The 144,179-nt window shown below is 45.1% G+C and overlaps 5 protein-coding genes across 6 annotated transcripts; 2 read left to right on the plus strand and 3 right to left on the minus strand.

The window, feature by feature from the left end:
• Positions 1-27,050: 27,050 nt before the first annotated feature.
• LOC8025940 (CTP synthase 1) lies at positions 27,051-81,219 on the minus strand. Of its 2 annotated transcripts, none has more exons than XM_029978794.4 (15): positions 81,057-81,219; positions 78,895-79,075; positions 76,540-76,709; positions 68,449-68,550; positions 66,911-67,027; positions 55,858-55,941; positions 54,563-54,768; positions 53,086-53,251; positions 52,822-52,910; positions 51,313-51,407; positions 49,866-49,972; positions 47,105-47,201; positions 46,127-46,279; positions 38,068-38,216; positions 27,051-30,409 (listed from the first exon to the last, which is right to left on the minus strand). In XM_029978794.4, exons 1-15 carry the CDS (start codon positions 81,147-81,149, stop codon positions 30,050-30,052), a joined length of 2,169 nt encoding a protein of 722 aa, XP_029834654.4. In that variant the 5' UTR covers positions 81,150-81,219; the 3' UTR covers positions 27,051-30,049. The 2 variants fall into 2 exon arrangements, with proteins under 2 accessions (XP_029834654.4, XP_029834655.4); XM_029978795.4 differs by having other exon boundaries at positions 78,895-79,128; positions 81,057-81,145.
• Positions 81,220-81,401: 182 nt separating this feature from the next.
• LOC8025935 (cohesin subunit SA-1) lies at positions 81,402-86,842 on the plus strand. The gene is made up of 2 exons (XM_002400409.4): positions 81,402-82,286; positions 83,436-86,842. Exons 1-2 carry the CDS (start codon positions 81,612-81,614, stop codon positions 86,082-86,084), a joined length of 3,324 nt encoding a protein of 1,107 aa, XP_002400453.1. The 5' UTR covers positions 81,402-81,611; the 3' UTR covers positions 86,085-86,842.
• Positions 86,843-91,014: 4,172 nt separating this feature from the next.
• LOC8025939 (collagen alpha-1(II) chain) lies at positions 91,015-95,075 on the minus strand. Its single transcript, XM_029978797.3, has 2 exons — positions 93,778-95,075; positions 91,015-93,687 (listed from the first exon to the last, which is right to left on the minus strand). Exons 1-2 carry the CDS (start codon positions 94,787-94,789, stop codon positions 92,885-92,887), a joined length of 1,815 nt encoding a protein of 604 aa, XP_029834657.2. The 5' UTR covers positions 94,790-95,075; the 3' UTR covers positions 91,015-92,884.
• A 669-nt stretch (positions 95,076-95,744) lies between these two features.
• Positions 95,745-108,068, plus strand: LOC8025936 (centrosomal protein of 83 kDa). The gene is made up of 10 exons (XM_029978798.3): positions 95,745-95,825; positions 95,898-95,998; positions 96,122-96,272; positions 96,733-96,954; positions 97,023-97,521; positions 99,478-99,962; positions 101,242-101,415; positions 101,799-101,899; positions 102,486-102,645; positions 105,418-108,068. The coding sequence occupies exons 1-10, from the start codon at positions 95,811-95,813 to the stop codon at positions 105,625-105,627; spliced, it is 2,118 nt and encodes a 705-aa protein (XP_029834658.2). The 5' UTR covers positions 95,745-95,810; the 3' UTR covers positions 105,628-108,068.
• Positions 105,359-107,891, minus strand: LOC8025937 (dephospho-CoA kinase domain-containing protein). Its single transcript, XM_029978799.4, has one exon. It carries the CDS (start codon positions 107,889-107,891, stop codon positions 107,187-107,189), a length of 705 nt encoding a protein of 234 aa, XP_029834659.2. The 3' UTR covers positions 105,359-107,186.
• Positions 108,069-144,179: the final 36,111 nt, after the last annotated feature.

Here is a 144,179-nt window from a genome sequence, read left to right on the forward strand (position 1 = left end):
GGCACCTACCGGAAAGCTAAGCCTGGTTTTCTAGGACTTGTCTACTGCATTCTCTGGCTCTGAAGTATGAATTGTTGAATGTTGGGAAGATTTTTACACAGTGCTACTTTCTGTCGCGACTGTTTTGGGGGATTATCCCATGTGTGTAGCGGTAACGTTCGAGCTCCATCTCGGTTTGCTCTCGTTGTTAGTGTCGGGTTTTCGTCACTCTTTTGTTGGCTTATTCCGGTTTTATGAGCGTCGAGTCTTTTTAGTATTAGCTTCTGGCTCGCAGGGCTCCATAGCTTTGAGCTGGAGTGTGGTTTGTGTTGAGTGCTCTATTGCCGTGTACAGCTTAGTTTTTCACTTTATTAAATCTAATCTTTTGTTTGCTTATCCTCCCTGTGTCATCATCTTTCTCTACTGATTATACACCAGGCGTGGACCTAGCGCTAGTCAATGGTCGAACTTAGCTCTCTTGTTCTTTTCCCGTAATTTCTCGTTTATTCTCAGAGTGGATCATTGAATTATTTTTATTAATTTGAACCCCACTCCGTGACACCGAAACAGATGGGAAAGCACCACAACGTATTAAACTCGTCGAACATTAAATGTTCTTGAATTATACCTCACCCATGCTTGCTACGTGATGAAGCCCAAAGGTTAGTTCAATGCCAATCAATATTAAATGTCTTTAGATGGGCACCTGCTGCCCGATCATGGCCTTTATTGCAAAGCACTGTTCACACATTTGCGAGTCCTGCAGTGCCTTGTGGAATGGTGGGCGATACTTGCCGTTCCGCAAGGCACTGCAAGACAGATCAGGCTCAACTTTTGAATGTCGACGTGCTTACGGAATGCTGCAGCAAACCAATCATTCGCCGAGGGAAAAAGAAAGGAAGCTGCATGCCTCCGTGTGCTCATTGCCAGTGTTTTCTGCTCTGCTATGTACCCTGCTTGTGTGCTGTGATTTGCAAGCCAGCGCGGGATATATTTCCTTGATTTGTTTGTCTGTTCAGCTGTGCGAGGTTGTGATTGAAACAACCAAGAAGTATAGACCGCCATTCTTTTCATCAAGCTAAGGCTTCGCTCATCCGAACCGGGGACGATGACAGCTGTTGTTTACACGATTTTCGACAGCTATGTGGAGTGGCTTTGTGTTTAAAATTGCAATCCTAAGTGCAAAAAGAAGTTACCGCAGACTATATTGTTGAAGGTTGATTTCAACTGGCAGGCTCTGGCTACAACCACCTTAATATTCATTCAACATTGTTTGCATTTCTACTTACCCGTGATCGCTTCATTTGCCAAACACGTTAGTGGCCGGTCACCTTACCAATGAAACTAATGTGCTGGTGTCTCCGGCGAAGAATTCCCTCAGGGCTACATGCAATGCACAACCCAGTTTGTAGCCCGTTGTGACTGAAAGCTTTCACACTGGGGAAACGTTGTTGTCACAAACGCAGTCAAAGAATGCGATAGGATTGAGGGAACAGGGGGATCGTCCAAGTTGACTGACTGCATGAGCATATGTTTCTATCGCCACCGTGTTTCCTCCACGCAGGCGACGGAGAAAACGATATAGAGACTCCTCGCGCTTGCCAATGCCAAGTTTCTCTAAAACGTCGAAATACGAGACACCCAGCCGCGAAGTGTCGATATTGCCGGAGAGAGTGGCGGGACAACGATCAGCGCAGGATCACGGCTTCGCCACTCTTATGCGACGGTGTCTTCGGTTTCCGCTCTCTGCAGCTTCCACCGGGACGCTAGCCGTGCCTAATTGTGCTAGCTTTGAGCACCACAGTTCATAGGGTTCACAGCGCCCGAGCGAAAGCTCGCGCAAAAGAACCGGCGAGCAGTCGAGTCGTTTCCAATCGACGGGGTGGCTAAACGCCGGTTGTGTGAATCGGGCTTAACGCCTGAGCCGGCTTGCTCAAAGCAAATCTAACGTTCTTGAATGTCATGTAATAAAAATCTGAGAGGTGCTACATTCTATACAAACTTGATAAAAAAAATCAAACACTCACCTTCGGCTGCTACGTCCGCCGTACCGCTTCAAGGCAGAAGCAACATGGCGCTCGACGTTTTGGGGTGTTGGGATGTTGGGCTGGGGTGTTTTCAGTGTTGCTTACACGCCTAGTCGTGTAAACCGAAACCGGAACACCAATTTTTACTACCCCAAGTAATTTTTTGACGATTTATCACTAGCAGAGCGTGTAAAAATATGCTAACGAGTGAAAATGGGGTGTAAACAGGCGAAATATTACATTTTCGCTAACAGTGTAGATACGGGTCCGCCAAACTCGCTTTTGTCCCCATCGTGTGTTATCTTCTGCCCCGAAGTCGACACAAATAGCATCCTCGATCATCCGCACCGGTGCGCACCGGGGCACTGAGGTGCGCCCCTTCATCTTCGATCAAGTGCACCGGTGCGCACCGTATGTCCTCGATCAACGAAGCGCACCCTCCCGGTGCGGCTTTTCGTTGCCCCAACGCGCACCAAGAAAATCGGCGGTGCGCCGGGGGGCAGTCCCATCAGGCATTGCGGCCAGGAGCGGGAATCGAGAAGATGGCGGGAGTAGCAGACGCGCAGACTATCGAGATGGCGATCTTGCAAAAACGAACACGCCTCGCAGCTGCACTAGATGATTTCCTCGGGTCTTCTGACGGCGAGACGACGAGCTTCTCACCGTCGCCGCGATTACTGGCGATTGCTGCCGTGGCAAGGAGCGCTCGAAAAGCACGAACTTCGTGGAAAGCGGCGCGAGGCGTTTCGATGACAGCGAGGTACGGCTATTATCCGGTGTTTCGTTTCCTTGGAACTAATAATGTTGGCCAACATACACATGTGGAATTGTCACCCGCTTCGTGACCCCATCGACAATCACGTCCACGATGTTTATTTCTGTGGGACCGTCAAATCCGCGAGTAAAAAAATAGAAGAAATTGACAGCAGACGGGCACCGTGCGCTGACCTACGCAAGAAAAAACGAACAAAACGCGAAGTGACGCAAGGTGGAGCTCGCCGCGGTGCACCGGCGCGGCGCAGTTTGTCCTCGATGTTGCACCGACATCGCGCTGCACGACCGAGGAGCGCTGTGCACTGTGCTGGTTTCAGGGCGATTCCGGTGCGAGTTGATCGAAGATGCTAAAAGAAACCATCTTCCCTCTCTGTTCGACCAGAAGGAAGAGAGAGAGGGTACTATACTAGATCCATTTACTCTCAAACCGATGTTTCTAAACAAGGTCCATTTCGAAAAGACGGCAGTGTGCTCTTGTCGGAGACTACTTGGACGGCGGTGCGAGCAAAGCGGGTTTTGAGGAGACAGCGAGCGGCAGTGCGTTGAGCGCGGGAAGAGGTCGGACGTCCTGACTGAGGTGTCGCTTCCTGTCTTCGAACGTGTGTGGGCTCGTGAATGACTGTGGTAGCGATAGCCAATGCTATCCAAGCCACACGGATTTCCTCGCCTCTGCCGACTACGCAAAATGCCGCTTCGCCGCCATCACTGGCGGGACCCAGGCTCACTTTCTCATCCGTGTGGTATTTTCTATTGTTATCGCCTTTTCTGGCGTGTCTAGCATTTTTCTTGTTGAGAGATAAAAAAATCTAGTTTTAATAACATTGTTTGTTTTGCACCGAGAACCACTGTGTGCGTCGGTTAGCACTGTTTCAGCGTCGAGGATGTGTAGCATCTGGGCACATGAGAGCAGGCCGCGAGTACAAAAATAATAAATTGGATGCCAAGTTGGCCTTCTGAACAGTTTGGCTTGTTTATCCTGTGTATTTATTTAAACTGGTTAAACTGCACCAGCTTAACCAGCACGATCAGTTGAACCAGTGTGCCAAACTGGGCATGCTGTAGCAATAACCCAGCTTGAAGCTGGGACCAGCTTAAGCTGGTTCTTTCAATACAGCAAGATTTTTATTTGTACATGGTATATGAGAGCCCAACTACCCAGAACACGATTTTCGGCTCAAAATTCGTTTTCTTTCCACCCGAAAGCCGCCGATCGAGAACGGGCTAATTTAATTCGCGCTCACTCTCCTCTCCGTGGTCACGTGCCGTTTTCTATGGTTTAGGCACGGGTGTTTCTCGAAACAACCCATTCTTATTTGAACAATTCTCGTTTGAACCCATTCGCAAAACGCCCTTCTCGTTTTAACCTTTTGCGTTTCGACCCTTTCTTATATATACCCGTCTCATTTGAACCCATTCTCATTTGAACCCTTCTCGTCTGAACCCATTCGCAAAACGCCCTTCGCGTTTTAACCTTTCGCGTTTCGACCCTTTCTCATTTGAACCCATTGTCATTTGAACACCGTAGTGAGGTATAGAGAAAGGAAAAACAGTTAAGGATGAAGGTTGAAGATGAAGCGAAGCGGCACCATCTCTTGCATAGCACATGAAACAATTTTCCTTATGCCTGCGTGCCACCCCGAGTCTGTTGACGTAGCTACGTGGTCACATGGTGACGTGGTTTCAAAAGTGCTAGCGCAGATTCGGTACTTCATTTCTCTTCTGTCGCTGTATGTCGTAAGATGTCGTCATGTGGAGCGGATGGATCAATGTGCTAGTCGTGGGTTCTTGCTTGTAATGGCCAATTCGGGTGTTCATTTTCCCTGAAAAAAAGTTTTCCCATATCTTCGGCAAGGGCGTTCGCGTGGTCAAAGGCTGGCGGGTGCAAGCTTTTCGGGTTGCGCTTCTCAGGCGTGTACCGGCAATTTACCAGCAGAAGTTTTCCCGAGCTCCAAGAGGTCGGGCAGCTTGTCTGCCAGTCTGTATCCAGTATCGTCACATCCGGATCGGGATAGGGAACCAAACGAAACAATGCTCGCTGAGGCGGCAAATAGCGGGTTCGAGTGGCAAACGAAGCCATCGAGACAAGCACCCTTTTGTGCTCTGAGAAAGATAGCAAAAACAACGAAGAGAAAGATAATTTATGTTTCAAAGAAAGTCATCATTTTTGGAAGAATTTATCCAGCCTGAGCAAGGTATGTTTGCTCTGAGACACGGGCTGCATCATGCATCACTTTATTTTTGCAACTCTGTAATAACAAGGTATTTCACCGCTGAAAAAAAAGGTATGCATAGTGATGCAGTTTCAAACTTGAACACGCATTACAATTTCAAGGAGGTTGGGTGCAATGAGAAGACTGAAGATTCCAAAAAAAGGTACTAGAGAGTTTTAGTAGATCGTTCCGATACCCCCGATAGCCCCGATAACGATACTATGCATGCGCAAGGGAGGCGGTGGCGGAGTATCGGGTATCGTTATCGGAGTCATGGGAACGATCTACAAAAACTCTCTACTAACAGTAAACAGAATATGGAAAGCGACGCTGGCAAGCCTCCGTGGCAACAGTTAATCGAAAATTCAAACGAAGTTTATTTGACGCGCGTGCGGGCAGCACCACACTGATTTATACATCTGTCCTTTGATTGATTTTATATTTTAATATTCTGTCAGCTGTACGGACTGTGGTAATGCCAACACTTTAAAAAGTTTTGTGAAGCCGCTGCTGTTTACACACATCTCAAAGAGTCGTAATTTATGTTGTTGGCGTATGCAGCGTGCTCATGGTACCATAGAATGATCGAAGAAGAAGTTAACAGAGCTCACTCGCGACCCAGTCAAATAAAAGCGCCAGTTCATTGTGCTTTGCGTTCGGGTGGAGACGTGATGCGCCGCTGGCGCGTTTTTGGTCGCCGGTGCCACAGGCAAGGGCTCGAAGGCAATTAATTACCCGAATTCGCCATAAATACTGCAGAAAGATGGCGAGATCATGATGCTGGATTAATTTGGGTTCGAAATGAGAGAGGTTAAAATGAGAAAAGTCTTTCTGAGAATGGTCAAAACCAGAAAGTATATGTTTCGAGAAATTTTGAAATGAAAAAGGTTAAAATGAGAAAAGTCGTTTTGAGAAGGGTCAAAACCCGAAAGTTTGTTTTGAGAACGGTTTAAATGAGAAAGGGAGAAACGCGAAAGTTGTTTTGCGCTGGGTTGAAATGAGAAGGTAAAAACGAGAAGGTATAAATGCGAACGGGTTCAAATGAGAACCACCCTTAGGCACAACCACCAAAAATAATCGTCGTGGGTCATCGAAGGCACACACTCAGTACTAAAAATAGACAACAAATATCCTACCCATTTTTGTGGCTTCTAAAAAGCTGCAAATACGTTAACTGAAAAAAAAAATATAGCCACGTGACTTTTGGTAACTAAGCTTCCTCCTCTACATTTCTTCTTCCTCCCCAGTTTCGGTTTCGAACAGTTGCGTATTTTGACTTCGTGATGCTGAAGTAAAATATTCAATCGGTACTTTTCTGACATCATAATAAATCGCCTGGCAAAAATAATAATAATAAAAAAAATTGGGGGTGACAAAGTATACAAGGTGCGCGCTGGCAATGATTCTGTGGCAGGTCAGGATCGCAGTAGGTCGTGGTCAAAAACTCAGTGTCAAATGCCAGTGTCAAACGCAGCGCTTTTTTTTTTCCCCTCATTTTCAAGTGGCTTTAGAAATTCATGACTCAATCCACTTTTTCTTCTCGGAAATCGTAGGTTCGGGGTGCTTGGGCAGAGAACGCGCGTGTACACCTTGCACGAGTGTTGGCACGAGCATCTCGCTTGAAAGCCTGCCATGGTCGCTTGTGCGTCTAGAGCAGGGGACACCACTGATATCTACTGTAGGGGGCTGGGTGGCGCTTAGCCGTAAAGCCCTTTCATGTTTTAAAAAAAGCGCAAGGTGCGTCGATCAAAGTCGGCATTTTAGGTCGCCCTCACTCACCCTCACCCTCACAGCCACACTCATCTAAGCCCCACTCACTCTCACCCTCACAGCTACACTCACCTTCAGCCCCTCACTCATCCTCACCCTCACAGTCACACTCACCTTCAGCCCTTCACTCACCCTCACTGAACCTCACGGCCCTCACGCACTCACCGCCCTCACGGCCCTCGCCACCCTCACGGCCCTCACGCCCCTCACTCACTCATGGCCCTCACGCCACTCACCGCCCTCACGGCCCTCACCGTCCTCACGGCCCTCACGCCACTCACCGTCCTCACGCCACTCACCGCCCTCACGGCCCTCACACCACTCACCGCCCTCACGCCCCTCACTGCCCATGCGGCCCTCGCACCCCTCATGCCCCTCACGCACTCATGGCCCTCACGCCACTCAGGCCAGCTTCAGATGGGGCAATTTCGCCCAGAAACTTGACGTCGCAACACCAGCAACACGGGCCGCCCGCTATCACACGCAGCAACCAATTGCTGCAATTTGCCATCGTCATCATAAAATTTTATTTTTCTTGCACTATTTAGTCACAATTACGCGTTATAAACGTATTCTTATGCATTTAAACTTCGTTAAGAATACTAATGCACCTTTCTGAAACAGTTTATTTCCAAAAAAAACGATCGATTTCAAACCACAACCAAGTCATTCGGTGTCATCATCCCGGCACGAGGTATCACGTGAAAATTTTGCGTCCCTGATTGGATGCAGCCGCTTCAAACGTATTCGAATTGCTCCGAGTTGCTTGCTTATTTCGAGCCGGACCCGATCTCACCAATTCGTGTCGATCTAGGGAAAGCTAGAGAACAACCCGCCATTAACACCAAAATTGCTGAGAAAGATGCTCGATCTGAAGGGGGCCTCACGCACTCACCGCCCTCACGCACTCATGGCCCTCACACACCTCATGCACTCACCGCCCTCACGGCCCTCAAGCCTCTCATGTCACTGCCCTCACGCACTCATGGCCCTCACGCCACTCACCTCCCTCACGCCCCTCACGCACTCATGGCCCTCATACCCCTTAAAGGTGTATCGGGTGTATCCACACGACGGACCAAAATGCTGTTTTGGTCCGCGGGCCGCGCATCACGTGATCTTACGTCACCGCTTTTCGAGGTCCGCCGGCGGTCCGCGGCCCGCGCTTGTGAGAAATGCCAAGCGCTTTTTTCGCCCGGACCTTGGCGGCGGACCGAGGCGTTTTTAGTATAATTGAAGGGCTAAGTCTGGCAACAAGCTGACTTTTGTTGTTTGGATTGGAATCCAAAGCCAAAGTCGTTCTCTTTTGGCGCCAACTGTTGAGGACGAAGAAGACGAACCTTTCGTTGTGCGACGATGGAACTTTTTACTTCATCGCGCTCGTGGAGCGATTCCCCGCTCTGTGGGACAATAGTCGCGACGACTACTCAAATAATCATCTAAAGATGTCCCCGTGCCTTTTTCGCTTCACTTAAAGGGGTTATGACACGCCAAAAATAAAAGATGAGATAACTATACTGCTAGGACCCATTTTATGTTCCTATAATCTCTCTAAATTTTGTTTGAAAATGGCCCGGTAGTTTCGTGGATAAATCGATTTATATGCGGGTCCCTCGGAGGGGCGGACCGGGTGGAGCTGGAGGCCGTCTACGTAGCCAGCCTCCATCGCGGTGTCTCCTTGCACGCACTCACAGACTTGGCTCTTTTGGCGTCTCGAGCCTCAGATTCCTCGTTTACCTTCTGTGTTTCAAGCATGCGGTCCGGGACGATTACGTCTACGGCATCGGTCGCTTTCTCAATGTGTTCGACATTGATCGCAGCAGCGATGAGAGTGTTTGCTCTCAAGAGATGTTGGAAGCTGTTCATTTTGACTGCGACCCGCCGGCGACCAGCTCCAGCGACGACGAGTTATGGACGAACTCGCCATGGTCACCGTCGTCCGGGAATATCTCGCAGGCGCATGCAAAGTGGAAGGTCAACGGGCCGGGGGCGAGGGCTAGAATAGCTTTCGGGTTACCGAGTTGCGTGAGCGGATTTGATCGTACCGCGGCGAGGAGAGCTTGAGCGATCATGGGGGCGCCTAGAATGAGAGAGCGTTCATGGTCACGTGGTTTATGGACACCATGGTGTGACTAACTTGGGCAGTGTTGCCTGGTCGCCAGATGAAAATGATGAAAATTCGTAAATTGAATATTGCACTTACCAGAGCTCTAAAAATTGCGTAACTTGGTGTATACACTAACTAGCCCATGAGCATTCCATTTCAAGAATAATCTATCCGTTTAATTTTCGTGTCATAACCCCTTTAAGTCCTTCTCGTTCTCAAGAGTCAACGCCAGGGCCACCGCGGCCGAACGTCCCTTTCGTTCAACCTCCATCTTGGCTCCTTACAAATAGCCTCAAAGCAGCTCGCTGCATGCGTTTGGCCGAGCTGTGAGGTCGAGGGTTAGACCGGCCCGTTCGCTCTGTCGTCTGCTCTTTTGGTCCGCCGTGTGGATGCACATTGCAGCCGGGCGGCCCGCGGGCCGCCCATCACGTGATCAATCGGTCCGCGGCCCGGTCCGTCGTGTGGATACACCTTAAGGTGTATCCACACGACGGACCAAATTGCTGTTTTGGTCCGCGGGCCGCGCATCACGTGATCTTACGTCACCGCTTTTCGAGGTCCGCCGGCGGTCCGCGGCCCGCGCTTGTGAGAAATGCCAAGCGCTTTTCTCGCCCGGACCTTGGCGGCGGACCGCGGCGTTTTTAGTATAATTGAAGTGCTAAGTCTGGCAACAAGCTGACTTTTGTTTGGATTGGAATCCAAATCCAACGTCGTCTTCTTTTGGCGCCAACTGTTCAAGACGAAGAAGACGAACCTATTGTTGTGCGACGATGGCGGCGTGGTGCGACGATGCAACTTTTTTACTTCATCGCGCTCGTGGAGCAATTCCCCGCTCTGTGGGACAATAGATGCATGCCCTTTTCGGTTCACTTAAGTCCTCCTCGTCCTCAATAGTCAACGCCAGGGCCACCGCGGCCAAACTTCTCTTTCGTTCAGCCCGGCTCTGGTTCAGCCTCCATCTTGGCTCCTTACAAATAGCCTCAAAGCAGCTCGCTGCATGCATTTGGTGGAGCTGTGAGGTCGAGGGTTAGACCGGCCCGTTCACACTGTCGTCTGCTCTTTTGGTCCGCCGTGTGGATGCTCATTGCAGCCGGGCGGCCCGCGGGCCGCGCATCACGTGATCAATCGGTCCGCGGCCCGGTCCGTCGTGTGGATACACCTTTACCGCCCTCACCGCCCTCATGGCCCTCACGGCCCTCACGGCCCTCACGGCCCTCACGGCCCTCACCGCCCTCATGGCCCTCACCGCCCTCACTCACCCTCACACTCATGAATTTTCCTGGTTTAGAAACTCACTCACCCTCACCTCACCTGTGAAGATGAGGTGAGTGAGGGTGAGTGAGGGCCCTCATGAGTGAGGTTTGCCGAGGTATGGCGTCGATGCACGAGGCACGTGCTGCCCTTGGGAAGATCATGGCGGTGCAGTTCTCTAGTACAGCTACACTGTAGTACAGCGCAGCACTGAGATAAATTTCAAACGCCATGCATGTTCTTCCCAAAAATGGCGCGCGGCACGTGCCTCGAGCATCTCCATAACAATGAATGGCGCCACTTTTCCCAAATTGTTAGGATGCCTACTTGTCTGTCTGTCTCAGTGTGAAGACATCCATTGTTGCCCTGAATGTGCCAGCGCGTGACGCTCTCGCGCACTCGGTGCGTGACTCGGGCGGTAAAATGGCGTCTATGCATTAGCCAAAGCTACGCGCTCGAGCTCAGTGACACCGGATTGCGCGCACTTCAAAATGCATAAAAAAACGAAAGGGAGAGAAAATGGTTGACATGTCCTTTCCCCACTCAAGCAAAAGCGCGCGTGTGCGTGAAGGCACTCTACAAATTATTGCGTGTATGTTTATACAGCCGGATGTTAGTTTGCCTCAGTGGGGGTCTGGTGTCTCAGCCGCATAAAAATTCAAAAGCGCAAACACCAAGGAAAAGAAGAGGGGACAGGACAGAGCGCTTTTTCTTCTTTTCTTCTTTTCCTTGGTGTTTGCGATTTTGAATTTTTATACAATGTGTAGCCAACTAGCCCAACAGTTAATTTTGTCTCAGCCGCAGATGAGCAATTTAGCCTGTGCGATACAACCGCTAGCCTCACCACGCAGTGATACACGACGGCACGCACGATGCTCATCCAGATCGAAACGGGCAGGGGTGGATTGAACTCAGGATCCCTGGGTTACACTCGGGTTCTGCAGCGCGAGCTTTCGCTCCACGTGCTCCGAGCTGGTGTGCGTGTGCGCTAGCCCACTAGGCCACCCGATCCCACCTCCACTTTTCCCAGGACAGAGGGGCTTTACTTAGCCGCGCTCCGAGTCGGGCGCGAGACAAGTCACCGGAAGTTCCATGCTTGTCCCAGAAGTCGAGTGTCTGCTCGGTTTCGTAGTGCATTTAGTTAATGTTTTGGTTCACACTTCCTTAGAATTTTGCGTGGGTTTTAACAATCCCTTTTAATATTCAGTCCTGAGAATGGGGCATTTGAACGTGGTGCATGTACAGTTATACTAGAATCTCGAAATTCTCACACCTCAAATGGCTCCCAAGAAGACTTCTCGGCCTGCATGAGCTGTTATTGCGCAACATGCAGGCTCTCTTGATATAACAAAACAAAATCAAGCGCCTTGGACACTGTTTGGACCACCGCTCGTTTGAGGGAAAGCCTATCAAGCGCTCACTTCCAGGACAAGCCGCTTCGTTTACTTCCGGTGGCTTCATACCTCTTTGCTCAATGTAGAGTTCCTACGGGAGCCAGAGTTGCGCGTCTGTTTTCCACGTGCCGCCGCGCCGCTATTCGCCGAGATCCGATCACGCGAGGAGCCGGATCAAGTGCCGTGAACGAAAGTAGACGTTGCACGCGCCCCGGCGTACGTTCCCCTGCTTTTCAGCGCGCCGCGCGCCTCGAACGCGCGGCGCCGCTATTCGCCAAATTCAGTCACGTGACAAGCAGGATCAACATGCCGTGCAGGAAAGACGGCGCTACGGAGATGAACGCGCAACTCCGGCTCCCCTACCGCTCATTCACACTGGAAGCGGATCCGCTTTCGCAAAGCGGTTGCGAAGGCGGTTGTATCAAAGACAAAGACCACAAAGACAAAATGACAATCCAACGAAACTGTAACAGGTTAACAGGCAATAACATTTCTATTCGTAAAGTCTTTTCTCAGAATGTTCAAACCATTATAAAACACCTCTGGGAAGCCTCACGCGAGGAAAAGAATTGGGATTTCAAAGTTCGGTTATCTATGACAAAGTGGCTGTTGACGGTCATACCTTTTACTGGGACCCAGAATCTAACACTTGACGGCCGTGCCACGGTAGTCGGGATCTGGAGGATGAACTAAGAATGTCACCGCCTCCTGAGGGCCAAGGTTTTTCCTGGTGCTCTCACAATCATCATCTGAACTTGAGGCTGTGTTTCCAGAGCACCATCCTGACGTTGTTATAACAACGGAAACCTGGTTAAGTGCCTATGTTGAAAATTATCCCCGAATTACACACGTTTTCGTAAAGACCGGGAGTCTCGAGGCGGTGGGGTCGCCATTGCCATTAGAAAAGATCTTGGGAGTTTTTAATTGCCTGCTCCAGACATAGAATCCTTGTTTTACAAAATCGTGATTGATAAACGTCCTATTATTATTGGAGCAGTGTAGCGTCCCCCTTTTTCAAATGTTGATTATTTTACAGGTTTTAACGACTATTTATGTGAGCACGTTCGCAGCTAAAACACTAGACCTATTCTGGCCGGGGATTTTAACCTGCCCAACATTGACTGGTTTAATTTGTGCGTAGGCTATGAGGACGTTACCACGTCTCAGGCACTGTTGGATTTGGCTTATTCGCAAACTTTGACACAAATTGTTCAAAGGAGTACTCGAACTCGGGGTTCAACCAAATCCATGCTCGACCTGGTATTTCTAAGTGATACCATAGCACAAACAAAATACTCATGCGAGATTAGTGAGGGAATCTCTGATCATAAGATGATTTTTGTAAAATGTCCTTTGAAAGAGGCTTGATTGTTCAGACGCCCCAAAAAGTCTCATTCTCGGCTTTCTCTCAAGTATATTAAATTTTCTAGGTGCCAACTATGACAATTTTAGACAAAACTCCTTATTAAGCTCGTCATCGATAGATGATATTTGGAAGAAATTCAAAACCACTATTCTTAGGGCTATGGAAAAGTTCGTCCTACTTCGGGTAAAACGTTGTTCACAAAATATTCCTTAGACAAAAAAAAAAAAAAAAAAAAAAAAACATTGTTGACTTGGAGCATAGGTTGAGAAGGAAACGGCGCCAAATTAAGAACGGCGAAACTAATGAAAGGCGAGCGGAGGTGCGGAATCTTTCGAGCAGTTTTAAATCCGAAGTTCACCAAGCTAGAAGCTCTTATATGAGTAATTCCCTCCTAAACTTTATGAAGACTTCTCCAGAAAAATCTTGGCGGCACTTGTCTCCTTCAAAAGAAGTTGTGGCCAGCATAGCTGATAACGGTGGTGTTATAACTAGGGTGTGTACTTTCCGGTGTTTATTTGTGAGAAAAATCGGCGGATGTTTTTCGGTGTTTATTTATTTTCAAAACACCGGTGTATTTCGGTGGAACGTCTCACGACGAGGCTAAAATCGGTGATTATCGGTGAAAAAAAAGCGGTTGATCACAGACAGAGAGTTCCAATTTTATTCGCATAGTTCATACACTTCTTCTCCAGGAAGCAACTATTTCTCACACTTGGTTATTATAGTAGATGCAAGCACACTTTCATGCTTGCTGCACTGGCTAAATTTCTCATCTACAGCTGGGAGACTCGTCGCCCCTGTGAGGCAGACCAAGTTCTAGGCTGTATAAACACACACACAACCCAATTTCTACACGCAAGGAACGTGCTGCCGTCATGGCAGCACGTTCCTTGCGGTTCGCAACCCGCGATTATGAAAACGCACTCTCCTGTACGACACGTACGTTGGCAGTGTCTTCCAGGATCCACAGCAACCTCTGAATACATGGCTTGCACCGACATCACTTGGCCAGACACAATGGGGAAAAGGCACGTGAGAGCCTACCCTCCACTGTGTTAATTTTTCCACAAAAGGGGGCCATGGGAGACACAATTGGGGAAAGGCGTATGAGAGCTTAGCTTCCACAGCGTTCACCAGACGCTTTTGTCCCCCAGAAAGGAGGGCGGACTGACGCCACCTGCAAGCCATGTATAAACACTGGAAGAAAGCAGGATCCACGAAATAACACGTTTGACGAACCTCTACGGGGAAAGGGTTTCGCTAGGTCGGAAACTAGTAACGACCGGTGTTTTTCGGTTTTAACCAGGGCGAAAATATCCAACTACCGGTGTTTTTCGGTTTTAACCGCTTTTATATTTTCGTCACCGACGGATGTTTATCGGTGTTTTTCGGTTAAAACCGGAAAATGCACACCCTAGTTATAACCGACAAAAACCTGATTTCTTTATTATTCAACGAATACTTTCTGACAGCTTTTATTAAACACGATGGCTCCCTTCCCGCTTTTCATTCTTCTGGAGCCGTACCTCATATTGCAAACACAGAAGTCAGCAAGGTTTGCTTAACTTGCTATTAAAAATCGATACAAAAAAGATCTTCGGGACCCGATGATATACCAAACATGTTTCTACAGCGATATGCCGAATAGTGTTCCCATTATTTAGTGATAAGTTTCAGACTTTTACTTAGCAAAGGAATGGTTCCACGGGGCTGGAAATGTGGGAAGGTAATTCGTATTCACAAAAGAGGTGATAATAAAACAACTCTGAGCAACTATCGACCAATATCACTCACCAGAACATGCTATAAAACGTAAGAGCATATAACAGGGGTGGAACTCACGAAATTTACTTGGGAGCAGCCACGGGAGCAGCTAAAACTACATTCTGCAGCAGGCTAGGAGCGGGCTAGACAAGGTTGTTCTACAACTACGCAACTGATTGAGGTTTTTCACAATCTTAGCAGAAATGTAGATAAGGGGGGACAAACCAATGTTGCGTTCTTAGACTTTGCGAAAGCCTTTCATCGCGTATCGCATCCAGGGTTATAACATAAACTTTAGTCGCATTTTAAAGAACAGTCACATTGTGAATTGGTTGGAAGCTTACTTATCGGACAGAGAACAGTTTGTTTATCTTCAGGGCAAAAAAAGCAACTCATTGCCAGTGGTATCCGGTGTTCCGCAGGGATCTGTGCTGGGACCACTCCTTTTTATCCTGTATATGAATATCAATGACAGTGACGAATTCGATCCCGCGATAACTTTGAAGCACTTTGCAGACGACACTATAATATATTGTAATGTTTCTTTTGTTTATGATCAAGATAACTTAAATAGGCATCTGAGTAAAAGAGATAAATGGTGTGCTCCCTGGCAGATGTAACTGAATTATACTATTAAAGGTCTTACACTGAATAAAGTTACCGAGTATAAATATCTTGGAGTGCTTTGCAGCTCCTATCCAAGCTGGAACTCCCATGTCGAGCATGTATTCAAGAAACATTAAAAAAAAACTGTGGTTGCTCAGAAGGAAGTTGGACTATGCGAGCCCATATGTGAAATTAATAGCTTTTAAGTGATTGGTTTTGCTAACAATTGATTACGCGAGCCCTGAATAGAAGCCATTTACCACTAGAAATATTTCTATTTTAGAAAAACTACAAAACAAAGCAGTGCACTTTATATACACTATGTAGTTACAAATCAACTGACTACGTCATCGCACTCAAGTCCCGAGCAAACTTGAACAGCGTTCAAACCAGGTTGGTGATAAACAGGATGAAACTTTTTTTCCCAGATTCTGAAGGGATGTTATAAGGCTGAAATTTCTAAATACATAACGATACCCAAGCCTATGCTGCAAAGAACAAAACACAATTGCTATATCCAACCGTATACAACCGTATATCCAACCGTAACCGGTCCCACTGAATGTGGCAGTTTACGTACTTTTTGGCAGGTCATTACTCATCTCCTTTTAAATACTGTTTTGTGGGATTGATGTCATTCGAAAGGCAATGCAATCCTCTTTCATTTGATAATATGCATGTGTTGGTTTTTACTGTTCATGCGCATTTGTAGCGTTGCGAATATGATGGCGCGGACCCTCACTTGCTCCGCTAGTTCATGTTTTATGAACGATCCATTAAAGATAACACGGTTCCAATATAGCAGTTTTGTTAAGATGATGTCGGAGAAGAATGTAACGATACACTTTTTTGTTATTTGCACTACTTTGTTTTTCTCATCCCTCCAAATATTGCCCTAAAATCGACATTTTTCAGCACAAATATGTTTTTAATGACAAGTGCTAGGACAATGAAATTAGCTACAGATGTAGTGCTTATAATTGGTAATATGCAGAAAAAAATGTAATGTTGTGTAAGTTTTTTTTATTTAGATATTTTATATCAAACTTAGCACTTTTCTGTGCTTCGGGTCATGGTACTTCAAATGCCGCTGAGGAAATAATTAAACTATGATAAAATCTTTTATAACATTTAGAGCTACAATGGTTGCCCAAGAGGTGGACGATAGCTTTTTTTCATTTTCAAAGTCATAACGCTCCAGGAGCTCTTCAAACTTACCTGTTTTTGACGCATATCTTTTTTGGACATCAAACAGATTTATTGGCATCTAATAACATTTATTGTTTGGAATAGATATACATTGCGATGTATTAAATTTTCACAATGATCTTGCTTTGGTTTTTTAATAGGTGTAGAGCTTAGTTAATTTTAAAAACAATTAAAAACTGTTTGGGTGTTTCGTTGCGCTACCTAACGGATGGCAGACGAACTGCTGATTTCTAATGTTCAAAAAATTTCCGAGGGCGGCGTTGGCGTCTGTATCATCATCAATCTCCGTGTCTTTTTACCTCCACATTTAAAAAATATATTGGAAGATTTACTATCGATAAATGAATGGTTTAAGTACTGGGTCAGGTTAATAAATCTAAGACAAATAATTACACAAGCGTAGCGTGATATAATGTGTTCATTATTCGATATGATTGAAATCAATAAGCAATAAAGACGAAGAGGAAAAGAATACACCCGAGTTCACTTCATGCCTGGAGTCACTAAATGAGCTTTAAATTATCGGCACTCCGTTCCCCAAAATTGTTTTGGGCTCCGCCATTTTGGGTCTTGTTCAGAGCAAACGCAACTGCCGATCGTCATGATCCAAAAGTACGACTTCCTCAGCATTCGATGCGGTGCTAGGAAGCTGATGCAATATTGCAATGCTCTGTCGCGGGTTGTTTAAACATTTGTGGGGGACGGAAAAGCGTTTCTTGTGATTTTAGATAAAGCTTCAGATAACTGGCAACCATGATTTTAAGCCACAATATGGCCAAGTGTCTTTACTCTGAACCGTAGCTATATTTAGTGGCACAAGCGGGAACAATGAGGAAGAGGCAGGTGTCAAAAGGTAGTGAGTGGCTTGTGGAATCCACGGGGCTTACGTCATGGCCCCTCCAGGTATTAAAAGCCTTTTGAACTAGAGCACGAATAGTGTCATTAAATAAGCTACGCTTCAGAGTAGCGACACTTGGCCATATTTTGGCTTAAAAGCATGGTTGCCAGTTATTTGAAGACTTATCTGAAATCACAAGAAACGCTTTTTCGTCCTCCATTTTAGACAATTTGCGACAAAGGAAAGCAACATTACATGAGCTTCCTAACACCGAATCTAGTGCTGAGGATGTCGCACTTTTGAATCATGACGATCGGCAGTTGCGCCTACTCTGCACAAGCACCAGAACGGCGGCGTTCACAACACTGTCGGGGAAGAGAGTTCCGATACTCTAAGCGCAGCTCATTTATTGGTTCTAGTTCCCGCGAAACTCCTTTTCCCTGACTGAAAATGAAAGTAAATATGAATAATACACCATTATTATAGCTTATTTAGTTATAACCAACTACACATAATGAGAGGAGGAAACGGCCGGGTAGGAATAACGCGAGTTTTATGTGCGACCGTTCTAACCGTCTCAAAAGAGAGAGCGCGTGAGCTTTTGCTGGTTTAAAAAAAGGCATCCAAAGAAAAGAGGCGGCACGCTGTGTTCTTTTTTATTATGCGTCTAATTGCAAATTGTTGTGTGTATGTTTATACAGCCGGAAGTTAGTCTGCCTTAGTGGGCGTCTGGTGTCTCAGCTGTAGATGAGCTATTGAGCCAGTGCGGTACAACCGCAAACCTGGGGTTTTTAACGTGTACCACGCAGTAGGGATACACGACCACACGCCGGTAGGATGCTCTTCCAGATCGAAACGGGCAGGGGCGGGGTGGGTTCTGCAGCGCGAGCTTTCGCTCCAAGTGCTCCGAGCTGGTGTGCGCTAGACCACGCACTCGGCCACCGCTCCCCCCCCCCCCCCCCCCCCCCCCCCCCCCCCCCCTTTGTGCGTCTAATTTATATACAGGTATAAATATTTGAAGATCGACGATGGACGTCGATCGTCTCGAGGTAATGTAACGTAATAACATTATATAAAAAATAAATTTGTTGAAGGACTGAACGACTCAATTTTTCAATTCTTGGATTGTAATATGGCGGTAGCCTATTGTACTTACTGTTGATGAAGAGCAATATGAGGTGACGAGGTAATAATTAAATGATGAGACTCTATAAGGACGACGACATTAGTGGGTGTCGAACTACAACGTACAGTGCCAGACTTGTTTCAAGTATCGTGTACCTAAAGACTTTCTTCACCCGCAACAGTGTATGGTAGAATCAATCAGGATGCTGCTTTACACCTGTTCGTGGAACAGAAAACTGCACTGTGCAGAAGTGCGGCTTATTCGTTAATATGAGGGACGGATTTCTAGCAGCATTCCTTGATTGACTACTTGGAACAAAGCAGATTCTTGAAGCATACTTAAACTGCAAAGGAGTATGAGGCGAAAAATAAGAAAAAGGAGCCTTGTGTGAAAGGCCCAAATCACCACCATGGCTTCTATCAAATACAAGGGCAGTTACACAATGCACAAAAAGAGTTTTGTGATTTAGTTATATTTACACTCAAGGGCATTGATATCCAACGTATTCAGTGGGATGACACCTTCTGGTCAACCAACAAAGAGCCTTTTCTACTCAAGTTTTACATAGAAGGCCCGACTTCCGCTGAAATTTCTCACGTAGACGAGTTGTCCGACCGAATAAACTACCATTACTCCCGATCTGGGAATCTCTCGATATTTTTTCGTAGGCCATAGTATCATGAGATCGAGGGGTGTGGCTCTTCGTCCGCCGAATATTGCTTTCGGCGGGGTTTTTTTCGTGTAAGATGAGACCGTCGCGTGTTGCCGGAACAACAACCTGGCGATTCTTCACTGAACTGCTTCTTCCGTAAGCTTCAGAAGGGCTTTTTTTCGTTTCGCACACCATCTGTTCTGCTTGCCCGTTAGTTGCAGGATGGTATGGTGCACTAATGTGATGCCTGATGCCGTTTTTTTTGTTGTTGTTTTTTTTCTTCAAAAACTTGTTTATTTTATTTGAAGCAAGATTTGGCGCGTTATCAGAGAAAAGTATTTTCGTTAGGGCAAAAGTAAGTAAAAGTGACCGTAGAACGTCAATGACGTGTTTTGACGTCGTGGTAGGCATCGTGTAAACTTCCAGCCACTTAGAGTACGCATTGACCATGACTCCGCAGTGGTGGATACGTTTCGCCACCCACCGAGTGAATAGTGGAGCGTTTTCAGTTACTGCTCATGATGGCATTGGACTCAAGGAAGACTTAGAGTCTTTCCGGAAATTTTCCGAAAACTATAATGTAACAACCTTTACAACATCTTCCGGACCCCGTGAAACACAATATTTCAGGACCTTATTTTAGTCGTCATTATAGTGGTGAGGTAAGTCCCGTAAATCGCGAAGCAGTTTACTTGACGTCCGCTTTCATTGGTGTCTTGGAAGATTGAGTCTACTGAGCGTGCATTCCTGCAGAAGAAATTTTCATTGATAGAATATTGGCACGTCAATGAACATTTGATTCCTTCTTAGTAAGATTTATAGCAAAAGCCCGTTACAACCGCCGTACCGCATCTCCCCATATCAGAGAACAATTTATACCCAGCCTGACATTCTCGCATACATCTGTTTGCAGCAGGGTATCGGAACAAAACGAAAACCAAAAACGAAAAACGAAAAAAACGATATTTTTTGGCGGAACGGAAACGTAATCGAAACGTTATTTATTATTTTGTTCCGGAGTGAAACCGAAAAATTTTCTTATCCATTTTAGGTTCAAGGGAAAATATCAGGTATTTCAGTAATTCGTTTCACGCAGCGAAGAGACTGCCGTTGGTTTGTACCATAATTAAAGAGAAGACAAGCAAGCCATCGCCCCCGCGTCTAAACTCCGGGCGAACAGGCATAGCAAAAACAAAGACAAAAAATACAACGAGAAACAAAAAACATGACTCAAGGCGCCATTGCTTCCCACCAATGAGAGCGCGGTGGCGCGACGCCTCCACACGCTCGCAATTCTCTCCTTGGCTCTTGCACCCTCTCCCTCCACGCTTTCTTCGGACGACACAGACAGACAACAGACCACGGCAAGCGCGGGAAGTTTGTGACCCGGCGTTGTAGAGGTCCCTCTTTTGTTTTTCTACGGATACCGCAGTCTGAGACTCTGTTGCAAAAGTGTACTTCTTCATCCCTATGGGCCTTCAGGGCCTTCTCGGCGCTGAAATTTATTTTATCAGACCAGAGGTCCTGCCTTTCACCGAGCACACTTGATGACGTGCTGCTTCTGAGGTCATGCTCGGCGCCTTGATCATGATCTCATTCTCAAGGCAATGAACATGATCTCAGAAGCAATGTCGTTTCCGCGGATTCCTCTGGAGCGCCTGAATTATCTATTTTTGTGTAAAAATAAACGTTACGTTCCTTTTAATTTTTGTTGCGATTTTTTTGTTTCATAAGAAGAAACCGTTACGAACCGTTTCGGAGCATTATTTTTTCGTTCCGGAGCGGAAACGGAACGGAAATTTTTCGTATGGAACGAAAATGAAAACGGAACGAAAAACATTTCGTTCCAACACCCTGGTTTGCAGGGCCACGCTACTTGAGCTAGCTGAGCACAGCTGGCAGCGGCGCGAGCAAGGCCACGAGGGGAACGTGATGGTGCTCGAGCCATCCCACTGTGAACCAATGTTTCGGCCACCCCACGGGTGCGTGTCGCCATCTATTGGTTGAACTAACGCCTTGTTCAAGATGGCTGCCGTGGGACCGCAGCCTTAAGTACGCATTTTTCGTTTGATGTTGTGGAGAAGGAATAATAAGCGTGTACTCCGAAGAAATGAGCCGAGACAAGGAGAAGCGACTGGTTCGTGCGTTCTACTGGCGTGCATACGCGGGTGTTGCGCGCCCGAGAACATTTTTTTTTTTATTTCTTTTATGCTGAGTGCTCAGCGCATGTCACGCTCCGCATCTGTGGCCACTACAGATATGCATGTGTTTCGTACATGTGTTTCGCGCTTTAAGCGCGAAACACATGTACGACGAAACCGTCCGATCCGACGTCCGACCGCGCAATACGACGGTCGGAGGCGAGGGTTTTCAACGCTCTCCGATGCTACGAAAACCTTCTCCCCCCAAGGTCATTCCGGCAGTCCACACGTCGGATCGGACGGTTTCGTCGTACATGTGTTTCGCGCTCAAAGTCCCGGGACGAACGCGGCTCGAGCAACACATCCTCGATGCGCTAACGCACACGAGACCACGGAGCGAAAACTCTACGCTCTCGATATAAAGCCATAAGCCAAGTGTTACGATCGACAAATCCCAAAAACAAAATGTGGAAGATAACCGAAGGAATTGATATGAGAGAATTTTGTGAATATTGGACTAAATTTATTCAAATACAATCCATTATTTCACGTGACTAGCGAATGTTTATAGGTAACACAAACTGACTTCGTTTATTCCTTTGTGAGGGCAAAGAAGCCACAATCCAGTTGGTTTTGAAGGTAATTGCAGCAGTAATTAAAACAAAATCAGCACAGATGTGTAATGAGGGGAAGTAGAATATAACCTGTAATACAGCTATTAAAAGGAAGCTGTGGTGGTTTCGAATTTGATTAAAAATGCCCGACTTGTTTTAATCAGACTCCAAGCACCACGAATGTCACAAAAAGTAGGCTATTTCATGCCCGCATCACCTAGAAAGACGCCTTTGAAGTTGTTTTGAATCCCAGCCCCTCTGCGGCAGCGGGCAGCAAAAGGGAAAACATGACGTCACGAAAGGTTCCTCGCACGCACTCCTCGACTCGCAGAGCCAGCGTCGTGCATCGTCGATACTGAGCTAGTTAGTGGTTCATGCTTCTGAAAGATGCCAGCTGAACGTAGACACGAGGAGAGAGAGAAAAGGGGACAGACAGACTGCTGGACTAGCAACCATTTACAGATCTTCTTCCACACCTATAAGTTTCACACCTTGGAATGAATGGGTGTAGAAGTGGTTTACCTTCAGTAAATGGCTGCCAGTCCAGCAGTTCAGGCACCTCAGCGAATTCGAGGAGCTCACGCGAAGCGGAGACGAAACGAGGTAAGAATTTCCAGTTGATCATTCGGCGGTGGCAAGCGGCTGGATATTTTTTAGATTTTTTTTTTCACGTTTAGTGTTGTTTTGAGAACAAATGATGGTGATATTTAGATTCTCTAGAAAAAAACACGCAAAAAAAAAATAAAAAAGCTTTAGCTCATTTTTCTTTAAAAATCGTTCTAGCTTCCCTTTAATAAAAATTGCAACAAACCTAGATTTGTTATTAGCATTGCCCCACTGAAATTCGTTCACAGCAGGTTGGACAGCATGCTGAATGATTATACTGATAAGGAAAAGCATATTTCACACTTCTCCGCAGTACAATGATGGGGTGCTCTGCAATCATGTGTCTAAAAATATATGAATTTGGGTATGCCGCAGACCCCTAATCAGTCTCACTGAAATCATAGAAGGAGCTCCTACTTTTCTGCTTTCCAGTACCTAAAGGAAGAGAGAAAACAGAATGGTATATAATATTGCAGCTTTTCCCAGAAGTTAGCTTCATATATTGGGCAGCACGTCTGTTCCACCTGCCACACAGACGGACCCCATATAGAGAAAAATGTGAAGAATTCTAAGTCACACCAAATCAAAGAATCTAGCATGAAGAGTTCATTTAATTTTTCTCCCCATTTAAACAAAAAAAAAAAAAAAAAAAAAAAAAAACAGAAAAAAAACAATGAAACTCCGAAACATTAAATCTTGCTGTTTCTGCTCACATACGGCATTTACCAAAGGTTTAAAGCCCACGGCGCGCGAGGCCCGGGCGGGATTGCTCGCTAGCTGCTAGGGTTTTGAGAGCGAGGAAGAACTTCGTTGAAGCGAAATTCCTCCTCACTTTGAAGCTCTAACAGCCAGCGAGCGCTAACGACAGCAGGGCCGCCATATGGCAGCGAGCCCGTTCAAGGCCACAGACACGGTGGGCGCTAAACTTTTGTCAAAGACTGCACAGAATGCTTTTGGCAAGCACTGGCCAGTGAATGACAGTTCAAACAGAAGTTAGCTTTGCTCACTGAATGACTTCTTTGTTGGCATACCCTTTTACAGCATTTATATTTATTGTAACACCCAACACAGTACCGGATGTTTTGGCAATGTGTCTGCCAGAATTTCTAATAAACAAATATGGGCCCGAATTGCCTTATGTGAAGGAGAGTCACAATCACAATAAATTAGAATGGTGCGAATGCATGCATTGCTTGTTTACTTGGCTGTGAGCGATTCCTTACTACCTTCTCAACACATAACAAACATTTCAATGACTACCATCCAGGAGCACTATCATGGGAAAAAACTAGAACATGCAAACACCGAAGTGTTTGCATGTTCTAGTTGCTTTTGCTTACAACTACACCCCCAGCATAAAATCATGACATTTCAAACCTCACTGCAATGTCATTGCACAAGAATTTTTACAGCCTTTAAAGAGGGGATGCAAGCCCTTTCAGTATACTGACTTCAATCAGTTGAATGAAGGTCAAAATAACTGGACCTCATACTGGTATGAACCAAGACCTGTACTGAGTCTTCTGTTCAATAAATGAAAGAGGATGACCAGTTAAATTGGCCCTCCTTTGCGGTTTCAGCACATCAATTCACCTCCAAAGCTTTAAAGCGTCTTTGCCAATCCAAGTTATATATAAAAAAAAAAAAAAATACATGCGAAGGCTGTGGCTACACAATAGCACAGTTTTTAGAAACCACACTTAACATTTTGGCATTACACTTTCCACTAGGGATTCTCTCGCTTTCTCTCAAAATAAAACTAGGCAGGCAAACTATGACGAGAATAGAATGAAGATGCCAGGTAGCTCTGCAAAACCACTCTAAGTATAGCATGGCCTAAACATACTGACTGCTGTAAAGCTATCCAGAAAAACTGGCATTGACACCAAGCCTGCCCATTTTTAATTGAAGGAACACTTCAGTGGTTGGTTTGGTTGTTACTGAAAGTTCTACCATTACTATGTGCGATATTATCAATAGGAGCACCCAACATGAGGGTTCGCCATCCACACCCGAGCATGCTGTTCAAATTTCCAGGAACTTCACTCACTTTTTTTACAAAATCAAAAAAACCCCAATGTTGTTTCTTTTTTTTTTCAACGTATGGTAAGTATATTACTATATAGGAATTTTTCAAAGTAAAACTGACTTCTCGGATACGCTTCTGACAACTTCTAATTTTCCTAGGCTAAGGTTCCAATTTCTTCAATGCAGAATGTTTAGGTTCAAGTGAAGAGACAAAGTTTTCAAAACCTAATTCTAGAAGTTCATTATACATACCATAAAAATATGCTTCAAGAAATAGTTTTGTAACATTCCAAAAGAATTCCCAAATTCTGTAGTTTTCTGATGCCTGATAGACCCCGAAAGCTAGCCAAACCTTAAACATTTTGTCACCCGAGCTCCCAGTAGGAAACATATCAAAGATTCTATGAATGACAGCCACACTTGTAGATCAGCCAGCCTCCAATTGTAATAATACCGAAACAGAATGATGAGGGTATGTTTACCATAGTTTTATTGTGCCAGCCCTTATTCTATTTTCTGCATGAAGACTGTCCCGCTTCCTAGTCAGTAACAAATCGCCCATCCAGGATTCACAGCTACAGTGAGGTGATTGTCTACAGCCAAAAAGTGGAAACTGTTCAATGCTCTCCCATGAGTGGTCAAAACCATAGGTGCACTAATGTGGGCTGGTCCAGGAGCAAGTAATGATAATAAAACATAAAAAAAACTCCTTTTCAGACTTTTTAGAATAACAAACGAAGGTGATGGTTCAAAAACAGTAGGCTTGTGTTCTTTACCATTCAAAGAACATGATGTTTGTGGCACGTCCTATGGCAACTAACAGTCATAAGCCCTAGGTAATTTTTCACGGAATTTTGAGTTACACACAAAAAGCTCACCTCCTTACTTCCTTTGATTTTGCCTCTGTGAGGGTAATAGGCTATACTTAGGGTTCCATGTTTTCGGATAAATCCGAAAAAAACCCGCCGGTAAATATTTTGGTCGATTCAGATTTATCTGATCAATTCCGAATGTTGATGTGCCAATGCTTTCATCCCCCCCTCCCCCCCCCCCCCAAAAAAAAACAACAAAAAACAACAACAAAAATACAAAGTAAAGATGGTGTTTTACAATTAAGTTTGATCAGCGCACAGGATCAATGGTCCCAGAAATGCCACTACACTTATCTTTCAAATCTCTGATTATTGACAAAGGGGTTCTTACCACTTATCTCGTCAAGGTTCAGGACGACATGTCATTGTACTTTCGGGTCACGATAAAAGCTTCTGCACTGGTTTCCAGTTTGGGCCACACTATTTGTGTTTTAAGAGGAAGGAGGGGTTGTGTTGTGTAACAGTTAAAGCTATGGACCATAGAGTTTGCATAAAATTGGAAGAGGGACAGTTGAAACTTTTCTATTACCTCCTTTACCAATCCACCTCGCACGGCCACGGGGTAGCATGGAATAGGATGGGATGAATATGCGCTTCCCAGCGCCTGTCTCCAGGAGTTTATTTTTAAAGTATTGACGTTTATTGAAGCCACACATGTGTGTAACTTTTGCCGTGGGACAAATTAGTATTGCTAATGGCAATGGCACCAACACCAAATCCAGATGAAGAAATATTAACTGATATAAGCACATTTTTTTTTCTTTATCTAGCATATGTTTACACCCGGATATTATTTATTTAATTTTCATAGGGAACACTGTGAAATTAAGCTCTGAATTTCTGAGATTTTGCAATCAAACAAAAATAAACTCCAATAAACTCTGAATTTTCGGAAAAAAAAAAAGATGAGCTCCAAAAAACACCCTCCGAACGGGACAAAAAATAAGCTCCGAAAAACGAAATCCTAGCTATATTTCAGGATATTACGGTATTCATGAAAATCAAACAGTAAACAGAGAGAGTATGATGTCAAGTAACTTACAAGGGAGGAGACAACATCACAAACCGAGAAACCAACTTTGCAGACAGACCTCAAAAACTACTGCAGGGGTGGAACTCATGAATTGTACTTGGGAGCAGCCACGGGAGCAGCTGAAACTGCTGTTTTGGAGGAGGCTGGGAGCAGCTAAAACTACATTCTGGAGCAGTCTAGGAGCAGCTCAGATCAGTTTTCGTTGCACTTCAGCCTGTGTCTTAGACGAGCACGGGAGCAATTTCAATTGTGCTTAGCAGCACAGATGAGCATGAGTGGTTAGGAACCTATGTAGATGGGATAACAGTGTGACAGGTGCAAAAACTAGGTCTTAGTGAGAATCAAAAAGCAAGTACTATGTTTCTGAAGATATGTGTCCTTGATATTTTCTGAGTGGCCTTCAGCTGCTCAAAATGCAAACAGGCACTGTTTGTAGCGCGACCCACACATGTTCGACATAGTAATTATATGTGCGAACCACGCGACGTTCGTAAGCAATGAACGTGCAGTTGCACAGAGGGACAGTTTATCCTATTGTACAACTCAATATCAAAGCATCAGACTACGATAAACGGAGTTATCATGTTCGAAGCGATGAGCCAGAGCAAGATTAAAGTACGCCGAGCAGATCTACCGCTCGCGTGAGAGCTGCTGGCTGGCAAGGATTCGGATTGGACAGCGTCTCAGTTCAATCAAATCACGATTTATTTTGCAGGAATGCGGTTCAAACTTTTAACAATGAAGCACTAAAAGGAATCTTTCGCTAATGTCTTTTCAACTGGCTGACGTCCGGAACCCAGGCCGCAGACCCTCAGGCTATCTGACGCTTAACGACTCGACCTCACCTCGGCCGACTTGCTTAACCGCTTATGGTTGAAGAATAACAATCCATTCGCAGGTGATGTCACGCTTGGAATCCGACCACCAAGTTTTTTCGCGTGCTTCCGACTCGGGATACAAAGGAAAAATAAACGGAACAAAAATTTGCAAGACCAACCAAGGTAAACGCGCTCATTGTTGCCAATCGAGTCAATAAAAACCGAAACCAAGACAAAATAGAATTATTTTGGCGCACGATGTGCGATTTGGAGCACAATGGCGAGAAGTATTGGCTGTGGCGCAGTTTCCGCAGGATGGCGCAGACAAATGCGTCTGGCGCAAAATGGCGCAGCCTTTCCACCCCTGTACTGGGCTTTCTCTCAATAATGATCACACAACAAACACCAGTCAGGCTTTCCATACAGCGATGTAGGCACGACAGCACAGACCTTTCTTTTTATATACAACTAACAGCATAACATTTTAAAGGCACACCTTGGACAACACTAGTGGAACCAAAATACCAGAAAGCAAGATCAACATCTAGAAAATGAAAGGCTGTTTATGGACACAATACAAGTGCAGCCAGAACAATGCCCGACAGTAGCCACTTCTTTCCTACCTTTGAAACGCTGACATTAAATATTGGAACTGAGCCTTGCTCACAGATACAGATATAGGTGAGGCAATAAAAGTTATGTACACAAAAATTGAGGAGAGATGAAGTTCAGCAGTGCAAGAAAATATCAAATGAATCCAAAAAATGTTAAATTCTGTAGTCGAAAATGAGGAATAGTCTAACAAGATGTCCTATTTTTTAGAACCCAGGCGCTGTTCCATCCATTCAAGACAAACGAGACAACGCACTACAAAATTTGCAGCCTTAGAAAGACAAAACATGACTCCTGTGATTTGGAGTCGAACCACTTCATTAGCAGACAACCCCGAAGGACTACCAATGTGGTCTATTCTACCAGACAAGTCAGTTGGATCGAATCCACTTCAAATAAATCACAATAATCAGTTTCACATGCTTCTTTGAGTGCCGCTTTTGTAATAAGTATGCATATATACTAAAAATGTTTTCACTTCCGCTTTTGTCTACCCAGAAGAACTGTTTGTGAGTTTGTGTTTCTGCATATACTTATAAATGGGCAATTGATTCTGCACAGCTTCTTGGGAAAAATAATTTTCATGCTTTTTTACATGCAACCAGATATTTAGTTAGTTTTTATGTTCACTTGCCCTGTAACACTCCACCCCTTTCTCGAATCCAGTCATTGTATAACACCACCACTCCACCTCACCTGGACATTTCGTCATCAATTACATTGTACCGCAACCAATTGAATGAACACTAATCTGCCTCTTAATTTGTTCTATTTGTTGCTTGGTAGACCTTCTTTTTTTTGATTGCTTGTTCACAATTGTGTACCAAAGTTAAGACTGTTTTGGTTGTTTTTGGACACCTAAATAAAGAATATCATTATTATTAATATTATGACACTGCAATTAACTATGCAAGTGTGGCTAGGTGCTGCATTTTATTTTTCAACATATAGTGAAAGAGAAACTTTTCTTAGTAAACAGTTACAAAAAAAAAACAATACTTCCCTAAGAAGGACATGTAGTTAAGCCTTTTCTTATGTTAAAGTGACAAAATGCTTGGGCCAATAAGGCAATTTGTTAGATAACCGGGAAGCGAGAGAAAAGTGAGAACTTTGTTTGCTCCCATTTCCGTTTCTTGTTAAATGAGCCATTCTGGTGGCTTACAACAATGCCTTTTTTTTTCTTATTTTGACAATAAAAGGCTTGACTCTATGACAGCCTTTAGGAAAAAGACTGTTCTTATTGGTAACTTTTGACAAGGGCAAGAATTTTCTTAGATATTTTCATAAATACAATGCACCACCTAGCTGCACCCATGTGGTAAATTATATTGTGCATCTATAATTAAATTATAGCTGCAAAATTGATTTTTGCATTTCATTTGAAGTGGGTTCAGTCCCCTTGCTTCAGCTGGTAGGCTGTGCCAAAGGCTTGGCAAGTGGCTTTGAGAAAGAGTAGCTAGCATAAACTGCAGTATGAGATCCTAATCACCTGCTGATGTTCTCTACATAAAAAAATAAGGTTCTTTAGGATTGTCCCCTCTGTCCCAGGCTCAACACAAGCAGGATGCTGCATCTTTTGATACCTGTAACTTCTTTAAGATATTAATCATTTTCACAGCCTCAATTTTAAAATTCTGCATAATGCACAACCATACAAAACCTACAGAGGACTGCTGTTGAAAAGATGGGCATCTCCTGCTGCCAAGCTCAATACATAGGCTTCTCTTGGCTGCCAAGTTCAATACCATAAACAATCATAAAAAAAAAATAGCATGTGGCAGTTTGGGAAAAAAGAAATTGTTGCAACTGCTAAGCATGTCATTATTATCACACTAATCCTAATTATGTATACTACATAAAACAAGTACCCTTCCACTAATCCCACTGCCATTAGCAATCAAGTGGACAGGTAGAGAATGGGACACAGCTAGCCTGAACTTACAATCGCCAAGTTTTTGTTTTGCTCGAATGACTAACAGGGCGCTGTCCAAAACTGACCTGCTCGAGTAAATTGTGACAAAGTGCCAATGCCGCATTCGGGCTAAATTGCGTCGCACCAAAAAATCACGTCAGAATCCATCGACAGCTAACAAGGACTCCCTTTTGACCGTCAAAATAGAAACTAAGTTCATGGTTAGACCATCTGTGGGTTCCAACATGCGTTTCTCGTCAATTGCTCATCCATTCAGTTTACGACGATTGCTCGTCAGAGGTAACAAAAGAAAACAGCATCGCCAATTCGCCAGGACAACCTAGGAATCTGACTGACCGCCTATCGAGGTATCCGAATGAGACAGTTGTAGGCGCACGAGATCTGCTCCGACTTCTTCCGGAGAAGTCTCCGGGAAGGACGTTCCATTTAGAAGCTGTGGCGAGGGCCGTGGAGGGCTGTCGTGATGTCCTTTGCGGTGCTGAGACTGGTGACCATCCAGGGACGCTGGGGGACTCTGAACATGAACGAGCCTGTTGTGTCCGAAGGACTCGGGAGCGAGCGCTTCGCTGGCATCTTCACTCGGCTTCGTGCCGTGGGCAGAGCCTTTGCTGACCTTCCTCTCTCCAGTGGAAGGGACATGAACCATCTCATCCTCCGACGTAGAGTCCATGTCACTCGCCTGAAGCAAACCACAAGGAACGGTCATGTGTTGCGAGTTAAGGAACATGAAAAGTACTATTCAGTGAATATTCGGATGCCACTGAAAGCTGCAAAGTCGACAGGGTTGCACTCAAGCTAACCTTTCGGTACAACTCACTTTGCTTAGTCTCACAAAACCAACTACTAAAGCACTATTATAGTGAACACAAGCTAAATGGCACGAAAAGTCCTCGGTGAATAATACTCAGATGCTGCTGAAAAATGCCGCGTTACTAAGGCTGCACTCAAGGTAACCTCTCGGTACAACTCACTTTGTTTAGTCTCACAAAACCAACTACTAAAGCACTATTATAGTGAACACAAGCTAAGTGGCACGAAAAGTCCTCGGTGAATAATACACAGATGCTGCTGAAAACTGCCGCGTTACTAAGGCTGCACTCAAGGTAACCTCTCGGTACAACTCACTTTGTTTAGTCTCACAAAACCAACTACTAAAGCACTATTATAGTGAACACAAGCTAAGTTGCACGAAAAGTCCTTGGTGAATAATACTCAGATGCTGCTGAAAACTGCCGCGTTACTAAGGCTGCACTCAAGGTAACCTCTCGGTACAACTCACTTTGTTTAGTCTCACAAAACCAACTACTAAAGCACTATTATAGTGAACACAAGCTAAGTGGCACGAAAAGTCCTCGGTGTATAATACTCAGATGCTGCTGAAAACTGCCGCGTTACTAAGGCTGCACTCAAGGTAACCTCTCGGTACAACTCACTTTGCTTAGCCTCACAAAACCAACTACTAAAGCACTATTATAGTGAACACAAGCTAAGTGGCACGAAAAGTCCTCGGTGTATAATACTCAGATGCTGCTGAAAACTGCCGCGTTACTAAGGCTGCACTCAAGGTAACCTCTCGGTACAACTCACTTTGTTTGAATTGAATTGAAGTCTTTATTTCTTTCGGATCAACCGAAAGGGGAACAGAGACTAAAGGCAGAAAATGCCTGACGAAGGTCTCTGTCCCCTTTGCAGTTCGTACATACGGTACACTGTATAGTAAACACTCATGCAGTTGTAGAACAATCAGCAATTCAAATAATGTCATAGCTTTATAATACATCATCATGAGGATCGCAACTAGTAATATAGATTGTGAAAGAAACTTTTTCACAAGTTCAAAAAATAAGAACCATCAAATTGTACATGTATAAAAATGGCTATAAAACAGTGTCACTGCCCACCAAGAGTGTCCTCAGCTCTTTTTTAAATTTAGAAAAGGAGTTATTAAAATCCACGAAGGTCCCAATTGAATTTAATAATTTGGTCACCTGATAATCTTTAGTTTGCTTTCCGTAATTTGTTTGAATCTGTGGGGGTCGTCTTAAAGAGTGCCGAAAGGTGTATCTGTGCTCTACATCACTTGTATTTTTATCATAAAGTTTCTCAGTTTTGATACGTTGCATTAACTTGAAATCATAAATTTGGTTAGCCTTGAGTATACCATGTTTTTTAAAGAGTGGCTCAGTTGGAAGGTCTTGCATATTTCCCGTGTAACTTTCAAATAACCGCAAAATTTTCTTCTGTAATTTAAGAATCTTATTGTAGTTTGTGAGCGTGGTGGTGCCCCATACTAAAATACAGTAGCATAACTTTGAGTAAAAAAGAGAGTAATAAATTTGTTTTTTTAACCATGTAGGAATCAGGTTTCTTATTTTATACAAACATCCAACTGCCTGAGAAAGCTCAGCAGTCAACTTATTTACATGTGCATTCCAGCTAAGCTCCTGGTTAAACCAAACGCCTAAAAGTTTTTGTTCGGGGACTTGCTCTATAATCGTGTTTTCGAAATACAGAGTTATTGGAGTATTATCATGTTTGTTTATTGGAGCAAAAATTATATACTTGCTTTTCTTAGAATTTAGTTGCAGTTTATTTCTATTGAGCCACACTGCTAATTCAGCGAGATAGCTATCGAAGCGAGATAGCTAGTCTCACAAAACCAACTACTAAAGCACTATTATAGTGAACACAAGCTAAGTGGCACAAAAAGTCCTCGGTGAATACTCAGATGCTGCTGAAAACTGCCGCGTTACTAAGGCTGCACTCAAGGTAACCTCTCGGTACAACTCACTTTGTTTAGTCTCACAAAACCAACTACTAAAGCACTATTATAGTGAACACAATATAAGTGGCACGAAAAGTCCTCGGTGTATAATACTCAGATGCTGCTGAAAACGGCCGCGTTACTAAGGCTGCACTCAAGGTAACCTCTCGGTACAACTCACTTTGCTTAGCCTCACAAAACCAACTACTAAAGCACTATTATAGTGAACACAAGCTAAGTGGCACGAAAAGTCCTCGGTGTATAATACTCAGATGCTGCTGAAAACTGCCGCGTTACTAAGGCTGCACTCAAGGTAACCTCTCGGTACAACTCACTTTGTTTAGTCTCACAAAACCAACTACTAAAGCGCTATTATAGTGAACACAAGCTAAGTTGCACGAAAAGTCCTTGGTGAATAATACTCAGATGCTGCTGAAAACTGCCGCGTTACTAAGGCTGCACTCAAGGTAACCTCTCGGTACAACTCACTTTGTTTAGTCTCACAAAACCAACTACTAAAGCACTATTATAGTGAACACAAGCTAAGTGGCACGAAAAGTCCTCGGTGTATAATACTCAGATGCTGCTGAAAACGGCCGCGTTACTAAGGCTGCACTCAAGGTAACCTCTCGGTACAACTCACTTTGCTTAGCCTCACAAAACCAACTACTAAAGCACTATTATAGTGAACACAAGCTAAGTGGCACGAAAAGTCCTCGGTGTATAATACTCAGATGCTGCTGAAAACTGCCGCGTTACTAAGGCTGCACTCAAGGTAACCTCTCGGTACAACTCACTTTGTTTAGTCTCACAAAACCAACTACTAAAGCACTATTATAGTGAACACAAGCTAAGTTGCACGAAAAGTCCTTGGTGAATAATACTCAGATGCTGCTGAAAACTGCCGCGTTACTAAGGCTGCACTCAAGGTAACCTCTCGGTACAACTCACTTTGTTTAGTCTCACAAAACCAACTACTAAAGAAGAATTATAGTGAACACAAGCTAAGTGGCACGAAAGTCTTCGGTGAATAATACTCAGATGCTGCTGAAAACTGCCAAGTAACGAAGGTTGCACTGAAAGTAACCTCTAGGTACAACTCTGTTTGCCCTCTCAAAGCAAGCAACTAAGGCATTATATATATAGTTACCGCAAGTTGAGGGACATTTAAAATATTTAGTGAATACTCAAATGCCACTGAAAATCGCAGTTGCCAAAATAGAACACTTGCCAAATCCCCCAAGCACCCCGGCCCGTATTCGAGAAATCATGGGAACTCTGTTCTTCCAGTTCCCTAGGTATTGGTAATTTTGACCAATTCGATGCTCACACACCTTTGAGTAATCCGGAGTCATCCTGTCATATCACTTCTATAATTTCTCGTCAATGTCAGCTTTCTACAGCGGAGCTAGGGACACTGACAGGGTATTTATGCTCGCCGAGGGTTTTAGTTGTACATGACATATGAGAGCCCAACCACCTTGAACACAATTTGCGGCTCGAAATTCGGTTTCTTTCCACCCGAAAACCGCCGATCAAGAACTGGCCGGGAGTCTCGCTCACTCTCTTTTCCGTGGTCACGGGCCGTTTTCTAAGGTTTCGACGCGACCACCACATTCAATCGAAGTCGTTGGTCACTAAAGGCACACACTCAATATTAAAAATATAAAAAAATAAGAAAACAATATTTGGTTGCTTCTAAAAAGCTGCAAATACGTTGATTGAAAAAAAAAGTTGCACAGAGAACCGGAAGCATTGTGTGTGTGCATCGTTTCGCTATCATGGGACTTGTGGGGACGGCGATGGCAGCGGACGACAGGCGTGGGACCTCTACTTCAGAACTGTCGTTCGCGGTACCGGCGAATTCTGTCTACCTTTAAAAGAGAAATTTGGGACTAATAAAAAAAATTGGTATTCATCCCGTACGACACGCCCGACCACCAAGCCGATTTGCACGAAAACGTCGCCGAGCCGTCGCTCCCTTCTTGTGGCTGAAGACATCGCTCGCGCAAACATCAAGCACCGCACGAAGTGTGTACTTCGAGTTGAATATGCACACATACAATTTCTTTACTAGGTGCGAATGTCGCCAATGCGTGGTGCTTCGACTTCGACCCGAGAGTGGAGGAAAATTGGCAGCAAACTTTCCAACTTACAGTTTACCGGCTTTATTATTACTGAGGAGGGAGTTCCCCCAGTAGCTCAGTGGAAAGACGTTCGCTTCACACGCGGCAGGATCGGTGAAACCATACTTTTTTTTTTTTTTCAGACATTTTGCAATGTTTATTTTTGTTTTTTTTTACAATTATCACTGAAGAAACACACAAAAAAATAGCAAACAAATGACATTGAAGAGAAATTTTAAAAGTGCTATGAATGGTCTTTGGACTCTATAGACCTTTTCATTCCAGTAGTTGCCTGACCGGCGGGTAGAGGGCGCTGGCGCACTCGCCGCCATTAGGTTGCTTCAATTTGGTCGGTTTCGGTTTCAACGTGCAAGCGATTGTGATGCTGTTTCATGCCACTTTCGATTAATTTTGCGATATGAATTTCTTTCTAGTAGCACACAGCAAATGAAACAATAGTATTGGGCCACTTGGCAAACCACAAAGTGGTTTCGAGCCTAAATTGCGATCTTTTTTTTACGAACACCATATGCGTCTGATTCCCTCCATCGTTAATTTCGGCCAGGTTCGGCGGTGAAACAACTGCGCTGATGCACAGGGAGGAGCACCATTGTCCACGGCCGTACCCGCAAACACTTATTTTAAGAAAAAAAACAAAAAAAAAAACAACTAAAGAGCAGGACAAACTCCGCCTGCAGCGTGCGCTCGTTGCCTGCCGCCGTGCTTTGGCTGTGCGTGCACCGAGCGGTACGCAAGGTAGATAGCTCACGCTCAAGTCAGATATTGAACTGATCATCTTATATTGCATGAGTGCTTAGTGAAAAAGCAGGTCGACAATATGATTAACAATCTGCTGAATCACCAAGAACAGATGAACTGACAAGTTTACTGTTCGATGTTTGGTTTCCGTACACCAACCTTTTCTAACTTCAAGACTCGAAACGTCTTTTATAATGACTAGAAAAGTTTCATATAATCACGTAGACAAGGACCTGTGTAGAAAGCTGTTCACTGATTTGAGGCGATGCGCTTTGCACATTTTGACGTCGCCAGCTACTGAAAGTAAATCCCTATTCGCCGTCGACAACCGGCTGCACTAGGGTGATTTTTATGCAGAAGGATTCTTTTCGGCGCCGCATTTTGTGAATCATAGGCACTATCAAGCTGTCTGTGACAGTTTCTTACGTGGGAAGTTCAAATATTTGTGTTGAAATAAATTAATTGAAACTGCATGGTTCTATTAAAAAGTGACTCAAGCAACTGAAACACTATGGACATGGGACCAAGCACGATATACAATTCCGTGGAATTCCTAAATAAACCGATGAAGCGAATGCTCATATGACACACGCGATTAAGAACGTAAAACAGATATGGGTGTGATATTGCGAACAAACAAGTTACCTAATGTTAAGGTACCATTGTTCCTAGCATAAAAAATAATTCAAACTAAATGTTTGTTCCCGCGTGTCTTGTCCACAAGTTCCCTGGTGTAATCAAAAGAAACTGTTTTCGATCTGTTGTTACTACAAAACACCACGTTTTCAGGGAAAACACTTGGCTAATTACGCTGAGTGTTTTTCTTTCCTTCCTTGACACCAATGCGCACTCATATATAAGAACATCGGGTTTTCTATTGCAAATGTTCCGCCCTTATTAGTAATCAAACCTCAGTTCTCATAAGTTATTGGTTTTTGAACCCTCGATATTCAATGTGCGCAAGTGCTAACGCTGATTCCTGTTCCTCTAAAACCTTTCACACGTATCCCGCACGCCGACGGTAAAAAATATTCAAAACGTGTTACAAAATCAACTACAGAAGTTGTGCGCATAATGATGTAATGCAATTGCATGGAAGACACTTTACGGAGTAAGGCAACTTGCAAGAGGCGCGGTGAAACGCGACGAAAAACACGAATTCAACGCATCCGCCAAGGCGCGGACGGGAGAGCGGAGCAACAAGTTGAAGCAATCTAATGGCGGCCGCATCACGTGATTCCAAGATGGCAGCGCCCATGCGGCGGGGGGTGAAAAGGTCTATAAAATGCTTATTCAGGATGACTCTGGATTACACTCAAAAGTGTGAAAACATTGAATCGGTCAAAATTACCGATCACTAGGGAACTGAAGGATGTGGGAGCCGAGGGTGAAAGACGAGGCAGATGACACGTGACAGGTGGTCGGCGGAGAAGTCACGAGCTGGCGCGAGACGGTGCGTGCAGGGCGAGGCTGATGCTGGGACATGAACGACAAGGCCGGGCTGCCTGGCCTGGCCCATGCATGGCGAACCCTGGAGCGGTCCACCAGCGAGGTCTGGAGCAAGACCGGTGGAAACGGCGAGCCCTGGCCATGTGACCTGGGCTACGACTATCCCGGGGTGGTTCCGCAGCGAGACTCGGGCATTGATAGCCTGGGACAGCCAGCCTACGCAGCGCTGGCGTGGGAAAGGCGATCCGCAGGCCTGGGCACGGACTTCAACTTTGAGCTCTGATCGACGGGCGACAACAAGGCCTGGACTGCCGGTTCTCGACGACGGGCAACCGAGAGCTACAGTAAACCCAATTGCTGTCTTCTCGTTGCTGTATGTCACTCCCTGGGTGACGGGCGGAGCGCATATTGATCGGGCGGCAATTATTAGTAGAGGGAGTTCCGTAGAAAACCCAACAAGGAGCACTGTTCCCATGATTCCTCGAGTCCGGGCCGGTGCACTTGGGGGATTTAGCAAGTGGTCTAATGCAGTCAATGTAACCTCTCAGAGGAACTCACTTTGCTTAGGCTGTCAAAGCAAACTGCTAGAGTGTTAATTGTATAGTGAACACAAGTTAAATGGCATTAAAAGCCTTAATGAATAAATACTGACATGCCACTGAAAACTGCAAAGTAACCAAAGTTGCACACGGGGTAACCTCTCTGTGCAACTCACTTGGTTTGGCTTATCAAAGCAGCCTAAAGCAACCTACCGTACATCTCCCCCAAAATGTAGTCAACCTTATAATACATATGCAGTGTCAATCCATCTCCCCAAGTCATGAAAATCACGGCCATTCCAGCCCCCTTTTGAAAAAATTCCTGGCTACGCCACTGCTCAAAGTCTGGAATGGGCACTTAATGCCATTTGCTTAGTTTCCAATAATTTCAAAAGTTTTGAATCGGCACTTATTGCAACATGAGCACATGCTCAATATTTCATGGTACTGGTATAATATACCAATCCCTGCTGAGAGCAGAAAAAAGAGAGTTAATGCACAATATTTAGGACCATTTCATTGCTTTACAAAATAAGTGGTGTCTTCATGAGGCTTTTCCAGCCTTCTTAGTTACAGAACAAATAAAATAAAGAATGGGCTCATAAATTGTGCAGGATTTACTGTTTATGAACATAAAGATTTTTCTAGCTTGGGGTGGAACAAGTGTTTCGAGGAAGACGAAAGTGGAAGTGCGTCTTACGTGTCGAGGTGACATGCGGCAGCCACGAACCAGGAAGTTGCTTAGCCGGCCGCAAGATGCTAGCACGAGGCCCAGGTATGGGGGAGACGGCTTCAGTGGACGGCTGATGTACTCGGGGTGGAACTGGACCCCCACAAAGTATGGGTGGTCTGCAAGGTGCCCCGCCAAGGTTCAGTCCTGAGCCTTTTGATTATGGCTTCCAGTTTGCAGAGTTTACTTTTCTCAAGCATGCATAACGCAAAGTCCAATGGGAACAGGAAGAATTTGGGCTTGACAACAACCACTTTCAAGGAGTAATCTCAATTACAGTGCAGCCCACTTACAACAAATCTACTAAAAAATACTTCCGTTATTAATAGAGTTTTGTGTTTTCGGATAAATCCCTTAAAATGCGAAATACACTAGCCGGTAAAATGTTCGTCAATTCAGATTTATCCCAAAAAAAACTCAAAATTTCGATGTCGGGATGGCAAAAAAGAAATATGGTATGCTATAAATAAGGTTGGTAAGAGCACAGAATCACCGGTCCTGAGGACAGGCGTATCCCCTATTGACAAAAAGGGGTGTACTGGTTATCTCGTCAAGTTCTGTTCAGGTCAACAAGTCATTGTAATTTTGCGTGACATCGAAAGTCGCTGTTCTATAGTTTTCAGTTTGGACCTCTTAGAAGAAGGTGGGGTTGCCTTTTTATAGCAGTGAAAGCTATGGTCATAGGAAGGAGGGGGCAGCTAAAGGTTCTACCTCACCACACCGCCCTGCTCAGCCGCAAGGTGGAGCGGTAGAATGCGATGGGAAGAAAACAAGGTTCCCAGAGACAGCGTCAAGGATCTCGGTGACCTTGAAGTATCAACAATTATTAAAGTAACATTTGTCTGTAAGTTTTGTTGTGGGACAGTTAGTATTACCAATGGCAAGGGCACAAATGCCCAGTCCAGCTGAAAAAATATCATGCGATACAGGTGAGTTCTTAAGAATTTATAGGTTTGTGTCTGTATATTTGTTTTTGTATTAAACTTCAAACGTTTGGGGCACACAGTAATATTAAAGTTCGAATTTTAGAGAACTGCGAATTTATCATAAATAATCACCAACAAACATTTTTCGGGGAAAAAGGAAAAACTTTGAAAAATATTTTTTTGAAGTTCATGAGAAATAAACTGTAGGGTGATTTCAGATAAGATCGACCAAAGGGTGGCTGGTCGACATTTTTAAATCAACTGATGTTTTTATATGACATTGTCTAGTGTCTGATATAAACGAATCCACACTTAGTTTTGACCAGAAAAAAAATTTGGAGACAAGAAAAATCGTAAGGCAGGGAGAGGTGGACAGTTGCAATAACGCGCACTGATGGAGGGGGCAAGTTTGAAAGTGAATAATTAAAACAATAAAATTAGGAGAATTTTAAAACTTTTTACAAACAAACTATGGGTACAACTTGCTTGTAATATAAAGTAATAATATTTATTAAAAATGTATTTAGTTTTCTAAAAATTGCCAAACATGCCTGCTCGAACGACAAATGGCAAACTTTGGAAATCTGTATCTCATGAAATAATTTAATCATTATTACATAACTTGCAGACATTATTTTACTAATATATGGCTATTATTGAAAAAATAAATAAGGTATCTGAGTGACACAATAGTTACAATATATTTAGGCAAACATGGGAAAAAAATCAAACAAAGAAAAATTCCAATGCGAATAAAAAAAAAACAACACCTTCGATTTTTTTTAAATTTGGGTACCCTGTTATCTTCTATTTCGGCATTCATTTCTATTAAAAACATGTTGCATCATTGCGCTGTGAAAGAAGAAACAACTCCCCAAAGTAGGGTCCTTTTTCAAAGCCTACACTTAGCAGTGTCCTATACAAGAAGTGACTCTGAGTTCCAGTTTCATGAAACTTGCACAAATCTTTTATATACATTTATTCAGATGAGGTCATTGATAAAAAGAGCGATCGGTCACACAGTAAAAGGGAGGAGAAACCATATACAGCATTTTACATAAGCGTACAAAGTGGTATCATATTAGAGACTAATGATTTGAGAAAAGATGATGCAGTGTGAAGTTGTACCTTCCGGTATATTTTACATCTAGAGTAAAATAAATAACTTTACTTCCACACACAAAAACAAAGATATAATAGTAAGATATTTAGGTTGGCTATGTATTTACGATTACAAACAATTTCAGGTGACGGATGCCATAGTGCCTAACTGGAGCAGCTTTGATGCTCTCGGTGTATGAATGAATCGTGGCAAGCCGATATATTTTATCCTGCTCGAGGATAACATTTTGGGATTTTTTTTATAGTGATCAGATAAAAATTATTAGTAACCACCAACAAAAACAGTAGGTTAAATACCCCGTGAAGAAAAATGTGATAAATAAAATGTCCCTGCATTCAAAATGAGCAGTCCTTGGGAAATCAAATTCGGCACTTTACGCTAAGGTTTTCCTCGCTGTACCCATTTAATAAAGTTGCTTCCAAGCAGATCCGACTGTCCGTGCTACATATACGTCACAGGTCCCTTCTGTTGATGACTTGCTGAGCCGCCACGCGTGCCAAGACTGAATGCCAGGGAAGGCGCGCACCGTCAGCCACTCTTCTTTTTTTTGTTCACGATACCGAACAACCTCATTTTCGTCCAGATATACAAGATGCACGCCTTTCAGTTTCTTTGATAGAACGCTCACCATTGTCCTGGCCGTCTGAATTGCGCTTACTGAACGTTCTCTCAGGTTGTTCAGCGTGGCCTGGTGCTTCACGAGTCCGCCAACTCCGTCACATGCATTTTTCCCATGTCCAGATGCAGAAAATAACCACTGGGCTTGTGGGCAATCGTCCTTTGCAAATTGGTGAAGCTGGTAGCGATTCTTGAAATGACTGGCGGCGCCGTCACTTACGTACGTCACGTACGAGTATACCGCAACGTTGTCTTCAACCCACTCCTTCACTTTTTCTAGAGCCAAGCAAGCGTGAGCGGCGTCGTGACACAGGTCCTCACTGATGATGGCAAAGCTGTTTGTAGATTTTCTTGTCGTCACTACACATGTAAATATCAAAACTTGTTTTTTTTTTCCAGTGATATGCTTGCACTTCGTCAGGAAGCACGATGGTCCAGTTTTCAGCAAAGTCAAAATGAAAGACAATGCTCCCGCGTTGCACGCACTGTTTTTCATCGTAGATCGCTTTACCTTGCGTTTGCCGGATATGGTTGTGAAGTACCCAACTTCCAACCGTCACTTGGATGACTTTTAGGAAAGTCTCAGGTTCCAAAGTTTTTTTCACAAGGTCGCCGGACTCCCATGTTGCAAGCACAATCTCTTCATCCTCCGGGATATCAAGTTCCTGGAGTGTAAGAAACTGGCCGTTTGGGCAGTGATCACAGTCTCCTTGAAGGCACAGTTCTGTTGCTGGGTCGCACAGAAATGCCGAGTTCATTTCACCAGTGTTGAATGTTGAGCCTGTAACGTTCTCTAGAGCGGCAATACAAAGATAATAATTGGCGCAGCGCACACAAACGCACACTTCCTGGTGTGGAATACATTGGACCCATCTAGGGCGCAACGAATAAAATTTCGTTAGCCCAACGCCGGAATCGGGATGCTTGTCTTTGTATACACGGAAGGCCTCTCGTATTGAGCGTGTCATGAAGCGCTTTGGCACGAACGTTTTCTCTCCGTTGAGCATGACAGAGATGACGTCCTTCTGGTTGGGACTTTGGCGCGAACATTGTAGCTCGTCTTTCGTGAAGTACTCTAGAGCAGCAGACAGGTTCTCAGGGCTCACCTTGCACCTCGTGTAAGGATCCGGCTCATACCACACGCCATGCTTTTCCTTGAGTTTTCGGGATTTACTGATGAGGTACATTGAGGCCTGTGGAATCATCTTTTGAACCTCATTCTTCGTCAGTGTTGACGGCAGGAGTGTAAGCAGTTGACAATGTTCCCGGAGAGAGGTGGCGGCTTCAAAGGCCTGCCGAAAGTTGTTCACCCACTCAGTGCATGTGGAGCATGTTGGTTCGGACGACCCCGATGGTGCGTCCCTGTCGTACGCAATACGTAGCCTTGAGCGTATATTCTTGACAGCAACCTGCTCCAGTTCTGTCTGCTTTCTCTTGACATAGGCAGGCCTGTCCCGACTTCTTACGACGCTTGGTTCTCTCAGCGGCGACACATCTGTAGGTAGTATGCTGCGATTTAGATCTTCAATTGCTTCTTCAGCTGGCACAAATATGTCAGGGCACTGCTCTGAGCTTCGCATCGAGATCTCCTTAGTGATGTGCATGAAGCAATGGTAGCACAGGTAGTCCGTCGCACTCACTTTGGTGGAACAGTCAGGCGGAAGTATTTGCTTCAACGAGTTTAGGTCCAACTCGCCAACACTTCGAAAATTCCGCTGCTTTGGTATAGTCTTTTTGTGTTTGCAAAAGTAATCTGCACAAAACACTCGTTCGGAGCTCCAGGACGTCTTCATAATGTATACATAAATAATAGAAATTAAACCCCAACTGATGGCATATAATTGCCAAGTGAAAGAACTACTGGGTGCAGAAGTGACAAGTCCGAGGCTGAGGAGCTCACTCACTGCAAACGTACATTTGAAAAGAGAGGTCACAACCGAGGCTGTCGGCAAAGCTTGATCCACGTCAAAGGAAGAAAGAGGGAAAGTCTCCAGACAAAAAATTGTGGTCAGCGGCCTTCGAAAAAGACTTTCCGGAATCGCACTGTCGTCCCTCCACGCGCTGATATGAAAGCACCCGAGCTTCTACCACGTGGTTCATGACACAGCCTGAGCCATGTCGGCGACCGGTTCGCGAGGGGTTGGCGGTGGGGTTACGTTGATGGTCACTCGGATTAGCCCTTGCTGTACTGAGCTACCGCCTGCAGTGCCTTATCGCCGGCTGGTGTCAACAACGAGAACACACACACCCTGTCTACTCCAAAATTACAAGCGTTCACCGCACACGCGTCGCCGCCGCTTTTAAGCTTTTGTGAAATTGCTTTCTTTTGCCGCGGAGAACCGCCTTATCTTAACTACGCGCCTGAAATCCTTCCAGGCGGGCGTACACGATATCAAGCGTTTCGAGAAATGCCCGTAGAGTAGAACTATGGGAAAATTCGGAGCCCGAGATGTCGATATCGTCGCCGTTGTGTTAGTACGCCGTCGCGTACTGCAGTCCCCCGTTGAGGGAGGGGGGGGGGGCGGTTTTACTACGATAACATGGCGACAGCGTTTACACTCTATGTATTTACGCGAGGCTCGAGTATTTGGGGATAATGCTGCCGGTTGGTGTGCCCCTTTGTGCCTGATATTATCGCCCGTGACGCCAGCGAGTGAGATGGCGACAGGCATGACTGCTCAGTAAACAGGCGTCGGCGGCCATGTTTTGCTGGTTGAAGCGAACCCCCTTGTCCTTGACAGCGAGCGGGGAAATGCGAAAAAAAGATTGTATCGGCCGTTTTGCCAGAACTAGCGACGAGTGTCGTCTGCGGTTTCCGGCAACTATTTTGCCATAATCGTGAGCTTAGCGAGGAAATGATTTTTGCTAGCCACAGAACACTACCACGCAGAAAGGGAATGCTTGAACATGTTTTTGTCCTGGATATATATCAGGGATATATATGAGAGAGAGAGAGAGAGAGATGAAGGTAGAGCGGAAGAGGGAATAGCATATAGTGTCGCAGGAGAATAAAGTAAAGAAAGTTCCTAGTGGCCGATGGCTGCATGATCTTTTCTCGGATCACTAGTCCGTAATATGATACCTCTTTGTACACAGTAGTTTCTCCTTAATTTAAGTGTGTGAACGATTTCTTTAGTTATCATTGGCCTCATCTGAATAAAAATATATAAAAGATGTGTGTTGGTTTCATGAAACTGGAACTCAGAGTCAGTCCTTGTATAAAACACTGCTAAGTGTAGGCTTTGAAAAAGGACCCTACTTTGGGGAGTTGTATCTTCTTTCTCAATAAAATGATGCAACATGTTTTTAATGGAAATGAATGCCGAAATAGAGTATAACAGGTTACCTAAATTTAAAAAAAATCGAGGGTGGTGTTTTTTTTTTATTCGCATCGGAATTTTTCTTTGTTTGATTTTTTTTCCATGTTTGACTAAATATATCCTAACTATTGTATCACACAGATACCTTAGTTATTTTTTAAATATTAGCTATATATTAGTAGAATAATATCTGCAAATTATATCATAATGATTAAATTATTTCATGAGATACAGGCCTCCAAAGTTTGCCATTTGTCGTTCGAGCAGGCATGTTTGTCAATTTTTAGAAAAATAAATACATTTTAAGTAAATATGAGTATTTTATATTACAAGCAAACTATACCCATAGTTTGCGCCTAAAAAGTATTAGAGTTCTCCTAATGTTATCGCTTTAGTTATTCACTCTTAAACGGGCCCCCTCCATCAGTGCGCGTTAATGCAACTGTCCACCACCTCATGCCTTACGATTTTTCCTGTCCCCAAGTATTTTTTCTAGTCAAAACTAAGTTTGGATTCGGTCATACCGGACAATAGACAATAACATATAAAAACATCAGTTGATTTGAAAATGTCGACTAGCCATCCTTTGGTCGATCTTATCTGAAATCACCCTGTAAAACCTCAGACCCCTGGTTATAACATACACAAGGATGAAAAAACAAATTTCAAGGAAGGCATATCATGTGCAAATGATAGTCCACTTATAACAGGCTTTTAATATATAATAAACATAAAAGCTCTCAAGCTTGCAAAAAGAGATCGCTGTACACCGGCAATTAGTCCAACCCATCAGACAGAATGTGACAATTCTAGCTTTAGGTGTTGCAACATTGTTGGCAGACTAGAAATCCAGCAAGAAATATGCCATTGAGGCTACTATATATTGCAAACATGCCTTGTTAGGGATTCACTAAATAATTATATACATATAAGTAGAAAGGAAGACTCATTCTTACATCATTTTCTTCCAATAATCAAACTTGCTCAATATATCTGCTGGAAATGCATTTGGTGGCAACCCATCAGGGTGTTCTGGTACTACTACTACTATACACTATGGCAAAAAAACTCGATATTCTGGTTATCATATATTATAGCAGGCATTCTCGCTCAAAAGCCTTAGCCGAGAAACGGAACAAAACCATACTCTGCACCCTCTTCCAAGCTTTTGCAGTAAAACTTTTAATGAAAAATCACTTACGATCTTTATGGTAATCATCATATGAACCAAGGAAGACTATGAAAATACCGTATTTACTCGCATAACGAAAGCAACCCCCACAACGGGTACCAATATTTGGACTTTTTTTTCCCTCTCGTAATGAACGCACCTCCAATTTCCAGCTCCGCGAGTCTCGAATTGCGTCCAACTGAGCTAGACACCAAGCCCACCAAGCCAATTTTCTTTTGCCGCCAAGTGGTCAAGCCAAGCCAAGCCAAGCCACTCTCATAATGGCTGCAAGCGCATAGTTGCGGAAGTGATCAACCGTGAATCCGAGCAGCGCGCACACTTGACAAAGCTAGGGTTGAGGAATTGCCCAGCCCCGGACATTCTCCGCCTATTGGATACATTGATGTCAACAAAAACGTTATCGTCTGTGGTCCGCTTTCGGACAGTAAAACCGTGCAAGTGATTAGGCCTCAGAACGGTCGCGTTGCTCTCCGTGCTGAGTGAGCTTCGTGGGGCACTTTTCCTTCAGCAAAAGGCACACCGGAAGCACCCTAAAAAGGTTAGCAATTTATGAAGCATGGTTACTGTGGTGCGCCTCCATCAGTGGAGACGTGCCACAGTACCTTGCCGTGTCATATTGGCTCCTAATATGGCATTTGCACGAATTCACCCCGCGTAATAAATGCCCCCCCCCCCCCCCCCCCCCCCCAAATATGTGTCAATTTTTCTGGAAAAAAGTGTGTTCATTTTGTGAGTAAATAGGGTACCAAAACTGACCAGCACTACAAGGAGCACTGCAAGTGCCTTGCTTGCCAGCACCCTTCGTCTACCCTTACCGTACGATCCTATCAAATTAACATTTTTCTATTACCGGGGAACTCTATGATCTCCATGCGTTTGCCAGTGTCGTCCTTTCCCACAAAGTGGAGCCCTGCTTTCTCCAGGTCAGAAGCAAAGGCTGGGTTCACCTCGTACCGATGCCGGTGCCTTTCTTCGATCACGTCCGCATTCATGTACAGCTTCCCTGCATGTGCACCAATGCACATAGTAGGTACACTTCACCACAATAGAACTTGCACATAGACAGAAGCACATATAGGTAACATTAACCTGTCAACATGCCTAACAAAAAAAAAAGAAAAAAGCTGGAAAAATCAACATTTGCAAAAGCAAGCAAAAATATTTTTTTTAAGGTGTACTCTCGTGGCCAGTATTACTACGTGACGTTTCAGGATGTTGGTCCATGTCAGTGCGATTGAAAGGTGGGGGTTTTACAGGACAAACCAACAAAGGGCATCTGGCATGCCCCAGAATGTGAATGCTGGGGCATGCATGTGAGGATTAATTTTGATCACCCGGGGATCTTTTGACATGGAACCAAAATTTCAGTTACACAATATCCTCTCCGCAACAAGCCTCCATCCGTTTGCTAGGCCATTTTGGTGAAACGCAACAATAAAATATGACCGGAAATTTCGAGGTCATACCCAGACACCACAGAAGACGATGACAATGACATGTGGTGCCACATGTCATTGGAGCTCAAGGAGTGTGCCAGCGAGAAAATGGGCTTTTGCGAAAGCCTGAATCTCCCTCGAGTCTAGTCGGAGGTCGTGCCCACCCAGACAAAAAGTATGTCAGAGGCAAAGGGGGCGAAAAATTCACGCCTTTCCCACACTATTGTGGCAAAGGCAGTGATAACACAGAGTGTATTGTGTGCTGCCTCACGGTGCTGGAGCCCTGCCGAAACCAGCGCTCCAGCAAGAGCTGAACATGCTGTTCTCCCACATTTTGCCATTCAGGACTGACAATCTTGTAAACCCGGGCAAATGAAGGCATGTGCACTCACTTAGGATGGAGTCATGGGTGTTGAAGATAGTCTTCCGCTTGCCCAACCGCATTGTCCCACCCATCTGGCCAACGTGGTGCTCTGGCATCTCAATGATCTGCACATCGCACACATTACTCATGCAATGAAGCTGCTTTATTAATAATAATAATGATGATGATGATTACGCTTTATTTTTGTGTAGTGGCGACAAACACACGAAATGCCTTTTGTGTTGTGAACTGAACAGTTGCCAAGGCACTAGGTTTAAGAAAATACTTAGTGCGATCTGAATGAATAACAAAAATGTCACAAACCTTAGCAGCTATCACACTGGAAAGTACAAACTCGAATTGATTACACCTTAAAAAAGCTTTTTGTGCCATGAGATTTGTTCATTATTACAAAATAATTTGCTCCAAATAAAGAAAAAACAAATGACTGCCAAGTCTGAAAGAAGAGAGCTGACAAAGCAAGTCTACATCCCGCAGGTAATTTGTTTGTTCTTTGAGAAAATAAAACGACTGACATCTAGTCATGTGGGAATGGTGTTTTTTAGTTGAAAGCGAATTCGAAGCGAATAGTGGTTTGGCCAAATATTTCCCAATCGATTAGCAGACAGTTTCTTAAAGCCGTTCAGTACTCCTGCACCATGTTTAAACGAAAACCCAGCTAAACTCTAAATGTTGTTCCCAAGCTTTCACTTGTCCATTTATAAGCTAATTCGAATCTAACTATATTTATAAACTGTGACTTCAAAAAGGTATGATGCCTTGGGATGGCAAGTAATTAATGGATGTGACATAAAATTAGACCTGTACAGATGCTTAGTTAAACCTAATTGAGTGGATTTACAAATCTTGTTACAGTAAAACCTCGTAATAACAAAGTTGAAGGAGCGGTCGTAATTATTTCGTTATAACCATTAGTTTGTTATAGCCAATGTCCATTTCTTCTCACTATTAGCAAGCAAGGGGAATTATGATTGCTTTGTTATATCCATTAGTTTGTTATATCCCGTTTTGTTATAACGAGGTTTTACTGTATACCCTTTTACGGGAGATATCTGGGAAAAAGTAGGTGGGTGGGTGAATCTACAAGATTCGTCCACCCACCTTTTTGAAATAATCTCGAAGTTTGTTACTTTCATACACGTGATAAACACCGCCGATCCGCATACAGCGCGAATGCTCATTTCGTGAAAGCATGTTTCTAAAACCATGCATGTTCCCTTCGTTAGGCTCCCTAGCTTTTGCTGATGTTAAGATTAAAAAATGGACGAAGTAAAAAAGAAGAGTCAACAAAAAAACTTTCAGCCTTTCCACTCTGATGAAGAAGGAAGACCAGCGGAGCTGTACAATGGAAAGCAATGGCTGGCGGCAAGTCGGCAAGCCAGAGGAAAGGCTGCCGCCATCTATGAGCGACGGCGGCAACCAGATACGTGGCTTGCCGCCGTCGCCCATAGATGGCGGTAGGTGTCCAGAGTTTGGCGCCTTCATTTCTTTGCGGGGGACACGATCCTGGGGAAACTATCCCTTAACAGCTCCGCTGTAAAAATAGAAAAACCAACTAGGTGCAACCAGCCAACGAGCAAGTGGGCAAAAGAAGCAACGAAGAGTGGTGCTGGGGAAGCGGTAAAGTCCACCATCGCATTGGCAAATACTTTGGTGTCGGGCCAAGTCGGGCACCTTGTCATTCCTAAGGAGCAGGTTCTTGTGCAACTTTCTTGTTTGGTGCATACATGCGTGTGTCCGAAGACTTCTAAAAAGGAAAGTCTGCCCAGGTGTAGCCAGTTCTTTGGAATTGCTAATTTTGGAGGTAGGGCAATAAATATAGATTTTCTTTGACAGATGTTTTGACACAAAAGGGGGGTGGGCCAAAGCTCAAGGGTGGGGGGGGGATCGGTGGCCGAGTGGGCTAACGCGTCTCGGCTTGGAGCTCAGCTTGAAGGGAGGGGAGGGGTGGGGGGGCACTACAAGTTACGTGAAACGGGAACACTTGGACTCCAAAGTTTCCTAACTTTTCCTTCACCACAGTCTCGGGTTTCAAACATCATGATTAACTATATCACCAGCTTGCCTGCACACTCACTGTCTGTCTTTTCAATAAACATATCGCGGACACGGCAGACTCGCGTGTGCGGGAATTCGCTACTAACTCCCCTGTCACGGGTACGGCAGCAGAACACAGACGCAGCACATTCACGCTTTACAGTGCGATACACGAGCAGGGACTCGGCCACTACAACCTCAAGTGTCACAGGAACCAATATTGCGTGCACGAATCGCAGACAAAAATAATAATAATAATATTGCAGTCATAAAATCAATTGATTTTATCGACAAATCCTATATTAGTATATATACAATGTCAGAAACCACAAAAGGTAGCCTAATGCAGGTCTCCGAGTAAAAAGTATAGAAGCGTAGAAATCTGGGCGAGTTAGTGATGCATTGGAATGAAAAAAACAGCGCAAACAAAACGACGGACCAGTAGAAGAATAAAAACTAGATTAGCATGGCAGTACCAACACAAAACAGTGTTGCTGTCAGATAACTCACTTGAAGATAATGAAGCAGTAAGTTCTATAAAAGACCGGACAGACAGTACTTTTTTTGGTTTGCTGCTGTGCACTTTTTAGTTATTAGGCGTAGGTGCAACTATTGTGGAAAAAGAATATTGAACCAGTGCTCTACAATTCAACAATATTGGCTGGCTGTTCTTTAGCCTATTGTAAGACACTGAGGATAGAAGTGAAAAGAAGAAAACAAAAACAACTTACAACGGGGTACTTGCTCTCCGGGTTGATTTCGGTCGAGTTTGCGTCGGCCCAGCCGAGCACGTTACGACAGAACTCGATCACGGCGCATTGGAGACCCAGGCAGACACCTGCCAGATTATGTGTGAGTGTGACTTCTTTGCATCAAGACAAAGTCGCAGCACTAGTAATAATGACCACAAACAGCCAACTTTCCAACTCCATGTTCTACAGCACTGACAGCACTACAAAGGCAACTTAATGCAGCAATTTTAATCTCGCACCCTATTATAACTGATACAGTGAACGGCAAATGTAGGTTACAAGAATTAAAATCTGGAACAGTTTACCTTTGGCAATCAAGCAATCTGCTAATGGTGGACAGCTTCAAAATATTTTTCTATCAAGCATTTATAAAATGCGTTGTAATCACCAGAGTATATAATTTTGTGTGACTAAAATACTATTCATCATAGTTAAACGTTTCTTAATTGATTTGTGATTTTGATTATTCTATCTTATGTAATTGTGTTTATATTTGTGAATGTAGTTCAGCTCTTAATTTTATGCGTATTCATTGAGTGGATCCCTACTAGCCAAGTGCTAAGGATCCAGGCATTTGCATTATGTTGATTTTCATGTCTTTATTAAAAATAAAAATGTAAAAAAAAAATGCCCCTAGGAAAGCAAAAGGATGAAACTACGTCAAGAACACAGAAAAAAAAAAAAAAAATCACGAGCTATTCCACTTAATGAAGGTGGATGACCAGCAAAGCTGTTTAGCATACGACACAGACCCGCCCCGAGGAGCCGGAGGAAACTAGACACGCACGACGGAACCGCTACCCCCAAAGAGCGGAAGGAAAGGAAACTAGGCATGCAAGCACTTGGAACGACGAAAAAGAGAGAGCGGTGCGAGCGTAGACATGGCCGACGCAGGTTGCACAGCGGCAAATCTTTGAGAAACCTTTATTATCTACCTGAGAGTCTCCTGATCTAGAAAATGGTGCCTGTTGATAACTAATCTACTGAATAGACCTATTGCTAAATTACCCGAGCATCAAGGAGAATGCAGAAAATGGTGTTCCATGCGCCGCACATGCCAGCGTCTGCAGCAGTAAAGGTTCTAAAGCAAAAGCCTAAAACAAGTGGCCTCTCGCACATGCCTCTGTCAACGCTTTATTATGGTTATTTACTTCGAATCGTTCATACGGGGAAGGCGTGTGCGTGCGGCGGCGGCATCTGCAGAAGTAACTGTTCTAAAGCAAAAGTCCAAAAACAGACGGTGTCTTGCACGCACGTTCGTCAATGCTTTATTTTGGTTATTTACTTAAAATCTTTTATACGGGGAAGGCATGCATGCGCAGCGGTGCGAGCGTAGCGTTTTTAGTCCCTGCACACGAAAAATCCACAAAACACTAGCCATAAACAGCTTTGCTGTAATACAACTCAAACCAAGGGCAGTGCTCACCTAGGAAGGGCTTCTTTGTCTTGCGTGCCCACTCAATGGCTGCAATCTTGCCCTCGACACCTCGGCTCCCGAATCCACCGGGGACTAAGACGCCACTGGTTGGGAAAAGGGCGACCACTTGAAAAAGCTTCTTAAAGCAGCTTCATGACTGGTGAATAGCTGACAGTCTTTGAAACTAGTGGGCTTCCCGTGTCAACAACTATGAAAGTGTAAAAACCAAAGGCCACCCCACTATGTAGAGGGGCCAAGCAGACATTGGTTTGAAGAATTCAAATCACAATTATGTTAGTGGTATAGTACACTATAAACGAAAGCCTAATGGAAATATTGTTTGAAATTTAATAGGCAGTTGAGCTGTGATGTGCCTGTGGAGTTTTGAAGCGTTTCTAAAGTCCGCTGACTTTGATGGTGATGTGGGGGTCGTTCATCGTAAGACAGGGCAACCAACCTCAACGAAAACCTTTCACTCCGGCTGAAACATTCGCTCTGCGCATGCTCTCCCCCATCTCACCTTTTCTTCATCAAAGTCTCTCATGTGGCCACTATTTGGTATTAATATTCAACAGTGTCCTTTGGTATGGCCACTTGAGATGCCATGTAGCTACTGTATTTTCTGGACTATAGCATTCTCCTACTGTAATCTGCAAAAACAAATTTTGCTGATTTTTTTTTTTTTTTTTTTTTTTTTAAGTTTAGATAGCTTGCAAACGGTACATGTCTACTCCAGGTGTTTTACAGTATGTGTGTCTTACTTTCGTTAAACATTATGTCATTAGTTGGCCGACAAATAGCACTCCGAGCTGACTAATACAACAATATTAACATAAATTTGTCTTCTTTTGAAAGCTACTTATTGTTTTTATAATCAATATTTGTTTAACAGCCACAAAAATGACCGTGGACGCTCTTCTTTAATTGAGAGACATTGTGACTCAAGCAACATTTGTAGCTGGGCATGTCGTACAGATGTTTACCATTTTTTATTTGCTCTGTTTTCTACCATTTGGACATCGTGACCGTGGTTCCTGAAAGACTCCACGCAATAATAATTTCAAAACTGCAAAGCAGCTGGTGTTTGTGCCATCAAGAGCTGCTTGATTCAGATTGTCCACTAGGGATAAACTATGTTGCGCATGACCCGCAGGGGCATCAAGGGCAGAAGCATCCCACTTTTCTTTATGACTAAAGCCCAGCATGAAACAATGTGATTTCCACAACTGCACTGATAGCCAGCGATATTGAAAAAAAAAATCCTTGTATAGCCTGCACCTTCAGATAGTGCACACAGCATAGAATATCATTTTTTAAACATGTATAATTTGCAAACTACAGTCCAGGAACTAGAGTAATAATTTCGGTTGTATGCCTGCTCATCATCCTCTTGGAAATAAAAGGAGACAATGTTTGAGAAACATGACAGCTGCCTTATGACACTGCACAAGAACCACCCCACCAAGATGGTAACCTTCTGTGGGGTGGCAAGTGACTAGTATTTCTACTTTGACTTACTCAGAGCGGCACAGGTTTTGCCAGGCAGCGTGAAACTTGACAGGATCGTCCCTCTTCATCTCGGGCTCGAGCTCTTCAGCATCGATATACTGCAAAGGGGAATGTCTCTGTCGAGCCCTTGACCCACGAAACCCCTGGTAACTCAGATACTTTTATACTAAAGTGTCTCTTATAAGAGTATCAGTCGGTTTGAAGCAAGGATTGCGATAACTTTGCCACACTGTGCAATGGCTATGGGTTGCATACTAACTGGCACGATCTCACCTTAATCTTGAGCTTGTGGTTGCAGGCCAGGGCCGAGTGCTGCAAGGCCTTGATGACCGAGGAGTAGGCATCTTCCAGCTGGGTGTACTTGCCCACCAGGGCTATCGTCACCTCCCGCATCAGTCGCTCCGCCTTAAGCGCAAGGTCACGCCACTTGTACATGAGCCTGCAACAATGGGAAAGTAATGCCTTGAGTAGGCAGGTCTGCAAGTCCACACTGCTTCATGAAAGGCAGGGCACAGCCCTGGAGAAGAGTTCTGTTCATGGACATGCCTGGTATAAGACTGAGATGGATGCGCAATTTATTATAAACTGTCGAAGTCTGACATGAATGGGTGACTGTTTTATACCCTGTGATAGTCTCGAATTCTTACACTCTTTTATAAAGGTACACCAATTATAAAAGGACGGTTATAACTAGGGTTCTGCGTTTTAGGTTTTCATGTTTTCGAAATTCAGCATACTTTTTTCAGTGTTTATTTTAAAATTCAATTTTCGTTTTTTTCGGTGTATATTTATTCCCAAAAATGTTTACCGGTTTTCTTTCGGTGAATATGAAAGAAACACCATCAGACACTGGACCAGATGATCCATGTAGCTGTGATATTTGTGATCCCTCGAAGAATAATGGCACATATACATACGTGGTCTTCGCTACAACTTTCGTCAGGACACACCTAAAAATCATGGCATTCGCAAGGATAATCTTTAGCGCGTTTCCTTTTCCTTCTCATTCTGACGACGTGACCGTCTGAGGTGATGACCATACAAAAACCAACGAAATGGTAAAAAAAGAAAAAGAAAATCCATTGTATTTATGTTTTCAACCACAAAGAAGTTTGAGAAAGGGTGTTAAGAAAGGTATTAACAGCTTTCCTCGATGTCCTCTGAAGTGCATGAAGCGAAAAACCTTATACTAGCCCACATCCAAATTTCTTTTTTTAGGACCGGGAACTTGACACACTAAGCCTGATCACAGAAAGGACACAGATGCCCCGCGAAGGCCAATCCAAGACCTCTGCTTTCTTCATTCTTAAACAAAACTGAACCATGCCAAATATAGTAATATAGAAAAGTGACCCGAACAAATGTCTGTGCAAACAGAATGTATTGACAGATGGAACCACAAAAAGACCTCTAAATTTACTCTATGAGAGGTAACATTTTTTGCATGTTTATTAATGGATTGTGTGTTCCTTTAGCTTTCTCCCACTCGCTTAGCACTCGTTTTGCAACTTTCATGCACATTCCCACGAAAACGGGACATAAGGCTTCATTAAGATACGGGCGGGAGAAGCTGCACTTCTAAAACGGGACTGTCACGGCCAAAACGGAGTGTCCGGTCGCCTTAGTTAAGTGACAGTATGCAACAATGTCAGGTGACCACGTGAAACGATGCCATGACACCGTCCCTCGACAATGCGGTGAACTTGAATGTAGCGCAAATGGAAGCGGCAGCAGGGAGCGTGCCCCCTACCTGCGAGTCCTGGGCACGGTGGGCACCTGGAGCTGGAGCCGCTCGGTGAAAAGCTCCACGATGCCCTGCTCCTCCATGAAGATGGGCACGTGGTAGATGCTGGGCACGTCGTGCATGCACAGCACCTGACGGGGCTCCACGTGGCAGAAGTTGGAGATCTTCTCCTTCACCGCCTTGGTGATCTCGTTCTCGCTGCGGCACACTATCTGCAGGGACGTCATCTCCGTGAGGAAACGGGCAACGTCACCGCGACTTGAAAGGTGGGAAACGACGAAACACCCCTTTCGAGTGTCCACAAACCCCAGCACAGATTGACTCTTCCTGATAGGGCTTTGGTCGCGTGCCCGTGACAAGATGGTGCGGTGCGCGCCAGAACACTGATGTGCATGGTAAGCTCGAGCCGGCAGCAGGAGGGCAAAAGAGCCCAGCTTAGCTTTCATGGTGCTTAGGCCGCTTACGCCCCCGAAGATAGCTGCCGAATTTGTGCCAGAAGCCAGGAAACTGTGAAAGGCTCTCTGCCTCAGATGGTGCTGTGGCTAACTGAAGCTCGTGCAGCGTGAGTCGAGGCCCCACTACAAGAAGCAAGCTTGTACTGATGGCAGAAAACTGAATGACGCTACCTACTTTCACACAATAGTATATTGTGTGTGAATGTTTAACCACCGATACGGTGACAAAGCACTATTGAAAATAATAAAAGTGGACAATTTCAAGTGCATCCCCATGAAATCCACTAATGCATGGGTTCCCAAATTGGGTTCCTGGGATCCCAGGGGTTCCCCAGAGTCCAGAGCACCCCCACAGGTTCCCCAGAGCACCCCCAGGGGTTCCCCAGAGCACCCCAGGGGTTTCCCAGAGCACCCCCAGGGGTTCCCCATAGCACCTCCGAGCTACCTAATTTTCTTAACTGTCCCTGCCCCTAAGTAAAGTGTTTTTCCAGTTTAGGCACTACCCGGGCAGATTTGACCCATCCACTGATGCATAGCTATGAGCCAAACACTCCACAGTATGTGCATTGCTGTTGACAAGGTGTGCACGCCTCTGTACCGCTTTATTTCCCAAACGCAGAGATTGGGAAGGGTTCCTCGGCTCTCAGTCAAGCCAAACAGGGGTTCCTCAAGATCAAAATGTTCGAGAACTCCTACACTAATGTAAGCATAGCCGACATAGCTGATGGGGGTGTCTAAAAGTAAGCATGCAATGTTTTCAGTGGACGACGGTACAATAAACTTTGAAGCACACCCACTAGTGTGCATGCCGAGAGAGCGACAGTGGAGCAGGAAAAGGGTACTTGCCAGATCGGGCGAAAGACCCAGTCCTCGCAGCTCACGAACGCTGGCTTGCGTAGGTTTAGTCTTGTGCTCCCCGGTGCTCTTGGGCTGTAGCAAACAAATAAATGACTTCAATAATAACTTCAGAAAATAAATGTTGCAATTTTAGCTACCTAGATCACCTCCCAACACAAAGGTGCAACAGGTAAATTGCTTTGCCCTTAATTGGTTGACGTCGACCTCGACAAAAAGCACTTCAGCCAAGTTCAATAGTAAAATAATATACTGAACTAAAATTCAAAGTTGAATGAAAACAGACATCATAGTGCTAATGCAATGCCCAATAGTAAAGAGCAAGAATTAAACGAATTGACTATGAGCAGACACTTTTAAGAAAAACGACAACACAGCAAAACTTCTTAACAGTTGTGCCATAGAAATTGTATTTGCCGTTTTAACAAAAACTGCTGCTCGAGCTAACATGATTTATGAACAAATACGGATAACATTTGCAATTACAACCGCTAATTTACATCTGACTGTTCATGTCAGTATAGCTGGCCACTGGGTGTCACATCCATTCTCATAAAAATCATGTCCAGCAAATAAGAAAAATACTGTAAAATACAGTGAGCACCCCCACAAACATTGGAGATAATTATGAAACAATAGAGATGGGCACTTGTTAAATCTGGAAATAGAACAGCAGAAGGGTCGTGTGATAGAGTAGGCTTTTGTTTGATGCAACGGTTTAAGTGGTCTGGCGGAACATGTAATTTTCAAAGCAGCCACGCCACTCTCGTCAAGCCTGCTTTGTGCCGGTGCTCTCTAGTCAAGCTTTACCGCTTTGCACCAATGCACGCGCATAAAACTTCACTGCCAGCACATCAGCTGGGAGACTCGTCGCCCCTTGAGGCAGACCAAGTTCTAGGCTGTATAAACATACACACAACCCTGCCAGCACTTCCTTCCCAGAGAAGCAGCTGACTTGGAGGAGCACCTCGGTTAGCTCGGAAGTTTTCTGGGCTTGCGCTTCATATTTCCTTTGCTTATATTTGAAGTGTTTCAAAGGCTAGGGATACACGCTTACTACAATAGGGATGCATGCTCGGTATTTTACGATGGGTTAGCCTAAGGAACTTCCTGCATAAGAACAGGCAAATAATTTAAAAGATCAGTTTTGGTACATTGATTTTGTGTTGCTAGCACCACGCCCTCTTACATTTGCCAGATGACGTATAACACGTTTAACTACACACTTGCAGAAAGAAGCTTTCTTGTGACCTGAATGCTTAGCAACAGCAACATTTGGTGCAAATGCTGTTGTCTAATGGCACTCCAAACTCCCATTGCCGGTGAACAGAAATCAGAACCGAGAAGCAAAACTTACACCACCTTGCATATGACGCACCTGCACTGGGAAAGATACCACACAAAAGACACATCATCAACACAGTAGGATGTAAACCTGAACAATCGACATTAGGTTTGTTGGAAACTAAAGATGTCAATGAAACTCAGTCAAACTAATTGCATAGCCTTTCTTCTCTGCCCCTCCCATTCTTGTTTTATATCCATTAACTGTATGAGTTAAGTTCCATCCCTTTCTCTAATTTGTCCCATCTCACTCGTTCTAGGGTGCCTTAGGCACACTCTGCTTAGGGTGGTGCCACCAATCACCTGTCTTGCTTTCCCCTATCCACTCCTTATCACCATAGATTGATTGATTGATTAAAGTTGTGTGCTGTTCTTGTATACCTTCGCCCACTTCCCCAGAGAGGGTTATGAGCATTAGGTTGACAGTTGGGAGGTATTATATAGAACAAAGGGTTATTAATCGGTGGGTCAGTATATGGGCAGTAACAGCCTCTTGCGGTGTGTTTGATGGCACTTCAGAGCATGAAACCGAGCATCGTAAAACAACAGCAGAACCTCCAGATGGATGGCTCGGATGCTTTTGATCTTTGCAAAACAGCTAGAAATGCTGAACGACGAAAATAACTCCAGGAATTATTTTCGTCATTCTTGTCCAGCTCGCTGGCACCTTTGCATTTAATTGCATTATAATTAGAAATGCTTACGTATAATCGAGCAACTCTCCTTGAGGCGAGTCTCTTGCAAACAGGGGCAATAGGACTGTGTTCCTCTAGTAGATCAGTAACATCATCATAGTTTGCAACAAGGCTTTGACGATTCCGTTGGAGAAGAAGCGGAGGCATTATTACAAAAAGTTGAGGCCAATGTAAGGAACACAAGCAAGTAGCCTGACACAGGAATGAAATTCCCCAGGATACATAAATGACAAAAAAGACTACTTCGGTGAAACTACAATTTTTCTTTTTCCTTCTTACTTTTTGGGAATTTTTTACTTTATGTCGTCTTGGTTAGACGAAAGAGCGGAAGCCTCAGTGGCCTCATTCTGCTCCTCCACCCCTTGAGACGAGGCGGGTCATGTGGGCCTGGCCAGGGTCAGGGGACTGGGGAAAAATACCCTGGCCATGACCGCCTCCCTCGATGGGGCAGCAGTGCAGGTGTTGGGCGGGGCATTGCCCAACTTTATCCGTCCCTGCCCCTCAACCAACGGAGGAACAGCACGATGCCACTCCTCAGATGAGGCCCTCTCCATGAGTTGGGGCACGACTCTCGCTCCACCCTGGGCGGAGACCTCGAAGTGGGGACAGACACAAGAGCTCTCAGCCTGTCCCGAGGTAAAGGGCAGCTGGTTTACTCCTTCCAGAAGCCGGAGGAAGCCACTGCCCTGCGCTAGGGCACTGAAGAGCCACTGCCAGGACCTCAAGAGAGGCCTGGCTAGCCTTCGATTTTGCTCATGGTGCCGGTCCCCCTTGCACCACCTGGGCAAGCACGCCTTTCTAGAAAAAGGAAAACTGTTTGTTGTTTTACCTCCCGGTAGCACGATTCTTTGTGCTTTAAGGGTTAAGATTTCTTTTCCTTGTTTCCACCATCGACACGCTCTGGCATAAGCAGAGTGGCTGCCTCAACAATTGACATATTTAAGGGTGCTCTCAGAAATGGTGGCTACCCGATCGGTGCTATCACACCTTGCGCAGGTTTCAGGGCATGGGAGTCGGCAGGGAGGTGCAAAAGGGGCACTTGCCCTGCCCTCCCTCCCTCCCTCCCTCCCTCCCCCCCCCCCCCCCCTCCCTTCACCAGCTCGCTCGGGTGCAGGGGATCAAATGGCGTCGCGAAAATAGCTTTTCTAGCAAATGGAAAAACCGAAAGCTATCCTAAAAATAAAATCCACACACTTTTGTTTCATAGGATCCCTCAGCAATAAACACAAAAAAGACTAAGGTCTCCCCTCGGTCAGTTGCAATCAGCTGCGCCAAGCTGGCAAAAAAAACAAAAAAAAAAACAGGGAGGAACATTTACTTCTGAGAACACCACAGTCCTGTGTTGTGAGGGATCACAGGCATTCGGGTGAAAGTCAGTAAAATGCCCCAAAAACAGTGTCTTCGACACAGAGCGGGATTCTTCCGAAAAAGCCCAACCGCACAAATTGGCGTAGCTATGAGTTGGAGATGGTCCGCGCTCCCCCTTCGCTCCGTCCGCGTAAGAGTAGAGCGAGCGGGCCCCAAGAGGGGGGGGGGGGGGGGTGGTAGCTTCGGCATTTTGGGAGGTTTCAACCCCACAAACCAACCCCCTGTCTACGACACCGCTCACGCCAGTGCTCTGTTTTGTATAGGTGCCTTTGGGTTTTTCTTCTCCTTTGCCCGTAGCTGCGTTGTGGTCATGGGAAAGGAGAAAAGGGGAGTCAAAATCGGGGCCAGGCATCCTCTTTTGGACAATGCAGTTCTGCGAAACTCTGTTCGCACCATGTCAGCAACGATACTCCCCCGGGCCACAACTCACGATAGAGAGGAGTGTCGGACCATCCTTGCTGACACCACCGTGTTCACACTCGTGACACTCGAATATCTGTTGGTGAATTCGCGTGGTCGCCTGTCTCCTCTGACCTCGATTCAGCAGAGCGCCTCCTCCTTGCCGCCAGAGCTACTCGGGATCCTTTTCAGCCAATCACAACTGCTGGGCTCAGAGCGCTCCGACATTCTCAGACCAGTCACGGAATTGATATTTCTTGACATTGGTTATGCATTAAAAACAACACAATCTTACAGCGTACGGTGGACGATTGAGCAAAAATTTACGCTCGCAACGTGATGAAATAACTGTTGCGACATAAATTGTTTTACGCATCGGCATGCAAAAAAAAGAGAAGAAAACGGCAGTATGCGAATTGATTTTTGCAGAACGGAACGAAGGCCAACGCTTGGAAAGAGTTGTCAACTCATCGCGTTTTCGTCAGTGAACGCGCTGCGATAGCGGTCATGCATACGACAGAACAGGCAAATATAAAATAGTTAATAAACCACATTTTTCTCACGGCGAAATATCGTGCAAGCATCGCCATGTGACACAAATCACAGTGCATTGTATTCGGCTCTCCCTTTATTTTACAACACAAACCTTTGAACGCACTTTTACCAAACCTGAAAATTTCTTGAAGCGACCATAAAACCCGGTAAAACAGCGGCGAGTTCTGCGAGCTGTTTCTTTGTCGGTTAGGCTTAGCGGATTCACCGCCGTGAGATGAACGATCTCGTGAAAGCACTGAGGATACTTCACACGTCGACTTTTCCTGTTACGGTCGCAAAGAAATGTCGTCCTGTCCGTCGTAATCCTCGCACCGTCGAATTCACAAGCACTTTGTAGAACCACATATCAATCGCCATCATGCCGTACCCTGCACACCACCACAGACCACTGCCGGCCTCGTCAACAAAACCACGTGATCCCCGTCCAAGCACCACGTGACACCTGCGCCGCTCCGCACTCCGACTGCTACAGACGGAGTGCCAGGGAGCGCTCTGAGAGGGAGAGGCGCCCTCGGAATGAACCACCCGATCAGGCAACAGCACTCTCTTTTAACCACCCGATCTCGCGCGCTCTGGAAAGAGCACTCGAGAGCGCGCGGAAAGAACCACGCAAATTCGCCATGTGACAGGGTGGCACACTTTGCTGTTGCTGGCTCTCTCTTCCTGGCCCAGTTGCTTGAAAGGGCCACATTCCGCACCCAATCCCGCTTTTTTATATAACCGTGGACTGATATGGGTCAGGAGTGAAAATGGACATCAGAAGCTTTTTTAAACGGAAAGCTGACAGTGATATTGACAATCCATCTTGTGCAACGAAGAAGTATGTGACCTCAGAGCCGTGTCATGACCCAGAATCTATCGATGCACCTGCTGTCTCCGTCACTCCTAATCATCCTCCGGCTTTAAAGAGCCAGATGGACATTGGCTTTGCCCTCAACACGACTCTCACAGGTATGTCAAACTCGTCTTTAACTGTGGGAGTGTGCATGCAAAGCTCAGCTTGATCACATATATAACAACCAATATAAAGGTAGGAACCAGCGGGCTAAAATTTTACTCCAGTTCTGAAATGAGAAAGCGAGCATGGCAAGCTAAGGGAACCCGCGTCAAGGAAATACGGAAAGTTACAATGGCGACTAACCCTCCGGCGGTAGCCCCGCCGTGCTAGCTTTTCAACACAGCGACCGCAGCTTTCAGATGCCTTCCACAGACCAGAACCCGGGAAATGCTTCGAATTAATATTACGAGCGAAGACAATTTTGTCCAGAAAATTAGAGTTGCAAATTTGAGCAGAGGCCAACTTGGGGTAGCTTTTAAAAACTTGTATAAACATCAAACATTGTTCAATACGGAAATAAAAAGGTATCGTTCATTGCTGTGACTTGCAAGTCGAACAGTGCGTGTGGCTTGCAAGCCACACGCAAAACATTGTGTGTGTGACTTGTGTGCAGTCTTTCTATTTCATTGCGTATGGTACATTTATGATGCCAATACTTGTCTATAAAATCTTTGTGCTTTTTGATCTCCGAGAGAATTATAAAGTAAGTGCACTGTTTTGTTGTTTTGCCGCGACATAGACCTTTTTCTTTTTTTTTTTTTTACTGTGCCTGTACATATTTATCATTTTTTTCTATGTTGAAATTACTGATGCATTGTACTTTTTAAAATAATTGTTTCATAAAAAATATGTGTATCTTGCAAGCTGCATTTAGCTCTTTCGTATTTTACTCTGGGACCCCCCCCCCCCCCCCCCCCTTCCCCTTGAGCGACACGCCCAAAAAGGGCTGTCAGTTTGCTGTCAGTTTGCCCCCCCCCTCCCCCCCCCCTCCCCCCCCCCCGACAAAATCCTGCCGACGCATATGTTTCGGGGCCCCGACAGTTTTGCAAACTGTGCTCAAAGTACTGGCATTGGAAAAGTCTTTGTGGGTTTGGGATAAATGGCCGGACTTTGCAATGGAGATAACCAGCTTTAATAAATGCAGGAAGTGTACGCAGCTCAAAGGTCAGAATGAAATGCATGGTTGGCTGCTCCTGCGAGTCTCTATGGATATTGATACGCACGACGGCCACCACAGCCAGTTTCTAGAGTGCAGCCAGGACTTCGTCCCCAGTGCAGTCTATGAGATCAGTCTCAGAGACAATGCCTCAATCATTATTCGGCGTCCAATGGGGGCCGACTTTTATTCGGTGTTCGCCCAGACATGTCTATTTTAGAAGCGTTCTGCTTCGAACTTCTGTTTCAACCTCAACAAGAAGATTACGAGAAAGCTTTCTCGCCTTGAAAGCTTTGCCAACGGTGGCGTCGATGCATTTATACACAAGGAAGGGAGAGAGCTTAGCCAGTGGCTTTTCTTTGTCTTGGGCTTAGAGCAGAAAGAATCTTGGGAACTATGGTCGTACACATGCTTTGTCAAAAGTGAGTAAAGGGCAATTCCTTTTTGGGAGCCACAGAGTGTTGGAGTTGTATTCAGAATCTCTGGCGCACCGCCCATCACTGAGCCCATCAAGGGGATAGGTAATGTGCCATAGCGAGAATGGCTTGGCTGACACAATTACGCCCCAGGTGCCAAGAAACTGTAACCGGGTGTGGACCTAGGGAGAGATCCGTCACCACCCAGGGTTAGCCCTTGCTGCCTAAGAAGATGAAGTATGACAGAAGAGAAGAAGAAGAATATTAAAGAAAGGAGAGGTGGTGGAGAAAGGCAACTGGACTAAATCATCCTGGTTGGGCTGAGCCAGGACATCTGCCTAGGGGAAGTGGCGGCCGAAGTGACATATTGTCTCGCCCGGGGGCTCCGAAGTGTCCAAACGTACCCCGGGTTCAGCTCAACCACCAGGATCCCCTTTTTTTGGGCTAAGCCACCCAAAGCCAGGCATGGAAGGGTGACCCTACATGGCCAGAGGTTAGTAGTGGTGACACTACTTACCAAACACCTACTAACGCAGGTGCCCCCTGTGGGTGGGTGTGTAAACCTACATGGCTGGGGTTTGTGGTAGCACCACTATCCAATTAGGTGCAACCTGCGGGTCCCCATCACCATATTGTTTCCTGCTATATTTGCTAAGACATAAGCAACATTGAATCCACACAAGTCTGGAAACTCCAGCAATCCGTAGCAATGCTCCCGTTTCCATAGGACTAGCTGATGCCAGCCAGTTTGGCGGGTGTGGTTATCGTCGTTGTGGTACTTCATGCTTTGTTTGTGCTGCTACTTTGTATTTTTATGCTGCAAGCTAAAAGTATAGGAGACTTCAAACGAAATGCAAATATTATAGAGAAAAACTCTGAACATCTACCGTATTTACTTGCATAATGAATGCACCCCCCCCAAACAAACATCAACATTTGGGCTTTTTTTTCTTTGCGTAATGATTGCACTTTTAATTTTCGTCCCCACAAGTCTTGAGCTGCGTCCGTCTTAGCTAGCCAGCTAGCCGCCAAGCTCGCCAATTTTCTTTTGACCGCCAAACGGGCAGGCCAAGTCAAGCCAAACCAAGCCGCTCTCGTAATGGCTGGAATTGCGTAGGTGTGGAAGTGATAAATCGTGAAACCAAGCAGCGCACACGCCTAGAAAAGCTGGGGTCAAGGAATTGCCCAGCCTTGGACATGCTTTGTCCATCAGATGCATTGATGTCAACAAACACGCCGCCTTCAGTGATCCGCTTTTGAACAGTGATATTGTAAAAATGGTTAGGCCTAAGAATGGTCGCATCGCTCTCGGTGCTGCGTGAGTTTCGTAGTGTGCTTTTTCTTTGGCAGAAGGCTCGCCAAAGGTGCCCTAAAAAGGTTAGAAATTTATAGAGCATGGTTACTGTGGTACGCTCACGACCAGCCATGTGCGCGCCTCCGTCAATGGAGACGTGCCACAGTCCCGTGCCATGTCATATTGGCACCTAAAATGACATTTGCACAAAGTGTGTAAATGCAAAAATTTTACCCCGCATCATAAATGCCCCCCCCCCCCCCCCCCCCCCCCCCCCCCCAAATATGTGTCAATTTTTCGGGAAAAAAGTGTGTTCATTTTGCGAGTAAATAGGGTAACAAAACTGACCGGCACCACAAGGAGCACTGCACATGCCTTGCTTGCCAGCACCCTTCGTCTACCTTTACCGTACGATCCTATCAAATTAACATTTTTCTATTCTGACAGACATTAACCAGATTAAGGCGAGTTGGCATACAAGATGCACAACTTTTGTTGCAATCTGTCAAATTTTCGGGAAAAAAAAAAGTGTTCATTATGCGAGTAAATACAGTAAGCTGTCTATCACGTTTTGGCTATCAGCATTGCAAGCTACGCAAACAAAAGCAAGCAAATGCCTTAAAAATATTTTGTGCACTCCTGTTTGCTTTCTTATCTAGAATGATAAACATATACCGTATTTTCAGGATAAGTCGCACCCTTGAATAGGTCGCACATCCATATATTGAGCCATTTTCGTGGAAAAGTTGGTATATAAGTCACATGTTTGTATAAGTCGCACCCTTCTGCACGATTCACGCAATGAATTCTTTACTTTACACATGTCGGTATTGCGAAATCGGTGTTTCACACAATTGCTAAATCGCACATACCGTCTGACTCTCATTTTGACTCGCGAGAAATGCCCATAGTATGGTGCAGTCTGGCGGGGGCAATTGAGTGTTTCGCAGCAAAAGAAAATAAAATGCACAAAATGAGAGGGTAGTCGACTTTATTCGAGTGAATGCATGCCGAGCGAACAAAAGTTTAAAGGGCAACTCCGCTCAATTCCGAAGATTTCGGGATAATGAGTGATTTCGAACTAAAAAGCCCTAGTAAAAGACACTACGTTGTTTGCTTCGCGAAAAATGGGATATTAATGTTTAAATCTAATTTTAAACATGAGCGGAAATCGAAACCGAAACTTCGGCTCCGTCCGGCAACATTGGCCTCGGGCCGCCAAGTACATGGCCATCACGTGGTACGAGATGTCACGTGATCCTCGGCCCAACGACGGGCGGGATTGGGGCGGGTGTGTGGCAGGCGCGAGTGTCGTCTGCACCGCACTCTTCGCCACGTTTTGGTGTCTACGGCATTCGACGACGTCTGCACAACTGCGGCATAAGTGTGCGTGCACGTGGTGTCCGTAGTGTGGACGAAACTCCGAGAGACAATCACGATCGGTGAGACGACGACGGCGGTTGTGACGCGGAAGACGGCGGTAACGGCGGGACCACGGCGGGCGGCCTAACGGCTCCCAAGAGACGCGCTGCGCAGGCGCGTTACGCCAATCACGTGGACACTGCTGAGCGCCGAGAGGCAACGTTGCTGACGTCATGCGCTATGCTCGATCGGAGAAGTAAAAACAAGCAAAAGGCGGCGATGATGATGACGTTTAGCTCAATGTTGGCTCCGCCCATGCCGTAGCCTTGACTGCGCTGTTGGTTGCGCCTGAATTCGCCCGCTCGAGTCAGCCGATTTCGGCAACTTGGCGAGTTGCAAAGTTTGCCGGACCGTTTAAGAAACATTTAGAAAGAGCTGTGTCGTAATATTTGTCGTGTGGTCTTCCTAGGCGATACTGAAGAGGACTGCATTGTTTTTTTCAAAACTAAAAATGAAGCGGAGTTGCCCTTTAAAGAGCTAGACACTCACGAATTAAGCATTGGAGCACTAGGCCTAGCCCACGGCCTAGCCTAGGCCAAGTCCCGGAGGCGACGCGAGCATCGATGTGCAGGCAAAAAGATAAACCTTGACATACTTTTTTTTTGGTACCCCTAAAAGATTGGCTAGCCACAATCCTTCCTTTTACATGTAGCAACGCTGCTGGAGCATGGCACAAAAAACAGCTCATCAAACGGAAACTAAGAAAGACGTGAGAAAATATTCTGCAATACGTGTATACCAGCCCACTTACTTTTCAGCGTTACTGGACTGAAGCAAAATAATACGGAACCACGACTTAACTAGGCAACATCAATAACATGCTGTAAAAGCTTTATTCTCACTGTCTTGCCTATCCACATTGAGCCGCTTTGGGGAAACCGTAAAATTAAAATATCTTGCATTCAGAGTCAAAATAATGCGGCGACAGCAGTGCCTCCTGGAGGGAGAAACACCACCTATGGCTACGTAGTTATGGTGCTCTACAAAAGATGGCGCGTGGCGTAAAAAAAAAAAATGGCGTCGCACCTCGAAAAAAAGAAAAAAAAAATCTTACACAAGTCGCATCGTTGTATAAGTTGCACCAAGAGAAATGTTTGAAAAAAAAAGCGACTTATACACCGGAAAGTAAGGTAACCTAATGTCGCTACTTGTACAGCTAGAGTAATAGGCTACAAGCTCATCTAACCGGCGACCTGTAGTCGTTCAACCGGGGTTATCGACAGCGCTACAAAGCCCTAATGGGAACTATCATAGTTAAGCAACATGGTCAACCACAACAGTGGAGGTAAGTACAACAATGAGGTTGACAACGCTGGATTGTCACAATCAGCATCCCAAAGAGTGGCACCACCTTGAGCAAGGCACACATGAAGGCACCCTAGCTTGTTTGACTATTCTTAAAGCCATCCGAAGGTTCTTGCACCCAAAATTAGTATAACACTTAAAGTTTGCTCTTGTTAAAAGTACAGCCTCAAGGTGATGCCCTGAGGCATACAGTGGTGTATACTTCTTTACTACATGCAGTACCACACCTAAATGGCTCTCAGTAGACCTTACCTGAGGCACCAGACTGACGTGCACACAGCAGAAGTTTTCCCGTTTGACCCGGAACTGAAACTGTCGGAAGGCCTCCACAAAGGGCATGCCCTCTATGTCTCCTATGGTGCCGCCAAGCTGGAAAACAAATTCACTTCAGTTGAAGGTCGAGTGGAAAGGAAATTCAGTTTTACACTTCAATACACAAGCATGCCTGTACACAAAATGATATGAGACAAACTGAGCGACATGGCTTCAAGACTTGTTCATCTGCCACGACCTCTGAATGCTTCTTTTTATCCTGCAATTTTCCATTTTAAATTTTTTCACAACATTTTCCTTCATGTTTGTTTTGTACACAATTAAGCAACACTAGAATAAAAAGTTTGACAACCAGGCAGGAGAGATATTAAGTTTCATTAGACAATTTAGCATTGCACCGATAAAATCACCATGTCAGCTATCTTAGTTTGCTGACAACAATACTTGTGAAACATCAGAAAAATGTTTACTGTACTTGTTAATGAAAATATTTTTTTTTAATGGCAACATTTTAAATGTTTTATATTAAACACTGTCTGAAATATGACAAATATGTTGCATGCCAAAAACATGTTAGCCAGAAATATCCTCCCTTTTTTTTTTTCTTTTATCAAAATATGTAACATGTCAATTATAGCGAAGTACAACCTGCAAGGTCTCACTCTACCTCAACTGAAAACAGAGCCGCACCAACATTTCTGAAGTGCAGAAACAACCCTCAAACCTACACTACAGTTACCAATCGATTTTTCGGACACCGGTAATTTAGACTTGTTAGATATTTCGGACCTAAGGAGAAACCGTGATCTACCCGATAGAAATAGTGCATATTCACGGCATATTCACGACCCATGTTTCAGACAGCTTAAATTTGGAAAGTGTGATTTTTCAAACAAAATCGTTACAAGCGATCAGCGGGAAACACCATCGGGAAGCAGCCATTTTAGATTTTGTTGGCTGCACATGGATTGGCTTGGTATGGCAGAGCTACTTGAGTACTGCTAAGTCCTACCACTAGGTGAAGCTATGCTGCGGCTTTTCTTCCTTCTCTAGCTGCGCGTCATTATCATCATCATTGTTACAATTTTGCTTTGTTCGTTCGCCATCCTGCAGTCGTGGACTTGCGCCTCTCATCTTTCGGTGAATCGTGCTTTTGGAATATGCTGGTTTGGACGTCATGGCCCCCGCGAAGTGTAGCTAAAAAGCACAAAAAGTGCTCGACCATAGCGCTAGTAAAGAAGGCAGCGATTCTCAAGCTATTAAAAGGTGGCCGAACGCAAGCGGAGGCGTAACTTGAAGCAGGGCACTATCGACAACTTTCTTAAGCCCGCTTAGATGCAATAAAGGCAAGTTTTTCAATCTGCCAATTTTTTGGACTGCTCAATTATTCGGACGTTTCTTTGGTCCCAGCGAAACCCGAGAAATCGGTCGGCAACTGTACTAACAAAAACACCTCTAAACAAAACTAGTACTATGCTTTTGAAAAGAATAAAGAAACAGTTGGTGCAAGGCAATACCTCGATGATGCAGACTTCTGGTGTTTGGGCAGACTCTCCAACTGGAATGCGGGCCACCCTTTCCACCCACTCCTGAATGGCATCTGTGATGTGAGGTACCACCTGTCGAACAATGAAAAGAATGAACTTATCCCCAAAACAAGATACCTGAACTGATCTTGCTTGGTCCCTCCCACTAAGAAGCCTCTCTATCTTGCCAAGTTTGCACAGCCAGAGAACTTTCACATTAGGTTTTCTTTCATTCTAGCCTAAACCATCGTCTCACCTCTTTGAATTGACCAATGCGCATACCACAGCAGCACAGTCATTTGCAAAATAATCAGTACAAAGTTGTCACCAAGCTGGTGTTTGGGGCAATTATTTGTTTGAAACGGTTAAAATAAAGAAAAGTAGTAAAATGGGGCAAGCATTCTGACGTTCTCTGCAAAGCCTAAGATTTGAAAGATCACCTCTGTACAAGATTTGCATTAGATGTAGGCAGTATTTTATTAAAATAGCAAATCCTCTCAACCAAACAAAATCAGCATACTGATGTTTTAAATTTGATTTTTCTACTTGTTTATTCTAGAAACTACTATTCCTATTTCTGGGAATATGACAGACTGCAGTGACGTGACTGGTCCGAGTTAAAAGTTCATTTTGGACCAGCAAAAATAACTTTTGGGTCACAGGCACGCAAGTGCTTTATTTTGAATCATTCCCTCGTGAATATCATGTTCAGATTCATGTGTTGCCCTGTTTAGCTAAAAGATAATGCATTCTTTGCATTCCTCCTCCTGTACAACCCCTCCTTAGCATTTACTGCACATCTGAATTGATTTCTTCAAACTCTCAACAACTGTTTAGTTGTGCTTAAAAACAACAATACCCAAAACAAGGCTGTGACAAGGGTCATTGTTTTGACTTAAATTTTGCTGCAACAGCTGTTTTTGAAACATGATGATTGATGGGCACAAGATGAATAATAGTTAATTTAGGCACGACACTGAACTGTAATGGAATCATTTTAAGGACCAAGTTTTCAAGTTCTGAAGGCTGCTATAAGACTGCAAATAACGCAGATAAAAAAAAAAATTAGCCTTGTAATTTAATGACACATATGGCATTTCAAAAGTGGAGTTTTATGATGATGCAAAAATGGCATGTGGGCAATAAACAGGCCTGGCTTAGTTCATAAAAATCCAGCTGAATTCATTATGCCCAAGCATCCATTCTACTGCTAAGGTGAATTCAGTAGAGCAATCCATTTATAACGACAATGAGAAAAACAAAAAAATTCAATCGTTATAACCGATTATCGTTGTATCTGGACTAGAAACTAAGCATTTCTAGTCTAAAAACTGATTGTTATAAGCAGTACATTGTTATATCTGGTATCTATATAAGTGGATTGCACTGTATTTATTTTTATTACAAATCAATTTAACAAACAGCATTTGAATACTTTTGGATTTTGGTACTGAAGACTTAATGCACAAGCCAGACAATGTTAGAACGCTCAAGTACTGGATGGGCTCATATTCCATATGCAAGAAATTTTGCTCGGGAGATTAAAATTCTAATTTGCAATAAAATTGACTTGTGAGTCCCATCAAAGGATATTGTTTGCGCAGAGGAATCTGTATTTTCTCACAAATCGCTAGTGAGAATCGGCTGCTCAAGGCTACCCTCCTCCTTTTTCTGCAGTCAGATGCATGGCAACACAGAACTCAAAATACTTGAGAAGTCCACGGCCTCAACAACTTTCATAAATTAAATACAGAACCAAGCCACATATTCAATAATAATTTTTAAAAAAATATGTAAACATTTTTTTTTATGGTTTTTGAAACAATATGTGGACTAAAAAGTGATTTGGAGGTCTACAGTATGGTCCCATAGGCCATATCCCGTACTAGGTTTCGGTCTGACTTATATTAGTCGTTTCATGGGCTTGGTTTCAGCCTGACTCTGTTTGACTATCTCAGCAAATAAATTTAGGTGGGATGTGTCCTGACACCTGTCAGTGGCACCACAGCCTGCTGCGTGAATCACCGATCAGGCCTAGACAAACCGCCAAATTTTTCGTCCAGGCACGGCTTTACCATTGCACTTCCGCAAAGCACCAAAATTGCCCCCCCCCCCCCCCCCCTTTTTTTACGCTACCCAGGCAAATTTCGAGACGAGAGGAGCAAGGCGTCGGGTTGTAGCTCACCGAGGAGAAGCCCCTTTGTAACAGACGACCCCGAGACAGCACGTGATACGGATGGGAGTGCCCGTTCTCCCCTACAAAGTGTATACCTAATCCAGCTTAATATCTTGTAACCAAGTTAAATAAAACTATGTAGTATTTATTTTAACCCCAAATCAGCCTTCGTATAATTCTGTATCTTTTGGGTGGCTAGCTAGCAGACGCTCGCATACGGGCCCCCGCCTATCTGCCTAGCCTTGAGAGCCACCCAGAGTACCTCAGTTTCGCTAATAAAGATTATTATTATTATTGATATTATTATTAACGACAACTGGATACAACGCTAAAAGAACTTGACACATCATATTCTAGCTCATTGTATTAAACAAAATAAGTGATTTTTTAAACGTTTCAGATGCCTTTAAAGTTGTATTTATTTATTCAGAGCTTATTTCTTGCCAATGATAGCCCCCATGACTGTCACCCGAGACACCATAGCCACTGCTTCCTTGTTAAACTTCTAGTGTTTTCTTTTCAGACACAGCCTTCCATATTTCTACAAACTCACTGCAAAGCAAAATGAAGGGAAGAGCAAGCAACATGCCCAAGATACCGGTGCTGTGCAAGGTTCTTCCTGCCGGCCTCCCTATCCAGTTCTGAGCTGTCCTCAGAGATGTGAACTACCCCCTGTGGCAATGAGTTCAGTTTCACCAGGCTATCTTTAATACTAGTTTCATTGGAAATAGAGCTGTAATGCCACATCTGCTCGCAGTGATGTGATTGGCCGAAGCCGTTTTGGAGCACCTTTCGGAGCAGCCAAAGCAGTGTTTTGGAGCGGAAAAATTGACCGCATCTCCACGTGGTGAATGATGTTGATTGGGGCGAAGCTCTGGTGGTGCTTGTCTGCGAAGACGCTGAGCCGCAGCACGCCGTGCCTTTCGTTCGTTATCATCCATGTCAGAAAGAGAATGTGTGGTATGGAACGTGGTTATATACGCATTTGAGCATTTGACCGCAGCGCCTTCTCATCTATGAACGTTGAGCTAATGCATGCAAAGTTTATTGCGATTATAAACGCATTTGACCACAGTGCCCTCTCCTGTATAGATGTTCAGCGGCTACATGCAACGTTTCATCCATGACATCCCGAGCTCTTGAGTTACTACCACATCTTAGAGCCCCCTACTTGTCCCGCAGTCGTGGCCGAGTGGTTAAGGCGATAGACTAGAAATTAGTGGTGCAAAACTATCGATAGTACTATCGATAGTATCGATAGTCGCCAAAAATCTGACTATCGATAGTGAAAAAAACTATCGATAGTACTATCGATAGTCGACTATCGAAAAACTATCGATAGTACTATCGATAGTCGACTATCGAAAAAGAATAGATAGTACTATCGATAGTCGACTATCGAAAAACAATCGATAGTCGACTATCGAAAAACTATCGATAGTCGACTATCGAAAAACAATCGATAGTCGAAAAACAATCGATAGTCGACTATCGAAAAACAATCGATAGTACTGATAGTCGACTATCGAAAAACTATCGATAGTCGACTATCAGAAAACTATCGTTAATCGACTATCGGAAAACTATCGATAGTCGACTATCGTAAACCTATCAATAGTACTGTCGACAGTTTACTATGGATAGTTTTGCGACACTAGTAGTTTGCGTCGCTCCCTCTTGTCTATTTATCGCTTTAATTTTTTTTTCAAACGGGGCACCAACTAGCCCAGGCACTTACCATCTCAACTTCGGTTCAGCTTTCAGTGATGACGAAGATGGGGGTTAGGGCGAAAAAAGAAGAAGGGGGAGGCGAACGGTAGGGCGAGGGCAAGACGGGCCGGGGAGGAGGAAGCAGACGAACCGCTGGAGAAGAGAGGGGGAAACCTCCTTCTCTCTTTAGCGTTCCGTCTGCTTCCTCCTCCCCGGCCCATCTTACTCTCGACCTGCCTTCTTGAGTTGTAACGGACTATAGTGGTGCAAGACTATCGATAGCACTAGCGATAGTATCGTTAGTCGCCAGTATAGTAAAAAACCATCGATAGTCGACTATCGATAGTACTATCGATAGTCGACTATCGAAAAACTATCGATAGTCGACTATCGATAGTTCTGGGATACTATCGATAGTTTTGGAAAAACTATCGATAGTATCGATAGTCAATTTATCTATAGTTTTGCATCACTACTAGAAATACATTGGGGTCTCCCCGCAGAGGTTTGAATCCTGTCAACTGCACAAACATTTTTTTTTTGCCCTACGTGAGCACGTGAGCATGTGAGCTCACGAGCACGAGCACCAGCAAGATCGATGTGAGCACGGACGCCGGACGGACAAGGAGCTTCGCCCCTAAAAGTGTCCTTTGGAGCAGCCGAAACAGTGTTTTGGGGCAGCAAAAGTGGCTTTCGGAGCAGATATTCTTAGAAAAATAAAAATATTTGTTTTAAGTGCTAGACAACTGAAGAGCACTTTGCTTGCCAAAATAAACAAACTGTGGTCAAGTTGACAGGTTGGGAGTCTTTCAACATGTAACTAAAATGCCAATAACATCACACATTTTGCAACGCTTTAGTTAAATACATTTGTATGTACCTGCCATAAATAAATAAGAAACAAACTGCACATATTAAAATTTATTTCAAATTACCAGCTTAGTAGTAAATATCAGAGCAGAAAGTTGACTAGTTATATAATAAATTGAAGCAGTCTCCAACTGATGAAACATGTAACTACTGCAGTGCAATGCGAAATTGTACACAAGAAAAAGGTGCATTACAACTAGCGGGTGATTTTCTATTTGCATTTCGAAACTTTTTGTAAGGCTGCTGCAAGCCTCGCTTTGCCTTCGGCAAGTAAGGAGTTTCCACTTTCAATATCTCCAAACAGACACTGAGACATACAACATGCGTACAGTGCTGTAAGTGTTGCCGAACAATTCCGAAGAACCGCTTGCCACCGTTTTACTGGTTCCCGATGAGCCAGATTTTCATCAAAAATAAGCAAACATAAAGCAATGGATTGCAAGCGTTTCAGCTGGTGCCTCTGTCGTGCAATCATGTTCGCAGTCACGTGAGGGGAACTTCGGTACAGTAAAACCTCATTAATTCAACCCCCGCTAATTCGGAAATTCGGATTATTCAAACTGCCGATCCGGTCCCGTCAAACGTATGTATTAGTCAATGGCAGCAAACGCTCATTAATTCGGAGAGAATGCGGCGCCCTCAGGTTAATACGGACGAATGCAGGAGGTGGCGCGAGCTACCATACGTTCCAATGTGTATGACCGCTATCCATCCGAGGTGCACACGTGGTTTCTCCGGTTTCCCCACAATTCTTCGCTCTTCCGGCTCTCAGTGTTTCGCACCAGTTTCGCTCTGGATTGCCGTGCTTTAGCGCGCTACTCTCCTGGTATGGAAGCGGCAGAAGCATAGCTGCAACCACCGTGGCTGCAACGGAAAAAGGGTAGCGCAAGTGACCGACGACCGGAATGGCAAAATCGTGACACGAGGGGCTAATGTTCCCGAGCGCGTCAATAGCAAGAGTGGCCGTCATGTTTCATGCCTCAACGCGGGGATCCTAAAGCCCGCCATTTTAACAGCTCTCTTATCCCTCAATTTTTCGCCGTCCCCCCTGGCGTTGAAAAATGCAATGTGACTGGCACTCTCGCTATCGGCGCGCTCGGGAAAAATAGTGTCAGGTGTCGCGATTTTGCCGCTCCGATGATTGGTCAAATGTGCTACTCGTTTTCTGTTGCTAAGAATTTAGCGACGAAAGCGGAAATACTGAGGGCCTTGAAGGACGGCGTCTCTCGACAAGTGATGGAAAGTTACGACAACAAAAGAAGCAGTCTGGCGACGTACACGAAAATTGAGGCCAATATCCTACAGGCTTTTGAGAGCGAGAAGTTCAGCGCGAAAAAAAAAAGCGGCCGTAGAAGTTGGTGCGCCCGAAACTAGAAGAGGCCTTGCTGTGCGAAATCGTCAGCGCATGGGATGCGTAGCTCCGACAGTGCGAGTGTGGTGGAGCACTCGACCGCACTTAGGAAAGTTGCCGTCTCCGCCCAAGTGTCGTCCAGAAAGCGAGCGGTAATAACAGATTTCTTCTTAAAATAAAGGTATGTCACAGGGAAACTTTTTCGCACAGTTTTTCTTTTGTCCTTTCGATAGTTCGACTTTCGGATAATTCGGACATTTTTGCAGGTCCCATGAGATCCGAATTAATGAGGTCTTACTGCAGCTCGCAGCTGCACCTGCTTCGTCGCACAAGCGGAGACGTCTGTTTGACCGAAACCGAAACCATGCTACTCCGCTCCGTCGCCAACTGATTCCCACAATTGTATGCAAAATGCAACTGTCCAGCATACGACCAAAAAAAAGTCTAGCAGCGCGTGCTTACCAGGCCGGCAGGTGAGATAAACAAGCAGAAAAAAAGAACCTGAGCGCATCGATGCAAGACATAGCGAGCCAGGGTCAAAAAGTTCTGGAGCGCTTTGTGCAACGACTGAATTCGAGACAAACAAGCATGCTGTCTGGGTTCAAAGTGCAGATATTGCCTTCTTTGCTTTAATTCACTTCTCTTCACTAACTTTTTTCTTTTGCAACAGATTTTTCATGTACCGGTGTCCCTCTCGAAAGAAAGCCCACCGAGAAAAACCTAGGTAATCAATACTTCAACACAGCAGTCTGAGTTAAAGAGGGATTTTTGCAGTAGCGTATGATTTAAACAAGAACAAGAATGTTGATGACCTTGCGGCAGTCTTTATGTTTCAGTTTAGAAAACGTCATATCTGCAGCGACGTGGGGATGACAACACCAGACGTCGTGCGACCACAGTGGCTGGAAGGCACGGGCCAAATATAGTTTTCCCACGGCCGTTGCTTTCAGGAGCAAGTGCTTCAGCTCACAAAGTAACTCCCGCCGTGCAACAGATGTTGCGACAGACGTCGGCACCCGCATTGAGCAGGTCCTTGGCTTTACGGAGGAGAACAAACATGTGATGTGCTCAAAGAGCAGGCTTGAGGCATGGTGGAAAGTCCACTCGGGATATTTCAGAGTGACTACGAACCATTTCTGACTTTCTAGTTCCTTTTATTTTCATTATCTTTCTCTTGATCTTTTTTTCTTTATTGGCATGTCTATTCTATAGATACTCGTTAAAAAGAGCAATTGCCGCCAGAAATATATACATATATGCATACACATACAACACGACATCATGGCATGGCTGGCAAGCTAGTGTCGGAGCGTCTGCACACGTTAGCGTGTATTGTTGCAAAAATTTTAAAAAGAGGCGAGATGAGACTTACGAGACGACGAGAGCGCGAAACGAGAGACGGCAGGAAAAACCATGCAAGACCGGACGGACGACTGATGCAGGATACTTTGTGTCGTGCGGCCGCTTTCGCCAAGTAGCTCATGCATGATCAAATAAGGTACTCAGTTTAGTTTCAGTTTTGAAAGGCAACCGAAATTGGCCCTTTGGCACAGGCTTGGCGCAGATTGCCCATATCTTAGCAAAATGTTGCAGGAAGTATCAGGGTTTGCCCCTTGGCGCAGTTTGGCACAATTGGAGCAGCAATCACATCACTGTGCTCGATACATGGGGCAACTCACCCAGGCAACAATGGGGGCACTTTTCAGATCTAACTTGCCAAAGAAAGTCATCCCTGAGCATAGGACTACAATGCAACTAGTTGGTCTGCCTTCAATACATAAGCTCACTGTTTTCATTGTCACTCAGGTATCTTGTAAGCTTTATTTGTGTCTGCACAGCCAAGGTAGCAGTGGAGGCAGGCAGAAAGCTGGCACGGTGAGTAGGACCTTTGAAAGATGCACTTTGTCATTTCCAACATTGCAGTGACCATACTGTGGATGGCACTGAGGTCACCAAAGAAGGAAAGATTTCCCACCTGTACAGTCTTTCCAAGGTAATCGCCCCTGCGCTCCTTGTTGATGACGTGCTGGTAAATTTTGCCAGTTGTGATGTTGTTGTCCCTGTGCAGGGTGATGTCCAGAAACCGCTCGTAGTTTCCCAGGTCAAGGTCTACCTCGCCACCATCATCAAGCACATAGACTTCACCTGAAACACAAAACATGATAGGTTTATTATTATGATTTGGTTACATAGATAAACGAGTGTTGCTGTATTGTTTCCTCTTGCATGTTATGTATATCATATAGTGTGCCTAGGTTCCAGAATGTTTACAAATGCCCGATCAGAGTCACGTAGTTCAGGGGCTGCGTTTGCAATGAGCTGCAAGGAGGGGATGAAAGGGTTAATTGGCTGCAATCATCTCAGCCTGCTTTCCTCCTTGCCACATGACAATGTAATGCACATGCCATCAAAATATTAGATTTCCGACACTCTTCATGGTTTGAGTTGCTGCCTCTCTTAAATCTAGGCTCTCTAATATCTTATCAAACAGCCAGCACCCCTGCCTTCTGTGCTTGTGTGTCTTCTGATGACTACCAGCCAGGGGTGGCACAGTGTTGTGCACTGTGGCATTAAAGTGAACAATGCAGCAATGGCCAACAAGCAACGGTCGTTTTCATCTACGCAACTAAATCCTGCCCTGGGTGCTGGTCACGCTAGTGACGCCATTGCATTATAGTCAGATACAACATAAGAAAGACAGTGCAAAAGGAAAAAGGGCGCACACAAGAGAAGCCGTTGTCAAATTTGGGAGTTTTACGTGCCAAACCTACGACGGGCATCTGGCACGCCCCAGCAGAGGACTGAGGATTAATTTCGACCACCTGGGGATCTTTTGACGTGCAACCGAAAGCTCGGTTACACGGCGCCTTCTCCGCAATAAGCCTCCGTCATATTGCGGGCACCTCGATCGGGATTCGAACCCGCCAAAGAGAAGCCGTTGTGGAAAAGATGTCGTTCTTCTCCACTTCAGCTTTCCTAGTATCCGCCCTCTTCCCCCTTGCACTGTCTTTCTTATGTCGTATCTAACCCAGTATGTAAAGTACACTCCTTCAATGTCATGTCCATTAACCTGACACTCCCTGTACAGTCCGTCAGACCTGCCTTTGCCAGTGAAATGACAGATGGGAACTTGTTGTATCTGCCTTAAAATGTCTGCTATTCACAATGTTAAAGGAGCTGTGCAATGATTTGCATGTTGAAAGAATTTGCATCTTCTGCTTTTGACATTGTTTATCTTGTCACAAAGGACAGAAAACACATCTCCTTCCTTTGAAATGTTGCGGTACTGCCGCGTAATCGTGAGGCAAAAATTATAATATTTCCTAACCTGCAGCCGCGAGGGGCGGCCACGAGAAACACGCAGCGTGACGTCAAAGGGGGACTTCTAAAAAGATAGCAAATTATAAAATACCTGCTCGATAACAGGTAATTTTTCAAATAAATCTTGTTGTTTCAACATAAATATAAATGTGTCAGAAACGTGGTATCATCGACAGAACTTTTATTATATGGAGTTTTAGTGGCGCCATCTATCCGAGGTCAACAAAACCGGTAGCAGGGGACAGGGGCAGAGCCGGAGGAGGATGGCCGGACCCAGGCGAGACGTTCCTCCTTTCGCCATCAGCGATTGCGCTGCGCAAGCACGCGGTCACGTGGTCGTGAGCAGGTGAGTTCTCGCTGCTCACTGATGGCTCGAGAGAGAAAGAGCTTCACCAGAACCCCGCGCGTTCTCCTTTCACATCACAGCGCACGTGACTCGGAAGATGAAGGAGTTGAGAGGTGCCAAAAACCTCAACCTGTGTCAATTTTTAAAATAAAAACTAGGATATGCAGGCAAAAGCGGTTTTTTGTTCTTTACTTCAGAAAGGTCGAGACACCAACTCCCAAATTATTTAAACAAAGCACTGAAATAGTTGCACAGCTCTTTTAAGAGCTAGCAAACTCCTAGGCAGCATAAAATGATGCCATCAGTACACAACAAAAAGAAACAAGAGCAAATATGGCAGTGGGCACACACCTGAAGACCAGTCTCAAATATTTAGGTTTCCCACTGGAAACTTGACAATGGTACTACTGCTTTTGCCATTGTGAGGAGCCCTTGTTTTCACTATTTTGCACAATTCCTTTTGTAAGATACTCAATAAAATTTTGATCGAGTAGTGAATACATTGTACCCGGCTTAGCATACGCTCCTCTACAGTCTAGCTGATATCAAACAAGTAAATGTTGAGCTGGGATATCCAATAATTGGAATACCGATGCACTCTCTACACTAAGTCTTGGGAATGGCGACTATAATTTCAAACGAAGAGAAGCAAACGGCACCAACCGTGCTCATAGGGTGAGAAGGTCCCGGCATCAATGTTGATGTATGGGTCAATCTTAATAGAGGTCACTTGGAGCCCACACGCCTTGAGAATTGTCCCAGTACTGCTGGCAATCACCCCTTTGCCAATGCCGCTGATGACGCCACCAGTCACCAGGATGTACTTCATGGCCGCCACTGGGGGCTGGAGATTGGGAGGGGTGGCTTAATGTTGTTCAGTTGCACAAAGTCTCACGCCTGTTTTTGTAAGAAGGAACCAAAAATCTCGTTAAGTCAAGCTTAGAAACGGAAACATTGGTTTGAACAGACATGGGATAATTTTAAGGAATAGACCTAAAGAGAAGCTAAAGCGGTTTGGTATTTGAAGAAACACATTTTAAATCATTTTCATTTGACCTCCAGGACCACGAATATCGAAATTATTTTTTAATTTGGTGCATGGAGGCTGCAGAAAATCATTTTCAAAGTACTGCTGAAGGCCCTCCTTCCCAGAATGTGACGTCACAAAAGGAGTCTTCGGAATCTCTGTTCTCACGCATCTTCAGTACCTATTAAAGATATGCACACACGCTCTTGCTATTTTTAAAAAGGGTAGAAAAAGACATCACGAATGGTGCCAGTGAGGGGTAATATAACTGGCAAGCTTGCGATTGCACGCACGGCCCTCGAGCAACATGTGCTTGGCGGCCGAAAGATTCTCTTATGACGTCATGACTGGTTGGAGGTTTTTCATATTTTCTCCTGTTTAGTTACATCTTCAGGGAAAACAAACGTGATACTCAGATTCACGGGATAAAACTACGCTAGAATCAAGCTCTATCTCTTTTTTTTTAAAAAAGGGTTTTATCTTCCCTTTAACACTTCAATACGTTTGTAACCTGTCTGAAACATCCTTATTAACAAACACGTTTGTCACTGACACTGGTTCAAACATGTGAGGTGTAAGGCATACATTGAGGATGATTCACCTTTGGTAGACCAAATGCCCAACTACAGGTGTCTTCACGGTGCTATGCGGAGAGCAAGTCGTCTGCTTTTTGCGCAGGAGTTGCAGTGGCGTCAGAACGATGCCGAGCTTTAATTGGCTTTGATTGAAAGGACAGTGGGTAGACCTGAATGCCAGATGCCTTGAGGTCTACCCACCATTTTTTTTTAAACAGCCAATAAGAGCTCGGCATTCTGAAATCATTGTAACCCCTGTGCAAGAAGTAGATGAACTTGACTCTGCATACCAATGTAAAAAAAAAAAAGATTGTGAGCGAGGCAATGAATAGAGTGCAATTAAATTTTTCCCACAGGTGTCTTTAGATGATGCATCTATCATGTTCAAAGTTTAAAAATGTAGGCTTCGGGGGAAAAATTCAAGAAAAGAAAAGCTTGCCATTCCTGTACAAGAAAACCGGAAACAAACAGTGTGGTTCACACTGCTACTCACAGATCACACCTCACAAGTACGAACCTGCTTTCAGATGTCCCTCTCGAAGAAACTTCCTAATTTTTGTTCGAAGTGGCGTTGTTCTGAGTAGCAGTGTCATAATTCGTTTACCATTTTCTCCCTGAGCATGAACAGCAAGTTTTTTGCATTCTTCCACTTACTTTTCCGGATACCTACGTTCGCAACATTTGAGTAGAATAAATGCGCCACCTAAGGACGCAATTGTGGAAAGTTTGACTGTTATTTAACGACTTATGCGCATTTTTCTCACGTCGGAATAGCACTCCAGGCAGGACAGCCTGTAGATCGTTGTTTGTCGTGTGAGATCGGTGTCATTTGTTGTCGACTGTGCCTGCGGCTGCCATGTCAAGCACCGGATGGCCCAGATCATTTTTCACCGATACGCTATCCGCCTCGCGACTACGCAATCATTTGGGACGAACACGTGGTTGGGCTAAACATTTACCTCCGCGAAGCAACACTCGAGGTTTCGGCTTACAGGGTTCTAACTACGAACAGTAAAGACGAAGACAAAAGGAATCGTACGGTTATATTGTAAAGCTGATAAACGGGACCGCACTTCGGGGTTTGGATTAAAAAAAGAAAAAAGGGGGGATGCGGAGACAAGAGAAAAGTGACCCCAGCACCTTGAGGGTGCAGGGCGCTTCTGACCATCATTCAACACCTATTAAAAATACTTGAAGGGCCCGAGAAGAGCAAGCGTACTTACAGGACTATATCTTAGGACTTCGCCTTTGGCGATGGACGGCAAACCGGCCAGACGTGGCCCAACAAGAGAAGCGAGTCGCAGGCCGCGCGTCATTCATTTGCAGCAGCCAGCCAGCCAGCGCGCTCATGATGATCATTATGGCCTTGCGTCGCCTGCGGTCGGCGTCGACGGCAAAAAAAACAAACCAACGAAATTAAGGCATTTCGTTCTTCAAAGCAATACAAATTACTCACTATTATTAAGTTCAAGGTAAATACTATGTGTTACTTATGATAATGTACACTTACATTTACCATTTTAATAAATTAGCCGAAAGAGTGATGGCAAAAACGCAAAAAGGGAAGCGGGAAGTGCGGAGTTGGCGGAATCGCCATCGCAAAAAGGACGCTGCTCGGCTGCTCGCCTAGCTTGCCTTGCCTGTGTGCGAGATTTCGCGATTTCCCTGATTTCCCGCTCAAATGTTGTAGACGTTGTTTTCGACCGTTTAAAAGATAGTTCGAAGTTCGACCACTTTTTCGAGCCCGAAATTGAAGGCCGAGTCGGCCTCCACCGACTATGATCCTCCGTAACGCCATCGCGGGCCGAAAGCGAACCCGACAGAGCGAAGACGATGGCACCGACCACTCCGGCCTCGATCCCGACGACTTCTTCTTGGATCTGGACGACGGCCTCAACGAATCCAACGACAATTCCTCCGAGGTCGAGTTTGGTGCTCGAGCTCGAGGCAAGCGTCGTCGTGTTGGCGAAGGCGGACGCGGCCGCGGCCGAGGTCGAGGCGGCGGGAGAGGCCGGGGTGCGAGGCGCAACGTCTCCTCCGAGGGCATCACGAGCGAAGACCCGAGCAGCCTGTACGAGATCGTCAAGCAGGGCCGTCATTCGCTGACGGCCGTCGTGGATGACTGGATTGAGTCATACAAGCAGGACAAAGACGCGGCTCTGCTGGATTTAATGACGTTCTTCTTCCACTGCTCGGGCTGCAAGGGTCGCATCACGCCCCAGATGCAAGTGACCATGGAGCACACGCAAATCATACGCAAGATGACCGAGGAATTCGACGAGGACAGCGGGGACTACCCGCTCATCATGGCCGGACCACAGTGGAAGAAGTTTCGGCAGAGCTTCTGCGAGTTCGTGCAGGTGCTGGTCCGCCAGTGCCAGTACAGCATCATCTACGACCAGTTTCTCATGGACAACCTCATCTCCATCCTGACGGGCTTGTCAGACTCTCAGGTTAGAAGCACCTTGTGGTGGCGTACATTTTTATTTTTCTCTTTGTAAAGCATGTTGCTAAGCTGGTTGGTGCATTTCACTACGAATAAAATAGCACAAATAGTGTGAGCTAACAAGGTAGGACATGCACTATCTCCCTTTCTCACGTGAGTGCTGTGGTACGTAAAGGACGAGCATGTTGTTAAGGGTACTGAATGTGAGGAAGGGACGGACAACAACGACAACTTCCATTGAAAGATGTTTGTAGTTATTCTCCATCCCTTGTCCCTGTGGTACACAGTGTTATGCAGCTCTTGACATAAGGTTCAAGGTCTCAGCATTCTGAGCTGCTCTAATGTCTTCTCTTAATCTCCCAAAACAAAAGAGCCTAGAATGGATAAACATAGCACAGAAAACACGCTGAATTACTTACTCCTTTTTGTGTACGATATCTACAAAAGGAAGGAAACGGTAGTGGACATCACTTGTTGTAGCCCCCGGGCCGCTTGGTCGCCGAATCTCCATGCTCGTGGTGTCCCGTGCTGTCTGCTCACGCCGACAAGCTTCTTTTTTATCATTTCGGTAGTACCACTAGCTTGGCTGCTACAGATGCCCCCCTTGGACAAGTGGCCCGGGCCATTTGCGTTGTAAATGTAAAGTAAGTTGGAGAGCTGTTCTGCGACACAGGGGTGTAGTAGTGTCGAGGGCTGTAGTGAAAGCTGGCTTTAGTCGGTCCAGGAAAGCTGTATCTCAACGTCCCAATATGTCACCCAACATAGGATATCTTGGGTGCTGTGGTCCTGGTTCCAACATATTTAATGCACAATATTTACAAAAGGAAGGAAACTGTAGTGGACATCACTCGATGAAGCCGCTCAGTCGTTGAATCTCCAAGCTCGTCGTGTCCAATCCTGTCTGCTCGTACCGACAGGCTTCTTTTGTATTGTTTCGGTAGCACCACTAGCTCGGCTGCTACACACCTGTCGAACATGCTGCCATGCGAGAAAATGTAGAAACTGGTGGATGCAACTGAGGCACTTTTTTCATTTATCAGTTGCGTCTCTTGTTAGCAGATTTTTACTTACTTCAGGTTTGTGTGGCTATTGAGCACATATGTGATAACTAAGCGAACATCTCGTAAGCTAAGAATGTGTATTGGATGTCTCGCAGGTACGAGCTTTTCGTCACACCTCTACCCTGGCTGCAATGAAACTGATGACCGCACTCGTGGATGTGGCGCTTAACCTAAGCATCAGCCTGGACAACACACAGCGCCAGTATGAAGCAGAGCGGCAGAAGAACAAGGACAAGCGAGCTACAGAGCGCCTCGAGCTCCTTATGACCAAGCGTCAGGATTTAGAAGAAAATACCGAGGAGATCAAAAACATGCTCACTTACATGTTCAAAAGTGTCTTTGTGCATCGCTACCGCGACACCTTACCGGAGGTGCGTTCCATCTGCATGCTGGAGATTGGACAGTGGATGAAGAAGTTCCACCAACACTTCCTCGATGACAGCTACCTGAAGTACCTGGGATGGACACTACACGACAAGGTGGGAGATGTCCGACTGCGCTGTCTGCAGGCCCTGCTGCCCTTGTATGCCTCCGAAGAACTGACAAGCAAGATGGAGCTTTTTACAAACAAGTTTAAGGACCGCATCGTCACCATGACCCTGGACAAGGAATATGAGGTTGCGGTGCATGCTGCCAAGCTGGTCATCAGCATCCACAAGTTTCACCGGGAAATCCTGACGGACAAAGACTGTGAGCACGTTTACGAGCTCGTGTACAGTTCCCACCGAGCTGTGGCTCAGGCTGCGGGAGAGTTCCTCAACGAGCGGCTCTTCCAGCCAGACGAGGCGGCCGTCCAGGGGCTGCGGACGCGGAGGGGAAAGAAGCGTTCGGTGAACACTCCCTTGATCCGTGACCTGGTGCAGTTCTTCATCGAAAGCGAGCTGCACGAGCACGGTGCTTACCTCGTTGACAGCTTGATAGAAAGCAACCCCATGATGAAGGACTGGGAGTGCATGACCGACCTGCTGCTCGAAGAACCGGGTCCAGACGAAGAGCAGCTGGACGACCGTCAGGAGACTTCCCTGATTGAGATCATGGTGTGCTGCACCAAGCAGGCGGCCACGGGAGAGCCCCCTGTGGGGAGAGGCCCCAACCGCAAGCAGATGTCCAACAAGGAGATGAAACAGGTGGCCGACGATCGGGTGAAGCTGACAGAGCACTTCATCCAGGCCCTGCCCAGCCTGCTGAGCAAGTACATTGCCGACCAGGAGAAGATAGCCAACCTCATGGTGCTACCTCAGTACTTTGACCTTGAAATCTACACTTCGAGTCGCCAGGAGAAGTCATTAGACTCGCTGCTCAAGCTCATCCAGGAGATTGTGGAGCGCCACGACGACACAGAGGTGCTGGAGACCTGTGCCAGAACGTACGAGGCCCTCTGCAGTGAGGAATTGGCCGTTCACTCACGGTGTGCCGTGTCACGTGGCACCCTCGTAGACTCTCTGGTCGGTCGGTACAAGCATGCCCTGATGGCCTATGCAGAGGCCGGAGAGGAGGCGGACGACGACGACATCTACGCCGTGCAGTCGGCACTCAAGAAGGTCTCCATCTTCTACGTCTGCCACAACCTGGGACCCTGGACCATCTGGGAAGGTATCTTCGAGTTCTGGGTCAAGGGAGCCGGAGAACGCACGCTCTCGCTCGAAGGAGTGCGCCATGCCATCTCGTGCTGCTCCTCGGGCATCATGTGGGACCTGGCGGTTTTAGATGAAGGTAACATCCAGATGGTGCACGTCCACGCCCTCAGGGCACGTTTGCGCGAGTTCATGGACACAATGGTCCACATGCTGCGCCATTGCACGGGAGTCCTTCAAGAGGAAGCTTTTGTCACCATTTGCGACCTACTCATCATCTTCTGCCGCCAGCTGGGCGAAGGAGAGCCCTTCAGCGCACTCGTGTTCGAGCCAGACCGCTCCTTACAAGCCAACCTGAGCGAGTTCATCCAGAACAATGTCTTCGTGGAGGACGACACAGCGGCCGAGGATGAGCAAGACGAGCACCGCAAGATAGAGGAGCTTCACAAGAGGCGCAACTTCTTGGCCTCGTTCTGCAAGCTGGTCGTGTACAACGTCATAAGCGTCCGTCCAGCAGCAGACGTGTTCAAGCACTACGTTCGTTTCTACAACGACTACGGGGACATCATTAAGGCGACCTTGGGCAAGGCCCGTGAGATCAACAAGGTGAACTGTGCACGCACCATGGTGCAGTCGCTCACGTCGCTCTTCAACACGCTGGAGCGGGACCGGCTGGGGAACGTCTCGCGTCAGGACGAGGGCTTCCTGGCCATCAAGGAACTGGCCAAGCGCTTCGCCCTCTCCTTTGGCCTGGACCAGGTCAAGAACAGGGACTCTGTGGCCGCGTTGCACCGAGAGGGCATTGTATTCTCGTGCACTCCGTTCGAGAACCCGCACAACGCACTGGGTCCACCGCCAAACCTGCCCTTCCTGGAGCTTCTCTGCGAGTTCACCAACAAGCTTATGAAACAAGACAAGAAGGTGGTGCTGCAGTACCTGGATCGTCACGTGCAGGCCAAGCTGCCGGCCTCGCGGGCGGACGATTGGCAGCCGCTGCAGCTTTACAGGACTAGCCTGGTTCATGGAGAAGCTGAACAGACCGTGGCCAGGGCCCCAGGACGCCAGTACCGAGGAAGGAAGCGGCAGCGCGAGGACGATGGTCACGTGGGAGAGGAGGAGGAAGTGGACCAGGACTCCGACCGAGGCTCGGAGTCAGAGTTCAGGCACTAGGCATTGCCAAGAAAGCGGCCCTACCTGGGCCGACCCTCTCAAAAAAAGGCACCCAGATTCGTTTCTCTGCTATTGCAGTTTTTTCTTGAGAAGTGTTACCAAAATGTATGTGTGGTGGTGAGGCACTTTGCTAAACCGAATTCGTAGCAGATCTACTTTGTTTTGCTCTCTGTGCAGTCTTGAGATGGCATGTCTAAACTCTTTGTTTGCACAATGCACATTTTAATGGTCGTGTGTACCTGCGAAACCAGCCACGAGGCTGCATTTCTTGTGTATAACATAATATACCCAACCATACTTTGTTTAGGTGTGGTGATTATGAGTTTGCAACTTTGTTAAACCTTTCTTTTTGCTATATCTTTCTTGCAGGATTCTCTTTTTGCCCGACTGAGTGAGACCCATCACGTGGGGCTATCATTCAGCCAAATGTCCTTTTAGCAAAACAGTGAGCATGCCATGTGTAATGCAAAGCTCAGAAAGTGAACTGATCTGCCGTTTGCTTGATAAACATTTTAGCATTAGAGTTCCCTGTTGACAGGTCCCTCCCGGGATGAACCTTGTTTCGTAAAAGCCATTTACATTTGTGGTTACTCACACTATTGCAGTGTATCCCACAATATTATATCTCTATTATTGATAGATCACAGTTAGATCAGTCTCGGTGTTATCAGAACACTATTTATTTGTACATTAATGTTTCCACTTTCCCACCTTTGTAGCTCGCTGAACGACGAATAAAGATGGAAAATTGCTTGTAAGGCTCACTGTTTCATAAGCTCTCCTTCCATGTGCCCATATGTGCAGTGTTGGGTAAAGTCCATCTAAAAAGTACTTGAAGTAAAATATAAAGTAAATGAGAGGTTATGTACAGTAAGTACACTGGGTCCAATGTACTTGAAGTAAAATACAACTTTTTAACACAATCTTTCAGGATGCCTTTTTGTTCACATAGTGTTTTTTGTTGTTGTTTTTTTAACTGATATGCATTGCCCCAGGGGAAACTTGGGGTACATAGTTATTTTTGCAAATGGCAGCGAATATGTGATAAAGTCAAACAGCCATAAAGGAGTTATTTTCGGAGACAACGCCAAATTCAGAAGTCTCTCCGACTTCTGAATTTGGCGCTGCTTACACTGGCTTGCATCCAAGGGTATTAAACATACTTGAGAATTAAAACAGTGCAAAGGACGAGAGACAAAATAAAGAAAAACACAGACAACAAAATCTTTTTTTTTTGGGGGGGGGGGGGGGGGTTGTTTTTTGCATTGTTTTAATCGGAGTTGACGAAGCATTGTCTCGAGATACAAATTTAAATTAAGGCCAAATTTGGGAGGAATGTACCTTAAAGGGGCGATGCAACGATTTTTTTTATTTTGCACAAATACCGCTTAGAACGGATCCCTGACGTTAATGACCTGTGAAATACCCGTTGGTTTTTCACCACATGCAATCGAAGTCGCAGAAAAAAATAAAGAAAAACGAGCAGAGTTCATCCTCTCAACTCGCAACCAGAACAAGCGGCCACGTGATCTGGAGCCGATTATATGCCGCCAATGTTGATCATGGCCACGCGCTGGGGTTGGCAAGGCACAGGACACGCGCTGAGTTCCAGACATTGTTATGGTTCGGCTGTTGTCGTCATTGCAGCGATTGGACACAGAACACTACCCGAATGCTTCTCGAGCTATCGATTATCACGAGCCTAAATCGAGTGTCCATGCCATGCTCGGGTCCAATCTATGAGCCTGATTCAAATATCGTCACTGGGCGGTACTGCTACCGCCCAGCTACGTCATCAGGTTTTGCGAAGGAGAGATTGAATGAAAACACTCGGTTTTGTCCTTGAAATTACAGCACAACAAAGGATTTTCTTGGTCAGTGCGTTGCGTGCGAGTATCCTTGAGTCCCACTAGTGCCAGTAAGCTCGTGTAAAGTGAAAAACATTCTAATTGAATATCGTTGCACCGCCACTTTAAAGTCGGAAGTTGTACTTTCCTCGAAAAGGACCGGAAAAATTACCTTCAAGTGAAGTAAACATAGACATTCAGAGAGAATGTATTTCAAGTATAGTACTAAAAGTTATCCAATCCTACTTGAAGTGCTTCACAACACTGCAAATAACCACGCATCCTTGACAAACTCTTAAGCAGCTGGGACAAAGCCACATTTCTTTTTATCCGGTGTTCTTTTTATCGGGTATGCCATTATATGATGTTTGCAAACTTTTTATATTCCTACCTAGAGAAGGCTTAACCTCGCTACAAGTCGCTAACAGGATGCGAATAATGGGGAAGGGCTTCGGTTGTCCTGCGTCCAGCGCAAGCTTCCGTCCTTCAATAACACTTGGGCATCCCGCGAACCTTGAGCACGTACGCGCTGTCAGAGCATGACAACAGTCGACATGTGGACGTCGGAAAACGTGGCATCCGAAAGAGATGCCGGGCCGTTCTCACCCTGCTGGGGGACTACTAAAAATATCCGACATTATACACACCAACATGCTGTTTACAAACAAGTGCACATTTGCCCCCATCAGGTGCGAGCACTGCGTGCGCAGAAACCAGATTCGCGTGAAGCGTCTGCGCATGTGCAGTGGCATGGCATCGGAAAATCGAGTTGGTGTGTAACAGAATTACTTGCCCTACATTGGCGCCCTTTAATTCCAAGGCACTTCTTGTACGGCTAAACCCTAACCATTATTGTTGCTCCTCTCTGCAAATGAACATTTTTCTCCCAGAACAAGTTCATAATTCTGTGCACGTTGCATTAGTGTGTCTTTGTCATGAAAGATTGTTTCATTATTTGCGCGCGTGACTAGAGAAAATTTCTTAAATTCGCTAAGGAGTACTGTCAAGACCGACGAAGTCAATGGGAATCGGAAACCACTTCGCTATATCCGCTATTTCGTTAAAACCGACGTCAGTTATAACGAAGTGCAAAAGGGAATGGGAAATCATTATTGCTTCACTGTAGTCGCTATTTCGTTGTAACCGACTTCGTTATAACTAGGGTTCGGGGTTTTCGGTTTAAACCGATAAAGGTATATCTAGGGCTCCGTGTTTTCGGATAAATCCGAAAAACTCCGAAAAACACCCGCCGGTAAAATTTTGGTCAATTCGGATTTATCCGATTAACTCCAAATGTTTATGTGCCCCTGCATAAAAAAAAAGTTTTTTTTTTCTTTTTTTACAATTTGATTAGCACAGAGTCAATGGTCCTGGAAGAATGGCACCATAATTATCTTTGAAATCTCAGACCGTTGTCAAAAGGGGTCTTGCCGCTTGTCTCGTCGAGGTTGATTCAGGGCAACAGGTCATTGTACATTCGGGTCGCGACAAAAGCCACTCTTTTGGTTTCCAGTTTGAGCCATGCGATTTGTGATTTAGAGAAAGGAGAAGGCAGGGGCGGATGCAGGAATTTCCTGAGGGGGGGGGGGGGTGTCAGGTGTTGGTCAGCATACCATATGTTCAGGAACCCCCTCCCCGTCTCCCTCGTTTCACGCCCTAAATTTTACACATGCAGAAATCAAGAGGGGGGTCAGGATCCGCCCCTGGGAGAAGGTATGTTTTTGTAACAGTGAAAGTTATGGACCATAGAGACTGTATTAAATAGAGAAAAGGTACAGTTGAAACTCTCTATTACATCCCTAACCACTCCACCTCGCGCGGCCGCGCTACATTGATGGAATAGGGTGGGATGACTGCGAGCTTCGTAGCGACTGCCCCCGGGAGTTTATTGATTTTAAGGTATCGACGTTTATCGAAGTAACACTTGTGTGGAACATTTGTCGTGGGACAAATTAATATTTCCAATGGCAATGGCACTAACGTCAAATTCAACTGAAAAAATTTTAATTGATACAAACGCGTTTTATTTTTAATCTGGCACACGTTTACATCCGGTTATTATTTACATATTTATTTTCAATAGGAAACACTGCGAAATTAAACTCAGAATTTCGGAGAATTGGGAGTCAAACAAATATAAACTCCGATGAACTCCGAATCTTCGGCAAAAATCAACTGCGAAAAACACCCTCCGAATTTGACGAAAAATAAACTCCGAAAACATGGAGCCCTAAATATATCTAATCTGTTTTCTAAAATTCGGTTTTAACCGAGAAAAATCAGTTGTTTAGGGCTGTGTCGAGGTGGGTTGGGGAGAGAGGGAGAGAGAGGGCTTTGCAAGGTTCGACATTATGTGACGTCTTCGTGACTGCCCTCTTCCAAGGTTCAACATGCAACACTAGAAGTCTTGGATCGGCCTTCGAGGGACATCTGTGTCCTTTATGTGGTTGAGCTTAATGTGTCAAGCTCGCAGTCCCAAAAACAAAAGTTTGGATATCGGCTAGTATAAGCTTTTTCGCTTCATGCACTTCAGAGGACATCGAGGAAAGCCGTCACTACCTTTTTTAACACCCCTCTCAAACGTCCCTTTGGTTAAAAACAAATACAATGGATATTTTTTTTTTGCCATTCTGCTGGTTTCTGTACGGTCGTCACCTCAAACGGTCACGTCTTCAGAATAGGGAGGAAAAAGAAGTGGCTGAAGATTATTCCCGCGAATTCGTCAATTTTGAGGTGTGTCCTGATGGAAGTTGTAGCGAAGACCACGTATGTATATGTGTCGTCATTCTTTGAGTGATCACAAATATTACAGCTACTAGGATCATCTGATCCGGTGTCCGATGGTGTTTCTTTTGTATTCACCGAAAAAAAACGGTGAATTTATTTTGGAATAAATATACACCGAAAATTGAATTTTAAAATAAACACCAAAAAAAGTATGCCGAATTTCGAAAAAATAAAAACTGAAGACGCGGAACCCTAGTTATAACCGGTCTCGACAGTAGTTGCCTCATTTGACCTTTGACGGCATGAAATGACGAGTCGATTTTAATGCCAACTTACGAATAAGCAAACATGCACTTGTTTATATAGTGGGTTTTATTTATTTCTACACAGGCTCCAGAAACATAGTAAAACATGTCTTCTGACAATGTAAAAGAAAAGGAAAGCCACCTAAAAGCACGAAAAAACATGCTGAAAAGTATGTATACTAGGCACATTTTAAAAGGGCTCAAAAGCTGTAGCCACGAAAGTAAAATAAACAAAACTGGGACAATATAAAGACCATAGGTGTATAAAGCACAAGTATTTGGCACTATAGTATAAATATTCTTGACGAGTATTGCTGCGTACAAACATGAGTATGCGGAATGTTGCAGGAGATACAATTCCTTCACAAGGTAGCAGTGGTAGTAAAGTGTTTCTGAGATCAAGAGTTTCAGCACAGGTACTATTTCCCTATTGCTCACAGCTGCTTTGTCAACTGCTTTGTGCTACTGCATTGGAAAAAAACTGCACCCAGCTAAATTTGCGGCTCAAAAGAACAACTAGTGGTCTAATGTGACAAAGCTTAGAAAATCAAAGAGTATTACACAATTTTAAGACACTGCACTTAACCAGGAGCACTCAACAGTTCAGAAATAGTGCATACTTTGAAATGCTAGGACGGCATCACAGAAGCTATGTGTATGAAAGCAATAAAATGAACCACCACACCAATGCTCGATGGCTCAAGGTGCACAACTAACCTCGGCTGTAGCAAGGGCTGCATGGAGATTCATGCCATGCTTCGGCGAGATAAGTAAGTGCTGCAGCATTCGCTTAATACTCTAGACAAGAGGAACTTATGAGCTTGAGAGATTCATTGAGCATTGAAGCAAATGTATGAGACTAGAGTGAAATGTTAATCCAGCCTGTAAGTTCAGTGACAAAGTCTGACAATTCAGCACCCCAAGCAGAGAGGAAGTAGAATAAAGGACGAACCAACATACACCGACTGCAGCATGTAAATGATTGTGATTTCAAAGTGAACATGAGAGAAATGTGAACTAGGATTGGCATGAAGGTGCCAGATGCTTTACAGAACTGAACACACATGTCTGAGGGCACTCGTGCTCTAGGAGCCATTCTAGATCCAACTTAAATGTCATTTGAAAAGAAAGACATTTCTTTGAACAATGGGACTCATTTACTCCCGAAAACTCTAAAAAAAAAAGATTATACTTGCCTACCATACACATATCATTTCACTTAGCTTAAACAACTGATCAACTTTTTTTTTGTTCTTTCCTTAAAATTGAAGGGCTGCAATATCAGGATTGCTAGTGTGGCAGGAAGTGCTCATACAGACCACTAACCTCAGTGGTAAATTTTGGTGCCCGTCTAGACCCTTTCAAAGTGATCAGCCACCCTTTCAAAGTGAAACAGTGCTGTTTGCAGGCATGTAGCCAGGGGAAAGGAGAGACCCCCCCCTGAAATCTTCCATTTTGCTTGCTGGGGCCTCCTCTCCCCCCTCCCCCTCATACGGCGTTTTGTCATAGGCTGTCGCTGTCGCTGCCGCTGCCCCCCCCCCCCCCCCCGCCCCCCCGAATCAAAATCCTGGCTACATGCCTGGCTGTTTGACCTTGTGTTTGTGCCAACAGTTGTGCGGTGCAGTAACAATCTGTAGAGGAACCCTGGGAGAATCCTAATTTGAACACAAGTTGCCAGGTCTGGAGCAGAAGTTTTCTCCTTGAAGGAAAAATCTATTTCGAGATAAAGGCTGCTCTTCAACACAAATATAGAACTGACCATGTTCCATGAGTGGAATGAGGTCACAATAAAATAGCTCCTTCCAATCTGTACACTTTTGATTGAAGTGGTTGGACTGCAAGAGGGGGTTTGCTTCTGCTACTATGCAGTGGAGCTGAGACTGGAATGCTTGCCCTGACCCACGAGTGAACAAAGTCCCACTTAACCAAATAGCGATGCTCTTGGGGATGGCGCAGCAACAAGTGGGTCTGCCTTGCGGTCACCGGAGCACCCTTTAACAAGAAGGCCGTCTAGACCAGGGGGACAGGGACCTTCGGCACCAAGTGATGCCGCATCTCCCTTGTCCCCCTTCTTCCCAGGCTTTCCCCTAAGGCCCGGCACACCTGGCTCCCCCTGATGTCCTGGCAAGCCATCCAGACCAGACATTCCGGGCTCCCCTTTGTCTCCCTTACGTCCGGGGTCTCCCCTTTCCCCAACCAGTCCTGGCCTGCCGTCATACCCTGGCTTTCCAGGATCCCCTTTGGACCCCGCAGGTCCCGGTAGCCCCAGCGGTCCCGAATTCCCCGTGTCTCCCTTTTGCCCTGGCTCCCCTTTCTGCCCATCCATTCCCGTGGCCCCTTTGATGCCGGGCGGACCCTGAAGCCCTGGCTCCCCCGGAAGCCCCGGGGGTCCTGGCATGCCTCCCGAAAAATCTCGTTCCTCCATGCTCCCCAACAGCGTGTGCCTCGCATATTTTGCAACCGAGGAATCCCCCTTATATCCCTTGTCTCCCTTTGGACCTTGCTTTCCGGGTGGCCCGGAGAGCCCAGGAGGGCCCATGAGTCCGGCTGGGCCGTAATCCCCTTGGATGCCCTTTTCTCCCTTGAGGCCACGAGGCCCCGGAAGTCCTGGCGGTCCCTCTGGACCCATCTCGCCCATTAATCCATCGTTCCCGGGTGGCCCCATTCCACCAGTCTCGCCAGGAGGGCCCGGATCTCCCGAATCACCCTTGTCCCCTTTGTCACCTGGGAAGCCAAAATCTCCCTTTACACCTTCATCTCCCTGTTCTCCTTTCTCCCCCGGTGTCCCAAATACGCCTATGCGCCCTCTCTTACCCTTCTCTCCCTTGGGTCCGACAGGGCCCTTGATTCCCGGGTCTCCCTTCGGGCCCGGGGGACCCGGCGGTCCTTGTACGAACGATGTGGGCACAGTGACGCCGTCCGTCGTGACGACTGGACCCGGCTCTCCCTTGCTTCCCTTGTCCCCGGGAAGACCGGGGAGTCCGGGAGTTCCGGCCCGCCCATTGTCGCCGGGAAGGCCGTTCCGTCCATTGGTTCCCGGGCTGCCCTTGGAGCCAGGCGTGCCGGGTATCCCGGGGTCGCCCGGCAGCCCCACAAACCCGTGGTCGCCTTTGTCCCCTTTCGGACCCGGAAGCCCCATTTCACCAGCGGGGCCCGTGCGACCGTCAAAGCCCGGCAGCCCCGGCGGACCGGGTGGACCGGGCTCTCCGGGAGCCCCCTTCATCGCAATGACCTCAGTGTAGCCCAAGGTCCCGCCGTGCAGCCGCGTCACGGACCTCTTCATGCCCTTGGTCGACCTGATGGCGACGCCCTCGCCCTTGTCCCCCTTGGGTCCCGCGACGCCGGGGAGACCCATGGGGCCCGTGTCCCCCTTTGGGCCGTCGATTCCGATGGCCCCCGGAAAGCCGGGTTTCCCGGGGAGTCCCGGCGGCCCCGGAGGTCCCAGCTCTCCTACGTCACCTTTGGGGCCACGCCGCCCTCGACGTCCAGGGGGTCCCGGCGGACACAAACAGCTCGGCTCGACGTCTCGCCGCCGCCGTCTCCGCCTCACGAGATATGTGGGCGACAGGACCTTGGTCACCTCAAGTCCCCTGCCCTCCAGCTGGGACATCCGCTCCTCGAGGCCGACGACTTTCCCTTCGAGAGCGTTCACTCGGAAGAGGCACAGCGCGAGCATGGCCAGCGCCACGACCAGGACGGCGATGAAGCTGACGGCGATCCAAGTGGAGACCACCCAGGCGTTCGGGAGCTTCTTGCTTGGACCGACGACGTCGGCATCGTGCGCGGCGACGCTCGTGGTCCCCGCGCCGGGCTCGGTCTCCTTCATCTGGGCTGGGAGTCTCCTCAGGCGTCGCGCTCACGACAGGCATCAAAGTGAGACTCGGGAGGATGACAGCAGCTGCAGGCGTCGTGGCATCGCGGCCGTAGTCCGCTGGCGATCACTTTTGCCAAATGTGTTTCTGACGTCAATTCAGTCGAGGCCGTCTCCGAGTGACATTCCGAGGCAGGGCATCTCACGCGTTAGCATGGCACACGCTCCACTTTACGACGATCGGGCCTTGAGAGATCTCCTCTGCGTGGGCTCAGCCGAGATCGGGAGAATTAATCAACTTGCGCGCTCTAGTTCTCGACAATGCCGCCAGGCGTGAACTTTAATCGACTGGAGCCGGACCGCCGGATGCTGTCGTAGGGGCCGCAGCCCGCATCGGGAAAACGGTTTGCTTGAGACGGAAACACATTCCAGTTACTTTGGGTTTTCTTTGAGAGGCAGACTGGGCAGACCAGCGGTTCTAGGCCATTTGCGCACTGCAAATGCATCGACATGCCAGCTGCGTTTGACAAGTGTCGAACCGTGCGCAGAGCAGATGGTGCGCGTAAAACAACATATTCGCGATATTCGCTCGTGTTTTCTGCTAGAAAATACGCAAGTATGTTTCTCGTTACCGACTGCTAGTCAGCATAATGTGTGTGCTGTAAAACTGAAGGCCAAAAATAACTTTTTCCTGCGCGTTCTTTGTTGCGCTGTCAGTAGCAGTACAGCCAGTACGGCGTCACAAATTTCACGCACATGATCTGCTGCCAGCTGCTGCCTCCGCTTCTGTTCTGAAGTTTCTTACAAACACAATGCTACCATGCATAAATATTCAAATTTATTCATTGTGTTCGATCTGACCGACAAAATCAAGTTGATACGATTATTCTTTTAATACGTATTACTTTTTTTGGGCGCAGAGGGCGCAGAGCGCACTTGAGCCTCCCCACTCCACAGGGGGCGCCCCGTTTCCAGCGGTTGTTACGAATGTTTGTTGTGGATACAACGCGTGCCACCAGCTATCCGTCCACTGGCGATGACCAATGCTAACGTAGGGGACGACATAACGCAAATCACAGGTTTACCTTTAAACATTAGTTAATGAAATCACACGATGGCGCAGGAGCCAACGGTGGGAGAGCTTCGCGTGATGCTAGCTGACGAGAGGCGCAGCAGCCAGCAGCATCGCACCGATTTGGACAAGTTAAAGGCTGCACACGTCAGGTATACTTGCAAAAATTATGTGGCATCTGATGCATAAATCAAGCCTTCACGTGCACATCTTTCCACGCTATTTTTCAGGGGGCTTTTATTATAAATGTTATTAATATGCCGTTATTACTTCAGCTTGCAGGAGGACTATGTGAGGCTTCAGAAGGACTTGAGAGATGCTCTGCAGTCTATCCAGGACGTCCGAGCAAACCATGCTAATATTCTACAGAGAGCAGACAAAGTCATCACTCAGAAAGACGCTATCATCAAGGAAATCCGAGTTCAGGTACACTCATCCTAATAGAGCGAATTTGACGTCATTAGCAATGGTATATCATTCATTCCTGGAAGTGAGTTCGCTCGCTCCATCTGCTGGTGAAAGAATGTAACTCCATTAGTTGTTCTGCTAAATTACAGGTTTGAAAATGATGTTTTCAAACTGAGCCTCCACTGCTTACTCTTATGTGTCGGTCTCTCATATAATGTACTCTACAGTCCGTTGCAACATGGGATCTGCAGGATAAACACTACTTCCATCAAGAGCTCGTTGTCTTTCATCGTGTTTAGCTAAGCATTCACTGGAGTGCCATCGAAGGTAGAATGCTTGCGCTAAAGGCAGAGCTTCTACTCCATATCTAGCGTTGCAATAAACTATTGTTGACCAAATCTGTAAATAGTCAGTGTGCTAAAAAATGTCAATACAATGACATTTGCATTTTGTTGAATAATTGCAATTACACTTTCAGCTGAGCTCTACGGATCGTAGGAAACTACGGACAGAAATAGAGGAGGAAGTTCGGGCAAACTTTGCTGAGTATGTTCAGCAGCAACAGCTGAGCCACGAAAAAGCAAGGCTGTCGCTTCATGAAGCGAACCGGGAAAATGCAATGTTAAAAGCTCAACTTGAGAATGAGAGACGGGCCCACCAAAGGTCAGAAGAGGAGCTTAAACTCAAACAGAAGGCCGAGGTATGCCATGTCATCTGCTTGCTCCAGCCCACCTCCACTGCAGCTGTCTAATGCCTCTTTATACTTAGATCAACAGACTTCAAGTTGAGCTGCAGCGTCTTCATTCCCAAGAAAACCCCACAGGTGCTCACGAGGTGCTGAGCCGATTGCTGAAACTTCAGCGAGAATATGCAGATTTACAGTTAAAAATGAAGAATACTCTAATAGAATCTAAAGATGCAAAACGGGACAAGGATGCTGTTTTTGCTGAGCAGAAGGTGCAATTGCAAAGGCATGCCGAAGAAATGGCAGCAGCTGAAGACTTAAGGCGGAACTTGGAGACAAAGCTGAGGAGCGCCCAGTCACAACGAGATGCTTTTGATCAGACGGTGTGCAAGTTCAGACAAGAGGTTGGCAACCTTTCCCTGCAACTTAGCAGCCTTGAGGAAGAAAAGCTGAAGCTGAAGGGACAGCTTGCAGACTCTGAACAGCGGCACAAAGCTGAGTTGTTGCAGCTGAAGTTAGACACTGTGAAGCAGAAGGCTGAACTGGAGAACACACATAGAAAAGCTATGGTGGAGTTAACAAGTAAGTGAATGGCATGAAACTGGGTAAGCACCACTTGTTAGCACGTCATAAATAAGATTTTAGAATATATAAATAAAAAACATTGAGAAATGGCAGTCAGATTTTTAACCTGAGAAAGGATGGGAATACAGGAAAGGGTAAACTGACCTGTGGATCGGCTTACATATGCTTTATTACATCACAATGCTTTATTACATCACAATATCCCAAACAGTAGAACTTCTGTCGAGCTGTAAGATATTAAAATCATTAAACTCTCACAGTATCTGCACATCTATTTTTGACAATGAGCAGACAGCTCATTTGAAAAATAGTTTGCATTGCACCAGTCATGTACACGTTACTAAAAATAAGTAATCGATTACAATTACTATTACTCTTGGCTAAAAAGTATTCGATTAGATTACTTGATTACTCGACAGCAAAAGTAACTGGACATTACTTTAAGAAGTAATCGTTACTTTTCCGATTACTTTATTGTGTGAAGACTTACAACTTTAGCGCTCAGAACAATGAACTACCTCCAACCTCGAAACCTTGCTTGTCGCAAAGACCACGTAGGGGAAATATATGGGATCTTGACGTGTATTTGAACTGGCTTTGTTATATTTTGCGTCCGCTTTAGACATTCTTCGGTTCTGGCTCTCCTAGGGGCTGCGAGTAGGTACCATAACCAGGATTTTTTTTTTTTTTCGCATTTCTGTGTGTGTGCGCGAGGGGGCTAGTTTGAACAAAGGACTTACAAAGCTACATTCTGCTCCCTCAAACTTCATCCTGAATGCCCTTAGTCATGCACTGGGGCCTTTCCTGGGGCTCCCCAATCTCAATCCCAGCTAAAAAAACAAACAAAAAAACTGTCACTTTACAGAAACTATACATACAGAGAGGTGGACCTTGTTTCCTACAGGTCCGCAAAAATCTTTTTTTTTTTTTCTGTTGGAAAAAGACGCAAATTTTATTCCTGTCATTTTAGAAAAAAAAAGGTGTGTGCGGGGGGGGAGGGGGGGTCCCGTGGAAAATTAGTAACGGTTACAAGTAATTTTTATTACTTCAAAAAGTAATCAGATTACTCTTGTGATTACTGCCTAATAAAAGTAATCAACTGATTACAAAATTACTCCAAAAAGTAATCGATTACAAGTAATTTGATTACTTGTAATGCGTACGGTACAAGTCTGCATTGCACTAACATTAGTTTTAGATTTTAGGTTATATACACCTTACATCTTCCTAGAACCACTGAAGTTTTCTGAACTGCCTGCAGCTTCAAGCAAACCCTTGTGAGGGCCAAAAAAGGCCAGGTCCATGTGGCAGATATGTGCAGGACAAAGGCTGTACAGTTGGTGACAGACTAAAGGCCCGTTCACACTCTTGCGACCGAGTACGACTGAGAGAGACGAGATCTCTTACAACTTCTTAAATGTTTCTAGAATGAGGGGACACACTGACATTGTGGCACCATCTATGCGGTGACCCTAGAACTGCATTTCACAAAAGCAAAGGTTTTGCGGGATTTCCGAGGTCAAATGTGCGTAATACCCATAGAAAGGCTCGTTTATAACATTGACAAAAGTTTTTCGAGCCAAAAAAGAAAGGATATTGCGCGAGAAATAAAAAAAAATATGCCGGACCGCCGAGTTTACACTGCTTCCCAATAGATGGCGCCAGTGTGTTCTCTGGTTTAAGAAGTTTTAAGGAACCCAGGTTTAAGAGGTCGTAAGCAGTCGCAAGAGTGTGAACGGGCCTTAAGAATGCAGTAGATGCTCCACCTGCAGCATGCGCTCGTTGCCTTCCACCAGGCATTGGCTCTGTGCGCAATGGAGTGTTATCAAAAGCAGAAAGCTTGCGCTGGAGGTGGAGCATTGACCTTTACTCCTAACCTGTTGCTGACTGTTGGTGTCCCTTGCATGATCGTGAAAAGTAAGTTCAAACATCATCTTTGTTGATATGCAACAGATGCCAAACTGGACGCCAAACTAGCACTGAAAGCTGCCAACGAACACAAGAGGACAGCTGCTGAGAAAGAGAAGGAGACAGAACGGAGGCACCAGCTGACACGGACCAAAGACTGGGACCGTGCCCGGCAACTGGAATCTGAGAAAGTGCTTTTGGAGGCCCAGCTTTCGGAGGTGGCCACTGCCAAGGCTGCAGCCGACCAGAGACTGATGGAAGCCGAGAAGCAGATGAAGCGGCTTAAGCAGGCCCAGGAGAGCCAGCGTCAAGAACTCGAGGAAGAGATGCTGGCTCTCAGGACCAGGCTGAAGGCGAGCTTGGCCGTCAGGGAGGACACCAACAAGGTGACTGCCGAAAACCACGTTCTACGACAGAAGCTGGAGCTTTTGGAAGAAGAGCGCAGGAAAGACCGGGCAGCAATCGAAGGCACAATGCAGCAGAAGGACGGCCTTTCGGAGACGGTCGAGAGGCTGAAGTCGGAGCTTCAGGTCGGTCACCAGTGGGCAAAATGGCACCAGTCATCCTGGTGATATCCCAGACCCCCTAGTGAAAGTTACAAAAGTGCATAGTGGGAGCAAATTGGCTTAAAAGGGCAAGGGGAGGAGTCACACTTTTGGTTTTTAGCTTCTAAACTAGTTGGCACAAGCTACCGCCCATTATAAAGGTTACAGCGGTTAGCATCTATCCATCCATCCATCTAGTCATATCTCCTAAAAAATAACTTGTGTGTCGAATGAGCTACCCACATTGATGTGTGTCTGCATTGAATAGCAGGTTGTCAGAATTTCAGTGGCTCTTGTCACTTTTACATTTTTAGTGATCTTTCCTTTCAAGAGTGTTGTTATATATAATAAGATGATTGACGACTTTTTATCTGAAACGAGAGCTGACAATATATTCTAATCTCTATGCATTCTACATATGCCAATATATGGCTCACGCCCTTTTTTTTTTTTAGTATCAAGGTGAATAGGAACCCTGCCTTCATCTGTTTGTTATGGTAGAGTAACTTGGACAGAGGTGGACAATTGTTTACCTTTCTTTTAATTCTTATTTTATTCATTGTTTGCATGCTACGAGTATAGTGGGTGCTGGGGTTCGATTCAGTGTTATTTAACCATTTGCTTTAGTACTATTCATGTCTGCACTATTTTCGAATAAAACTCTTTTTCAAGGATATTTGGAAAATTAACAAATGTCTTATCATATCATATTATATTTGAATAAGAGAAAAGGTGATACCATTTTTATGTCTGATTTGAAAAGTGTTAAAGACCTGTCAAATGATGACCTTAACTGTATGCAAAAGGATGAATGGAAAAAAAAGGAAAATTAACTTACAAAAACCTCAAAGAAGGTTTGCAAAGAGTTTTGCTGGAAGTAGGGTAATTCTAGTGCTAAGGAACCACACGGCAACACAAAGAAAAACATTTTCGCAGGTTTGGCAGACAGTAGGATTCAAGTGCTTTCCTGCTATGTCCCAGGTCCAAGTAAATCTAGTGTGATTAAGAACTGGAAAAAGATAAAAGGGAGCAGTGCATTCTAGGGTGGGCTATTTTTCAATGACACCAGTCGATAAATTCTTGTCTGCCTGCTATGCCCCTTTCTGGCTTAGCATTATTTGATAGAGTTGATGGAGACCTTGAACTGATCATTACAGTTCCTCAGTAAAGTGATACTTGAACCATCCAGACTGTTTCTTGATAGAAGAGCTGCATTTTAAAGATCAGTGCTGTCTTGTGCTCATTCATCTTTGTGTCCACACAGGGTGCCCAATTAGATGTTATGAAGATTAACGAGCAGAATCAAAAAGTCAACATGCAGATGAAGTTGTCATGGGAACAGGAGAAATATGACTATGTAAAACGAATTGAGGAGCTTGAGTCTGACTTAAGACAGGCTCACAAAGAGTTCAACAGGAAACTGAGATCTCTTAAACAGGTCTGTACTTGCACAAAAGAAATGCTTATGTCTTTTCTCTAAAGGTCTTATTTTGGTACTATAATTTGAAGTGACAGAACTTATTACTCACATTCTGGCTGCAGTATTTTGAACTTCCACTACTATAGTTAGTTGCAAGTCAAGAAGGTGGGACGAGGAGAAGGAACGTCGGGGAGGAGGAAGCAGACGAAACGGTGGAGGAAGAAGGAGGCTTCCCCCTCTCCTCTCCAGTGTTCTGCCTGTTTCCTCCTCACAAGCCTTCCTTTTTCTTGCCCAACCTTCTTGAGTTGCAATGGACTACAGTCCATTTAGTTTGTCAAAAGTTGTTTCAGGATGAAGAAGAGCTGTGGTGCAATGGAATATTCATTTTGCTTTTTTTCTAGAAAAACAAACAATTTCAGAAGACTGTAAGTGCTTACCATGCCAAAATCAAGGAGCTGAAATCAGCAAACCGCCAGATTGAATCTGAGGCACACCAGCTCAGGTACTGCCAACTGTTTCAGCTGCTGTATTCGGTACACTCGAAGGAGATGACAGAGCCCAGTCTATGACTCGTCAAACTTGAGAACTCATCAGCCCTTGACACCTGCTCCATTTAATGCAGTGTCCGTTTTACCCATTTACTTTCTGACAAGTTTGAAGTGTTTTCATATGCATCTATTATCACTTTGCTCCCTTCTCTTCAAGGATTTGCTCTGCAGATTACATATCCTGGATGCCTCACAGCTCAATTGTTTTAGATTTTACTGCTTATGACTCTCCTCACATTATTCAAAATCAGTTTGTTTTTGTTATTCAGGTTGATGAAGAGAGAAAGACGGTGAACAAAACAAAAAAGGTTTTGAACAACAAAAGAAAGTGGTCTGCCACACTATTACTATATTCCCAGCTTTGCACTAAGTATGCCTTACTGACGAAGGCAAACTTTATGATAAAGCACTGCAGGAGCTTGCTAACAGCATCAACGCATGTCTGTTGTTGCCACATCGAAAGTGTGGAATTAGACCTCAGTGTTTTGCAGTCTCTACAATGATTTTTAAAATAATTTTACCGTTACATTTACATTTCAGGCAGAATGTGCCACTCGATATTCACAACCAACTTCAGCATAAACTGAAGAAACTGCGTAGGAAACAGCAAGAGTTTCGATCTTTGCTAGACTTCTCCCCACCCCCAGAGGAAGAAGGAAAAGCTCAAGGCACTGGTGACCTCGCTGCTACCACAAGAAAGGTAACCTAAGCCTCTGCCACATTTTGTGCTTGGAAATTAGCTCGGCTAAAAAGTTGATCTTGAAGAATTCGAGCTGCCTCAGACATCTTGATTGTCCTATAGGTGTTGAAAAACTTTGGACGAAGGTAAAAACACAAGTGCATGATAGTCCAGATGCAGGACTGTCTTTGCCCTAAGTCTTTCTATATGATATCGTGCTCCTTTTCAAGGAAAGCATGAGTAAATCCAAAGTTACAAGCGTGAGCTGTTAGTTGAGATGAGCATATGCAGGCACGACAAGCAAGCGGGCAGCATAGGGTTTATGCTTGTTACTTTGTACTGGAGCACGCCTAATGTCAACTATACTCCGTTCCACACTAGTCCAAGTGCAGGCACGATCCAAATTACAATAAGCCTATGAAGCAGTGCGAAAAGTGCATCGTTGCTGTGCTCATAGTTTTCGTACATTTGCTATCACCAGTTCAACCAATCACGCACAGATAAAAGTGCAGGATCATGGGACATTCACTGCAGATGATTGGCAAGGGCCATGACAATGCACTTTTGACACTGCTTGATTGGCTCCATTGTAATGTAGCACCGGCTGTGCTCAAACTTGGTGTGAATTAGAGTAGGGGTATAGTGCTGTACAGTTTGGTGCTAGGATCGACCAGAGTTCACATAAAACAAATAATTTTGATACATACACTGCTTTCAGTGCAAGGTTGGTGTATGTAAAACTTGTTTCTGGCATGGCATCCAAGCATGAGGGCAGAGACAACAATGCATTATCATTTAGTTTTGCGTCATTCATTCAGCCATACTATTCACGCCATGCCTTTCAGGTTTCAAAGTATGTGGTGCTGCGATTGCTGTTTTACTATTAATCAGTGAACAGTGTTGGAAAATACTTCAAGTACATTGTACTTAAAGTACTACTTCAAGTAGCTTTAGGCAACTTGTGCTTTACTCGAAGTACATTCTCTGAGTATGTACTTGTAGTTTACTTTAAGTATTTTTTTCTGGTGCTTTCCGAGGAAAGTACAATTTCCGACTTCAAAGTACATTCCCCAAATTTGGTTTTGTTAAATTTGTATCACGAAATGATGCTCTGTGAACTCCGAAGAAATACTGGGTGGGATATTCTACTCTCACCAGAGATGTGAGCAGATGATGCATCGCTCCGGTTGTTCTGGGGGCGGCTTCCCCTTAGCTTTTTGAACTCTCGCTACTTCTCAGTCAGTCAGCGCAAGCGGGGAGGTTTAAATTATTAGGAGAGCAAAATGAATCATAATCAAGCAACTGAAACTATGGTGCAGAACAATTAAACTTTCAAGTCGAAGAAAAAGACAACAGAGGAGAACGTCGCAATGTTTTGAGACATTCTTTTTTCTTTTCCTTCGGCTTGAAAGTTCCTTAATTTTTTCACACCCCAATATCAGGTGTCACATTATGGTTAATTATCACCAGCTTACTTTCACACCCACTATTTTTATTTTTTTTTTTTTTTTTTTCGTTAAAGAGAGGACATTTCTTCTTGAAAGTATTGCTTGCTGGAGCTACAGGGCCAACGTCATGGCGCAACAATCTAGTGCAAGCGGCGCCAAATTCAGAAGAGGGACTTCTGAATTTGGCTCCATTCATGAAAATGACTACTTTGTGGCCACTTGACTTTATCAAATATTTGCCACTGTTTTTGAAAATAGGTCATGCAGCCCTGATTACCCCTGGGCAATGCATACCAGTTCAAAATCACTGTATAGGGGAATTAAAGGACATCATCAAAGATTGTGTTAAATACTTGTACTTTGCTTTTAAAGTACATTGTATTTATAGTACTTTACTTCAGGTACATTGCACCCAGTGTACTTTTTACTTTACTTGAAGTACATCACATATCATTTCCTTTGTACTTTGCTTGAAGTACCTTTTAGATGTACCTTACCCAACACTCTCAGTCGATAGATTAATCTATGGATAATTCAGCGAATCTATACTTTAAAGGACTTAGATAACATTGTTTATTTCCGGCAAAAGGGTCAAAACAGGAATTAGATGAATAAGGTAAAGCAGCCCAAAAGAAGCAAAAGGTAAAATTGCTAGAAGCGTGTCAACAGTCCATTTTTATGCTCTCGGTTTCCTCAGTATGCAAAGGAGGTAGCATCACTTTGGCTGAGACAAGTGACCTTGTCAGTGTAAAACACAAGAAATTTGTTAGTTTTAATTGACTTTAAATCAGTTCACTTTAATATAGGATATGTAAATGAGTCCAAGTGGTGTACAATGCGCATACAGAGATTGATGCTTGATGCCTATGTGTAGATCGAGAAGGCAATTTATTAAGATTTAAGGGAGCCGTAAAATTATTTCTTCGACTTGGCTAACCGGTGCCTAGAATAAACTCCTGCAAGGTCATAAAGCATGGAACAGGTATCTGTTTTTGGTTGCAAGTGTTGGTTATTGCAAAAGGAGCATTTAACGAGACTGTCTCTTTAACATCATCTTCCTTCGTTGAACAGGTGGTCATGCCCCTTGTCAAAACAAAGCAAGGATCATCTCTTGATAGATAATTCATTGAAATGGTCTCCCAGGAGGTGGAACTCTGCAATTTGGTTAGCCAGTAGCCACTTCATAAGTGTACAGCTCAAATTGCCATAACACTACAAAAAGCTAACCACAGGAAAAAGTAAAAGATCTCAACCTGCTTTTACAAAAGCAGTTTTTTTTTTTGTTGTTGTGAATATACATTACTGCTTTTGGTTGAATATTGTTGTTTTCTTTTTTTTTCTTCAGCAAAGCAGTGACATTTTTGAAGTGAAGAAGAAGCTGGATCACCTTGATGCACAGCAGCAAAAGCAGATGGATCAGCTGACAATGTTGGTGAACCAATTATCTACGAAACTGCAAGAAAGCTCACCAAGCAATGTCAGCAGCTGCTTGTCAATGAAGCAAAGTGCGGAATCCGAGTCCAGCTCGGAGTCTGCAAGCACCAAGAAGAGCTGAGCTCCCAAAGCATGTGTCAAAGTATGAAAATATAATTTGAAATTTACTCAACAGGCTTCATACTATCTAACTATACTTGGCATCAACTATTTTGTGCTATATTGTCAAAGCTAGCATAGCTTTCACAGTGCCACAACATGTCTCCTTTGCTTGAGAGCGAGTGCGAATGAGATGCAAGATGAAGCCACACGCTATCGTAGTAGTGCAGAGCTGCAGGACTCTGGAAGATGTTTTAGCCTTGACAACGTAGCACTAAATAGCTGATGCCAAGTATAGAATAATAGACATGAGACTAGATGAATAAACTTTCAGTTCAAGTCACATGTTTATAATTGGACGTGTGTAAACTTTGCACAAAAAAAAGAAAGAAAAGCTATAGGATATGGGATGTAGCAATCCTGATCTGAAAAAAATAACTTGGTGGTATACACCGTAAAATACTGCGGAAGTGCCTACTTCGTTCAAGCGCCCACTATTACTATTTCCCCAAACTTGGGAATTTTGCAAAGTATACATTAAGTGCCCGATTTGACCGGACAAGTTCCCATGTCTAGATTAACCCAGTTTTCAGTGAAAGTGCTGTGGGCACTCCCCCGGTATTTTGCGCTGTATAGGGTGTCTGAAATACGAAGGCTGAATCTAAAATGGGCTGTAAAAGTCGCCGCCTGCACGTAACATTCTAAACTTGTTGTCAAAGTTGAATTTCACAGGCGAGTTTATTTTGTAAAATCACAGAGTATAGCTCCCTTTCTGTAAAAAATAGGGCCAAAAATCTTGCCAGGGTCAATGGCGGATGGCAACGCACACGACCTAGTCGAGTGGCGGGGCGCGTTTGATGCACGTATTGATAGATGGTATCAAAAGCACTGTTGGAAAACGTAGCCGATCAACGAAAAAAGGCAGACGACGTCAAACGAAATTTGTCGGCAGCAAGAGCGCTGTCGTTATGTAACCGCATTTTCTTTTTTGTTAGTTCAGGTTTTGCTATCATTGTCCACATTTATTTTTAAACCAAAGTAAAGGTACATTACAAAAAACTTGTGCTCATTTTAATAGACCATGGTCATCGCGAGCAGTCTTGATGAGGAGGTAGCACCATGTATCAATACATGCGCCAAACACGCCCCACGACTCGACTTCGTCGTCTTCATCGCCGTCCACCATTGACCCTGGCAAGTTTCTGGCCCTTTTTTTTACAGAAAGACAGCTACATTTGTAATTTTACAAGGTAAAACCCACTTGTGAAATACACCTTTGACGAAAAGCTTAAGCTACTAACAGGTGCCAATTTTTACGGCCCATTTTAGATCCAGCCTTGGTATTGCAGACACCCTATATATCGGCTCTCCATGGAATGAAAGTACAGACCTCAAAGAGTCTGTATAAAATTCAAAGTTAACCGAGATGCTATATGGCCCAGTTGTCTTTGGCATATTTCACAACTAGTACTAGCGCCTATTAGTATATTTAACGTCATCATGCGTGTTTGATACACCTGCCCCAATCCTTTGAAATAAAAAGACCCGTGTAACACTTAAAAATTCTACAACCCCGTGCGGCTATCGTGACATCGCGAAGCTCCAAAATAGTTTCACCGTCCACGCTGCACTTACAATCGTTCCCGTGAGGACAACAAAAACGATGGCGCGGATTTTCCAGTGAGTCCTCGATGCTCTGAGAGTCCGGACGACGTCTTCAACCTGTTTCCTGGTATGGGCCGGGTCCGTCGAGTTGTCGATCACGAAGTCGGCCAATGCGCACTTCTGCTCAAGGGGCAGTTGCGCTCGGATTCGGCTCTGCGCGTCCTCGGCGCTCAGTCCGTTCCTCAGCATCAGCCGAATCAGCTGCTGCTCCGGCGTACAGTTCACCACGATGACCTTGTGGAGGAACCGTAGCACGGTCTTGGTCTCATAGAGTAAAGGCACGTCGATGACGACGAACTGATGTCCCTTGAGCATCAACTTCAGGCACTGGGCTGCCATCTCTTTGTGAATCTCGGGATGAGTGATCCGGTTCAGCACTTTCCGCCTGGTGACGTCGCTGAACACGATGCGCCCGAGAGCGGGACGGTCTAGCTGACCGTTGCTGAGGAAGACCTCGGCGCCGAATTCGCGTCGGATCTTGAACCATGCCGGCTTTCCCGGTTCGACCACGTCTCGCGCGATGCGGTCGGCGTCGATCACTTCGACGTCGAGGCTTCGGAGGATGCCCGTTACGCTGCTCTTTCCAGAGGCGATGCCACCGGTGAGTCCCACCAGATACATGGTGTGGTTCGCTGTGGGTACCGCAGCGGATCTTCCAGGTGATCACGTCTCAATCTCGCAGCGTTTTTGATCTGGAGAATGCTTGGAGAAGGAAGACTGCGGGCAACGAAGGACAGGCCAGCGACCGGGAAAACTTGGGAGGAAAAATGGGCCGAGATTTCACCATAACACGTTCTCACTTCCGAGTATTCATCCGAAAACGAAACATGAAACAGATGATGATGATAGCTAGCCTCCCTTATTTAAGAACTCTAGCCAGTAATGTTTGCTAAAATTAAAAAAATTAAGTGTTGTCTTTTTTTTTTTTTTTTGACATAAAGTACACAGCGTGAGTTTTAAAGTATAAAAACAAATAGTTGAAAGTTTAAAAGATTCACCAACAATTTGTGGTTTAAGATAAAGTACAGAGATGGCGCCACTTCCCAAGGCTTTTTTTTAGAGCGCCTAGATTTAAGAGAATGAACGACACAAACGTCTCAAACCACGGGGATCGTTTGCAATTTAATGGCGGACGCCTCTCGCTCAGATTGGACACAAGTGCGCATGCGTTTTGTTATCACGTGGCAAGAAGGAAAGCGGATGGACACGCTTGAAGACAATCAACGCTTTCGTCACGAACCACGTGACCTTAATCGAGCAGTTGAACTCTCTCTAACATCTAAACACTTTTTTTTTTTTTTTGAGAGGCGACGGCGTCGCCGTCGGCGTCGGCGAAACCGCGCGGTGCATTGTAGGACATTTCCCACAATGCACCGCGCGGGGAGGAGGAGGAAGAGGAGGCGGGGGGAGGAGTAGCAGGGAGGATGAGGAGGTGAGAAGGAAGGAGGGGGTATACCATATACCCTACTTTCAGTACCCTTCCCTCCTCCTCCTCAAGAACTGCGCTCTAATTTGGCATTACAGAAAGTTGTAAACGTCTTTCTTTTTTTTTTTAGCGTTACAGCGATTTTGGTTGGGTGTTCGGATTTTTTGCACGCAAACAGGCTCATAGAGTCGAGAATCACATGAATATTTTTAGTGCGAGCCCGGACACAATCACATAGTGGTGAAAAATAAAATTCAAAGGGCGATGCAACATTTTTTGTATATCTATACTATATACGGGTGATTTCATCTCAACTCGGGCACAAATTTTAGGTCGCATTTTTATTCTTTTTTTAAAAAACTACATGTTATCGATAAGTTCATATAATAAAAGAAGACGTAAACGGCAAGTTCATCGGATTTTTTGTTCTCAAGTTATTGACCGTTGAAGCGGCCAAGGAGGAAACTCGTTTTTCCAGCTTATCGGGGGTGTCATATTTCACTACATCAATTTTCCTTACTTTTTACGCTACATCAATATAACCTTTCTGGGAACACTCTCAACATATGCTTTTTTATGCTAATTAAGCGTCTAGGCCATAACAGTCTTAATGTATTTGGTTTTATTTGTCAAACTACCTCTCTGCGACGATATTTGACGAAGTTCAGCAAGCTGTGCTGTGTGACCTAATCAACATATTTTATGATCTTTACATCACCGTAAAGCGTCAATTAAGCTCTTTCTTTTGAGTATAATTTAAAAATTGTGCAATAAATGTATAATGCGCTACATGTGCCTGAAAAACTGATATCTCGAAGAACTAGCAAGTTTGGAGTCGATCTTCTTAAAAAAAACGCCTTTTATTTATTTTATTTTTTATTCAGAGTTAGGTAATACAGTAGTCTATCAGGGACTACCAACATAAATTGTAATATATTGTTTGTATGGCCGCAATTATGACTCGAATCTCGTGCTGTGAGCGTTTTGAATGGGGCTTCGCATAGGCACTCTGCTGAGCAGAAATTTGGCCCATGTAAGGTTTTCTACTTATTGTTAGCAGTTACCTCAATATCCAACCATAAACATTAACAACATTTGGAGTAGTGTACTTAAAAAAATTACTTAGAAGTCCGTATCCATAAGTGCGGGCACCCGGCGCTTACTTCCTCTCAATACGGAGGAATGCAGATCGTTAGAGAATTCCTCTGGGACCTTTTGCTTTCGGCTTTGAGTTTGAAATACCGAACTTGATATGTAATTGTTAAATTTTCTTATGTCAAACAGATATGCAGTGCGTATGGGTAATTTCATCTTAACTCAGGCACGGATTTGGGGTAAAATTTTTCATTTTGACTAATAAAATATATGTTTTGGGGAAATCCCTTCTGTGACAGGGAGTGCAAGCCGCAAGTTCGGGAGATTTTTTGTTCTCGAGTTATGAACATTTTAAGCAGCCGAGGCGCAAACTGACCTTTCTCTCGCATGTCGGAGGTGGCATGTTTCACTCCTTTCTACTTTTTGCCCTTTTTCGGTAGTGCAGTGTAACCTTTTTGGGCCACTCTCAGAATTGGGATTATTTATGGTCAGTAATTTTATTGTGAGTATTTATCTTCACTTATTTTAAATATTGTCAAAGTGTGTCCCTTTGACATTATTTGTCAAAGTTTGACCAGCTCTTCCGTGTGACCTATTTAAGATATCGTAACATATTTAGTATTTTCAGAAAGCTAAGAGTATACTCTTTCTATTGACAACAAATTTAACGTTGTGTGTAAAAGAGAAAGGGCAGTGTATTCTGGTAGAGCAAGGACTATTTCAAAATATTGGAAAATTGGAGGTCCATTTTCTAAACAACCCACCTTTTATTTGGCTGATATTTTTTCTCCAGCTAGCTATTGCAGTGCTTTATAAGGTAATATAAATAGTAAATGTAAAATTGTGTTTGTATGGCAGCTATAAGAGCTTGAAATCTATCAGGGACTACCAGTCTATCAGGTCTATCAGACTACCAACATAATTGTAATATATTGTTTGTATGGAGTCTATCAGGGACTACCAACATAAATTGTAATATATTGTTTGTATGGCCGCAATTATGACTCGAATCTCGTGCTGTGAGCGTTTTGAATGGGACTTCGCATAGGCACTCTGCTGAGCAGAAATTTGGCCCATGTAAGGTTTTCTACTTATCGTTAGCAGTTACCTCAATATCCAACCATAAACATTAATAAAATTTGGAGTAGTGTACTTAAAAAAATTACTTAGAAGTCCGTATCCATAAGTGCGGGCACCCGGCGCTTACTTCCTCTCAATACGGAGGAATGCAGATCGTTAAAGGATTCCTCTGGGGCCTTTTGCTTTCCACTTTGAGTTTGAAATACCGAACTTGATATGTAATTGTCATATTTTCTTATGTCAAACAGATATGCAGTGCATATGCATATGAATGATTTTGTATCTGACGCTTAGGAAGTACGGTTTATTTTGTGCACGTACGGACTCTCGTAAAATAACGAGCATTTCGTAGGGTGTAAGGCTTCGAATGTGTTAATAATGTGTTTAGGTTTCATTTCTATTTTCAGTGATTCATGCCGAGTTACTTAGACGTTTTCCTCCTGACTTAAGTTTGTCCGGGAGTCTTCTCCCGGACAAACTCCGTATCTTCTCCGTCAATACATAGGGCCAAGGTCACACACCTTGCGAATCACGCCAGTGCCAAGTAAATAAATATTGTTAGGATAAATATTGTTACTTCACTGGCTTTTACGCTCAAATATTGAGGTAAGAAAACCTTACATAGGTCAAAATTCTGCTCAGCTGAGCTTCTATGTGAATTCCCGTTCAAAACTCGCATAGCACGAGATTCGAGTCCTAATAGAAGCCATACAATCAATATATTACAATTTCTGTTGGTAGTTCCTAACAAAATACTATATTACCTAACTGTAAATAAAAAAAATGAAAGTTTTTTTTTTTTTTTAGCAAATTGACTTCAAACTTGCAAGTCTTTCTAAATATTCGTTTTTCAGGCAAATGTTCCGCGTTATATGTTTAGCGCAAAATACAAATATTGTTGCAGAGAGGCGGTTTGACAAAAACAAAAAAAAAACATTAAATCTATTATGACCTAGACGCTTTATTAGCCTAACTCGCCGCTTGCACCTTCTTTTATTAATGAAATTTACAGGTATTTACTAAACATTTCAGAGGCGTTAATTATGAGTTAGTGTATGTTTGTGAGTCACTTGTATTACTAGGCGACAAGTGAACAAAAACCAAAATGTAAGCTTTTATAGGCGCCATACAAACAAAATATTACATTATCTGTTTATTTTACTTTATAAATCACTGCAATAGGTAGCTAGAGAAAAACAAATAGACAAAAGAAAAGGTAGGCTTTTTAGAAAATCGACTTTCAATTCCCAAACTTTTTGAAATAGTCCTTGCTTTACGAAAAAATACTGCCCTTTCTCCTTTACACACAACATCAAATTTGTTATCATTAGAAGGAGTATACTCGAAGCTTTTTTTTTAAAAAGACTAAATATGTTAAGACACCTCATATAGGTCACACGGAAGAGCTGGTAATCTTTCACAAATATCGTCCAGAAACGGCATATTGACAAATTTTCTAAAATATATTTCATATAAATAATCGCGTTAAAATATTTATCGGAGAATAAGTGTGTTCACAGGTATCTATTAAAAAAAATGAGAGGCGCCAATTTTGAATTAGTGTATTTTTGCGAGTAAGTTGATTTACTGACAAAACAGTCAAACAAAATCAAATTTCAAGCTCTTATAGCTGCCATACAAACAAAATTTTACATTTACTATTTATATTACCTTATAAAGCACTGCAATAGCTAGCTAGAGAAAAAATATCAGCCAAATAAAAGGTGGGTTGTTTAGAAAATGGACCTCCAATTTTCCAATATTTTGAAATAGTCCTTGCTCTACCAGAATACACTGCCCTTTCTCTTTTACACACAACGTTAAATTTGTTTTCAATAGAAAGAGTATACTCTTAGCTTTCTGAAAATACTAAATATGTTACGATATCTTAAATAGGTCACACGGAAGAGCTGGTCAAACTTTGACAAATAATGTCAAAGGGACACACTTTGACAATATTTAAAATAAGTGAAGATAAATACTCACAATAAAATTACTGACCATAAATAATCCCAATTCTGAGAGTGGCCCAAAAAGGTTACACTGCACTACCGAAAAAGGGCAAAAAGTAGAAACATGCCACCTCCGACATGCGAGAGAAACGTCAGTTTGCGCCTCGGCTGCTTAAAATGTTCATAACTCGAGAACAAAAAATCGCCCGAACTTGCGGCTTGCACTCCCTGTCACAGAAGGGATTTCCCCAAAACATATATTTTATTGGTCAAAATGAAAAATTTTACCCCAAATCCGTGCCTGAGTTAAGATGAAATTAGGGCTGGGCAATTGATCGATTAACCTTCCGATTAATCAATTAAGGCTTTAATCGCGATCAAACTTTTTAACCGGTTAATCGGTTTATTAATCGGTACTCAAAAGAAATCCGTTCCCAGCCAGGTGCTATGAGCAAGGTTCAGTTCTTGCGCTCGCGAAGCGTCACGTGTTCGAGAATATACATTACAGTTCTGCCGAGGCTAGACGAACTGAGGCACCCTAAGACGAACAAGCCGGGCCCGCAATTGATCCCCGCGCGACCGCGAAACTTCACGCGTTGGCGATCTATTACACATCCTGCCCAGGCAAGGCAAACAAGCAGAAAAACAAGCTGGGAAGCTAACAACGTCATGGTTACTTGTTCCAGTATTCGGCACCTAAAAACGGCCGAGTTCACGAGTATGAAAGGCAATCTCACTGGAAAGTTCGGGTTTAAAATAAACTTCAGCAGTGAAGTTTTTAACTCGAAGGAAGTCCCCTTCATCATCTGCAAAAAGCCGTTTTCGTGCAGTGGAAGCGTAAGATCGCTTCAGTATCGCCTACGAGCGAAGCACCCATGTAGCTGCAGCAAGAACCATCCGCCAAAACGCAGACAACAATTAACGCCTTCTCATCGAGGTCTCTTTCTCTGAAAAAAGAAGAAAGCATCGCCCAAGCTCATACTTCTTGTCTTCCTGTCGGAGAATATGGACAAACTTCCTTGTCTTCGGAGCTGGAGCAAAGATATGAGAGTCTTTGAATCGTTGAACTATATGTATCCTGAATTCTAAATGTCCTTTGCGCCGTGTAACAGAGAGTAAAATAAGTTTTCAAAGTCAAGACGAGTTGTTGCATTCTTTTTAATGTATATTTATACAAATTTACACAACCGATTAATCGATTAAATAATCGATTAAAGGTTGGCGATTAATCGGGTTAAAATGTTTAATCGACGCCCAGCCCTAGAAATTACCCATACTCACTGCATATCTGTTTGACATAAGAAAATTTAACAATTACATATCATATCAAGTTCGGTATTTCAAACACAAAGCCGAAAGCAAAAGGTCCCAGAGGAATTCTCTAACGATCTGCATTCCTCCGTATTGAGAGGAAGTAAACGCCGGGTGCCCGCACTTATGGATACGGATTTCTAAGTAATTTTTTTAAGTACACTACTCCAAATTTTAATAATGTTTATGGTTGGATATTGAGGTAACTGCTAACAATAAGTAGAAAACCTTACATGGGCCAAATTTCTGCTCAGCAGAGTGCCTATGCGAAGTCCCATTCAAAACGCTCACAGCACGAGATTCGAGTCATAATTGCGGCCATACAAACAATATATTACAATTTATGTTGGTAGTCCCTGATAGACTACTATATTACCTAACTTTCAATAAAAAATAAAATAAATAAAAGGTGTTCTTTTTAGAAAATGACTCCAAACTTGCTAGTTTTTTTAAATATCCGTTTTTCAAGCACATGTAGCGCATTATATATTTACTGCACTATATTGAAATTAAACGCAAAAGAAAGAGCTTAATTGGAACTTTACGGTGATGTAAAGATCATAAAAATATGTTGATTAGGTCAGAGAGCACAGCTTGCTGAACTTCGTGAAATATCGTCGCAGAGATGCGATTTGACGAAGAAAACAAAATACATTAAGACTGTTATGACCTAGACGCTTAATTAGCATAAAAAGCATACATCGAGAGTGTTCCCAATAAGATATATTGATGTAGCGTAAAAAGTAAGGAAAAGGGATGGAGTGAAATATGGCACTCCCGATAAGCTGGAAAAACGGCAGTTTTCACCTTGGCCGCTTCAACGATCCATAACTTGAGAAACAAAAATCCGACGAACTTGCCGTTCGTGTCATTTTTTTATTATAGGGATTGCCTGATAAAATTAATTTAAAAATAAAAAAATAAAAATTCGACCCAAAATTCGTGCGTGAGTTGAGATGAAATCACCCTTATATACTTCCAGTAAGTACCGCTTGGAAATAAACACGCCGTTGTCCTTCTATGGCAGTTGCAGAAGAACATTGAAAGAAAACTAGCAACGTTCACACCCTGAACAACGTTCACACCCAAAATTCGTGCGTGAGTTGAGATGAAATCACCCTTATATACTTCCAGTAAGTACCGCTTGGAAATAAACACGCCGTTGTCCTTCTATGGCAGTTGCAGAAGAACATTGAAAGAAAACTAGCAACGTTCACACCCTGAACTCGCAGCCAGAACAACCGGCCACGAGATTTGGAGCCGATTATATGGTGCCAACGTTCATCATAACCACTGCAAAGCACAGGGCACGCGCCGAGTTCCAGGTCCTGTTGAGCTAGGTTCGGCCATTCCCGTCATCGCAGCGGTCGGTCACAAACCACTACCCGAATGCACGTCGAGGCACTGATCGTCACAAGCCCAAATCGAATACTCACGTGGTACGTGCTCGTGTCCACCGTACGAGCCGCGTTTAAATAGTGCCAACGCAGGGATCGCAAAAATTCGATGGCGAAATCCTGAGGGTCGCAGTGTTGACAACGCCAACAATGCGATCCCCACCACTTCGTCATCAAGTTTTGCGAAGGATAGGATGATAGAAAACGTCCGCTTTTTATCCTTGAAATTACGCGGCGACGAAGATGCCCCTTGGTCAGTAGCGATGCGCGCGAGTATAGTGTCCAACTAGTGCCAGTAAGCTTATGTAAAGTTAGAAACATTCCTACCTAATATATAATAATAATAATACATGTTAACAAATATATGTAAACAATAGGCAATAATAACCCCCTCTTGACCCTATCGTACGAATCTCTTCCCTCCCTCGTACCACAGAGCGTTTTAATTACGAGGCCGTAGAATAAAGTGTAATAAAGAGAATGTCACTCACTTCAAAATTGTTGCACCTATGTAAACCTAATAGCTGGTGGATAAGCTTTCGTCCCATAAGCCCCCCTCCCCCACCTACACCTGCAGAAACTTTAAGCTTTTACTGAAGCGACACCACGTGGTGTCGCTTCTGTAAAAGCTTAAAGTTCCTATAAGTGTAGCTGGGGGAGTGGGGCTTAAGGGACGGAAGCTTTTCCTCCCCCACGCCACTCCCTTCGCTTTCCAAGCCATTAGTGGTGCAGATCCCAGCCATCCCAGCACGGCACTGGTGGAATTTGCTGTTATGCGATAGTTGCGTCGTTATGCTCAGCTTGTTGTGACTGATCAATATGTGGGTAATGCTCGCTACGTGCTCGCCAGCTCTTCCTTTCATTTTCTTTCAACCTCATTCAAGGCCGAAAACTAATAACTACAGTAAGTTGGATCCGTTGAGCGCGCTTCTCTACATAGCACTTTTGCGTTGCCAGGAAGCGACATCCGCATGGCGGCACACAGTGCGGGCGGGATGGGAGATTCCAGATCTGTTTATACTGAGAGATATTGGCCAATGGACGGAGCTTGTTGCCCTCTAAAACCAGCGGATTTCGCGATAACACAAAATGGAGTTACTTTTTTGTCTCGTTTATTCCCGAGAAATCGCATAGAGTGCCTATGAGTCCGTGCCATAAAATGGCGGACGGAAGTATAGTCTACCCCCGGTCGTCAGACTACGCTGCTGTGGTTGCCATACTGTTCAGTATAAACGGCTCTGGGAGATTCACGCAGCCCGCGCTACTTACGCGAAGCATGGAATAACTCACATGCACAACGTGGCTCATGATAAATCACGTAACGACGTTTCTGTTGTCGTTGTCATATCTTCATCTTCGAGAGCCCGAAACGACGATTTGTCACTTTCACATCGCAACAACAGTTATATGGGAATACAAAGTCCACCCTGTAGAAGTCACATTTCATAATTTGTTGCACACTACGTGGGAGCGAAGAGGAAGCTACAAGCACGAGCATGTTGCCCTGGACACGATGCTCGCACGGTACGAGCGAACGTGCTTGGCAGGAACTCTGAAAACACGCTCGCGGTTGAAGTAAAATTAATATTGAAAGTAAAATTTATTTTAAAAAAAGACACTAAACGGTGTGTTTTCTGAGATATGCGTAAATTTCCTTGTATTATTAATATTATTATTACTATTATTATTATTATTATTATTTTTATTATTAGATTATTGAAAGGCTCGGCACATTATGATTCGTGCATGTCGGCTTGGAATCATCCTGGCGGCTCCTAGCTCTGTCGCTTCGCCGCAATACGGCCGTTTGAGGAAAAGCATAGCTTGAAAGGGGGTGGCGCGCTCGCGCTAAGCTCGATTAAACAGGAGCACTTACACTTCGTTTCATACTTAGTATGCAACGCTGCCAAAGCTGCTGGCGCGAGCACGTGGCTTTGTCTATGGTTTCGTTCGCGCGAGCACGCGTGCAAATGATCAACGAGAACAAGCCTCGTGCTCGGGCCAGTAGCTTTGGCAGCGTTGTACGCGAAGTGTGGAACAGAGTATAGTGACATCTCATTGACGGTTTTGCTAAATTTGCGTGCCGCAGGTACTGACGAAATAGCCATATTGCGCAGGGTGTCTTCGTATGCGATGACATTCTTTGTATAGTGCATGCCCGATGCCGACAGCTCGCGCTCTCGAAGAAAATACAAAGAAATAGCCGACAACGAAATGCCGCCGTAACACTGTCAGTGTCAAAAACTCGTGCCGGAAAACGTGCCTTCACGCGCCCCGTACAAAAAAAAAAAAAAAAAAAAAAAAGGGGGGGGGGAACGCATTGATTGGTTGTCATCATGTATGGTGCCTGGAATGGGTCTCCAACCATAGCCTCCTTTATACAGACAAAGCCTGGCAGATCACCATGCGACGTGGCCGCCGAAAATGAAAAGGTAAAGCGGCAGACAACGGATGAGAGGAGAGTCAAGTAATGGGCGCCCCGCTGCGGCGAGACGCCGAAACACACTTCTTCCAAGCGATTGAATGTCCGCTTCTGCTTCTCGTGTTCCCCGCACGTCCTCGCCGCTGCAAAAGCTGTGAGCTCACTACCAGCTTCCCCGAGATATGCTCTGTGCTACCAGATCCTCGCACCCAAAATCTGCGACCGCGGGCGCTCTACGGCTCCGTCGTCAAACTGCCAGGCTTTGTGAGGCTATGTTCCAACTAATGCGTTTACCGAGTTTATAAGTATATATATATATATATCAGTGTGTCAAACCGAAAAAAATACGGGTTCGGTTACGGTTCAGGTTCAGGTAAATTTATTTTGTTCCGGTTCAGTTCCGGTTCGATTAATTCGATCCGCGAACCCGTTCGCGAACCGGTTCGGAAATTATAAATGACAAATTCCAACATCAAAATAAATTACAAATAAAACATCTGAAATCAGCACATACGAAACGGGATACATCGTAGTGTAAGGCTCAGGGATTTCTACCAGGAATGGTTTCTTTATGTGCACTCAAAGGTTACCTCACCGACGTTTACGCATTCGGACTTCATCTAATTGGGTCCGACGCAGTAGCTGTAAAATCCGCGACCTCCTTACAAACCCACTTACAAGTAGAACTCGCTAACTATCCCGCCACCTCGGCGTGTAAGCAATTGAAGGAACAGTGGGGAGAAAATACAGCTTTCTTTATTTGAACCTTCGGTAACTCAAATTAGACCCTTAAAGAAGTTTTCATTAAACAAGATACGGAATATGAAAAACACTTCACCGAACGCAACGCCAGAAGGACGTAATAGGATAAATATTAAAATAGAAGAGTTCGCTGTCTCACAAATATGTTAGCTTTTAAGTGCCTATACGAAACCGGATGCATTATTATCAAACTCCACAGCCTTTTCTTTTCTCATTCCGATGGAAGCAAGCTTCAAGAACTCGCGCGTTCTAGAAACGTGTTATGAAATGAGCACACAGCAGCATTTAGGATTTACGAGATTGTAAAAAAATAAAATCCCGTGACGCGATTTTTTTTTTTTTTTTTTTTTTTTGCACAGCTTTTTAATTCGTTTTCTTCTGTGCAAGCCGCGACCAGCGCAATACTGGTTCCTATGTCAAGATTCATGGATGCAGCGTTTGTCAAGATTCATGGATGCAGCGTTTATATTCCTAAGACTGAGTGGAGAAGAAAAATATGTAAGCGAGGTGTGTGTCAGTTGACGGCACTTAAAAAACAAATGGCATTGATAGCACATTCATTGTCAACAGCGCGTGGCCGAACCGTTTTGACATGAGCCGGTAACCGTTATTTTTTTTCCGGTTCAGTTCCGGTTCGGGTTCATCGCGATAACAATATAACGGTTCGGGTTCGGGTTCAGTTCCGGAAAAAATACCGGTTCGGTTCCGGTTCGACACCCTGATATATATATATATATCACGCTGCCGCCGGTCGCGATCCTGGTGGTGTCCCAGCAGCGGTGGTGGATGTGGAAGACGCCTATTCTGCTGCATGTTGCTCTCCAGTTTGACAGTCCCACAGAGCCGTTTATACCGAGTTTATGCTGTATAAACGGCTATGGGACGACAGCGGCGACAGCGAAACTCGCGTTTGCTCGCGCTTTTCGCCAGTATTTCTATGCCCAATCGCCAGGATCGCGGTATCTGAAAGCATGATCCTTCGGCTTCTGTGATGTCATTTGTTGCCACTTCGAGGCCAATTTTGGTGTATAGGCTGAATGCGGAGCGCAGTTCGTCTGCTTCTTTTGCAGCGGTTGTCGTGACGCCAAAACGCCGATCTCTGATTGGCTCTGATTGAAGAACAGTAGGTAGACCTCAAGGCAATTTGCTTTGATACCTACTATCCTTCAATCAGAGCCAACCAGAGCTCGGCGTTCTGACGTCACCACAAACCCTGCAAAAGAAGCAGACGAACTTACGCTTCGGGTAGGACGCTAAATGCACTATAGTCGGGTGCAACCTGAGAACAATCTTTTAGCTCCACCCACAAGCGCATTGCGCCCATCTGAAGTGCCTCCGCCATCGAGAAAGTAGTTCGCTAGCAACGTTGCGTTTTCTTCCTCCAGGAAACGTGTCTTAAACTACTACAATAATTATTTAATTCATTCAGACCATTTAAATAAGTTAGAATACGTTTTTGTCAACGAAATAGCTGTTTAGTAAAGAAAGAAAGTCATGTCCAATGTACCGTCTTCCCAATTCATTTTCTGTCCAAGATACTGTCTAACATACCGTCTAACCAACGTTACTAAAACACTCAGTTGGGAAACCCGCCGTCGAAACCTGGGCCGCTGGCGTCCACCGAGACCGAGCTAAATGCGACAACAGCGCCACTCTTTATCATTTGTCTGTACTGTGGTCACCTTGAGCTTTTTGAAAGCCTGTTTTTGCGTAAAAACAAACGAAAAAGACTCTTTTTGTATGAAATTTATTGGAGTTTAGTACCAAAAGAGGGGCGCGTTATGTTTTTAAAATATTTAGTTTGCAGGGTTTTGCGGCACAATTAATATTGTTTTTTTACAACCATGCCTCAACGGGCCTTTCAGGTAGCACGTCCCGCCCTAGGTGCATTTTAACTTCGGTAGCTCAACGCGGCGCGTCCGCCGGGGAGACGGGTGGCACCCCTGTACCCTCTACCGCTGTATCTGTTCTTAAAGCCAAAATAGAAGTCACGTGCACTTCCTCGAGTGGCCGCTGCGGGAGAAATGATGGCGTTATGTTCGTCATTAGCTCGGTGCTCGGAGACAGTTTGGGGCCACTTTTTCAAAGCTGTCTTTATGGGAGTTTCCCAACTGAGTGTTTTAGTAACGTTGCGTCTAACATACCTCTCAGCAGTGCTAAGCCTCGCGCCCGCTTCGAAATTTTCGTTGGCGATAGCGTCGCTGGATTCTCACGTTGTCGCGCAAAAACTGCTGCAAACGCAAGCCGATACCATTAAGATTTCGTGGCGTAACCTCGGGCACGTAAAACACGGTGCAAAAAAGCAGAATAATTGTCACGAGAAACTAGCGTCGCGTTGCTAAGGCCAGCAGCCATGTTGAGCTTTTTTTTTTTCCCAAAAGGATCGCGATTGGTCCAATGAATCGTGACGTCATGAAAACGATTGGCTGGCGTTTCTCGGCGTAGGATTACATTTTCCTCTGAGAGGCATTTCCGGTTTTTTCTTAGCTTGCAACCGACTATAGTCAGAGACGCGCCCCTGGCACTATACCCTAAGCAAAACGCACACGAAGGCACCCTGTTTTTGCTAAAATTACCCACAGCACAAAGGAGGGTGGTACGAGTGTGGTTACACGCTCTGCACGTGCTGGCGTGTGCAGCAGTAATTGTTCTAAAGCAAAAGCCTAAAATCAAAAGGCATCTTGCACGCGCGTTCGTCAACAGCTTATTTTGGTCATTTTGTCCGATTCTTTTATACGAAGAGACGAGCGCGTGCAGCCGGTTCACTTTTATTCCCGGCATCGTCATTGATGCTTGGGTAATTTAAGGATAGGTCACTGACATCGGGTGTCACAACTAATATTAAAAAAAGAATACGCATGAAAAAAAATTAAAGCTGAGTTGCAAGACTTATCACGTCGTCGTAAACATGCCCGTCTGTCATTATTTTACGAGCTCTATCACCATGCATCGCTTCGCGACAATTTTTTTCAAACCCCCCCCCCCCCTTATATTATCTTTCCATGTCGCGATCATTCATTCAGTGTAACGAGCTTCATATGCCAGTCATTAATTATGCACGACCATTCATACAACGAACCATAATCGACTGGAACAACCTACCGGCTCACATTGCAACTACAGGTTTTCCCGCTCATTTTAATCCAAGCGACGACCAATTTAATCCCGGGGTCACTCAATTTAATCCAAGCGCCATACAATTTAATCCAAGCGCCACACAATTTAATCCCGGGGTCAGTCAATTTAATCCACAATATATATATGCACTTATTGTGTTCAGTGGTCGTGTTTTGCTTACACATTTGGTAACTTAGAATAATTGTTTATACGATTTGAATTTTTGGGGCGTAATTGAGAATTTGGTCACTAATGTGATTACTTTGAGTTACTAGTCCCACTATTGACGAGGCTTAATTGATATGTTGGTTACTCTTTTTACAGCGCAGCTCTTAGGCACCCGTTTCCGGCTTAAGCGGCGTCGGCGTCGCCGACGCCGTCGGCGTAACCACGCGGTGCATGATGGGCAAATTCCCCCGCTAAATTTAGCGAAAAATTTCCCCGCTAAATCTTGCGGAAAATTTTCCCTGCTAAATCTAGCGGAACATTTTCCCCGCTAAATTTAGCGAAAAATTTTCCCCGCTAAATTTCTTCCCGCTATATTTAGAGGAAATTTTCCCCGCTAAATCTAGCGGAAAGTTTTCCCAGCTAGATTTATTGGAAAATTTCCCCGCAAAGTCGAGCGGAAAAGCTTCCCCGATAAATCTAGCGGAACAATTTTCCCGCTAAATCTAGCGGAAAATTTTTACTGCTAAATCTAGCGGAACATTTTCCCCGCTAAATTTAGCGGAAAATTTTCCCCGCTCTATCTAGCGGAAAATATTCCCCGCTATATTTAGTGGAATATTTCCCCCGCTAAATCTAGGGGAAAAATTTCCCAGCTAGATTTATCGGAAAATTTGCGCCGCAAAGTCTAGCGGAAAAGCTTCCCCGCTAAATCTAGCGGAGAATTTTTAAGCTAAATCTTGCGGAATGTTTTTCCTGCTAAATCTAGCAGAAAATTGTCCCGCTAAATTTAGCGGACAATTTTCTCCGCTAAATCTAGCGGAAAACTTTTTCCCGCTATATTTAGCGGACAATTTTCTCCGCTAAATCTAGCGGAAAAAATTTTCCCGCTATATTTAGCGGAAAATTTCCCCCGCTAAATATAGCGGAAAATTTTCCCAGCTAGATTTATTGGAAAATTTGCCCCGCAAAGTCGAGCGCAAAAGCTTCCCCGCTAAATCTAGCGGAAAAAATTTCCCGCTAAATCTAGCGGAAAATTTTTACTGCTAAATCTAGCGGAACATTTTCCCCGCTAGATCAAGCGGAAAATTTTCCCAGCTAGATTTATCAGAAAATTTGAGCCGCAAAGTCTAGCGGAAAAGCTTCCCCGCTATATCTAGCGGAAGATTTTTAAGCAAAATCTAGCGGAATGTTTTTCCTGCTAAATCTAGCAGAACATTATCCCGCTAAATTTAGCGGTCAATTTTCTCCACTAAATCTAGTGGAAAATTTTCCCGCTATATTTAGCGGAACATTTCCCCCGCTAAATCTAGCGGAAAATCTTCCCAGCTAGATTTAGGGGAAAATTCGCCCCGCTAAGCCTAGAGGAAATTTTTCCCCGCTATAACTAGCGTAAAATTTTCTCCGCTACATTTAGCGGAAAAAATGTCCCCGCTAAATTTAGCGAAAAATTTTTCCTGCTAAATTTAGCGGGAAAATTTCCTCGCTGTTTAACGGAAAAATTTCCCCGCTAAAATTTGCGGAAAATTTTCCCCGCTAAATCTAGCGGAAAAGTTTCCCCGCTAACTTTAGCAGAAAATGTTCCCCGCTAAATCTAGCGGAAAAATTTTCCCCGCTGAATTAAGCGACAAATTTTCCCCGCTAAATCTAGCGGGGACATTTTCCGCTAGATTTAGCAGAGAAAACTTTAGGCTAGATTTAGCGGGAAAAATGTTTCCGCTAAATTTGGTGGGAAAAATTTTACACTAGATTTAGCGGGGAAAATTTTCCGCAAGACTTAGCGGGGAAAATATTTCGCTAAATCTAGCTGGTTAATTCTTCCGCTAAATTTAGCGGGGAAAATTTCCGCTAGATTTAGCGGGAAAACGTTTCCACTAGATTAAGCGGGGAGACTTTTCCGCTAGACTTGGCGGGGCAAATTTTCCGCTAAATCTTGCTGAGAAATTTTTCCGCTAGATTTAGCGGGGAACATTTTCCGCCAGATTTAGCTGGAAAAATTTTCCATTAGATTTAGCGTGGAAGCTTTTCCGCTGGACTTTGCGGGGCAAATTTTTCGCTATATCTAGCTGGGAAAATTTCCCGCTAGATTAAGCGGGGAAAACTTTCCGCTAGATTTAGCGGGAAAATGTTCCCGCTAATTGTAGTGGAAACATTTTACACTAGTTTTAGCGGGGCAAATTTTCCGCTAGGCTTAGCGGGGAAAATTGTCCGCTAAATCTAGCTGGGAAATTTTTCCGCTAGATTTAGCGGGGAAAATTTTCCGTCAGGTTTAGCGGGAAAATTTTTCTACTAGATTTAGCGAGCAAACTTTTCAGCTCGACTTTGCTGGGCAAATTTTTCGCTAAATCTAGCTGGGAAAATTTTCCGCTAGATTTACCGGGGAAAAATTTCCGCCAGATTTAGCGGGAAAAAATTTTCCGCTAAATTTAGTGGGAAAAATTTTACACTAGATCTAGCTGTTAAACTTTTCCGCAAGACTTAGCGGAGAAACTTTTTCGCTACATCTAGCTGGTAAATTGTTCCGCTAGATTTAGCGGGAAAAATTTTCCGCTAGATTTAGCGGGAAAAATTTTCCACTAGATTTAGCGGGGAAACGTTTCCGCTAGGCTTTGCGGGGCAAATTTTTTGCTAAATCTAGCGGGGAAAATTTTCAACTAGATTTGGCGGGGAAAACATTCCGCTAGGTTTAGCGGGAAAAAAAAATTTCCGCTAAATTTAGCGAGAAAAAGTTTACACTAGATTTAGCGGGGAAACTTTTCTGCTAGACTTAGCGGGGAAAATTTTCCACTAGCATCTGCGGGGCAAATTTTTCGTTAAATCTAGCTGGGAAAAATTTTCGATAGATTTAGCAGGAAAAGTTTTCCGCTAGATTTAGCAGGGAAATTTTTTTGCTATATTTAGCGGGGGAATTTACCCATCATTCACCGCGTGGTTACGCCGACGGCGGCGGCGACGCGGACGCCGCTTAAGTCGGAAACGGGTACCTAAGAGCTGCGCTCTAAAAATAGTAACCAACATATCAGTTAAGCCTTGTCAAAAGTGGGACTAGTAACTCAAAGTAATCACATTAGTGATCAAATTCTCAATTGCACCCGAAAAATTCTAATTGTATAAACAATTGTTCTAAGTTACCAAATGTGTAAGAGAAACACGACCACTGAACACCCCCAAGAGTGCATATATATATATCTATATTGTGGATTAAATTGACTGACCCCGGGATTAAATTGTGTGGCGCTTGGATTAAATTGTATGGCGCTTGGATTAAATTGAGTGACCCCGGGATTAAATTGGTCGTCGCTTGGATTAAAATGAGCGGGAAAACCTGTAGATATGCCTAATTTCCAAGAACTCGTGCGCAGTTATACCAGTGCTAAGAATTATTTTTATTCCTTGTTTTTTATATTGCCTTTGTGTGTTTTTTGTGTTTTTGTTTGTGTGTACTGTGATATATTTGCTCCCCGCCCCCCCTCTTATGTAATAACCTCCAGCAGAAGGCCTTTAGAGGTATTTCGAATAGATAAAGAAATAAATGTGAAGCGTATTGAGCCTCGTTCACATTTTTCTCGTTAAAACCTGCAAATCTTCAGATCGTTCGCATCCGGACTCTCTTAAAACGAACATTGCTCGAGGTGACGTTTTGATTCTCTCTCCATAGATTTTAAGTGTCATCAACTAAGAAGAAATGCACTTACAATTTTATTAATTAATTAATTTATTTATGTCTTAATACCCCAGGTTTCATGCAGTCCCAAGCAGAAGGGTTTTCACATAAGGCAATAACAGTAAAACTTTTGAATGTGTTTCAGATATAGCGTTCTAATTAATTTAAATAGCTTAATAACCATTTTTCTTTCTTTCCTTCTCTCTTTCTTGTTTGTTTTCTCTCCGGGCGCAGGGGCGTCGGTAGATTTAACTTCATTATATCATCGTCCTTGCTGCGCAGCTACAGCTTGCTAATACTTCGAGCTCGTGCTCCTATTCTCTCCCGTGTAATGTATAAACAATGTGAACTAATAGCTGCACTCATCCACTGGGTGAGCATACGATTATAACGCCCCAAAGAAGACCAAAAGAACGTAAAAAAAAAAAAGAAAAGAGACATGGAAATCGCGCGACATTGCAGAAGGATCTGCGGAAACACTAAGAAATCTGAAGTGACTCTCTTTTGCCACAATGCACTTGGAAGAGCCAATCGCTGCAACCTACGGGCGAAGCTCAGCCAATGAAAAAAAAAAAAGAAAAAAAAGAGAAAAACAGTTTGCGTTAACTAAAGCAACTGTTTTCGTTATTATTCTGTTCATGCAAAAATGCCTTTTTTGGTATTTGTTGCACGAATGCAAACTAACCAGGCTGTCAGTTCTGTATGCGTTTCAAAACAGCCTCGTAACGGACTTTTGAGCGTGAGTGGAGGTTCTAGTAGCGCTACCAGCGTTTGACCAAGGCTAATCGTCTAGCAGAGTTCGGAACGGGCAGGAGCGGCCTGCGAGCGCCCAAAGCTGTTCTCCTAACTACTCCACAGGGCGGAAGTGGATAGCAGTCGCGCGGGTATTTAGCCTCTAGTGTTTGTTTTCTTCTTTTTTACCTGCTTCTTATGTTTTCTACACTTCTTGTCTTCTTGTTGCTGTTTTTTATACACTCCGTTCGCGCTTTGCTCCGACCTCAGCGCTGGCTGAGAGGGCTATAGCTCATAAACTTTAAAGTGCCTCCGCTGGATGCGCCCTTTGTACACCAAAAACAATAGCGTATATGATTTTTTTTTTTTTTTTTTTTTTTTGGGGGGGGGGGGGGGCAGTTTTGTTGTACCTGCGTGCCGTTACCGGGACGCCGATAACTCTCGTAGTGTGACGGTAAGGCGAAAACTCTCCAGTGTGGTTCTCTACGCGGATAATCCGCCGACATCCAAAAAACCTAAAAGTCTTAGTTTTTTTTTTATGCACGTTTAATCTGAAAGAAATTTAATAAATGCAAAAACAGTTTAAAGTTTGTTGTCACCGACTGTTTAAGATACGCAGTGTGTGGCGAATTGCGAGCATCTTATGATCGCTCCTCATCCAATCGGATTGCGGCTTTATTCGATAAGAATGCCAGAGGACCAATCATGAAGCAACAAAAGTGAGCAAGACACGCCCTGCGTCTCTTGTGTTGTCCGTGACCATGGACACTTTAGCGTAGAGCAACCGCTATGCCGTTGTTGTTACCGCGCCGTGCCGGAAACACGTATACGCACAAGAGCACCGTTTCCTGATTGCCGGTAAAGATAAGTTTTGACAGTGGCTGCGATCTACGGAGGGAATTCAAGTGATTGACGAGGTTGGAAAGTCGGTTTGGACAGATGAATACTCAGTGCGATAGCGCGGGTCAGGCGGCCATTTGATCTCGACATTGGCCGAGCTTCCTCCATTGATCGAAACGATGGCTCTTCGTGCAGATATTTTTTTTTTTTAACACGCGGTATTTAAATGTACAAAATATATTGCCACCTGGTCTGTTTTATTTGGCTTCGTCTCTGTATGCACTGTCATCTTCCTTTTAAACCGTCTGCCCTTATAATTTTTTTTCCTTCTACGGGGAGTGAGCGTGCCTGCTGTCACTCATTACCGTTGGGCGATCATCGTGAATAAAGTAGAATGTTCTCAAAGGTTCCGGGCAGACACTAACAATTCTCGAAGCTACAATGACTGCGCATAAATAGAACCAGGCCCTACACAGCGACATTCGATTCGCCGACCGCTGACCGCCGACCGCGCTTGTAGCTTGAAGTCTTGCGGCTTCAAGTTACTTTTTTATGTATTTACTCGAGTAATAGCCGCACTATTCATGAACAAGGGCCTTGCGTCTACTTTCCCGAAGCCCACGCATACATCCAATCATTGCGTTGCGCATGAATAACATAGCGAATAACCAGATCGAGAACACATTCTCCGTACAGATGCAATCTTCACAGATGGTATCTTTGCAGGAAGACGTTATCTCTGTCCTGTAAACAGCTGGAATCATGCTGCCGATCGCGGTGATTGGCAATCTGCGGGCTCCGCGGAAAAGAAAACCCTCACGACTTCTTCATAAGCAGTGCGGCTATTACTCGAGTAAATACGGCAGTTTCCTCGTTAAGTTGTCTTTCCGTCACTTCGCGCGCGTGTCGTTACCTCCGCGTGACAATTTTGTTTAAATATGACACTTATATATCTTGGTAAAATAACCAATGTATACGCATCCTAACCTAAATCGTCTAGATTTTTATAAAATCTTTCTTTACCCTGGCAACGGTAGAGAGTGCATGCAGTACAGGGCTATGTTCCGAATTTTACTCGAGTAACCTATCTCCTACGTCAATACCACGTGACATCGTGTGTAAACGGTCCGCGACCCGATTTTGGAACGGCCGGGACTATCAATCACAGAGGCTGGATACTACGCGGATCATTTGGCATATCGTTTTAAGCTACAGAAAAAAAAAAATCATAACAGCGATGGCGGAAAATAGAAGGCGATCGCTTTGGATCATGAAGGAAGCACTCGAAGAGACGATACTATTAACCGCCGCTGTGAAGTTTTTCTTTGACAGTGACGCCGCGGTGTTTTCGGAGGTGGCTTCACTGGTTCCACTTGCTTACCTTTCTTTAGGGCTACGGATATCAAAATTACTTACTCCTTTCAGTTAGACATCACAAATTTGGTTTTATTAATCAACACGAGTGCCTTATACGTATGCGTTTTACCCATTATGATTTGCACTAATTACGTTTTGCGGAAATTTAGAATTCGCTTCCACACGGTGTAGCGGAACAGCGCAAAGGTGGCTTTCTCAACAGTGATATGTAACTTGATCATGATTTTAATTTACTTAGATCCTAAGACTGCAAGGAAAATTACTGCTCCTTACCCATTTTTTTCTTAATGTAACTTACGTTTACTTTGATGCGAATATGGCTACAAAACCACACAGAGAACTTCCAAACCGCTATAGGCATTTTCTTGAGGAAGGAGGGGAGGTGGGGGGTTGTTGACTGTTCATATACATGACATCTTCGAAGCCTTCACTGCTTTACAAGCGTTGTCTTCTCATTACGCAGACTTCGAAAAAAAAAATGACATTATCTAGTGCGTTTAAACATTTTTAGTCTTGAACGTTAGAGTAGGGAGTTCACTACAACGCCGAAGACGATGATGCGGAGAAGCTCCTGTTAACGCTCACACTTCTAATAGTAACAACAGGTCAGATATACTTTCTTGCAGAAGGTGCACGGTCTGGACGTGGTGCGCAGTCAGTTCGTGCGTTGAAAATAGAAAGTCGGAATAACCACACATAAAATGGTTGCACCTCAGTCTATGCCACATCGAACGTCTGTCACTAAAGTCAACGACACAGACGAGCTTTGACGGCTGTGAGCGCAGAAAGCAGACCACGAGCGCACGGCGAACAGATCACGTTACGTGTTTACTCGATTTTATCCGACGTTACTACCGATCGGAGGAAGGTATAGCGTGAGTAATTACTTCGGAGTAAACAACTCGCGTCTGGAATGAGAGTTCTGACGTCATCGAGTAAGCGCGAGTAACTGTTTTTAAACGCCACGGTATGAGACCTTTACTCCGGAGTCGGATCGAGTAGAAAATGTTTGGCCCACAGCCTGGGTGCCTTCGGCGTATGCTACATATTTGTGTCCGCGCGCTGTCAAAAATGGAAACAAAAAAGCTGCCCAGTGATTTTATATAGCCAATGTGAAAAGATTTATCCCATTTTCTTAGTCGCTATATAAAGACATTAATTGTAATGTAAATTGTAATGTACAGTTTGAAATTACTGACGAGTTAAATTGCAACTAAAATGAGTCAAAAACAGCGATTTACAATCATCAAGGTACTTAACAAAGTAATTGACCAAAATCCTGATAATGTAGTTAAGTTGTTACAGACGGATGGTACGCTGACATCTTTTACACCCGATGAACGTACCGGCCTCATCTACTCGGTGTGCGAGACGGGGCGTACTACTACACAGCTTGCACGGGACCTCGTCGCATCATGCTGGTGGTCGTTCCTGGGAGGCACTCACTTGATGATCGGTGAACGACACTTTAGCGAATAGTCGGACGCCGCGAAGCGGCGTTTTTGGGTGGGCCAAGTGAGTTCACATTTTTGTAATGAGCCGCCGCAGACTGTCGCCGCGAAGCGGCGTAGAGCGCAGCGCGGCGGATGGGTTAACGCGCGCCCCCGTTATTCGCTAAAACGTCGATTCGCTCAAATGTCGCTGTTCGCTAAAACGTCATTCGCTCTTGTAATATAGACCCGTCGTTCCTTCTTGTTCTTGCCGAGTAGAGCAAATTCGATGGCTCAGAATGCGTGCTCCAGAAGGTACCACCAGAAGGGCCACTGGGGTGACATCAGGGCAAGCCATATCGTTTCGCGACAAAATGGGAACAAGGTTCACTTTAAAATAGCAAAAAGAACAAAGATGACGAAGGTACGCATACAACATAGACGAGCGCTACCTTTCAATTATACTTTAATCTAGATAATCAAACACACCATCGTCCAGCAAGTATGTGCAAACACTCCCGCGAGTGCTTGCTCATGTGCGGTCAGGGCGATGGTTTGTATCATTATCTTAGCGCTCGTTCATGTTGTGTTTCTTCTTTGACTTCGTGTTTTTTTTTTTTTTTTGCTTTTAAACTTTTTAAGTGAACATGAACCAACTTGCTCAAACTAAAGTATTAATTGGGAACAAAGGAGTGTCCATTGATCTCTGACCACTTCGGAAAGAGCTTGTGCTGAGAAATGTTAAAATGAGAAAGAAAGAGAGAGAGAAAGAGATAAGCATTTTTATGTAGTCCTTTCAGTCCAGGGGTTTAGAATGTGTCTTTTAAAGGCTCTTGGCTTGGGAGCAGCCCCGCAGAATGTGTTTTTTGTTTGGATATGTAGTAGCATTTGGGCTGATCTACGTGTACTGATAAGCGATGAGTTATGGGTTATGTAAGGAGGGTACCGGTTTGTACTCTCAGTAGTGAGTTTTAGTAGACCGTGTTTTCTCCTCCGCTAGCCCTTCGCTACGAAGAAGCCGCCACTGCGCCTGCGTGCCGATGGCCTTGGCTGTAGACTTCCGGGTAGCGGAGAGGCTTAGCGGGGGGCGGGGGACACGGTCTACTAAAACTTCCCATTATGTGATTGTGGGGGAGACGGGAGGGTGAAATGAGCGTTATCATATCATCCAATATCCCTCATCTTGTGGACCATAGAGTCTTTTCGTAGATCGTACGCTGCTGAGGATCGCGGGCTCTGCAGGCGCTTGCTAAATCAGCGCCCAAAGTGAAGCGCACGAGCCCCCAATATCAACGCAGCAAAACACTTGCCTGCAACCTATGAAATGTTCCTGATGACCAACGCACACGCGAGCCGAAGGACTCGTTGTGTATAGAACTCGCTTCCTTATGTATTTTAAATGCTACCACATAGAAGATGAACAAGACAGGTCTCTATACAACGAGCGGTTCGAGAGTTTTAGAGGAGCAGCAGCGCCTCCGAGAGGTGAAGATTCCTGGCCCCGAAAAACGGGGTTTCAGTTTCTCAGTGAGCATGAACTTATATCGCGGGTGGCACGTGCGCTTGTGAAACAAAACATCGTGCAAATGAATGTGGGGCGCAATACCAAGCAGATGGGACTCCTTGCAAGTCTGCAGAGCCCTGGTATTTTCATCACCCTCGAAGAGACAAGAGTTTAGTATATGTTTGAAGGCGACGCAGAAAGACTGTGTGTTGTTGCTGGGATCCGTCTGTGAGATACTCTCATTATTGACCACTCTATGAGTTTCCTTACAGTTATTTTTTTCTTTTTCTCGAGTGCTTTTAATGGTCTCCTCTTGCGTTTTATTGTGGGACTTCATATAATGATATAAACGCTTATGGCAGTTCTTTGTATAGATGCCTTACTCCTTTCCTTTGTTATTGAATTACTTTTCCGTTATCCTGCCGGTTTTATTGTCTCTAGGTTGTCTCATCGTCATTTGCCCTTTCCGGCATTCATCCTCATACGACTTCAGTGCAGCGCAAGCTCCGTGAAACCTGTTCACGTTAGACAAACATCACGTCCCACATACACCACAACACCAACAACGAAACAAGAAGTTATATGTTAAAGGAACAAATCCGTAAAAGTATATCGAGCAATAGGAAGTGCTCAATTAAACTTTTTCGTTAAAAGTAATTAATGATGACCCCATTTAACTCTATATAACTATAGATCTACCCTTCGATACCACAATTGTCCATCAACTCTTGCAAACCTGCGTTCACCTGTTTTGGTAATATTATTTAAAACAATTTAGTCCCGCTTTTAGAAGGTGACGTAAAGAAACTAAGATCACGTTTTTTTGTTTTTTTCTTCTAAACTTCCTTCAAATTTTTGCGACTACAGCACGAAGCACAGAGTCAACGAATATGCCATCTGCATCCTGCCCGTGCGAGGAGCACAACCCCACGTAGCGCGGTCACACTACTAGCACAGTCGGCTGACGCTGTCTTAGGCTCGTTCCTTCCCTGTACGGAGGTCAGATTGGTCATGCAATAACTGTCTGCAGACATATTGGAAGCATACGTGTATATGTACGAAGCACACATGCTTCGAGCGAACTTCAGGCGTGTCCGCGGATAATTCTGTCAACATGTCTGCAGAAAACACCGTGTCTTTGTACGGTGTATGCGGAGTGCAAGTTCGTCTGCTTCTTGCACAGGGGTTGCGATGATGTCAGAACGCCGAACTTTTATTGGCTTATTGAAAAAGAAAATAGTGGGTAGACCTCGAGGCATCTAGCATTGAGGTCTACCGACTATCCTTCCAACCAAACCCAATCAGAACTCGGCGTCGTTCTGAGGTCACCGCAACCCCTGCGCAGGAAGCAGACGACTTGCTCTCCGCATACGAGCGGCGCGACTGACGCAGGAAACTTGGAGGCGCACGTTCGTATGATGTGCTGCCCAGAGAACACACGCATGGAAAGATGACCTCTTCGTCGAGTGGCGATATCACGCCTCGCCAGTGTAGGCACACTGCACACGAGTATATTCCAGTCTAGGCAAGACAAGTACACTTTGGCACCTCCAAACATGCTCTCTGTTTGGAAGAGAAGGGAGCAGAAAAAGAGCAGAAAGAAAGATAAAGTGAGTTGGAGGAGATAATAATGTAGTAATAAATGTTCTAATATTTGCCTACAGAAGGCACTAGCCACTGCCCTACCCAACGAGGAGAGCCGTCATGATAGCACCTTGCCACCTCCCCACATTCATCTCCAGAAAAATAGCTGGGACGTCTAACAAAACGGCAACAATCATCCCGCGGCGCGACAGGATTCGCAACAAACTCCAGCATACATAACGAACGAAGCGTCCCGAATGGTGTAATTTGAATTTCAGCTGGTTTCGTTGCGGAGGCATCGGTCTCCCACAGGCGCGCGGGCAGGCCTGGCTCCGGTCCGACCTTGGTTCCGAAGAACGTGCTTCAGACAATGGACGCGTTGCAGCGGGATGCCTTTGTGCGCGAGCACAATGGGGCCTCAGAGATTCGCTGCCGATGGGGAGCCTTGACCGGATCGGATCAGGGTTGGCGGACGCCGAGAAGGATTTCAACCTTCTCTGCTCCATTAGATCGCTCATCTGAAAGAGCCCACGGTCCTTGAGACGTCCGCCGATCCTGATGCATGGCGGAGTTTCGGTGGAAGTCCCTCGTAAGTTGCCCGAAAGGAATCAGGCGTGCCGGTGGCCCTGGCAAGATTGCCCGTCCCTTTCGGATACAGCGGGACAATTTTCTTCACCTCTGACAGCTTCGTGCGGACCATTGGTCATTGGCAGTTCATTCCACTGGACTATTCTTCAGACCCGATTACGCGCTGCAGGAAGTGAGACGAGGAGCTGGATAGGCGTCGTAAGTTCCGCATAAAAACACAAAATAGCTCGTTTTTTTTTCCCACTTGCTGCTGTGACCACTAGGTGAGATTTTCTAAGCAAGAAATGATTTAAAGCGGACTAGCATGTGTATATAGTCCGACATGCGATTGCGAATGCCGTGGTATTTTAAAGCCTGGTTTACTAGTGCAATGATGCTTGAGACACGCTTGATCGACGTTATGCGAAACGCGCGTGAATGAGACCAGGAGTAGCCAATGACACCTTTTCGTTATAACCCGAGACATCATCTTCCTTGTCATGCATTGAGGCTAATGGCAGTGGTTTTCCTTGTATATTATCAGTGTGTACACTGTACACTTGATGACATTCTGCATCTTCCGAGTTTGGAAACTATCAGATCACCGTAACACAAAATGTTGACAAGTTTGTCTTCGATATCGAGATCAATAAAGTTGTGTGCTTAAAGTTAGTCGACGTCGTGAAGCGCGAGTGTGTGTGTGTGTGTGGGAGGGGGGGGGGGGGGGGGGGGAGAGGTTGGGTCTGGGGAGCGGAGTCTGGATGTTATTTATTCCGCATATCTGAGAACCATTTTTTGCCGATTATGCTGTTTGTTTTGTAGCATGTCTAAGAGCTCAATGCCATGCTTAGGTGTTTTTGTTTTTCTACGAGCTAAGTTTTTAGTCATTTTCTTTGTTAATTTAGATAGAGCAGAATGTGGATTCGAGATCTGTTGAAGCTCAGGTACAACGTCCTTTCAAACTCATCTGGGGTTTTATGTTACACGGCGGGGCCATGCGGGACCAAGGGAACTGGATAACGCCGTCTGCTGCGATTGGTCGTCAACGGCGCGGCGCTGACCAATCGCAGCAGACGGCGTTGTCCCGGTCCCTTGATTCCGCTTGGTCCCACCGTGTAGCATAGCGCCCCTTAAGTCATCCACTGAAATATCGTCACAGTAAACACCAGGTGTCTCCTGCTCGTGTATCCATTTAAGCTTAAAGGTTGAAGCAGCCAAGTTCGTAGTAATTAAATGTGGGAAACATTTGCAACCCCCGACCTGAGCTGCCGCTCTTAGTCCAGAACGCTCTGGCATATATGGCTGCGAAAAAATATTTTAAGTACTTGCTTTCTATCGTGATTCTAGAGGTTCAAAGAATATTTACGACATCAACTGCTGCAACTCTTTGTGGCACCTTTAAGTCCTAATTGTCACAATATTAAAAAACAAAACAAAAAAACATTAAACTTAATTTAGTCATTTTCGGGTTTCTTCAGTATTTGTAAAACTTCAAGGACTTCTTTCTTTTTGACAGATGGTGTACATAGATGTCGGTGGAAACAGCAGTAGAGCCTTTATTTGACGGCCATCTTGGGAATAATCTTCCTTCAGGAAAGCAGTCCACCTTGCGGAAAAAACGAGAGAAAAAGAAAAGCACGGAAAGCGAAACTCATAGTTTTCAGTACTCTATTGTTACTGAGCGTAGAGCACTACACTATGGGCGTCCAGTGAATGCACCGATCCTAGTTATCTGATGACGTCACAAGAACACAACTCGAGAAAGAGCCAGTGTAGGGAAGTACTTTCAGTACCATTGTACTTAAAGTTCTACTTCAGGTAAGTTTAGAAAACTTGAACATTAGTTGAAGTACATCTCTGAGTATAAACTTGTACTCCGCTTAAAGTTTTTTTTCTTGTATTTTCCGACGAAAATACAACTCCCGACTTCAAAAGTACATTTCCCAAAATTGGTCTCGTTAAATTTGTATCACAAAATAATCTTTTGTCAACTCTGAATATATATACTGGATCAGGCACGTAGCCAGGGCCCGGCCTCCCGCCCCCCCCCCCCCCCCCCCCCCCCCGAAATCTTCGATTTTGCTGGGACCCTCGTCTCCCCCCTCCCCCTCATACAGCATTTTGTCATGGGCGGCCTTCCCTCCCCCCCCCCCTCCCCCCCCCCCTCCCCCTCCCCCCGAAACAAAATCCTGGCTACGTGCCTGTACTGGATATTCTACTTTCACCAGAAACGCGACCAGCAGCCACCGTTTCGAACTCTTGTCACTTCTCGCTCGGTTAGCGCAAGCGAGAAGGTGAAAATTATTAGAAGACACTCCTCCACGAGTTTATTGCTTGCGGAAGCTAAGGGGGAGACGTCATGCTCTCTCCTAGTCACGCTCTCTCCACCATGGAAGATTGTGTTAAAAAGCACTTGTACCTTACCTTGAGAGTACATTGTATGTATAGTAATACTTTACTTTAAGTACAATGGGTTTATTGTACTCACTACTTCATCTGAAGTACACATAACCTTTCATTTTCTGGGCACTTTAGTTCAAGAACTTCTTTGATATGCACCTTGCCTAACAACGGACAGAGCCAGCGCCTCCGAAACCTCTCGCCAGTGTATACACATCTGGACGGACTTATATAAGCCACAACGCTTCATCGAGGGCGTTACCTTTCACGCTCTTGTTATTACTCGATCGTTCCGTGGTCACTGCCACTTTGAATGTGGACTCACCGCAGTCATTGGTGTGTGGACTTGACATGTTAGAACGCGGTGTACGAGATCCAAATTCATTATTCCTTCGCTCAAGTTCGACTAAGCGCCCACATAATAATCAACATTAATGTACAACCGTCAGTTAACTAAACGGCCATTTATCTACGATTCGGGTCCCGATACTCCAGACGCTCACGTGGATGATCTCTACGGAGACTTCAACGAGAATACAGGCTGGAGGCTCAAGAAAGTCGTTGTTCTTCGTTCGAACCCCTCACTCAATTGCCGCGTCGGGCAGTTACAAGGGCAAATAAACAATCACGAACCGACCGGTATAACAACACGTATCAGCCGTAAACATAACAGGCCTGGGGGAGTGGTAAAAAAAAGAAAAAAAGGAAAGAAAGAAAACAAAACCGGACACGGGCGCTGCGCACACTAAACATACGCATTTTCGCGTTGGAATGCGCCCGGGCTGTGCAGCGGTTTGTTTTCTGGAGCGTGTCAGTGGAGCTCTCGGTGAGCGCGTGAGTGAGTCTCGCAGGATCTGTTCGCGTGAAATCCGCAGCGCGGAGTGTTCCTTGACCACGCCGCCGCCGAGTCGCGCCGTCCTCGTCGCGGGCTCCTCTTTCCCTGACAGCACCGACGCCGTCTTCCCCTCGTCGTCGACCGCGGGGGAATCGGCGGAACGTGAGACGTGCTTTCCGTGACTCGTACGCGCGCGGGAGCAGACGGAAGATGTCCCTGGTCGCCCTGGTACGCGGGAGAGGATTGGCGCCGAATACGTCGTGATCTCTCTCGCGACCTCCGTTGGGGTCTGCTCGAGAAAGTTGGTGGTTGAGGCAGTGGGAGAGGGTGCTCGCCCATCCACAAGTCACGGCCACTTGCGATAGTGGTCGCAAATGAGCCCCTCCGAGAAATCCTTTAAGCAGCAGTCACACTGCTCGTAAATCATACAAAAAAACAAAAACAAAAAACATGGTGTTTGTTGCATACACGATGACGGAATAATCAGCGGGCACGACTAAAGCATAAGTTCAAATTAAGCGGGTTTTCTTTATACATGGGTATGAACATGTCTGGAGACTGTTTTGTGTGCGACCGATCAGATGGGACCCTTTTACAAGGAAGAAACACGCTACAGACAGTGTGGGAAGGCTGTCTTTCGTATCATGTATTAGTAGTGTTGCGGGCTCCCTTTCTTGTGGCGTGTTGAGCACACTAGCAAGCACGAACAACCTTCTCTCCCTTTTAGCGCGCAGCTCTTAAGGCGCATTCACACAGCGGAAAGACGCGCGTCGTGGGGGGAATTTTTTGCTTATTTTTGTATTGAAAAAAGTCGCGCGCCGAGGAGGACGACGCAGGGAGACGACGCCTCGGAACCCAATTTCTCCCTCGACGCGCGCGCTTGAGCCAATGAGCGAGCGTCCGGACGTGACGTAGGCCCTTTTCCGGTTAGGACATGTTTTCGCTATTTTTTTATTTTCGACTCACAATGAAGGCGAAAAGGCAGAGAGCTCGGGGGATTCGCGCACTCGCCAAACGTGGCTGGAAGCATTTCAGCGTGGAAAGAGGCAAGCCGATTGGAACATCTGACTGTGAGCAGTGTTTTATGTGCGTGTACGACGCCGTGAAGCTACTCTTCATCGTTTGCGCGAAGCTGCCGCGAAAGCTGCCACCGAAGTTCGCTGTGTGTTCCGACCTCCGACTGTGCGGGAGCGATCACTCCCAATGTGTTGTGTAGTTTTGTGTACACCCATCACTACGGAATACAACAGTCCTCCATCGAAAACACTCTCGCACAGGCTGCGGGCAGTGTTAAATGTACGGACGGGAAGGCTCTGGGACGCGCCGGCGTAGCACCGTGCTTTGTTTGCACAAAAACGCGGCAAAAGAGCACCTGAAGCTGCCCGTTCGAGTCCGTGCCTTTCGCCAATGCTGCATATAACCGGAGTGTAAACGTATATATAATCATCACCGTTGTCCATTCAGTGAAGACGGTTGTCTCCCACCGCATATGCAATCGCGAAAGCAAGGCAACAACAATCGTGCGAAGCAGACGAATAAAAAAATTCCGTGTTCTCTCGACAAACGTGAGATTCCCCGAGACGACGCCGCCGTCGGGTGGCCCTGTGTGACTGCTTCGTATTTTACGACGCCGGCGTCGACGTCGACCGCAACGCGCGTTTTTTGCTCAGTGTGAATGCGCCTTTAGGGGCCCGTTTCCAGCCTGAGCGGCGTCGGCGTAACCGTCACGTGACCTCGGTGGGGGGTCACGTGACCCTCCCCCCCCCCCCCCGAGGTCACGCGACCCCCCCCCCCCCCGAGGTCACGTGATCCCCCTCCCCCGAGATCACGTGACCCCCCGGGGTCACGTGACTACTCGCAGGTGACGTGACCCCCCTCGGTGCCCTTCCCTACTACTCCTCAAGAGCTGCGCTCCAATTCGGCGTTACAGGGATTTGTAAACGGCTTTCATTTTTTCTTTGCTTATTGTTTTCATCGCAGCCTCTCACTTTTTTTTTTGTATTTTTGAATCTATTGTTTTTTTCGGCGAAAAGTTCGAGACGCAGATGTGACGCTTCTGGTGTAGTAGACAACGCAGTCCATAAATGATGCATTTAAGAAGGCAGTATCTAGTCTCTCGTTCCCATTGCGCTAGATGGCCACAATGGGAACGAGGGTCCCAAAATATACGCGTTGTTTTACTCCGCCAGTAACACGTTAACCCTTTACGATGAAGACCATCTGCGCATATGCAGACTTCGTTTGTCTGTTGATTGCTGCGCTTCTAAATGTGCCAGTCGTGCGCGTGTAATGATTTCGACGCCTTGGACAAGGTTCCAGAATTTGTTTTATGCCGTTTGTTTAATTGCACGGGGCGACAAAAAATATGTCCAAATCACCTTTACCCTTTGGTAAGTCTCAAAATCACCGACGTCATGGAATCCGGCTGGTGCCAAAACACCAGCCTGATTCCATGATATCGGTGATTTGAACTTTGAAGTGACATTTTCATCCCCTCTCTTCACAGGAATGAGATAATTTACCCGGCATATCTGTTTGCACAGCAGTACCAAACGCACTTTCTCACGAACACGCCTTTTGGTCACTGGTGCGCGAGTGACTTTTAAGCCAAACCACATTTCGCTAACAAAGATAATTTAACAGCTCTGCAAGCTGAGTTTGTTCGTTCTGTGAGACCAAGTCCAGAGAGATTTCACACAGAAAGTAAGACACAACGGTAGATGTTTTAGTTTTGTTCATTTGCCCTACCCGCTAGAAGTTGAAATGCCTACAAATATTGGGTTGCGGGTTACGATACAGCTTCACTTATTCTCTACGGTGGTTAGTCCGTTCATTGAATTTTAATTAGCCTTTAACCACTCAACTCAAGTTCATTCTGATAGGTTCGGTTGTTCTACCGGGCCGTGATACCCACGTACAGTTTCGGAATCATTGCAAGCACGTGACCCATTCTGCGTGCAACAGATCTCCGCCATTCATATCACCCTGGCTAGCAGTTTAGTGGACTATCTAGAATTCTCCTACACGGCAGTTAAATAAATTCCCTCGTTTCGAAGATTGCCCCCAACTTGAGTGAAGCATTTACAGCAAGAAATTTGACCTCGTGAGTGTAGGCTAAGCAGTTTTATCCCCACGGTCGTAAATAGTATACTTAGTGGGATAAATCATATGAATCTAACTCAGCTGAAATGAATAGCAAAATGCAATTTTAAAAGCTACGACACTGTAATTTACCAGAAAGGTGCAACTAAATGGGGAATTCGCTTCAATTAGGAATAGTATATCAAAGAAAAAATTTGCGCGAATCAAAATTTACAACAATATGGAATTGATTTCAGATAAAATAATGTCGCAAGCTAGACGAATGAATTACAGTAATATTATAACTATGTTGATAAGACAGGTACAAGTATCAAACGCTTTCTTTTCTTGCCAAGATGACGGAGCTAAACTATTTTAAAAGTCAAAGCGAAAAACCTTTGTCATGAGTCATTTTGCCATTCCGCTAAAAGAAAAACGGGGTAACAGAGAACGTGATAAGAATCCAATTCTTCTTTCTTTTCCGCTGTCGTTAAATTAAGCGTACCAATGGTGGACCACAACGGTTTTACGATTTGACATGAAAGAGCCTTATCTACAGGCTCCAAACCTTACAGGGTTGTTTTTCATTGCCAAAATAAACTACGCATCGCCGAACGATCGTTCTCCGCCACGACAAAACAGCACGGTCAAAACAGCACGCGTCAAAACAGCACAGCGTCAAAACAGCACGGCGACAAAACAGCACGCGTCAAAATAGCACGCGACAAAACAGTACGGCGTCAAAACGGCACAGCGACAGAAGAGCACGTGCCAAAACAGCACGGTGTCAAAACAGCACATCGACAAAACAACACGCATGTAAAAAAACTGTAATAGGTAGCGTTTTATGAAAACAAAACAGAACGTAAAGAAAAAGGGTTGGACATTGCATGGCATTAGTTAACAGCTAGTGAAGAAACAAAAAAAAAAAAAAAATGTACGCTGGCGGCGACAGGATTGCACTCAAGTCAGTGTCCCGATTGCTGCCGCTGTGTGATTGCTAAAAACAAATAAAGTTAGCAGTAGTTACTACTACTTAGCTACGCTAATCTCTGAAGAGATTGGGTAGTTAGAGGGGATACCTTCGCGTCGATGTTGGCTGCGTTGTCTGGTTTTTTTTGAAGTATCAGGGAAAGAGGAAACGTTATTGGCAAAAACATATCCATAAGTTCAAGTTACGAACTGCCTGGTTTGTGGCGGTCCGGTGAGGTTCCGTAATACTCGTTGTAGTACTCGTCGTACCTAAGCGTAAAACGTCCCCCCGCCCCCGCCCCCTCCCCCCTCCCCCCCCCCCCCCCCCCAAAAAAAAAAAAAAAAAAAACGAAAGCGGGAGATGCGCTGAATACAGATGCATTGATAGGACCGGTAAGATAAGGTGACTTTAATGTGGAGCGTATTCAAGGTGTACCATGGACACCGATCCTGCGGGGTTCATTCGCCGTGAATAAAATCTCCTGGAAACACGCGGCTGGAGCTTGCACGCGAGACTTGTACGTTTTGAGTTAAATTCACAGATTATCACCGACGAAGGTCTGGATCGAGTGAAAACCGGTGAAGCAGTAACATGCCGCAGCCTCAGTGCTGTGGCCCATGCAGCATGGGCTAAACACACCGTTGCCGCACACGCTTTCTGTTTTTTTTTCTTTTAATAACTAACGACAGCACATTGCCGTGCGATTGCATTATTTATTGTAGACGATATCACCAGAAAAGTTGCGCGTAAAAATGAGCAAAACTGCTTGAAATAATTGCGGTGGCTTAGCTCGGCTATGCCAAGATATACGTAGCGTGAGCTTACGCCAACGAGGTAGAGGGGCTTAGAGCGATAAACCGGGGTTCCGGTCTCCACTCGAAAGTGACCCCCATAAGGCGGCTGCCATTGTACGCAAATTTGACCACACGTCACATGACCAAACCAAATACGTGACGTCACAGGAAAGATGGCAGCGCCCAGGCAGCGGCTGGCCCCAGCTGGGCCGGAGCTTGTCGGATGCTTTGTTGGTTGTCGTTCGTCTCGGCGAGGTGATTTCAGACGCGGAAGCCGTCATATGAGGCCGGTCGAAAGCGACTTCAGAGTTCAGCGTGGTGTTTGACGTAGGTATAACGTGAAAATACGGAGGAACGGTGTGCATTTCGCTGGTGACCGACCGGGATATTGCCACGGAAGAGACAATCTGACCTACGTTGCTCGGACCTCGGATTGATTCGGATACCGCTAGGATAAAATTTAAGGCGACGTTTCTGTGCTCTCGTTGACCATCGGAATCTTCGAGGTTTGCAGTGAAGCGTGTGCAATATATTTGGATACACAGTTTAGCGACGGAAATTGCGTGAGTCGTGCTTGGCGGTGTGCAATCGTGGTGCAGCTTCGATCGAATGACCGAGGGCTCACTTCGGTTGTGCGGCGCACCGGAAGGCTGCCTTGAAGCTGGTAGTTCCCGTGCCGTGCTGAATGATGCTGTGCTGCTTCCGAAATTGTTCCGGCGTAGACGTGCACTTTCACGGAGCACAGGTGTTGCAGTTGGTATTGATCCCGCTGGTCTGTCGCACGTTTCGTCAACATAAACGTTTCATCCACACTCGTTACGCGAATTGCAAGCTGTCCGGACATTTCATCGAGCGTGCTACGTACCCAGCTCACGCCGCTTAGTGGCAACAGTCTGCAGTGGCTCATTACCAGAAAAGTGGTCCCACATCCATTTCAGTTCAGTTCGTCCATGGCAGTCGCCAAACCCCGAAGGAGAGGATTTATTCGGACAGAATGCCACTAAAGCAATGCAGCTTCTTCAGTGGTCAGGATAGATTCTCTTCTGCGAGTTTTGTTATACTGACACGGATCCTTGTTCCAGTCCTATCTTCTATCAATTTACTATTCTGGGACACTGCAGGGTCATGCTCAGCTGTAATCGTATGTTCTGGTGGATGTGCTGGGCACTTTACCCATAGCCCTTCACTCTGTGTGAACCCGGCGGCTCTTCAGCCGAGTTACCCGATAATGGGACACGGCTGGCGGACTATCCAGCGTCTTATACCCCCGTCCAGCCGTAAGCAAAGTCCTGACCCGAGCCTGGCAGAACAACCGCAAGACGACCGAATACCACAAAGAGTAACCTCGGAAATACACCACGAAGCACCTGAAATCCGAGCCAGTTGCTGGTACCAGGAAAAACCACCGGAATTCGGTCTCCTGTCAGAAAATCCGAAGCTGACTAAGCCAACAATGACAAACCTGTAGCAGCAAACCGTGTCCCCTCCCACCATTGTTTGCATGCCCGTCGCAAATCACACTCCGACGCTTTTCCACGCAAGCTGTATGAAGACGTCAAGGACTGGATTGAACAATATGACAGTGTCGCCCGCCACATTGGGTGGACAGACAACCAGCTCCTGCAGAACCTATACTTCTCGTGGAAGAAACTGCCGGCGCTGGTCTGGGAACCATGGATCCTCCTTAACGTCATGGGAAGTTTGCAAGATCGAGCTGAAGCGCGCATTCGTCATCCAACATCAACGAGAGAGAGCCGCATTCTTGATTCTGTCCAGGACACTGCCCCCACGAGAGCGCCACCGCACTCGTGGAAGATGTTTTGCGCTTGATCGAGCGCCCACGCCCACGCCCACGCCGACCTTGATGCTACAGAAGACAAGAATCTAAGAATCCCATGCCCCTCACGTGAGGGACAACACCTTCGGCAGCCTTGTCCGCAACCCCCCAACAACAGTCGAAGTGTTCATATCACCGAGGTTCCCAACATGGAATGTGCACTGCATGCCCGAGCCTGCCACTATGAACAACTTCCCGGCGTCTCGACACTCAAGTTGTCCAGCTACTACTTCGACGCCAGCCTCCCAGGCATCCACGACATCATCCACGACGTTGTCTGGGAGGAGATCAGGAAGCTACTTCCTGCCATCAGTTGCCCGGCTTTTATTTTGATTGCCGAGATTGTTTCGGAACAAGTTTGACAGGTATTTCAACCGAGACTTCTGCGAGCGAAGCGGCATCTGACAAACCAAGGGCAACTTACGCCACAATGGCACGACGACCGCCACCGGCTGCCCCTTAGTATTCAATGCCAATTCAATGAGACACTCTAACGCCGAAGCATTCCCGACATCGTGTGTAGGTCTGCGCTCAACAAAGTACACAGAGGAAAACGTAGGTGAT

The sequence above is a fragment of the Ixodes scapularis genome, unplaced genomic scaffold (assembly GCF_016920785.2).
Source record: "Ixodes scapularis isolate PalLabHiFi unplaced genomic scaffold, ASM1692078v2 PGA_scaffold2__306_contigs__length_199485367, whole genome shotgun sequence".
NCBI classification, from domain to species: Eukaryota; Metazoa; Arthropoda; class Arachnida; order Ixodida; family Ixodidae; genus Ixodes; species Ixodes scapularis.

Bases quoted from the DNA above. Each gene is read 5' to 3' on its own strand.
- LOC8025940 (XM_029978794.4), bottom strand. From the start codon at position 81,149: ATGACGCGCGGCCTGCGACTCGCTTCTCTTGTTGGGCCACGTCTGGCC. The intron at 76,710-78,894 runs GTTGGTGCCGTT...TTTGTGTTTCAG, and splicing joins CTTCTCACCCTATGAGCACG to GTGAAGTCTATGTGCTTGAT. The intron at 53,252-54,562 runs GTAGGGGGCACG...CCATTGTTGCAG, and splicing joins ACCGTGCCCAGGACTCGCAG to GCTCATGTACAAGTGGCGTG.
- LOC8025939 (XM_029978797.3), bottom strand. From the start codon at position 94,789: ATGAAGGAGACCGAGCCCGGCGCGGGGACCACGAGCGTCGCCGCGCAC. The intron at 93,688-93,777 runs GTAAGAGAGGGC...TTGGCTTCCCAG, and splicing joins CGGACCCAAGGGAGAGAAGG to GTGACAAAGGGGACAAGGGT.
- LOC8025936 (XM_029978798.3), top strand. The intron at 99,963-101,241 runs GTCGGTCACCAG...GTGTCCACACAG, and splicing joins GGCTGAAGTCGGAGCTTCAG to GGTGCCCAATTAGATGTTAT. The intron at 101,416-101,798 runs GTCTGTACTTGC...CTTTTTTTCTAG, and splicing joins AACTGAGATCTCTTAAACAG to AAAAACAAACAATTTCAGAA.
- LOC8025937 (XM_029978799.4), bottom strand. From the start codon at position 107,891: ATGTATCTGGTGGGACTCACCGGTGGCATCGCCTCTGGAAAGAGCAGC.
- LOC8025935 (XM_002400409.4), top strand. From the start codon at position 81,612: ATGATCCTCCGTAACGCCATCGCGGGCCGAAAGCGAACCCGACAGAGC. The intron at 82,287-83,435 runs GTTAGAAGCACC...GATGTCTCGCAG, and splicing joins CGGGCTTGTCAGACTCTCAG to GTACGAGCTTTTCGTCACAC.